At 37.0% G+C, this 121896-nt stretch overlaps 1 protein-coding gene across 6 annotated transcripts; it reads right to left on the bottom strand.

Annotated features, from left to right (window-relative positions):
- Positions 1-21009: 21009 nt before the first annotated feature.
- PTPN12 (protein tyrosine phosphatase non-receptor type 12) lies at positions 21010-109708 on the bottom strand. Of its 6 annotated transcripts, XM_035020434.1 has the most exons (20): positions 109279-109352; positions 78756-78921; positions 70767-70875; positions 62242-62318; positions 60308-60403; positions 59438-59476; positions 57311-57382; positions 52744-52803; positions 51175-51317; positions 48073-48139; positions 45585-45662; positions 45356-45454; positions 38785-38859; positions 37460-37548; positions 31809-32785; positions 27208-27285; positions 26249-26316; positions 25325-25355; positions 22103-22210; positions 21010-21872 (listed from the first exon to the last, which is right to left on the bottom strand). In XM_035020434.1, exons 2-20 carry the CDS (start codon positions 78765-78767, stop codon positions 21811-21813), a joined length of 2340 nt encoding a protein of 779 aa, XP_034876325.1. In that variant the 5' UTR covers positions 78768-78921; positions 109279-109352; the 3' UTR covers positions 21010-21810. The 6 variants fall into 6 exon arrangements, with proteins under 6 accessions (XP_034876325.1, XP_034876319.1, XP_034876320.1 ...); XM_035020428.1 differs by lacking the exon at positions 78756-78921 and having other exon boundaries at positions 109279-109708; XM_035020429.1 differs by lacking the exon at positions 78756-78921 and having other exon boundaries at positions 37460-37545; positions 109279-109708.
- Positions 109709-121896: the final 12188 nt, after the last annotated feature.

The following is a 121896-nucleotide window of genomic DNA, read 5'->3' as shown; positions in this document are numbered from 1 at the left end:
GGTAGAGAGCTTTAAGGACACCTGGCTGGCTCAGTGGGAAGAGCACGCAGCTCTTGATCGCAGGATCCTGAGACTGAGCTCCACGTTGGGGGACTGGGCGTAGAGATTACTTACAGAAATAAAACCTTAAAATTTTTTTTAAAAAAAGAGGTAGAGAGTTGTGGTTCAGGTGATGAAAAAGTTTGGGAGAGGGATGGCGGGGATGGCTGTACAACAGTGTGAACATACTTGATGTCACTGAACTATACACTTAAAAATGGTTAAAATGGTAAATTTATCTTATGGGTATTTTACCACAATTTAAAAAAAAATGTAGCGTGGCAGAGACTATTAGGATCTCAGACCCTCCCCACCACACTCACTGAATGACAGGTGAGCACATGGCTGCCTAGCTAGAGACATTTCCCAGCTTTCCTTGCAGCTCAATGTAACCATATAAACTAGGTTTTGACTATTAATATGAGTAGAAATGATAGGTTTAATTTCTGCTTCAGTGTCCTTAAAAATGAAATGCTTACTCTTCACACATTCTTTTTCCTCACTCATGGGCTAGATTCTAGACATGGTACTGGTGAGCGACTTCAGGCCATGAAGATGAAGACACCTGAGGGGCCCCTGGCTGGCTCAGTCAGAAGAGCCTGTGACTCTTAATCTCAGGGTCATGAGTTCACGCCCCACACTGGGCCTAGAGCTTACTTAAAAAAGAAAAGACAACCGAAGCAGTTGCTTTTTTTTTTTCTTTTTTAGATTTATTTATTTATTTGAGAGAGAGTGAGGGGGGAAGGGCAGAGGGAGAGAATCCTCAAGTAGACTTCCTGCTGAGCACGGACCCCAACATGGGGCTCGATCCCATGACCCATGAGATCCTGACCTAAGGCACCCCTGAAGCATTCCTTTTTACTCAGATGTTAATTAGAATCCATATACTGAGGCTAGTAGAGACACATTGTCAGCTGGGTCCTAGGATGAACTCATGGAGCAGTCTGTCTGCCTTTGCCAGACTGTTACAAGAGGGAGAAATAAACATATCTTATTTAAAACAATGTATTTTGGGGTCTTTGTTATAGTATCTTAGCCTAGACACTAATACAGCTAAGGGTAAATTTGCACTTATGTGTCAGTCAGTGTATTTAGCTCCTTATATGGATTATCTGATTTAATCCTCACAACAGCCTTATGATCTAGACACTATTATTATACCCCTTCTATGAATAAGGAAATTGAGGCACAGAGTAGGTTAAGTAATTTGACCAAGATAATGTAACTAGTGAATGGCAGAACTAGGAATTAAACGTAGGCAGTTGGCTTTAGAAGCTATCTTTTATCAGTTAATTTTGTTATATCCCTTGAGAGAATTTGAGATGCGTGGGGGAGCTGAAAACGGGAATTCCTGTCCTACCTCGATAGTTTTCAGTTTGTTCAGTTTCATGCCCAATACCTGCATAGGAAAAATGAATTCATAGAATTGTTATTTTATTTATGTTTTGCATTATAGAATCCTAATTCGGGAGAGACGTTTTAGACTTTCTAGGCATTAGACTTTTAGGTACAATAAAATTTCCAAAATAACTTTGGCAACGAGTGTGGAGTTGTTTTACTTTCATTTTTTGCCAAGGTAAGTATCATGGGAAAAGGAAAAAAAAAAGTGTCATCCATCACCACTATTCATAAAAGGATATCTTAACACCAAAATAAATAGAAAAATCATTACAGAAAAAAAAGATTTTTTTTTAAATTTTATTTATTTACTTGACAGAGAAAGAGAGAGCACAAGCAGGGGGGTGGCAGGCAGAGGGAGAGGGAGAAGCAGGCTCCCCGCTGAGCAGGGGGCCCCATGTGGGACTTGATCCGAGGACCCCAGGATCATGACCTGAGCCAAAGGCAGATGCTTAACCGACTGAGCCACCCAGGTGCCCCCCAAAATGAAATTTAATTTAATTGAATAAATTTACCATTATGAAAATGTCATTCATTGCATGTTTTTTATTTTGGGCGCTGTACCCATGACTGGTGGGAACTTTGACATAGAGAAGCCGTGTTCTACCAACATTCAGTGCTGTGTCTCATTCGTGTGGCAGGGAGCCTCTTCTGGCTCACCTGGAAGAGTGGATTTTCTCGGACTTACTTTAACAACAGGCAAATCACTGGGCCATTTCGAAGTCTTTGGGGCCTACACATCACACATTCCTTCAGTGAGAGGGCAGCACTGGCTGTAGTAAGAGATTGCTTGTACCTCTAACTTTTTATAGATTATGTCCTAAAATTCCTTCAAATACCTATTTTGAGTAGAAAATACAAGGTGATTTTATGGTTTTTAAATCTCACAGTTCTCCCTATCTTTTGGTTCCCACGTGTGATCTCTAACAGGAAAACTGATAGATCTGAAATGATTATTTATGTTGTTCTCTATACAGTCACAATCAAAAACAATTTGCCTCTCATTCGCCTGTAGAGACAAAATATTTGTTAAAAAACCCATAGTAGCTGTTGAGATGTGTGCAAACCTGTGTGTGCTGACTATGGAAATGCCCTTCCAGGCCAAGGAAGCATCAAAGAAAATTATCACCTTAAAAAAGGTAGTTTAAAAATGACAATGTAGGGCGCCTGGGTGGCTGAGTTGGTTAAGCGACTGCCTTCGGCTCAGGTCATGATCCTGGAGTCCCTGGATCGAGTCCCGCATCGGGCTCCCTGCTCGGCAGGGAGCCTGCTTCTCCCTCTGACCCTCCCCCCTCTCATGTGCTCTCTGTCTCTCTCATTCTCTCTGTCTCAGATAAATAAATAAAGTCTTAAAAAAAAAAAAATGACAATGTAGGGGCACCTGGCTGGCTCAGTTGGTAGCGCATGTGACTCTTGATCTCGGGGTCGAAAGCTCAAGCCCCAGGTTGGGTGGGGAGCTTACTTTAAGAAAAAAAAATGGCAAGGCACTTTAACTTCCTCAGGTATCACCATTCTGAAGGTACAAAAGGGGAAGAACATTGACACTAACGATTTAGATTCCACTGACTCTGGCCGCTACTGATTCACAGAAGACATCAGTCCCATTTCAGAATCTCACATTTATTTCAGGGATGCCCCAGGACAGGTCTGAAAAGCAACCATCTGGGCCCTCCCCCAATTGTGGGGACCTTTCCCTTTGGCCCTGACAGCCCTGCTTCTGCCCAGCCTTAGGCCTCTGCAGGACCTGCCCCAGCAGAGTCGGCTGCGCCCCAGGGGGACACAACATAGGTTTATGCCGAATTACTGAAGTGTGCATGGAAAACATGGTTGTTTCTGTTTAGTTGCAGCCCCAGCCGGAGGATAACCCACTGATGCTGTTATTTTTATGTTAAGGCTTATTGTTGTTTAAAAAAGAAACAACCCAGCGTCTTTGGTTAGTGATGACATTAAATGTGTGAAGATTATATTTGGCATCAAGCACTGGCATTCACTCATTCCTGCAGTAATTGTTTATTGAGCACTAGTATGTGCCGGGCAGTGGTCCCCATGCGGGGGTAAGTGATGAAAACCGAGCCCCTGCCTTTGCGGAGAGTTATCAGTCAGCCAGTTACCTCGAGTCCGTGATAACCAGCTCATCTCCACAAATATAGCGTCTTGATTTCCATCAGGTTTTCTGAGATTCTGAGCTAAAGAATTGCTAGCTTGGAGAGCATAAATCATGTGTGGGGGAAAGGGGCCTATTGTGTGTTTTCTCTTTTAAATGAAAGTAGCTGTAAAAAGAGGAGAGTAAAGCTAAAAGGTGCTGCGACCCCGGCTAGATTTCAGACTGAATCTCTCACTCTTAATTGATGCCATTTATATTCCATGCAACCCCTTGCATAGACCTTTTGATACTGTAGGACGCTGTAGAATAACTTACTTCCTAATGCATTTTATGGCATTTGGAAGCCCTCCAGTGGCCAAATACTAAACCTTAAAAAAAAAATCCTTTTGCTGTGCTGAAGGGTTTAGGTGTGAAATGTATTCGTGTTTCCAACTTACTTGGAAATATATCCAAAAAATAAGACGAATTAATGTATGAAGAGATGAATAGATCTAACCATAGATGATTAGATATGTGATCAAGCAAAAATAACAATGCTAATTGTAGAATCCAAGTGACAGGTATATAGGTCACTGTATAATCTTTCAACTTCTCTGTATTGGAACATTATATAAAATATTGAACGAAAATCTCTTAGCTAGACTCTGAAGATTGATGCCTTGTAGTTGACATTGTATTATAATTTTTAGACATTTCAGCATCTTTCAGTAAAATTGACTTCATTAATGGACATGGATTAATTTTCCTTAACATGATTAATTTCTAAATGTTTGAAAAGCACTTCTGGGTTTCTTTTCAAAAAGTTTATACAATGGGAATATGAAATAGCTATATGATTTTTTTTATGTTTATTGTAACTGCAATGAGATACACACCTCACACTTGTCCAAATGGCTAAAATCAAAAACACTGGGGGAGCCTGGGTGGCTCAGTCGTTAAGCGTCTGCCTTCAGCTCAGGTCATGATCCCAGGGTCCTGGGATCGAGTCCCGCATTGGGCTCCCTGCTCTGCGGGGAGCCTGCTTCTCCCTCTCCCACTCCCCCTGCTTGTGTTCCCTCTCTCGCTGTGTCTCTCTCTGTCAAATAAATAAATAAAATCTTAAAAAAAAAAAAAAAACACTGGAAAGAAGTGTTGCAGAGGATGTGGAAAAAAAGGAACTTTCGTGCACTGTTGGTGGAAATGCAAACTGGAAACTGTGGAAAACAGTGGAGAGTTTCCTCAGAAAAATTTAAATTACTTAATGATCAGTAATTCCACTCCTGGGTAGTTAACCAAAGAATATAAAAACAATAATTCTTGAAAAGATAATGCCCCCGATGTTTATTGCAACACTATTTACAATAGCCAAAATATGAAAACAATGCATGTGTCCATTGACAGATGAATGGATAAAGAAGATGTGGTATATATATGGAATGGAATATCACTCAGCTGTAAAAGAATGAAATCTTGCCATTTGCAACAACATGAATGTGTCATATAATGCTAGGTGAAATAAAGCAGTCAGAGAAGGACAAATTTACCATGATTTCACTCATATGTGGAATTTAAGAAGCAAAACAAAGGAATGAAAAAGACAAAAACACACTCTTAAATACAGAGAACAAACTGGTGGTTACCAGAGTGGAGAAGGGTGGGGGATGGAGGAAACAGGTGAAGGGGATGAAGAGTACACTTACGGTGATGAGCACTGAGTAATGTATAGAATTGTTCCTTCACTAGATTGTACATCTGAAATTAATATAACACTGTACGTTAACTATACTGGAATTTAAAAAAGAAATAAACGTCTGTCTTCCTAGAATACCTACTTTACACACTCAGGCAATTGTTAGCAAGTTAACTAGATTCTTTTGTTGTTGTTGTTTAATCAGCGAAGCCGTTGTTTGACAATTTCTGAAATTAGTCAGGCTTCAATGCAAAGAACAAAATCCACCCTTAAGTAACCAAGCTGAAAGGGATTTATTGCATGGTATGTTACAAACGGCAGGGCTGTCAGCCGAGCTTCAGGAGCGCCTCACCAATCCATGCTTTAGAACGGGGCTGTCAAAGGACTGCCGCTCATGTCACGCGTGGGGAGGGCGCCCTTCCAACCACTAGTTACAGCCACATCGCCTTCACTGTCATGTGCCCCATCCAGGAGGATGCCTCAGAACCCGGCCCTCCCCACTGCAACCCTAGGGTCTGCACAGCACACAAGTGCCTCGAGTTGGTGGAATTTAAATTACATCCATAACTCTAGCTGCAGGGGAGGATGAGAAATACATATTTAGCCTTCCTGACACTAAAGCCGAGGAAAGCCTGTGAAGAGGCAGATGGCATGAGATGAAAGGCTGTTGGAAACTTCAGTGAACAGATCGTAACGAGCAGGCTGACAGGACCTGAACACACTGATCAGCATCACTCCTGAGACTTAGACGTTATGACCCTTCTGATGTGTGTAATAAGTAGGCGGCAGCATCTAAGAAGCATTCTTGCCCCAAAACAGCAAACCTGAGAGCCCCCAGATCCAAACACCGAGTTTACAAGAAATAGAGGGATGGAGGCCCACGTTAACACCACCACAGGGTGCAGTCAGTGCAGCCCAGAGTATGGGAAACTCTACAGGACAAATGACACAGATTCCTCAACAAATACATGACAAGGAAAAACGGGCAAGGAACCTAAAATTAAAAGATTGAAAAGACATATCCAGTAAATGTGGCATGGAGCTTGAGTCAAACAAACCAGTTGTCAAAACATTTTATGAGACTCAGAAATTTGAACACATACTTGAATAATTGATCACATTAAAGAATTGTTGTTAATTTTTAATTTTAAATTATTTATTACTATTTTTTAAGATTTTATTTATTTATTTAACAGAGAGAGAGAAAACACATGGAGGGGGGAGGGGCAAAGGGAGAGGGAGAAGCAGGCTTCCCGCCGAGCAGGGAGCCCAATGCGGGGCTCGATCCCAGGACCCCGGGATCGTGACCTTAGCCGAAGGCAGAGGCCTAACCAAGGAGCCACCCAGGCGCCCCAAGAATTGTTGTTAATTTTTTAGATGCATAATGATATTATAGTTAGTGTCCACAGTCACTCCAATCACTTGTACAATAAGCTCTTTGTTTTTTCAGATTGTTATACGTTGTTTCGTTCATAATTAATTTATGGCTCTGTGTTTTATGCCAGAAAGTTTATTGTGCTAAGCATTTTACATATGTTAAATAACTTAATCCTTGTAACAGTGCTTGTGAGGAAGGTAAATTATAGTGTTCATTAAGAGAAATATCTATCACAGCCTTTCTGGAAGTGGATAAAAACAAATGCCTATTTTAAAGTACACTTAGTATGTCTAGGAATGAAGAAGGAGGCAGGCAGACTTTCAGAGAAGTACCACCACTAATTGTAGGGAAAGTAAATGATCAGATAATATCTCTTTATTTTTAAGACTTCATAGTTTTTATAAAGTAAACATTAGATTTGATGTTTAAAATATTTTACTTTCATCCCTGAAAGTATGAGAGGGCACCTGTTGTCTCATTTTAAAGATGAAGAACAACCCAGAGCACACCCCCAGCCAGGTGAGATGAGTGTGAGAAGCACATTGAGAGCCTTGGTGTTATCAGACACAGCCAAGGGGATGACACAGGGGCGATCCGTGCCCCCAAAACTAGTTGTCTGCAGTCTTGAACTTGCGGTTCTCTCTGTTAATGGGCTTAGACCAGGCATTCCAAAATTCTGTCCTACAGGGCAAAAACAGTCCTAGATATTACAGTGGTCTGTGCCCTTCCAAAGCTCAACAGTACCCAACAAAATATCATTCCTATTTCTCTCACTAGGGAGAATATAAATCTATACTTTCTCCTTGTTGTGGGGGTGGTGAGGGGCCGATAATGAAAAAAAAAGTTTCAAAGACACTGGCTTAGACCAAAAGATGTTTTGTCTAGGATATGGTGATTATGTCCTTTTCCCCCAGATTTCAGATAGCTTACAAAATCAAAATGCTACCTTGTTTTTCTAAAAATAATCCACCCAATGCCACTTTCTTCAAGGAGAATTGTGGCATCTCTGCCTAATGGAAAATTGGTAATTAGTTGGTTAAAGGGATGTCTGAATAGCTCCCTTGGGGAACTGCAGCCCCAGTTGACCTGAGCTATTCTTACAGCGAGCTTATTAACTAGTGATCACTAGTCTCTGCTAAACTTTGTGCTTCGTAAACAATCTTAAAACCTGTTGGTAGGTAACTATTTAGAGTTAGTGTCCTATACCTCTGGATTTCACCCCCTTGCTTACATGGAACTGCTGTAGAATTTTCTAGCTTGAACCAAAGATGTGAAATTGCTATTCCTTACCCTTAAACTGATGCTGCCCTGAGGTAATACCAGAAATGTCACTCCACTTGTCTCTAAAGTTTATATAACAGGATTTGAGTCTGAAAAAGATGCCCTCTTCCCCCTGACTGAATGCCACCTCTATTCACATGATTTTATTGCAACCAACGTGTTCACAGTGTATAGAGAAAATTGGGTTAGGCACTCAAGAGGGTTGCAAAATAATGCAGAAGATGTATTTTCAAAACAGCTAATTTTATTGTATTTATTTATTTTTTAAGATTTTATTTTTAAGTAATCTCTACACCCAATGTGGGGCTTGAACTCACAATCCCAAAATCAAGAGTCGCCTGCTCCATTGATGGAGCCAGCCAGGCACCCTCTAAAACGGCTAATTTTCAGTGATGTGGGGAAAAAAAAATTGCTTAGCATACTAGCGCTAGGGAGACTTGATGGAAGAGCAGTTGATTGGGCCAGAAGCCAAGGGACTGAGGCATTGAGAAGTAGGAAGGTTTATGAGGAGAGTACTGCTGCTGGACTTTGAAAGGTGGGTTAGTGCACTCTGCACTTGAAGAAGGTGGTGAGGGCATTCCCTGCAGGGGCTGGCTGTTGAGTGAGACCCAAAGAGCAAAGCACAGAGGTGAAAAATTCCCAGGGATGTGTGGGGGCTAAGTTTCTCTAGCTGAAGGTTAGGGCGGAGAGCCAGTGGTGGCAGATGGAGCTAGAAAACTCCAAGCCACATCGTGGATCTCAAATGACACGCGAAGGCCTCCCTGCTCTCATGGTTAGTTCCCAGGGTTACTGAAGTGGACCGTTACTTGAATACATAATACCACCTAACTCCATATCCGCCTCCACCCCCACCATCTTCATCCAGCAGAAAAGGACCAGAATTTTCCTGCATGTGATCTTGGACAAGTTAGTTAACCTCTCTCTGTACCCTGACTTCCTCTTCTATAGAATGGAGATTAAAGATAGTGCCTACCTTATTAAATGAGTCACTCACAACAGTATGTGGATATAGGAGGCATCATAGGAGAGTTAAATAAGTTATTTATCAAAAGTTCTCAATTGTTTTGAGGCATAGAAAAAAAAAAAAGGAAGGATTTTAGATCTGTGTTAACTCCCAACCATGGGCTTAAGACTTCACATTAAAAATTATTATGTATATCATAGCTTTAATGTAATAGCAAAAAGAACTCCAAGATGTCCTTTTATTTTAGAGCTCATGTAAGTGCTTTTCCTGCCCTAGAAGCTGCTTATAGAGTGTTATTAAATAGGTGGGTACATTTTGGGGCACCTGACTGGCTTTTGGAATAGCATGAGACTCTTGATCTTGGGGTCGTGAATTCAAGCCCCACACTGGGTATAGAGACTACTTTAAAATATATGTGTGTTTGTGTGTGTGTGTGTATATATATATATATATGGTGAGTGTGTGTATATATATATATATATAAAGTGGGTACATTTCTAATTCCTTAAGGCTTGATTTAAAACTTTGGAAACTCCTTGGCTTTGACCTACAGCCTTTTGACATTTTCACTGTTCATTACCAACTATATGTTGAGAAAAGGAAGCGAAAGGACACATGGCTATTTCATACAGCTATGAAAAGTACAGAAGTGACAGGAAAAAAGGAAAAAGATAGGAAAGAAGTGGACCTACATTAAATATTTGTAGACTCAGGACATTTTTGGTTTTCCATTGTTGTCATTGTTTCACTTCTATCTTGCTGCATAAAAAACCACCATGCAACATAATGGTTTCAAAACAACACTTGATTATTTCGCACAGCTCTGGGGACTGGGAGCGCTAGGTGGGATGCTTCTCTCCCACGTGGTATTGATTGGGACTGACTCTCCACATAGTCTCTCAGCGGTGGTGTGGTTAAGAATTTCTTTCCTTGGGCGCCTGGGTGGCTCAGTTGGTTAAGCGACTGCCTTCGGCTCAGGTCATGATCCCAGGGTCCTGGGATCGAGCCCCGCATCGGGCTCCCTGCTCGGCGGGGAGTCTGCTTCTCCCTCTGAACCTCCCCCCTCTCATGTGCTCTCTCTCTCATTCTCTCTCTGTCAAATAAATAAAATCTTAAAAAAAAAAAAAAAGAATTTCTTTCCTTGCCATCAGCAGGGCCCCAGGAGATGGGAGTAGCCTGACCTTTTAAGGTCTAGAAACAGAATCAGCCCAGAAACACATCTGATGCATTTTATTAGCCAAAGCAAGGTACAAGGTCAGCCTAGATACTAAAGGTAAGAAAAAAGACTCCACCTCCATGGGAGAAGCTGCAAAATATCGTGGCCATGATTTCCAGGCTCCATCAGTTTTCAGGCTCTATGTTTTAAAGCTTACAAATGACATTTGACCTAAGTAGCCCCTTTTCTAGTCAGTTAACAAGCAAACATTTTTTGCCTGCTAAAGCTTACACCCCCAGCTTCTCTGAAATCTAGAGACATATAGCGAGGTTAGTAGTCAAGAGTAAGGATTTGAAAATAGGAGCTAGGTTTAAATTCTGGCTTTGCTACTTTGTGTGACTTAAAATTACCTAAAGTCTGTATTCTTCAGATTCATCCATTAAACAGGGATATTTACCTGGCAAGGTTTTTATGACGATTAAGTAAGATAATATGTGTTCAGAGATTATCGGGGTGCCTGGCACATGGTAAGCATTTAGCAAAATTAATTTTTATTAGATAAGTTTGAGTCTGCCTGACGGCTGTTGATGTCTTATGATTTGCTCATGCCGGAGTGCCTGGGTGGCTCAGTTGGTTAAGTGTTTGCCTTCGGCTAGCATCATGATCTCCAGGTCCTGGGATCAAGCCCCGCATCGGGCTCCCAGCTCATTGGGGAGCCTGCTTCTCCCTCTGCCTCTGCCTCTCCCCCTGCTTGTGCTCTGTCTCTCTCTTGTATGAATAAATAAAATCTTAAAAAAAAAAAAAATTTAAGATTTGCTCATGCCTCTTGCAAAGTGGGACACTTGGTATTAGGGCCTTGATAAACATTCTCAAACAGTGAAGCCACCCACAGAATCTTTTGGGCTCTTAGTTTTCTGAATTTTCTTGAGTGCCTTTCCTGACTTTTTGGATCCATAAATTTCCTCTTGGTTTGCTTTGCTGCCCTCTTCTGGTAGAATAGGGAAAAGTTCGGTGATAGTCCGAGGCCTATAGCCACAATAAAAGCTCTATTTGAAATCCTTTGCCAAAGAATCCAGCTTTCAAAAATCTTTGATCCTAACTTCCTAAGTGAATTCAGATGAAAGTAACGTCTAAACATAAAACTTCTACATATACATTTCAGTTTATTTCTGTTACAGGCAAATCGATAGTGACAGATGGAACAGTAAGATTAAAATGGACAGCTCACTTTAGGTTGAAAAGATGGTAAGAATACTTTGTTATGCTGATCAGCAATAGGAAATTCCCTAGAAACTGCATTTCACTTTTCTGAAACAATTAAATGTGTATATAGAAAATTTTTTTCTAACGTTAATTTCAGCTAAATCTCTACATCTTTCAAATTACGACGTATGTAGTATCCCTAGATTGGTGTTTTAAATTTTTTGCATAGAAGCTGCATGAAAATGTTATTGTGTGCTTACTTCAAATACAATGACAGATGCTAAATACTTAGATTTTATATTTAATACAGTATATTATTTAAATGCTTTTTCACATTTAGTATTAGAAGACATTGGAAATATTCTAATAGGTTATATATAAGTAGATAAAGCTAAAATTTAGAAGGCACAATACTTTAAAATATTACAGAGGTATAGATGATCTGAACGTTTGTGTACTTATCAAACAATCCTACTGAAGAATTTTTCCACCAGAAAAAATATAATATTGAGGGTTGAGGTGGGCAAAATGGTGGGTGAAGGGGGCCAATAGTACAAACTTCCAGTTATAAAATAAATAAGTCATGGATATGTAATGTGCAATGACTGTAGTTAATAATACTGCATTGCATATTTGAGAGTTGCTAAGAGTGTTGATCTATCTTGAAAGTTCTCATCTCAAAAAAAAGGTAACTATGGAAAAAAATAAAAGAATTACTGATTTTATAAAAACATAGTATTTTGGGGCGCCTGGGTGGCTCAGTCGTTAGGCGTCTGCCTTCTGCTCAGGTCATGATCCCAGGTCCTGGGATAAAGCCCCACATCGGGCTCCTTGCTCAGCGGGGAGCCTGCTTCTCCCTCTCCCACTCCCCCTGCTTGTGTTCCCTCTCTCGCTGTGTCTCTCTGTCAAATAAATAAATAAAAAATCTTAAAAAAAAAAAAAAAAACCCATAGTATTTTAAGAAATTTAGAACTGTTTTCCTGTTTCCTGCTTGGCTATTCGGGCATAACTCTGTAGTAGCTAAGGGTATGTTCTTGTTGACATTTTGGCAAGCATAGTTTCAAGTCACAAATGCTACTTCATTAAGTCATGATACAGTACATGTGCCGTGCTATCTCTAAAAAGTGTAAAATGCCTGGAATCTTTGGAATTCCCTTCCCCCACTAATTCAACAAAGCCCAGATTTGTTCTAGTACAGAACAGAGACACACCTCCTGGAGCTACTTTTCACTGGTTAAATGATCTAAACACCAGTCATTTGCACATCTTAGGAGATTTGTGCACCTTAAAGACAAATAACTGAGGAAACAGACTGTAGCAAATCTGTTAAGAAAATACAGTTTATATTCAAAACTGCATCTGCTTTGCACTTTTAGCAAATATGCAGTGGCTTCTTATTGAGTGGATATGTGCCAAAATCTTAGTTTAAAGCTTTTGCAATTCTCCATCTGCCAGAATGAAAATTTGAGCTTCTGGCCTATAAGAGCTGTGTAACAAAGATCCAGTATTAGAGAATAAAGTATTTAAAATCTGAAATTAATTCACATTTCATTATTTAGAAAGCTATTAATAGAGTCTGGGGGTCTTGGGGTTGTGAGTTCAAGTGCCATGTTGGATGTAGAGCTTACTTAAAAAAAATAAAAATGAAAAAAGGAAGGCTATTAATAGAGTCTGAATTTTTGACATCCGATGTAACATCACTAAAAGCAGATATTGAGGAGATACCCGTGTAAGAAAACAAAAGCAGCAAGAACTTTTCCAAACTAGCACAATAGTGATTTAATTCAATTTAATCCTGTTTAATCTGGCTTAATCCTTAAACTAGAATGATTTCATGGATTGCAATCAAGAGTACCAAATACATATTTCAACAAAAATATTACAATCAGAGTACATTTTTGGGTTCAATATAATTAAGATGGCATTCTTTACTTGAGTTTCTCTGAAAAGCTTCAGATTACAAATTGCATTTATTCTTTTTATTGCTCCCCTTCACATTTAGCACAAAACTGTCTTTTTTTAGTTTAATTGTGAAAAAGTCCTTAATATATATGTATAGATGTCTTCAGAACAAAGCCAGCTATTCAGTTTGGAAACTATGGATATATTCTTGGGAAAGTACTCACAGTCAGTGGGTAATGTTTTTGACCACTCTTACTTTTGAGCTGGGTCCAGGAGCAGGGACAAGTCTATAAAAAACCTTTAGTAAGCTTCACTCCCTGAGTGTATTTATGTGGGTGTTTTAAATCACGTGTCAAGAGGTATGAAGTTTGAAAATACAAAGACTTAATAGAAGGGTGGTTGGGAATGTAAATCAAAATCAGGTGTGGACTAACTATCTTAACATGTGCTATGGACTTGGAGTCAACTCACCTATTCAATTGACATTTATTTTCTGCTCTCTGTCAGGACAATGTTTAAGAAAATACATATATTCAAAATTAGTTCTACTTTGTACATTGAGCTGTTTTCAAAGTATGTATATATATGCCAACATTTTCCCTAAATATCATGATCATTTCTCTCAAGGGGCTAGGTTAGTAGAGCAAAAGGTCTAAGTACATTGATCCATAAATGGGGTACAGTATAGACACAGAGAAAATGGTTGATTGACTTGGTGTGGGAAACAGGATGAGATGAATGGTTTAATAAAAGACAACACTTGAATTAGTCTTCATAGATGAGTAGGGCTCAGCAGAACAAGGACAACGTAGGGTGTTTCAAGACACAGGTTATAGTATAAGTAAGGTGTAGGGGGCTCAGGAAACTTTTTTTTTCTTTTAAAGATTTTATTTATATATTAGAGAAAGAGAGCACAAGTTGGGGGAGGCAGAGGGAGAAGCAGACTCCCCACTGAGCAGGGAGCCTGATGCGGGACTCGATCCCGGGACCCTGAGATCATGACCTGAGCTGAAGGCAGATGCCCAACCGACTGAACCATTCAGGTGCCCCATTTTTTCAAAAGATTTATTTATTTATTTATTTACTTGAGAAAGAGAGAGGGAGTACGAGCAGGGGGAGGGGCAGAGGAAGAAGCTGACTCCCCACCGAGCAGGGAGCCCAACACAGGGCTCAATCCCAGGACCTGAGCCAAAGGCAGACACCCAACAAACTGAGCCACCCAGGCACCCCGAGGTACAGTATTCTTACAATAAAGTAAGCTAGAGGAAAGAAGATATTATTAAGAAAATCATAAACACTGGAATATTACTCAGCGATAAAAAAGAATGAGATCTTACCATTTGCAACAACATGGATGGATGTAGAGGGTATTATGCTAAGTGAAATAAATCAGAGAAAGACGAGGAGCATATGCTTTCACTTTTATGTGTAATCTAAAAAACAAAACAAATTAATAAAGCAGAAACAGACCCATAAATAGAGAACAAACTGATGGTTGCCAGAGGGGAGACGGGTGGGGGGGATGGGTAAAATGGGTGAAGGGGAGTGGGACGTACAGGCTTCCAGTTATAGAATGAATAAGTCATGGGGATGAAAGGTACAGCATAGGGAATATTGTCCATGGTAATGTAATAGCATTCACTGAATGCTGAAGATGGTAGCTACAACTTGTCGTGAGCATAGCATAACCACAGAGTTGTTGAATCAGTATGTCTTACACCTGAAACTAATGTAACTTCGTCAACTAAACTTCAATAAAAATTTTTAATGAAAATCAATAAGGAAAATATACTTACAGTACTGTACTGCATGTATTGAAAAAAATCGTATTGGGGCACCTGGGTGGCGCAGTCGGTTAAGCATCCGACTCTTGGTTTTGGCTCAGGTCGTGATCTCAGAATCAGGAGATCGAGTCCCATATTGGGCCCCACGCTCAGTGCCCGAATCTGCTCAAGTTTCTCTCCCTCTTCCTCTGCCCCTCCCTCTGCAGGCTCCTGTGCAAGCACATGCCCACTTGCTCTCAAATAAATCAATCTTTTTTTTTTTTTTAAAGATTTGATTGATTTATTTGACAGAGAGACACAGCGAGAGAGGGAACACAAGCAGGGGGAGTGGGAGAGGGAGAAGGAGATGCAGGCCTCCCGCCAAACAGGGAGCCCGACGCGGGGCTCGATCCCAGGACCCTGGGATCATGACCTGAGCCGAAGGCAGACGCTTAACGACTGAGCCACCCAGGCGCCCCAAATCAATATTTTTTTTAAAAAAAGAAAACAATCATGTATAACTGGACCTGTGGCGTTCAAACCCTTGTTGTTCAAGGGTCAGCCATAGTTCATTATGACCAGAGCACAGGTATAAGCAGTTAAAGCCCGCAAAGGCCGGCAGCAGACAGATCTTAGATGGGATCTGGCATCATCTGCTGTTAGCCTTGATCCCGTGGGCCTTGCTCTCCAATTGCATTATGCATCAGAATCACCTATGGTACTCGTCTAAAACACACTTTTTTTTTTTAAGTTTTATTTATTTAAGTAATCTCTATACCCCATGTGGGGTTTGAACTCACGACCCCAAGATCAAAAAAGTCACATGCTCTTCCGATTGACTCAACCAGGTGCCCCTAAAACACACATTTCTTATTCCCCTTCTAATTTGGCTCCAGGGGAGGACCCTGGAACCCGAATTTTAAGGACACTTCCCAAAAATTCTAATGCAGTACAACTTGGGACACAGTTTGAAGAAATATTACCATAGACAGTGAAGAGCCATTAAAGATTTTTTAGGGAAAAAGTAACTATTAGAAGAGGTCATGAGCAAATCAGATTGGCCTTTTGTAGTGAGGAAGCTGGATTGAAGAGATGAGCTTAGAGTGCAGAGTAAACCAGATAGATGACTAGTATGGGTAATGGGAGAAAGAGGACACCATTCACCAAGGTAGGGGATAGTGCCCATGTTTAACCTAAATCAAGTTTCAACAAATAGAAATGTGAAGATTTGCAATATTACTACAAAAGTTCACTTAAATATCAAATTCTCCCTGGGGCTTTTGTGCCCTTGTAGTTCCATTCCTGGCTGTATTAATTACCTATTATTGATCTCTAGTCTGGACACTTCTTATGAACTTCAAATCTACCTATGGACAGGACATCACCTCCTGGGTACTGGGGGTTATCCCAAACTCAATGTATTCAAAATTGAGATTTTCATTTCCCAACCAGAATTCTGGGAACCAAGAGACCCTCCCTTTCCCTCATATCCATCTAGTTACCTAAACAAGAGTAAGAACTTAACGCTACCTATTTGTAAATTCAATCTCAGAAGATAAAAAGACAAACTGATACGCAGTAAACTCTTCACATTCAAGAATTTAACAGTTTCAATGACTTTAAGTGACCCCAGGGATTTAGAACACAAAGTTATGTGATTTCCCTCAGGCAAAAATCTTAACCACAGGTCCTACCTGAGGCTGTTATACTTAAGTTAGGGATCAATGGAACAGAATAGAGAGCCCAGAAACGGACCCTCAACTCTATGGTCAACTAATCTTTGACAAAGCAGGAAAGAATGTCCAATGGAAAAAAGACAGTCTCTTCAACAAATGGTGTTGGGAAAATTGGACAGCCACATGCAGAAGAATGAAACTGGACCATTTCCTTACACCACACACAAAAATAGACTCCAAATCGTTGAAAGACCTCAATGTGAGACAGGAGTCCATCAAAATCCTAAAGGAGAACACAGGCAGCAACCTCTTTGACCTCAGCCGCAGCAACTTCTTCCTAGAAACATCGCCAAAGGCAGGGGAAGCAAAGGCAAAAATGAACTATTGGGACTTCATCAGATAAAAAGCTTTTGCAAAGCAAAGGAAACAGTCAACAAAACCAAAAGACAACCGACAGAATGGGAGAAGATATTTGCAAATGACATATCAGATAAAGGGCTAGTATCCAAAATCTATAAAGAACTTATCAAACTCAACACCCAAAGAACAAAGAATCCAATCAAGAAATGGGCAGAAGACATGAACAGACATTTTTCCAAAGAAGACATCCAAATGGCCAACAGACACATGAAAAAGTGCTCAACATCGCTTGCCATCAGGGAAATCCAAATCAAAACCTCCATGAGATACCACCTCACACCAGTCAGAATGGCTAAAATTAACAAGTCAGGAAAGGACAGATGTTGGCGGGGATGTGGAGAAAGGGGAACCGTCCTACACTGTTGGTGGGAATGCATGCTGGTGCAGCCACTCTGGAAAACAGTATGGAGGTTCCTCAAAAAGTTGAAAATAGAGCTACCCTACGATCCAGCAATTACACTACTGGGTATTTACCCCAAAGATACAAATGTAGGGATCCAAAGGGGTACATACAGCCCAATGTTTATAGCAGCAATGTCCACAATAGCCAAACTATGGAAAGAGCCAAGATGTCCATCGACAGATGAATGGATAAAGAAGATGTGGTATATCTATATACAATGGAATATTATGCAGCCATCAAAAGGAATGAGATCTTGCCATTTGCAACGACGTGGATGGAACTGGAGGGTATTATGTTGAGTGAATTAAGTCAAACAGAGAAAGACACGTATCATATGATCTCACTGATATGAGGAATTCTTAATCGCAGGAAACAAACTGAGTGTTGTTGGAGTGGGGGGTGAGGTGGGAGGGATGGGGTGACTGGGTGATAGACACTGGGGAGGGTATGTGCTCTGGTAAGCGCTGTGAATTGTGCAAGACTGTTGAATCTCAGATCTGTACCTCTGAAACAAATAATGCAATATATGTTAAGAAAAAAAAAAAGGAGAAGAAGAAGGTAGCAGGAGAGGAAGAATGAAGGGGGGGAAATCGGAGGGGTAGACGAGCCATGAGAGACGATGGACTCTGAAAAACAAACTGAGGGTTCTAGAGGGGAGGGGGGTGGGAGGATGGGTTAGCCTGGTGGTGGGTATTGAGGAGGGCACGTTCTGCATGGAGCACTGGGTGTTATGCACAAACAATGAATCATGGAACACTACATCAAAAACTAATGATGTAATGTATGGTGATTAACATAACAATAAAAAATAAAAAATATACATATATATACTATATACTTAAGTTACTTAGTCAATGACTGAGGCTGGCTCAGCACTGACCTATAACTGTGGCTTTATTGCTCTTCATTTATCTATAGAGAAAATGTCCATAAAGTAAAAAGTACTAGAATGAAAAGTACTATTTATGAAAAACTGCTTCCAAAGGAAAGCTGATTGTGTTATGATGGAAAGATCTTAAAGGCCTTTGTAGCCTTAGCTAGACAAGGTAGAAGTTTTGGATAAAGAGGCAGGATGGATTTGGCAATGATTTATCTCAGATGCAAATGAGCTTACCATATGCTTTACATGGAAGAAGAAAAATGAGTAACTGTTCTACCAAGTGTCCCAGGCAATATAAAAATTAACCCGTAAGAGAAAGCTAATAAAGCTAGAAAAAGGCAGAATTTAAAGTATCATCCTAGGGGCGCCTGGGTGGCTCAGCCGTTAAGCGTCTGCCTTCGGCTCAGGTCATGATCCCAGGGTCCTGGGATCGAGCCCCGCATCGGGCTCCCTGCTCAGCAGGAAGCCTGCATCTCCCTCTCCCGCTCCCCCTGTGTCTCTCTCTGTCAAATAAATAAAATCTTTAAATAAATAAAGTATCATCCTAGGGGCGCCTGGGTTCTCAGTCAGTTAAGTGTCTGCCTTCAGCTCAAGCCATGATCCAGGGAAACTGGGATCAAGCCCTGTGTCAGGCTCCCTGCTCGGCAAGGAGTCTCCTTCTCCCTCTGCCCCTCCCCCTGCTCGTGGTCACACGCGCTCTCTCAAAAAAATTAAAAAAAAATTTTTTTTAAGATTTTATTTATTTGACAGAGAGAGACACAGTGAGAGAGGGAACACAAGCAGGGGGAGAAGCAGAGGGAGAGGGAGAAGCAGGCTTCCCACTGAGGAAGGAGCCCAATGCAGGGCTCAATCCCAGGACCCTGAGATCATGACCTGAGCCGAAGGCAGACGCTTAACGGCTGAGCCACCCAGGTGCCCCCCAAAAATAAATAAAATCTTAAAAATATATATATCATCCTAAAGATAGGCAATAGAATGCAAAGAAAAAAAAAATCTAGAAACATAACAGATCAGTGGATACCTAACTGGTATCAATGGCTACCTGACAAAACCATGTAACAGTGGAGCAAGGGCATTAAATGGTGATTGATCAATGGGGGAAAAAAATTACCTCATTCCCTGAACCAAAAAATGTAGTCTTAGATATAAAATACAAATTCCTTGAAACTAAAATAGGTAGTTCATAAAAAAAGTATCCACGTGGGTCAGTCACAAGCACATAAAATGTGCTCAACATCATTTGTCATTAAGGACCACTTTGTACCAATTAGGAAGGCTAAAATGAAAATTAAGGGCAATACCAAGAAATACATAACAATTAGAACAACCATTTAGGACAATTGTCTGGCAGTATCTACTAAAGGAGAATATGTATGCGTACACTGTAATCCCAAAATTCTACTTCTTGATATATATCCAACAGATTTATATATATATATGGACCCCAAATAACACATTAAAAAATGTTTGTAGTACGCTCGGCACAGAGTCCACTCGGGATTCTTTCCCTCTCTCTCAAATAAATGAATCTTAAAAAAAATTGTTCACAGTAGCATAATTTGTAATATTCCCAAACCAGAAATAAAATGTCTGTTAATAGCAGAATGGACACACTGGGGTACATGCATACAATGCAAAATTCTATAGCAATGAAAAATAAGTGACTGCTACTCATATAATAAACAAATCTCAGAAATCCAAGGGGAAATCTCAGTGGCAGATCCCATTCTATTGCTCAACCTGGATGGTGTCACACTCACACGGGTGTGTAAACTTTGTGATGATTATTAGGATTTTTGCACTCTTCTGAAAACATGTTATTTTTCTTTTTTTTTTTTAAGATTTTATTTATTTATTTGAGAGAGAGAGAATGAGAGACAGAGAGCATGAGAGGGAGGAGGGTCAGAGGGAGAAGCAGACTCCCTGCTGAGCAGGGAGCCCAATGCGGGACTCGATCATGGGGACTCCGGGATCATGACCTGAGCCAAAGGCAGTCGCTTAACCAACTGAGCCACCCAGGCTCCCCTGAATACATGTTATTTTTCAATGAAGATGTTCCAAGCAACTCCTTCCTAACAAAAAAATGTTTGTAAATGATTTTAGTACCATATTATACAAATCATCAAGTGTGTAGAGGAGCTAAATATTTTATTCAGTTCTATTTTATTTCAGTTTAAATTTTTTTAGGAAAATGATATGCTACAGAGACGTCTGTATCTTGTGAATGTCAAGGGTCCCCTGTATTCACATTTCCTATGACCAAAATATATGGGGAAAATGTGAGATTCTAAGGAATGAACACGAAGACCATTGAGCTTAAAGAAAAACTGACAAGAAATTATAGTATTATTTTCTCCTCTACAGTAATCCTATTAGTCTCATAATTTCTTCTTCCTTTTGTATAGAGGGAAAATACAGACATCCATTAACTTCAATCCCTGGTGTCAGAATTCAAACTTGAGACTTACGGATGGGGAGCTATGCTCCAGTTGTGGAGTGGGAAGAAACCCCTTTCCTAGCCTCTGTTTGCTTGGTGTTTTATTGGATCTTAGTAGACAGTAATGAGAAGGCTGCCTAGGGCTGACTCAAGGGTATTAGAATTAGTAGCAGTATTGGGAGTTGCGAAGCCATGTTTTTGCAGATGGTGCTCCCTATTCTTTAATTAAGAGTTTAAACCCCATTCACACTCATGACTTAAAGGCTGAGCCAGCAGGAAGGTAGATACTAACTCTAATTTCCTAGGAATGAGGAATGAAAAACCAAGACAAGGAGGCACTGTAAAATTGTTTTTGTTTTTTTAATGCAGGTCAGATATCCTGAAACATACATGTATTTTGATAGTCTTCTAATCCCACTTGAGTTCAAATATTAAAGTAACACACACGAGCTAAGAGAATTCAATATTGTTCCAAGGCACTTACTGAATCTCCACGACTAGATGAAAACAAGGGCAATTAGGGTGGACAATTAGACAGTATATAATATAAAAATAACTTTTTGCTTACAATTTACAAAATGTATTATTATTACAATCTTTGATCTCTGATAACCTGCAATGCTGGCTGCATGAATCCAGCAATTTTAAAATTCAGAAACTATTTTCTAAAACTTCAGGGCAAATAATTTACAAATAAGGTACACAAAGATTTAGACCATGCAGAAATTTCTTACATCTTCTGTTAATAATATTTTATGACTGCAACTTTATGAAATTATATACCTACTTGCCCTGTACATATACAAAATAATGCATACATGATAAAACATTAGCAAAAGAGTAGTCCTTAAACTCAGTTTATCATAAAAGTATTACTATATTAACATGTCTACAAGCAGCGTGTAACAGGGTTAAGAGACATTAAGGCAATAATACTTGAAGTTACAAAATAAACCGTATGTAATACTTTTTCCTAAGTGTAGTATAAGGCAGGTAGACGGTCCCAGCAAAAAAATACTAAGGTAACAATCTACACTGCTGTTAGTCCCACATTTTTAAGATGGAATACTATAAATCTGGCTTTCAGTGGCACTTGAATTTTCCAGTATAATTTAAAGTGTCTTTTAGCTCCCTGAATCATGTCCATTCTGAAGGTGGATCTCTTGGTCCTCTGGGTCTTCCACAGCGGTTACGAAAACCTGTAGTCAAAACACCACAGTAATTGGTCAGTGTCCAGAAATATATTTTAATTTACTAAAAACTCTTAATTTGCTTTGGGTAGTTCATTTAAGAACCTGAATAAATCATAGCAAAAAGTCTGATAAGCTTTGCCTTCAGGAAAGCCTGAAATGACAGCAAATAACCTTTTCTCATTCTTGCCAGCATTAACTACATAACTAGTTTTAAAATTATTTAGAAAACAAATTACCAATATCTGTGGCCTCTGTTGGACTTTCTGATATTTGATCTTTCTTGTTACTGAAAATAGGTGGACATTCTGTACAAGTCTCTGTGTGAATACCTCCGGCTGGATGATCTAAAATGCAAAATAAAGCCATTTGTTAATCAGCATCATTTGTAGCATCATATGTAGAATCCTCTAATTATTTTAATGTCTGTATTGAGTTAAAAGAGCAAGTTTCTTCTCTCTTGGGTATTATAATTTCAGAGGCCCAGATGCATATAAATACAATGGTAGTGAACACAGGAAAATGTGTTAGGTGTTCTTGAGGGCACGTAGAAATCTTCAGTGAGTTGTTCTGCAATGTATGGATTCTCCTTATGCTCTTAATTTAATAAACCTCAATCTTGCCATTTTATATTTCCTTAAGGTAGTTGTACTATGTGCCAATGTCCTAAGGCAATAATTTCAAGTGAGATGCATTATATGGAAATCAACAACAATCAAGTTCATAGTTAATTAATGGACTACTGGCCTTTTTTTTTTTTTTAAAGATTTTATTTATTTATTCAACAGAGGCACAGCGAGAGAGGGAACACAAGCAGGGGGAGTGGGAGAGGGAGAAGCAGGCTCCCCGCTGAGCAGGGAGCCCGATGTGGGGCTCGATCCCAGGACCCTGGGATCATGACCTGAGCCGAAGGCAGACCCTTAACGACTGAGCCACCCAGGCGCCCCTGGACTACCGGCTTCTAACGTAATTCTTTTCTTTGAAAGTTGTACATCAGGGCGCCTGGGTGGCTCAGTTGTTAAGCATCTGCCTTCGGCTGATCCCAGGGTTCTGGGATCGAGCCCCGCATCTGGCTCCCTGCTCGGCGGGAAGCCTGCTTCTCCCTCTCCAACTCCTCCTGCTTGTGTTCCCTCTCTCGCTGTCTCTCTGTCAAATAAATAAATAAAATCTTAAAAAAAAAAGTTTTACATCACTTAAATTTTAGTTTACTTCTTTAATTACTGATGCCTAAGATTAGTAATATAAGAAATTTTGTTAAACTTTTATGGAAACTTGGAATATGAGTCAAAGAATACAAGATCCTTGTCCTTAAGTGCTTATAGTTTAGACAGGGGTCAGCAAACTTTTTCTATAAAGGGCTAGAGAATAACTATTTTAGGCTTTGCAAGCCACGTACAGTCTCTGCCACATATTCTTCATTGATTTTTGTTTCTTTGTTTTTAAACAACTTTTTTTTTTAAAGTAAGCTCTGCACCCAAAGTGGGGCTTAAACTCATGACCCTGAGATCAAGAATCCCATGCTCTACCAACTGAGCCAGCCAGAGACCCCTAAACAACTCTTGAAAAACCTAAAAATTATTCATTCAGCTCAAGGTCAGAACAAAAAGAACCCGAGGCCTAGTCTAGTAGGAGAGACTGACAAGCACATTATTATTATACTGGTGTGGTAAGTTTTATAGTAAAATGATGTAGAGAGCAATGGGGACAGAGAGGAGAGGCATCGCGATGAAACTAGTGGTTTCAGGACTGGCCTCTAGAAAGAAATGATGATCCAGTCAAAAGGCCTCAATTTTCTCAGTGAAGTAAAAGGTCATCTACTGAGTAAGAGTAGGACTGATGATTTCAGAAGAAATTAAAAGGTTTATTTTTATTTATTTACTTACTCTTTTTTTGGTGGGCAGCAAAGCGAAGTTTACTGAGGGATAGTACAAAGCTCCCAAAGAGGGAGGGGACCCGAGAGTGTTGCCCAGAAGAAATTAAAAATTTAGAAAATTTGGGATGCCTGGGTGGCTCAGTTGGTTAAGCTCTGCCTTTGGCTCAGGTCATGGTCCCAGGGTCCTGGGATCGAGCCCCGCATCGGGCTCCCTGCTCAGCGGGAAGCCTGCTTCTCCCTCTGCCTGCCGCTCCCCCTGCTTGTGCTCTCTCTCTCTCGCTCTAATAAATAAATAAAATCTTAAAAAAAAAAAAAAAGATTTAGAAAATTCAAGGAAAATAGAAAGGATACCAACTAGAGCATATAAGATAACCAAGCAAAGCTAAGGGCCCAACTATGGATGAAGATCTAGAATTGTAGGCTCAATCTGTAAAGCGGAATGATGTTCCTCCGCAGTATTCAGGAGTTTCGAGGGATAAAATAAAATGGTATGCGAGTTAGGAGCAAGAAAGTGGAGGTTAATTTTGAGTATGACTAGAGTAATGGAGGGCAGTGTCTAGATTGGCTAGACAAGAGAATCCCGAAAGGAGTTAGCATACATTAAGAAATAAAGGGCCCAGGAATCCAGCAATATCGGCAGTACTAATAAAGACAGTAACAATAGCCTGGCTTCCATTTGAGTGCCTATCACGTGCGGAGCACAGTGCTGATATTCCATGAATGTGATCTGATTAACTCCTCACAACAATGCTCCAGGGCAGGTGCTATTATTACCTCCATTTCACAGAGGAAAAACAAAAACAAAAACAAAAACAAAACAGGGCTAAAATGAGGTGACTTAAGTCACATAGTTAAGTAAAATGGTAAAAATGGAATTCCAAACCAGGTGGGCTTGACTCTAAAGCTTCTGTTCTTTTCCTTATGACACATTGCCCCAGCAAAGGAGACAAAGAGTAGTAAGAATTTATGAGAGGGAATGGAGCCCCGTTAGGCAAAGATGCAGGGAAGGGGCAGCTAAAGTAGAAGGGAGGGCAAGGGCAGCGATGACAGATGAATTGGGGGAATTGTATAGGCTAGAATGTCTGATGAGCTGCTTTCATGGTCACTGACTTATAGGAATTAATAATAACTTGATGTATTTTACCATGATAATAAAAGAAATGTGGCAGAAAAATTTTCTAACTTGGCATTATAACACGGGGCTGAGCTACATAATCTTACTGGTCTTCACAAATGTAGAAGTGCTAAAAGGAAGAATTACAAACAACTGATTTTTAGCGACCTCGTTCAATAACCTAGATGAATTTGGGACATTTATTCAAATCACTGTCAGATCTAGATTCTAAGTGTTTTTATAAACAACAGAGATTAAAACACAGAAAAATATTTTTTAAAATAATGTTTTCTCCATTAGCCTGTAACTACCAAGAATAAATGTTGTTACTTCCCAGATTAATAATATCTGATACAGTAATTAATTTAAAAGAATTATACTGCATAGTTCAGGTTCAGTACACCATGAGACATGCTATTTTATGGAGATTAATCTATGTAATCTATTAACAAAAAGGAACAAAATCTAACTTACCATATTTTTCAGTTCCAGAGGTTATCAAGCCCTAAAAGGAAGACATTTTAATAGCTATTACAGTATATCCCTTTTATAACAAATAATAGAAAATTTGGTCTGAGTATATATCCCAAGAAAGCAAGATCTACTAAAATTCTCAGTGTCAAAGGGAAAGAAAACAATGGTGTTTTCAATTAGGCTTAAAATTTTTAAATGTTATGGTATTTTATACTGAGATGAAAAAGACAGGGTAACTATTTCTTCCTTCTAGATGGAAACTGAAAATGCAGGAGCTACTACACAAAGGACCATACAACTCCATTTTGCCAGTCCTCTACCATATTCATAAGACATAACATCGTTAGTATAGGTTACCACTATTTTATGTGCCAAGTAAAGTATATTATGTTTCTTAATCAATTGTAAGATGTACCCTAATTTGGGGGATATTAAAATATGGAGGAAATATGAAAAATATTAATGTTGATGAACAATGGTATTTCCCATGACTAATATATTTAGCTACCAAACATTTCCTGAATGTGAAAAGAAACCTCTTGTGACCAGACAAACCAAAGGATGGGACTATGTACTTAGTGTTATAGTGGGAGGAACAAAATCTAAGAAAGTATTATGACCCTGAAAATGTAACTCCTGTTCTAGTCACACCTCCAAAATGATTTAAAACATGGCATAATTTACAAATTTCAAAAACAGTCTAGAAAAATGACACTCTGAAGTCATGGTCATATGTATCTCATGTTGCCCTTTTAAAAAATTTCCTATCACATTTTATATAGACTTTTCATCTAAAATCTTAGCAAAAGAAATGGTGATTAATAGTCTTAAGGTAACAGTTTTTGTAACAAACTAAGATAAATTAACAAAACAAAAGAGCAAAAATACTGAGTATATAGCTGTTCCAATCCCAAAAGGACTCACTTCAGATATTTTTTGTTCAGACTGTTCCTGACTTTGAAGTTCACTCCATTCAGATCTCACAGGTGTATCTGAGAAAAATGAAATCTTACAATTAACATGTTTAATTCTTGAATTTCTTGCATTAAAGTAAGATACAAAAACAGACCCTATAAATCTTTTAGAAACTATCACTTCCATAAAATATTCTCTATTAATTCAAGAAAATCCCCTTAAGTTTCCTTTCTTAAAGTTTAATTAATTCAGTCATCAGAGTTTATTGTTACTGTAAGCTCACTGTAATCTACACGTGACAGACCTAGATGTACTCATCTGGTAGTATTGTAGTATATATGGCTTCACTGTTTTTAACATTCTTGAAATCAGTTGAAATTAATATAATACTGATAAAATGTAACTCAGATAAGGCTAGGGAGGACCCCACTGAGCATGAGACACTATAAATATGTTAAAGCTGTTTCTGTACTCTTTTTTAAGAAGAGACAGAGAAGTATATTATGAAGGCTTTGATCACTTTCTCCCAGTTCTCACTGATACTCATGTGGCCTAAAGTCTCCCTCAATTAACACCAACTGAGTTGATGCCCACCTACAACCCAATTTAAATATTTACTTACCTAAACTGGCACCCAGTGAAGCAATTAATGCCTTTTCATAAATAAGTACTATATTTAGTGAAATGAAAAGACAACAACTTGCAAATACAATTATAATTGAATTTAACTAAATTTAAGTAACATAAATGCAGCCATTTTAGCAATCTTAGCAAATAAAAAATATTTTCAAGTATTTAAAAAAAATAAAAAGTATTTTTCATACAAGGAAGTAAAAACATTTGTCAGTATCAGTTCAAACCATTTGAATTTAATTATGCAATTCAGTAGCAACTAGACTAAAATCAGCCATGTTTTTTGGAGTTTATTATTACAGTATGAAGTATGTAAAAGCAGAAGAGACACTCACTATGTTCACTTGCTAATACAAAAGATTCAGGAGTTCTTTCAGGTAGGGGAGGAGGTGAATCTTCACTAACGTCAACATCTATATTAAATACATAAAATTCAGACAAATTATGAACTTGTTAAAGAATATTAACTCATTAAAGAATGAATTTGTTATCTAAACAAGAAAACTTTGACATTCTAAAAATCAGTTCCACAAGTATATAAGAGAACCAGTTTTTAAAAATGCAAAAAACAAACAAGAAATCCTTACTGCTTGACTCGTTATCAAGAAAATTATGAAGCTTAATGAGCAAAGCGGAATGAACTCCATCACCACCACACAGAGAAAATGACTCTCTCCTGACTTTCTGACACCCTGCAGACAGTAATCACTCTAGCTTCTGAGTCTGAACGCAGACTTTAGTAGAAAGCAAGGGACCTCTCTGTTAGGCTTGCAGATGATGCTTTGAGTCCACGAAGGAAAGCTTGGGCCATCTGACTTAAGCCAGTGTTTCCCAAATTGGAATCAATTGTTTAACTCCTTTCATGAATTTTGCCATACTATATACCACCATCTGTCCTATTTGCTTTTTAAACCCCACTCATTTTTAACTATGTCCTTTAGTCACATTTTATTTACTTATTTTTTTGGGTCATATTTCAAACAGTAATGACAAATAACAAATTTGAAGTGTTATTTTTCTAATATATATTAATCTATTAATTTTTTTTGAATGGTCATTTATTTAAATGCCTAAAATCTTCTGAACAGCGGCATATAAACTGCTCTGAGAATACTGACTGAAGCTATATTAAAGCTTTTCACCAGTAAAAACAAAATTCACTCCTGGAAAAGATAATTCACGATGTGAGCCTCATCAGTTAGCTTACGACATAGATTAAGATTTTATTTATCTGACAGAGAGCGAGAAAGAGAGCACGCACGCACATAAGCAGGGGGAGTGGCAGGCAGAGGGAGAGGGAGAAGCAGGCTTCTGGCTGAGCAGGGAGCCTGACGTCCTCGGATTATGACCTGAGCTGAAGGCAGCCACTTAACCGACTGAGCCATCCAGGCACCCCTGTATTAGATCTTTTGAGGTTTCACTGGCGGTAGAGAAAGCAAATATGAGGATATAATTCCGTGTATGGACTCTCAGCTTAGGAAGGATGGGGTGAAGAAAGGAAATGTAAGAATCCTATATTATTTTGTCTGGGCCTGACAACTGTTCTCTTTAAAAAATGAACAATCTTGGGGCACCTGGGTGGCTCAGTTGGTTAAGTGACTGCCTTCGGCTCAGGTCATGATCCTGGAGTCCCTGGATCAAGTCCCGCATCGGGCTCCCTGCTCGGCAGGGAGTTTGCTTCTCCCTCTGACCCTCCCCCTCTCATGCTCTCTGTCTCCCATTCTCTCTCTCAGATAAATAAATAAAACCTTAAAAAAAAAAAAAAAAAGATTTAAAAAATGAACAATCTTGCCATAATACTTTGCTATTTAACTGTATCATCTGACAGGCTATGTATTAAAGAGACTGAAAAATCAGCAAAGCCTTTTTAATTTTCAACTAGCATGAGCCAGGTATGATTGCTCGTGTTCTTCCTATATTTATTTAACTAAAGACCTAAGAAAATACAGCCTCTAGGTCCTGCTGAGAAAAGAATTCCAGTCCATTACTTTATATGTCTATCACTGGTACTGGAACTCTCTCTTGCATGTAAAGTTAAGCCACTAAAGAAAATCTACTTTATCTACTGGTAATAACTAGAGCCATCACCATTCTTCCCCTTGCCCTCATATTACTAACAGCTCACAAGTGAAGAGATGGCTGTTGGAAGGAAGGGATGCATAATCTCACATTGTGGTGCCATTTCATAATTGAACAAATCAGGAAAGGCAGTCTTGCTTAGTTTACATTAAATATCAGGTTACCTTTCCAGAAACTCTATACCTCTTTTTCTCTTGACAGTCTTTATTCTTAAAGACTTTTATTTTCTAACTGCAGCTCTTGCTTCTCAGCCCCATGTTATTCTTGGATTTCTGTATCGCCTTTCCTATGTTATAAACTGCTGTTTTAAAGGTTATCCAACCAGAGACTGCACATTTTACACAGGCTTTTTTGCAAATCATACGCTGAATGGGGACTTAGTGTAGACAAGTTTGAGAAATCTTTCAGGAGGCCTGAGTCAGTATTAAAATCAGAATTCATAGCCAGGAATTTTTGTCAGGTAGTAACTTACGTAAAAGGTTGTTTTAGGTATCAAAACACAATTATTCTGTGTAATTACTTAACAAGTTCTAAAACAAGCAAACAAAAACTAATTCCTATGCCAATGGTTCATCTATAAAGTAAATAACTAAACATTAAAAATAGGATTGCTTGTAGTCAAGTGACAGCACAGAATACTTACACAGGACAGTTTTCAGTTAATACCAAACTCATTTAGCATTGTTAGAATAGGGCAAAAAGAAACCACAAATCACATTTATAGCTATCTTTGCCTTGACATACAAATAAAATGGAGAGAATACAAGTGAGCTGGTGTACAGCAGGAGGACTTTAAAATACAAAATGCTGTGGAAGGATAGTTAAGAACTCCTGTTACCATCGACTGGTCAGGTAGCAATAGCTATTTTTTTTTTTTTTTTTTAAGATTTTATTTATTTATTTGACAGAGAGAGAGAGACAGCGAGAGCAGGAACACAAGCAGGAGGAGTGGGAGAGGGAGAAGCAGGGAGCCCGATGTGGGACTCGATCCCAGGACCCTGGATCATGACCTAAGCCGAAGGCAGACGCTTAACGACTGAGCCACCCAGGCGCCCCAGGTAGCAATAACTTTTAATGAGCATTATCATATCCCTGCCCTCACACCAAATTCTGTTTCTACTAATGGTTTAAAGAAATATATTTCCTAAGCATAAGATGCATGCCTGCTATGCTACAAAAGCCTAAAATGAAAATTTCTTTTCAACTCATTTTCTTGCGTAGTTACAACTTGGCAGTTATTTTGCAAACTCCAAAGTGGAGAAAGAAAAAGATACTAACAATTTTAAATTATGGCAAACTAGTAAAGTAATATTTATGGTGGTAACCATTATCTTCTGAAGATCCAGAAGAGGGGCACCTGGGTGGCTCAGTCGGTTAAGTGTCCAACTCTTGGCTTCAGCTCGGGTCATGATCTCGGGGTCCTGAAATCGAGCCCCGCATGGGCTCTGTGCTCAGCACGGAGTCTGCCTGTCTCTCTCCCACTGCTTCTCCCTCACCCCCCTGTCTTTCTTTGGAATAAACAAATAAAATCTTAAACACACACACAGAAGAATACAGAGAATCCTGTAAATTTAAGAAACTACCTTAGATTCTCACCTACTCTACCAGATACATTCTTTGGATTAAAAACAGTATGTGTGAGTTGGGGAAAATAAAAGCACCATAGTATGGGTGGTACTTACTAGGTCAGAAATACAAAAAGAAAGTTATCTTTCAAGTTCACAGTACTTATTTTGCCTGTACTTTGTAAATACCAGCCTATGTAAGTCATGATCAAAGTCACTGACAAGTAAATGACCACTGATAATTAATCTACCCATAATAGCTTTTGTGTTTATTACATTTGCTGTCAACTTTATGGCCTGTTTAAGAAGGCAGCCAGGATTATTTTAGTAGATCAAAGATGAGTTTCAACAACCAATAATACATCTTGGGAACCAAGTGCACATATTACCTTGAAAACCTAAGACAGTTTTATTTTTTTTATTTTATTTATTTTATTTTTTTTTTTAAGATCTTATTTATTTATTTGAGACAGAGAGAATGAGAGACAGAGAGCATGAGAGGGAGGAGGGTCAGAGGGAGAAGCAGACTCCCTGCCGAGCAGGGAGCCCGATGCGGGACTCGATCCCGGGACTCCAGGATCATGACCTGAGCCGAAGGCAGTCGCTTAACCACTGAGCCACCCAGGCGCCCCCCTAAGACAGTTTTAAAAAGAGAGTCATTAATTAAATAATAGTATCAATGACTTAGATAAGGAGGATATATCACATTCACTACTGACTGAATTAAATTTCCTGTATTCTGCTGAGTAGTTGCAATTTTGCTTCTTGGTTAATCTCTGAGTTGAAAGTAGCTGCATTTGCAAGTATTTTGTGAAGAGAATTTTTTTTTAAAGTATTTTGTAGTTAAACAAGCATAAAAAGAAGATGAACTAGTATATGTGATAAACGTGGATGAAATTAAATGGCCAATCAAGCCGTTCCACATTATTTATGTCACTGTTACTTTAAGCAATTCTATCTTCCCTAAATTATTTCTAATTATTCAGTCAGCTAAATCTTTGACCCACATAAAATACTAAAAACTATAACACAGGAGAAAAAAAAAGCACAAACATTTTCAGTTACAACTGAAATACTTGGGAAACACAAAACCTAGTAATGCAATTAACCAAATTAAGGTAACAATAAATAAAAGCTTACTTTAAAAAAAAGTATGTAAAATAATGAAATTTTGCTGTAGGCGCTAGAGCGAAATGTGGAATAAAACATAATGAATTAATACAGAGAAGTTGCTTAGAACAGTGACTGGCACACAGTAAAAATACTGAAGTGTTAGATAATGTTGTTATTACCTTTTTCAGCACCTGAATGTACTGTTCCTGCTATATCGTGTCTAGCAATGGACATTGGCAATACTTTCCTTGTAGAAATGCTTTCAGTACTAGTGGCAGCAGAAACTGTGGCACTTGCTGTTGAAATACTAGTTTTATTCGTGGTCACAGCACCATCAGAGTTTCTTTCATCTGAGTCCGAGTCATCAGAGTGAAGAGGATTAGTGAAACTGAGGGGTGCTCTGAACAGAGGGGAACTGTTATGCTGATTTGCAGTATCATGGGTTTCAATCGGTGTTGTGGGGCTTGGTGTTAGACTCACAGTTTTCATTGCTTGACAGTGGGTATCTGAGGGTTTGCCTTCAGATGAATCAGGCCTGGGTAGGGTATTTTCAGGTCCGTGAAAAGACCACGTTACAGGTCCCTTCTCATCAAGAGGCAAGCGGTCTGGCCTTGGAGGTGTGCCTGAATTCTTCTGTGACTCTTCTGGTGGAGTAAGTGGAACCTTATTTGACTGTGTTGCACTGCAGTCCGCACAAGAATTCTGAGAAACATCATCAACTTTTAGATCCCCTGAACTCAATTCCTGTGACTTAGAGACTTTATCACTTATACAAGGTGGAGTCGATTTAATTTTAATGGCATGTCCCCTATTCAAAAGTGTGTTCCCATCAAAACTTTTTGGTCCCTCTTGGAGGGGGACCTTCTTAATCTCAAAACTTAAATTTCGCTCCAATTTTTTATCCACCTGTTCACCAGCTGATTCATTTTTCCCTGGAAGTTCTGCTGATTTGTTATAGTTTCTGTTGAGGTCTGTTGAATGTTGTTCTGATGAAACCATGTGCAACACTGGCTTTGGATGGTATCTGTCGTTGTCCTGCCACACAGTAGTGACTGTTGGAAAAGCTGAAGGGGGAGAGGGTGTCAAGATGGGTGGCACTGGATGAGGTTCTGGTGGCTGAAGTATTTCTTCCTTGGCATCCCCTTCTACAAGGCAACTGAAAAACATTTAAGAAAAGGGCATCATAAGAATGGTCATCCTTTTATGAATAAAAAATTATACACTGTCAAACAAAATTTAATGTTTAATAAGGTAATACATGTACACTGTTTACAAATACAAGAATTTTAGGGGCGCCTGGGTGGCTCAGTTGTTAAGCGTCTGCCTTCAGCTCAGGTCATGATCCCAGGGTCCTGGGATCAAGCCCCGCATTGGGCTCCCTGCTCTGCGGGAAGCCTGCTTCTCCCTCTCCCACTTCCCCTGCTTGTGTTCCCTCTCTCGCTGTCTCTCTCTGTCATAAATAAATAAAATCTTAAAAAATTAAAAAAAAAATACAAGAATTTTAATGAAAAACAGCAGTCTCCTTCCACAGCCCTTCAGCTATCCACACATGACCTTTCAACTTTCTTAAATAGCTGCTTTTAAGATTCATCTCCATTATTTCAAAATATTTCAAAATGCATAAACTACTATTTCTTGATCTACTTCACACATTCTCCATTGTCTTCCTATGTATCTTTTCTATCTTCTCAATAATGTTCTGTTGTAATTTTTAGCTAGCTCAATCTTATGACTATAGATATTATTCTTACAGATGACACCATGATTTCCTATATTTTCTGATACAACTTCTTGTTTTTCTCTAAAATTGCCTTGGGTTTCAGATGGCTTAGTTCTCTATGTATCATCAGTAATTCAGCCCTTCTTCGAACTTTCTTGCAGATTTGTACACCTCCTCTCAATTGACCAATCAGGCACTTCGGTAATTACCAATACCACAGATGTTCCTCTCAGATCCTTGGGCCTCGTGCTCCAGTGTATACCACTGACTACCTAGGCCACCACAGAGCTGATGACGTTCTCTCCTCTGTCACTCTGTTTTCCAGGTCCCATATTACTTTTTCTAGTTACACTTCCTTGTTTTGGTGGCCATATCCTTAGCTGCTTCTTAAGAACTATATATAGGAGGCAGGGGTGCCTGGTGGCTCAGGTCATGATCTCACAGTCCTGGGATCAAGCCCCACATCGGGCTCCCCTCTCAACAGGGAGTCTGTTTCTCCCTCTCTCTCTGCCCCACCCCATCCCCACTCACTCACTCTCTCGCTCGCTCTCTCTCAAATAAATAAAATCTTTGGGGAAAAAAAAGAATGGAGTACTAAAAATGACTGGAAGATGTCTACATATATGTAAGGAGGAGGGCTTGAGACTTGTGGCTTAGTTGTCGTCTAACTTCATGGTGACTGAATACAGCCCTTGCAAATCACTGGTAGGCCACACCATGAATAAGTATACATTTCATCTCTTGGATTGGTTAGTTTTTCAAGAGAGAGATTCTGTCTCCCACCAGCAATCTGGGAGCAAGGGAGCTGGAGGATCTTACCATTTAGCATACAAATTCCTATTTTCAGTAAGGCACTTGTCCTTGAATCCAGAGACTCCCTGGTTCAACTACTCCAGAGTAAATCCTTCTTGTATGCCCAAATGTGGGAGAAGCAGTCATTTGCTCAATTTAATGTAAGGAATCTGGTGTCATGAACTCATTAATACTCTAAGTACTCTATATAAAGAGTACTTAGGTACTCTCCTTGCTTTTAGTCCCATCCTACACACCAGCCTTAAGGAGGACTTCCAATTTCTGAGCTTTTCTGGGGGTTCTCTGGAAAATCATGTTGCTTCTTATTGGCTTCCCCCACCTACAGGAAAGCAAATTTTAGCTTTCTCTGTTAAGTCCCTTTTCACTGGTCGATGTGCTTTCCACTTTCCACAATTTTGTTGACATCTGATACTATCCCCTCTCCAATTTTGTTTTTTTAATCTTTATACATTTTTTATATTCCTTCACTATAATTTTAGGAAGTTTAGGGAGGGACCAGAGTTAAATGTGTTCAAGTAGCCTTATTTAACCAGTAATCTTTTTTTTTAAGATTTATTTATTAGAGAGAGCACGTGCGCATGTGTACGTATGTGGGTGAGGAGGGCCAGAGGGAGGGAGAGCATCTCAAGCTGACTGCTGAGTTTGCAGCCTGACACAGGACTTGATCCCACAACCTGTGAGATCCTGACCGGAGCTGAAATCAAAAGTCAGATGCTCAACTGACTGAGCCACCCAGGCACCCCTTAACCTATAATCTTCTAAGTGCTTTTGGCAGCAGTCTGTGCAGGATGTTGATATGTACACAATAAATATATTTTTAGTACTCACACTTAAAAGAATAGCTTTACTTAGGTATAGTTGATATACAAAACCAATATATTTAATGTATAAATTTGATGAGTTTGGACATGTGCATATACCCATGATACTATCACGACAATCAAGGTAATAAACATATATCCATCACCCCAAACGTTTCCTTGTGTCCCTTTGTGGGTTCCTGTGGCTACTCAAATGTGATTGGTAATTACACTAACAGATTTTTTTTTTCCTTATCCTTTCTTGATTTAAGGTTGGAACAAGGCTTAAAACACTTAAATAGCACTTATTATAAGCACAGCCACAAAAAAATATATACAACATACGGATTTTCCACTATAGTATCCAACACTCACATTTTTTACTAGATATTCCAATGTAAAAAAATTCCACTGAATAGATATGATCTAACTTGCATAATTCTTACTGTAAATATTGGTTTTAATCTCATCTATTTGAGGATGGCATATTTTTCCCTTAAACAAAGCAAATTATTCAAGACCTACCACATAGTAGGCATTGTACCAGTGCCAGAAGAGGACAGAACAATGAACACAACAGTTTGGAGAAATAGTGAAAAAAAAGGCTAAAAAGATAGACTGAAGCTATACTCTGAGGCCCAGAATTTCACACAAAGATACTTGGACTTTATAATAAAAAAATTTTACATTTATTTGACCAAGTCTTAAGATGAGTGACTCTATAATTTTTTTTTCCAAATTGATGTTTTATTTAAAATCAGAAAATTACTTTTCTTACAATAATTTAGGCTAGATTCCATATGGGGTGAAAAGAGTATGGGAGTAAAGGAAATGACAACCAAAAAATTAGAACATAACACTTTAAAAACAAAAACCTTCACTACTCTGCTTTTTTCTAGGAAGGTAACACCATATAATGAAAAAAGCATTATTGGACTGGAAGATAAGAGATTTGTGTTCTCAGCTGAACTCTGCTAGCCTATGCAGGTCAATTTCCTTTGGAAAGCAGCTATATTAATATCCCTGTGATCAAGATTACTGTAAAAATTAATGAATTCATGACATCACTCATTGTTTTGACATATCACTGACTATCTACAGAATGAATAGAGAATACAAAAATGGAAGAAAACATATATAGTAGATGTTATATCAATGCTAGTGATTACTTTTTTTAAAAAAAAGATTTTATTTCTTTATTTGAGAGAGAGAGAGAGCGTGCATGTGCACACACACCAGCAGAGGGGCGAGGCAGAAGGAGAAGGAGAAGCAGGCTCCTGATGCGAGGCTCGATCTCAGGAGCTGAGATCATGGCCTGAGCTGAAGGCAGACGTTTAACCAACTGAGCCACCCAGGCACCCCAACATCTAGCAAACTTTTAAGGGGGAAAAAAAATCAGTGAATCCTATATAAAAGAAGTCCTACTTTGAGGGAAGGCCAGTCCATTTGGGCAGCTCTTTGCTCAAGACAAGACCCTGTATAGGCCATTCTAACAGTTTATTATTACAGATGTTCTACTGTGCCTCCTTTTAAAAGTAATTCAATTGACTCCATTTTAATTCTACACTGTCATGGGAAAACTAACATGTAATGGAAATCTAATATGTGCCAAGTCCCATATTTAGCATTTTCACATAGTTTATTTCATTTCATCCCTAGGACAATACTTAAACAAAAAAACCAAAACCAACCCAGGATCAATTAAGTGACTTATTCACAACCTCAAAGGTAGTAAATGGGTGAAAAGGACTTGAAACTAAAGCTTTCTGATTGTATCTAAATTCTTTCTATACTACCATGTAACTGACCTAGCAGCTGCCCTAAAAGAAAAAAGAAATACAGGGTGCCTGGGTGGCTCAGTTGGTTAAGCAACTGCCTTCAGCTCAGGTCATGATCCTGGAGTCCTTGGATCGAGTCCCACATCGGGCTCCCTGCTCGGCAGGGAATCTGCTTCTCCCTCTGACCCTCCCCCGTCTAGTGTGCTCTCTCTTTCTCTCTCTCTCAAATAAATAAATAAAATCTTGAAAAAAAAGAAAAAAGAAATACAAAGGGGTACAAGAATATATCTTGACTTCATTATAAATGAGATTGGTATGAAAGTAATAAAATGCTGAGAGAAATAAACTCATCTTTGCTAGTAATGTTATTAAATAATTTCTTCAATGTGCATAGTTTTTGACAATATTACTTTTTTAGTCATTATGCAAAAATTGAAATCTTTAGAATATTTAAAAATTTAACTGTACTACATACCAAAATATGAGCTATTGTCAATTCACGGTCATGTTCACTGCTCTGGTACAGTGTACTGAGGTTTTACCCAAAGTGAAACAGAATTTTTAGTGTATCAGTAACAAATCAGTTGCCATACACATGCTATACCCGAGACAAAAGAGTGATAAAAGTTATAAAAATAACTTGGAAATATTCAGAATTTGTTTTAATTAACAGTGAGTAAAATAAAATATCCTTTCAAAGAAAATGTGACGTACAATACCTGCGGGTCCGTGGTGGTTTTGGAGGAGGAGAATCTTGTTTGTCAGCATCTATGGAGCTGACCATATTTTCAGTGTTAATTTCATTCTGCTGAGAGAAAAAAAAAAGCTTCATTAAAGTTAGAAGAAAAATAATTTTCCTTTCACATGTTTCACATAAACTGTTTCTAGGCTTTTCAATTTTTAAAATAATGCCACTTTTCCCAAATAACAAAATGGGTTCTCTGTATTTTAGCTGAAAGGGCCAAAGAGATTAATATCAAAAAACAGTCTGGGGCGGCTGGCTGGCTCAGTCAAAAGAGCATGTGACTCTTGATATCAGGGTCATGAATTTGAGCCTCACATTGAATGAAGAGATTACTAAAAAAATAAATAAACTTAAAACAAAAACAAACCCAGCCTATCTCCAGTTACTGAAAACTCGATTGTGTACCATGGCATTTCAACACATTTCAAATGCTACTGTAAAGGAACAGATTTCCAAGAAAATAAAGATCAAAGAAGATACAGCTTTTTTCAGGCATCACTACCAGTAGAATCTTAACATGTACAGAGAAGGGGAAAAAAGCCAAAATAAGGGTTATATCTTTTATTTTTCCCAATTTTTTGGGATTCCTATTGCTATCTGGTACTTTTAAAAGCAGGTCCCAGATCTCATTTTAATCATTCTTTGCCCTACCCTTTATCACCACGGAGTGCCTTGCTCCATAAGCATATATGGCCCTTATATCACTCCCTAACCAAATAAACCCCAAAAAGGCAGAGAGCGCGCATTCAGGGATATCCTTGTTCTTGCTGGTCTCAAGGACCAGTAATATTCATTAATGTGGATGTTCCAGAGTCAATACAGTTTTAAGAATCTTAGGTTGTGTTTAGGATTGTGAACAGAAGAGTTGTGAGATTATTATATAAAACATTGCCTTGAATTAGTTTCACCCTCAAGGAAGTACCTCATTTTTATCCAGCTAGGATACTACATCTCAGATTAATTTTAGGAAAAAAGCTATCTTTACATACACTATGATTAAAGAACTCTGAAACTGTAGTTGCCTTTTTTTTTTTACATCAAAAGACACTTCTACTGTGTCCATCATAGCACCTTCTTTGCCTTTCTTGCCAGTGACTTTTTTTTTTTTTTACCAAGTATGCTCAACTAAGGAAAAGAGAGATCTCAACTTTTCCACAATTTTTAGTGCACCCTGTCTCCTGACACATAATCAGATGTATTAGAAGAGTTTTATGCATCTTAACTATGTATCTTACTCTGACCAGAACAACAATAACATCATGAGAATGGATGCTTTCATTCTTAATTAAAGCCACCTACCATAACAAAGGCATCTGTTGCAGGGGTATCTGCTAAGGTGGGGTAGCCATGTAATTTATTGTCCAAATCAGGGCTCTTTGAAAATGAAAGTGGGAGCACTAATTATTATTACACCTAGACAAATATAAATTGCTATTGCCTCAGGTAAATCAGGTCTTTTGGATGCCACACTTTTAGATCCTCAGACATCACCAGAATTTAGACATTCTGCATCATAAAGATACATATTAATAATTCATTTGCTTACAAACACACTCCCATAACACCCGTTAATATTTTTGTATCAAAATCTGTACACATTCACATTAAGTAGGTTAAATAAAGGTTAAGGGTGAACCATATGAAACTGCTTCTAACCTGTAAAACACAGCAATTTTTTATAGTACAATATGAATAGCCTCAAGTCATGTCAAGTCAGGTTTTGCTGCCAAATGAGTGTAATACCAAACCAACACTTTCACTCTCTATTTCCCCATCTTCTCTTCTCTCTCCCCTCCCCCCCCACTTTAGGTTTTCAGAGCATTTTGGATTTTGGAATAGCAGGTAAGGCAATGTGGATAAGTATGTGACATGCACTAAACAGTAAGCACTGGAGAGGATGCAAAAATGTAAAGTATATAGTACTTAACTCCAAGAAGTATAGTCTAGTAATATTACCAAACTAAAAAGTAAAGGGGTAATCATAACATCATAAAGTAGTGAAACCAGAGATGTTATTTAAAGGTGAGAATATTAAGAATATAGCTGAAAAATATTAAGAAGTTGAAATATTAAGGCAGCATTTAGAATGACATTAAGAGACAGGTAAGAGGGGCGCCGGGGTGACTCAGTGGGTTGGCTGTCCGCCTTTGGCTCAGGTCACGATCCCAGGGTGCTGGGATGGAGCCCCACGTTGGGCTTCCTGCTCAGTGGGGAGTCTGCTTCTCCCTCTGACCCTCCCCGCTGCTCACGCTCACTCTCTCTCTCAAATAACTAACTAAATAAAATCTTTTTTTTTTTTTTTAAAGATTTTATTTGTCAGAGAGAGAGCACAAGCAGGGAGAGCAACAGGCAGAGGGAGAAGCAAGCTCCCCGATGAGCAAGGAGCCTGACGCAGGACTCAATCCCAGGACCCTGAGATCATGACCTCAGCTGAAGGCAGGCGCTTAACCGACTGAGCCACTCAGGCGTCCCTAAATAAAATCTTAAAAATAAAAAGAGAGAGATAGGTAAGATATTGAGAAAAAGAAAAGAGTATGGAAGGGAACAGGTGGGAAGGGAATAAGGGAAATTAAGGGCATTTTCAAACAAATATGACAAAGGAAAGGTGTCATGAAGGATTCCTCATTTTGGGTAATGACAGAATGGTGGAACCATTAATAGAAAGGGCCAAAAGAGGAAAAAGAACTTTGGGGGTAGGTAAGACTTTTGAACATGTTGAATTTCATCTCATGAAAGAACTCAATGGGGCAGTATAGAAATGCAACTCAGAGAACCATTGCCTACACAGCATGAACAAAACCTCCTGGCTACTGGACTTCAGAATAGGACAGTTCTTCTTAGATTCCTTATTTTTGCTACAATAATGTTTGCTCTACTCATATCTTTTGACACTATTAACTACAGCTTTTGTTCCCACATTTGTCCTAATGTATATAGCTCTATTAAGGGGCTTTTACTACCAATTGAAACAATCACCAACTTTTGAAGGTGAATCAAGGTATTTTAGAAATTAAATAATCCACTGAAATTAGGTTCTAGTATATTCTTTTGTTTCAAGAAAAGCTTGCTAAAATTCTTTTTTTACCTTATGACCACCTTCACCCATTTCACTAATTTTGTTTCTTAATATTTACCACATAACAGCCTATCAGAGGCCACAAATAAAGATCAGAACCTAATTATCAAACACTTAAGGATATATTATCAACTGCAGAACAATATAAATATTAAAACAAAGTGCTTTAAAAATAAAGGACATTACATTTGAGGAAAAAATACTCAGAATTCAGTATCACATCTAAAATGTACAATAACAACAGAAGGACCATATTGTTGCTGTTACGCCATCATCCTAGAACTGAAAATCCTGGTACTGATAACTGGTAGTGGTCTTTTATATAGAAGATAAAAAGGCATGCATGTACATCTTACAAATGTTTGCTTACTGAAGTGTTTCTAAATCCCAAATCAATAGGCTACTCAATTCCAGAACAGACTTTCTCTTTAGATCTCCTACTCTGGAAAGTCTTCTTGGTTGTACATACCGCTGACAAATATCATTTATTATAGAGTCTTATATTGTTGATCAGCATTCCAACCAAAATTTCTATGAAAATAATTCTGGAACATACAGTTTAAGAGTTTTTTGTTTGTCTGTTTTTTTTTTTTTTTTTTTTATAACTTTACCTTTAAATTGTCAGAGAAATAATAAATAGATTTATAAATGTTTCTCACAGCATAGGTTCAGAAAGGCAAGTAATATATTTCAAATCATTTTATTCAACCATACAGTTCTAAGATGATCTTCCCCAACTTTTTAGATTCCACATTTTTTCTGACTGGGATTTATAGTCTCCAACAACATATAAACCTGCTATAAAAACAGTCACCTAGGTTCAGAAATACCTAGAAAACAAGATTTCTTAAGAGGACACTATCAGGGGTGCCTGGGTGGCTCACTCAGTTCAGCGTCTGCCTTCAGCTCAGGTCATGATCTCGGCTGGGGTCCTGGGATCGAGCCCCACATTGGGCTCTCTGCTCAGAGAGGAGCCTGCTTCCCCCCTCTCTCTACCTGCCTCTCTGCCTACTTGTGCTCTCTCTGTCAAATAAATAAATAAAATCTTAAGAAAAAAAAAGAGGACACTATCAAAAAATTACCTAGAATACGCTATCTTTTTTCTTCTACCCAGATGTCCTTCCACTTTTTAAATCCATTCATCCATTGAGTTATATAGTTATATAGTGTCAGACACTATAGTATACAACCTGTGGCAAAATATTTATTCTTACCAAATACAGTTTTCTCAGAATGGATTCCTTGGAAAACTGTTTTTCCTTTTTACAAAATAGAAATATCCATCTTGCCCAAAAGGTAATCCAGCAGTCACCATGTCAGCTTTGAAATGCAAGGATATAATCTAACATTTTAAGTTCAGTTAGCAAACATTTAGTGGGTGTCTCCTAGGTACCAGGCAAGGAGATACGAAAGTAGGTTTGAAATAACCACTAATCTGCTATCAGGTGATATTTCATCTCATCCCATAACATGCATATGATCTTTCTTCTATTCCTTAGCTATTTGTAAACCTCTGACCCATTAGACAGAAACAATCTATAACAAAATTATAATCCTAGTGTGAAGTTCAGACTAATAAAATGGAAGTGTAATTTATAGAATAAAACCTAAAAGAAATCAGGTAATGAGAAAACAGAGATGAAAGAGCAATGCAGTATTTATCACATACCATTTTCTGGAGATCACTTAAATATACTTAAAAGCTTTAAAGGTACAGCAGGCAACAAAAGCAAAAATAAACAAGTGGGACTACATCAAACTAAAAACCTTCCACACAGCAAAGGAAACTTATCAACAAAATGAAAAGGCAATCTATGAAATAAGAGAACTGAATAGCAAAAAAACCAACAACCTGATTAAAAATGGGCAGAGGACCTGAATAGACATTTCTTCAAAGAAGACATATAGATGGTCAACAGGAATATATGAAAATATGTTCAACATCACTAATCATTAGGGAAATGCAAATCAGAACCACAATGAGACCTGGTATCTGTCAGAATGGCTAGCATTAAAAAGATAAGAAATAGCAAGTGTTAGAGAGGATGTGGAGATAAGGAAACCCTCATGCACTGTTTGCGGGAATGTAAATTGATGCAGTCATATAGAAACAATGTGGGGGTTCCTCAAAAAAAAAAAAAAAAAAAAAAAAAAAGAACTACCATATGATCCAGTAATACCATTTCTGGGTATTTATCCAAAGGAAGTGAAAACACAAACTCAAAAAGATATATGTACCACCATGTTCACTGCAGCCTTATTTACAAGAGCCAAGGGGCACCTGGGTGGCTCGTTAAGCATCTGCCTTCAGCTCAGGTCATGATCCCGGGATCCTGGGATTGAGCCCCGCATCGGGCTCCCTGCTCCACGGGAGGCCTGCTTCTCCTTCTCCCACTTTCCCTGCTTGTGTTCCCTCTCTCGCTATGTCTCTCTCTGTCAAATAAATAAATAAAATCTTTAAAATAAATAAATAAATACATACATACAAGAGCCAAGACATGAAAGCAACCCAAAGGTCCATTTGTCGAATGGATAAAGAAAACGGGACATATACACACAATGGAGTATCATTCAGCCAAAAAAAGAAGGAATTCTTGGCATTTGCAACAACATGGATGGACCTTGAGGGCACTATACTAAGTGAAAGAAGTCAAAGAGAGAAAGACAAATACAGTATGATATCACTTATATGCGGATTCTAAGAACAAACAAACAAAAAACTGAACTCACAGATACAAAGAACAGACTGGTGCTTGCGAGAAGTGGGGGGTAGGAGGTGGGTGAAATGGGTAAAGGGGGTCAAAGGATGCAAGCTTCCAGGTATAAAATTTAAAAATTATGGGATATAATGTGCAGCATGATGACTACACTTAATAATACTGTACTGCATATTTCAAAGTTCATTAGAGTAAATCTTAAAAGTTCTCATCACAAGAAAAGAAAATTTGTACTATGTGTGGTAATGGATGTTAACCAGACTTACTGTGATGATCATTTCACAATATATACAAATATCAAATAACTATGCTGTATACCCAAAACCAATGTTATATGTCAATTATATCCCAATAAAAAATGAAATAAGTATTTCCTATACATTTGAAAAATGTAATGGTTAGAATATTTTTCACTTGTATATACTAAGGAAATGGTAGTCTAAAGTATCTACATTTCTGAAGTATAGAAACTAACTTTGAAATTAATCTTGCATTTATATAAACAACAAATGTTCTTCCACTAAAATTTAAAGAAAAAAAGCACAGCCTATTTAGCTTTCTGAAGCATTAACTGATTCTCAATTTAAATAACATTATACACAGTAATATATAAAGCATTCTATTCTATGTTATACAATATCTGGCTACATTCAGCACAGATTGTAACAGGTTTTAATTAAACTAAAGAGAAAAAGAGGGGCGCCTGGGTGGCTCAGTTGGTTGAGCGACTGCCTTCGGCTCAGGTCATGATCCTGGAGTCCCGGGACCGAGTCCTGCATTGGGCTCCCTGCTCAGCGGGGCGTCTGCTTCTCCCTCTGACCCTCCCCACCCCATGCTCTCTCTCTCGTTCTCTCTCAAATAAATAAAATCTTTTTAAAAAATAAAGGGAAAAAGAGATGGCAACATGTAAGGCCTAGTTGCACAACGATTCCTATGTTAATACAAGAAATAAAAATGAGGTCACACATATTAATCTTAAAAATCTACAATTATCACTTGGCTAATAAAGGAAATACATAGCTCCTAAAACTCATGAATGAATATTAGATTATTTTAAGACACTGTGATCAGCATTTGGTTTTAACAAGTCTCTCATTTATAAAACCAAGAAATTTCAAACAAATAGTCTAGGAAAATGCCAAACACAATGTGAAGAAGAAAACGAAAACAAAGGTTATAAATTGCAACTCATTTCCTCATTTTACTTCAGTTATTGCGGCTAAATTGATTTATCATGTGATGGCTATCTTAGGTTCAGGGATAAAAACGTAAAGAAATTTTATCAAAAAAACAGCACAATACCTTCAAGGACAAGATGATTACAGAAAGGCAGCAAATAAAAGAACTAGTTAGAAAACAGAGGCAGACATGAGAACACTATGAGAATAAAGTATTTCTGTCAGGTCAAAAGTGTGAACATCCAATAAGATCAGTTAAGGCTAAAATGACATTGAACGAAACACATGCCAAAAAGGGACTTCATTGTAGCACTATAATTCTACTTAATTAAAAAGCCTATACAAAATTAATTATAAAACTTTATATCATCATAACCAAGAACACAATTTAATTCATGTAGAATCAACTTAAAATTACTTAGGTGGGGGGTAGAAGAAAAGAGAGAACAATGCAGTTAATTTTTTTAAAAGTAACTTATATTTGAAATAGTAGATTTTTGACATAAGACCTATTTTCCTAACTATATTCTATTTTAAGTATTATTTAACTTGTACTGGAGTCATTAAATGTCCATGATAATAGAGAGATTCAAACAGGAAGAAGGAAAGGAGTTAACAAAATCAAAGTTAAATAAAAATAACAACTGTCATGGATATTCTCACGTTAGGTAAAACACAGATAACCATTAGAAAGCTAAATATTACATCTTGGTAAAAAAAAAGTTTTTGGGGCACCCAGCTGGCTCAGTCAGTAGAGCATGGGACTCTTGATCTTGGGGTTAAGTTTGAGCCCCACGTTGGGTGTAGAGCTTAAAAAAAAAAAAAAAGAATCTAAAAAGAAAAAAAAGAAAGGAAAGGAAAGGAACGTTTTCTAAAATTAATAGGCCAAGAACACCTACCACTCCATCAGCAAGTTTCTGGGCTCCATGAATTTCATATAGCTGTAGCTGTTTTTCAAACAGTTGGGCGATAGCTCTATGAACAAGCTCATACTGCTCCTATTAGGGAGATGACATGATGAACAAGGGAAAATAAACAAGGGAAAAGACATTTGAAAAAAAAAACAAAACAAACCAAGAAGATATTTAAAAAAATACAGTCTATATAAAGTGAAACAAAAAACTATACCTTAGTTTGCACTGCAGAATGCCTCTGTGTTCTCATTTCTTGTATTAAATTAAATACATTAAATTCCTCTGGTATTTTCTAAAACAAAGAATTTAACACATCAACTCTTTTTCATGTGGACCTGTAACTTCTCAAACAGACCTTATATACATGCTGGATGACTGAAAACATTTACTGAGCACTACCTACCAGCCATCAGACATTGTTGTTGGCATTGAAGATACAAAGTTAATCTGGACCCTCAGCAGTCAAGCCAGTGAGATAAGTGAACAAATAAATATCCAGCCAAGGCATAATTGCAGTGCAGTGGGAATAAAGACGCTGTGACTAACTCTGATTGGTGTGTGGAGTAAAAAGTGAAGGAAATATACATAAGCATGGCAGATTAAATGTATAATCTTTTTGGGGAATTCAGTAGCTTGATACAGCCTAAAACTGAAAGGAGGAGAGGTATTTAAGGAGGAAAGAAGATAAGGCTACCTGGAATCAGACTGTAAACAGTTTGAACTTATTCCACAGGCCACTGTTTCCTGGGCTGGCTACATAAGAACCAACTAAGAAAGCTGGTAAAAATACAGATCCCTCAGCCAGGTCTCTGAAGACTGTGAAACATCCCTGACAATTCTTTGGTACATCTGGAATTAGAACTACTACAAGAGGTAACACTGACATGAGCAGATCTGATACTCAGTCTGCTTTGCAGCAGGGAAGATCAGAGTCTGAAAGGGTGAAACTGGTAGAAGTTTACTGAAGGAATCTAAAAAAAGAAAGGTACAAACAGATTTGAGCCACACTTCTCAGGCAGAACTATTAGAACTTGGTGATCAACAAGAATATTTTGGAGTGATAAAGAAGAAGAGTTAAAAAGATTCCCAGGTCTACTGTTTGAGAGTCTTTATATACATCAAAAGATTTTCACAGGGCACCGGGGTGGCTCAGTTGGTTAAGCATCTGCCTTTGGCTCAGGTCATGATCCCAGGGTCCTGGGACTGAGTCCCGTATCAGGCTACCTGCTCAGCAGAGTCTGCTTCTCCCTCTCCCTTTGCCCCTCCCCCCTGCTCGTGCTCTTTCATGAATAAATAAAATCTTAAAAAAAAAAAAAAAGATTTTTACATCAAGTCCTAAACTAAAACATAAGTTATATATATGTTACGCCAAACACAATCAAATGAGGACTATGTTCAAAATACACAACTTGTGGAATGACCAGATGTTTTTTCTGCTTACTGGCATTTATTTAAATGACTCTTTCCATCCCAGTTTTAATCTTTGACTTTTATGTTAAAATGGGTTAGAATCCTAGTTAAATTTTGTTCACTTAAAAATTTTCATTTGAGTATCAGGAGATGATTACATTTTTGAGGAATACAAAAATAAAATTTAACCCCAAAGGGCTTTTGAAGAAAGTTTAAAATTTAAATATTCCCTAGCAAAATTAAAACATGTTAAGGCCGGGGAAAAAAGAAAGAATAGAGGAAGGAAGGAAGGAAAAAAAAAGAAACTAAATATTTTATTAATCCTATTTGATACAAGATAAAGACACAGAAACACACCTTAAAGCTATAAAGGGGGCAACCCGGCTGGCTCAGTGAGTAGAGTTATGTGACTCTTGATCTCGGGGTTGTGAGTTCAAGCCCCATGCTGGGCATAGTGTTTAAAAAAATAATTTTTTAAAAAGCTATAAAGAATTAAAAACTTCTTCCTAATGCATAGAAAATGAATACTATAGAACCAGTAAGAGAAGCAAATCTACATACAATGAGACAACAACGTTTTTCAAATCTGTAATGAGGACTGTGTTTTACTTACTTCTATATCCTCCATAGTATTGAACACAACGTCTTTGAAATAGTAGTGGTAGTAACAACAGTAACACCGATTTTAATGAAAACTAACACTGAACTGAGCACTTGATATAGGACACACATAGTTCTAAGGAACTTTACAAAGTTAATTTATTTTTTATGAGTTATTAATATTACGATTCCCATTTTCAGTTGAAAGAATCGAGGCACAATGAAATTAAGTAATTTGATCAAAATCCCACAGACAGTGAAGGACTGAATTTTAATCTGGGCAGTATGGCTCCAGACTCAACATCCTTAACCACTATAAAATAATATTTCCATTTAGGCATAAATATTTATTGAATTGATAACACTTATACCTGGAATAAATATAAAAGGCAATGAAGATTCTGTATTTGGAGAAGTCAACCCAGATTTTACATTCTAAATGCGGGTATCAATTCACACGGAACACAGGGGTGGTAACATGTTTACCTTGCTGCCTCATGCATTATCTCAAGGTAATAAACATCATTTATACCTTTTCCAGTTCCACTACCTTTTTTCTTACAGAGTAAAGCTATTTCTAAATAAGTAACATGTATAACGAAACACATGTTATAATTTACTGCAATTTACCATTAAGTCGGAAAATAATAATACATCAATTGGACATAATGCTATATAAAAATTATTCTTACCCCAGCTTTTAGTAAATTCCACGTATAATCTATGGCACAAATGGCACCTGTTCTTCCACAGCCTGCACTATAAATATAAAATTTGAAAGAACAATTTGTTTTTTGTCATAAAAGAACTATAAAATAAATGTGGATGAACACAATTTTCAGAAGCAAAAAAAATCATTTAAGAAATTTGACAATATTCTACTATCTTAGTAAACAAATCATAACTTAAAGTGTATGCATGGCAAACATCTTTAACATTAGTATTTATATCTTGTTTTTGTTTAATTCAGGGCACTTCCAAGATTCAGAGAATACCTAAGTGATTCACAAAATACCTAGCAGCTTTTACTTTGTAAGTCTAATTCTACCTCAGAAAATCCTGTCTTGCCAACATAATAACTTGCAGAGAGAAATGTAATTTACGTCGAATATGGCTCTGGTGCCTTAGAGTAGAGGAGGAAACAATACATCATTTCAATCTGCAAAAGGTATAGAAAAGATGAGGAGTACCACAAGCCCTAGAAATTGGTTTGAACAGTAGCAGTGATTTCACCAGAAGAACAACGACGAGTGATGCACTCCCATCTCCTAAAGAAATAACAGAACCTGGAGAATGTAAAAATTCTGCAGGATTTTTGTATTTTAAAACATGACAAAAGTACGTTAGAGCAACTGATTCTCAACTAGAGGGATATAGGAGACATGCTCCTCAGGACTGAGAATCACTCTGAGTAATTAAAGATATTACTGATATCTCCAGAATAATTTTTAGGTAGAAAAAAAGTTGGGTAGCATTTTAATACATATTTCAAAACCTTTAGAAAGATGAGTAGTTTGTCAAACATGTCATCTAAGATTTCCTGATAAAATACATCTATAAGCAACTTAGTATGATTTTTAAAAAGCTCTTAACGGACATCAGTAATATTAACTTTTAACTGTTGATACATTTATCAATTCCTCACATCAAAACAGTTCTAGCATACTGCATTAGTTACTAGGGGCTAAATGACATATATTTAAATTTGATGGTTAAAAGTGTGACCTTACAAAGACATATACAACCAGACTGATGAAACATAATGCAAAATTCAAAAACACATCCAAGTATATGTAAGTATTACATAATGGTGAATTCTCCCATGAAAGGAGAAAGATTAGACCATTCAATAAATGATACAGGGAAAGTAAGCCTAACAAGAGCAAAAGCTGGATTCTTACCTTATACCTTAATCATAAAAAAAAATTCCAGATGGATTAGAAATATGTTTACAAAAAACCTATAAAAGTGCTAAAAAGGTAGTTTATGTACGACTGTTACAGAAGAACTTTCTAAGCATCTCAATGGACAGAAATCATAAATGAAGATTCACAACTCTGACTACATAACAACTTAAAATTTATGTGTGGCAAAAGACTGGCAGAATAAAAGCCATTTAAAAACCATGCTACTTACAACATGATTAAAAGTTAACAACCTCAATATATAAAGATATATGAAGAATTTATAACATAATTATTAAGAGATGAATGCCTGCTATGAAATAATTGGCAAAGTATACAAACAAGCAAGTCACAAAAGAATATAAACTACCAAGAAAAAAAAAAGGTGGCCTGTCATTCAGGCATTAAATCAAACAAACAAGAAGATAACAGTATTGGGGAGAGTATGGGAAAACGGGCACCCCACAAACTGACTAATTATAATCAGCATTAGCTTTATGGATAACAGAATTTAAAATATGTGTTAAAAGCACGAAAAAGTTCATGTTCTTTCACTTAGGAATCCCATTTGCTTATATCTATCCTAATGAAGTAATTACAGATGTGCTCAAAGATTTCACTACAAAGACAGCCACTTGGACATTTAAACTATTGTTTAAAATACATGAAAAAGGGGACGCCTGGGTGACTCAGTTGGTTAAGCATCTGCCTTTGGCTCAGGTCATGATCTGAGCCAAATCAGATCATGCCCAGTGATCTGCCCAGTGGGGAGCCTGCTTCTCCCTCTACCTGCAGCTCCCCCTGCTTGTGTGCTCTTGCTCTCTCTCTCTGACAAATAAAATATTTTAAAATAAATAAATAAATGTTTAAAAAAATGAAAATAGATGAAAAAGGATGGGGGAGGCATAGTAAATGCCAAGGAATGGAAGTTAAATATAAAGTATAGGGCAGTCATAATTCATTGTAGAAAGAATAGTTATATGATTTAGAAAAATGTACATAATTATATTACATGGGGAAACATTCTTTAAAAATATACACACACACTGAAGGACATATACTCAAGTTTTAACAATGAGCACCTCTACTGGAATTGTAAGTGATTTCCTTTCTCTTATGTATGTCACTACAGTTAAAATACTATTTTGGCTGTTTAAAAATATTAAATGGTCTATTTAATTTTTTAAAGGAAAACCTTCCTATCAAATTGGATTTATGAACTATATATATATACATTGGGCAACACTGATAGAACAAAAAATGATTGTGACTAACTTCTGAAGAAGTCAGGTCAAAGCAATTACTATAATTAGATTTTTTCTTCTTAAACAGCCAACTACTTAATTAAATGGTCAACTAACCACTGAATTAACTATAGAAAAATATTTTTTAATTAACCAAGTTGTTAACTGATTCCCACATGTCCATCAGCAAGTCACCTTTCTGGCCCATAAATAAAAAGCAGCCTTTTCAACTCACTAATAAGCATTACAATCAGACCTACTGGATAAGAAAAACTATCTTTGGCGTTCTGTCTCCACTAAAAAAATCTCTGAACTATTTAACTAACCAGTAAATTTTTGAGTCTGAGAAATTTCATTTACTCTTTATAACAAATGTGAATGTAGATACAAGTCACTTAGAGAAACTGATAGCAGTTTTATGAAATAAGTATTATCTAAGTCTTTTAGAAGAATCCAACGTAAATTAAAAATTAAGAGAAGAAAAATTTCCTCAGGATTCAGATAGCTTTTACTATTTGGAAACCAATATAATGACCTATCTCTCTTGGTAATTCCAAAAATTAGGTTTCAAAATACCAAACTTCACCCATATTATAATGCCACTTATATTCCAAAGTATTTAAATATTTGGAAAATTCTTTTGTACCTGCAATGAATACAAATAGGCACATCTTCATGTTCTTGGTATTTCCTCATTAAGCTTATCATGTCCAGAATAGAATCAAATGATGTGGGAACATCATGGTCTGGCCAGTTCACATAATGAAACTGATATAGCCTACGAGATTCCTTCAAGAATAACAGTAATTCAACAGTTATAAAAAGACACTACAAATTTTAAAGCATACATAAAAGCTGCACATTTCACTTTACTGTCATTTGTAATATATTTATGTGGTATTTAACAATGCCTTAAAAAAATAAATAACTAGATTTATTGACTCTCATATACCAAGTATTGATATAAGGTTTTCACATATAACAATTTACTTATTCTCCATGTGATGCTATGAGAAAGGCACTGTTAATACTATCCACATTTTATAGGTAAGTAATTTAAGACAGAAAGATTAAATAACTTGCCTAATGTTTCACAGCAAGTGACAAATGCGGGTCTGAACCCAAGCACCTGCAGAGCGTGCACTTTTAACCCTTACACTATGCATATTTTTTAATTAATCCACAGTAAATGGATGAGCAATATATCGTAAGCACTGTGTTCAAATCTACTGTAATTAGAAGACTAACAGAATGTTTAAACTGAAAAAGAAAATCAGAAACAAAACTCGTCCAACCCCAATCCATTTCCTTATTTTAGATCAGTGGTTCTCAAAGTATGGAGTGCTGGAACCATGTCTACTTGTAAACAGGAAGGTAGGAGCTATAAGTATGTTTACAAATATAATAGTTGAGGAAGAATGATGCACTTTATGGACATGCTTAATTGTTCATAATGGTTTAAAAAATTAAAATAATAAAAATACAGAGATCGAGGAAGAAACCAATAAATGGCATTCTCTAATGTCCATCAGATTTTCTTTGATTTCTTCCTAGAAAATTATTTTATATAGATCTGAAACACTAAAGTCAAAGGCCTCAAGTAAAAATAATATCTATCTAAATGAAGATTTAGCTTTGATGGTGGTTTGTTTCGATAAAGTTGTAAACTAGCAAAACTGGGTAATAATTTTGTAAACAGGGGCGCCTGGGTGGCTCAGTCGTTAAGCGTCTGCCTTCGGCTCAGGTCATGTTCCCAGGGTCCTGGGATCAAGCCCCACATCGGGCTCCCTGCTCCGCGGGAGGCCTGCTTCTCCCCCTCCCACTCCCCCTGCTTATGTTCCCGCTCTCTCTGTGTCTCTCTCTGTCAAATAAATAAAATCTTTAAAAAATAATAATAATAATAATTTTGTAAACAATGCTATAATCTGCTTACTGTAATAGAGGAAAAATATTTGCAGCAAAGAACCAAATATTCCAAATATAGTAAATTTAGGAAAATTGTTTTAAGTTAAAATTTATATTACTTTATCTAATTTTATAAGCTTAAGGCTGAAAATACTAAATAAAATGTTACACTCTGATTATCTTCTTTATTATTTTAATAAGGGAAATAATTAACAAACTTCCTTAACTATGTAAGATAAGATGGCATACAATTTATATATCCTCTTTAAAAACTATCCTCAGAAACTGTCTCTAAATGGAAAATACTTACATTTTGAAATTCAAGTAAGAGTGTCCTAATGAAGTAGTCTGTTCTTGCTTGTTCAGCTTCCTAAAATAAAGGAAAACACTTGTGAGTCAGTGAGAACACTGAAACAAAAACAAACACACCAAAACAAACAATAACCTTGAATTTAAAGTCCACAATATAAAATTAACCATTAAAATTCCAGGTATACCTGGTAATTACAAAAACAACCATTCTAGGGCACCTGGGTGGCTCAGTCAGTTAAGCGTCAGACTTGATTTTGGCTCAGGTCATGATCTCAAGTCGTGAGATCAAGACCCACAACAGGCTCTGTGCTGGGTGTGAGCCTCCTTAAGATTCTCTCTCTCCCTCTACCCACCCCTCCCACCGCATACTCTCTCTCCAAAACAAATAAAAAACCATTCTAAAAGTCACCAAGTTGTTTATCTAAGTTTTACTTACAGTTAAAAACCAAAAACAAAAACCCAGAAGTGTCTGCTAACCAATTACTTAACCAAGTCTATCATCCAATAAAATATTTGCAAAGTTACAACCATCCCCAGAATTATATAAGAAAAATAATACAAAATGTACACTGTTCAGTACCCACTACCATCTTCAACTATTTTATCTTTCCCTAAAGCCTGATTTTCCCTACCTAACACTCACCTCTCAGTTAACTGGATGTAGACTTGGGAAGGAAGAAGACGCACTCATAAAATTCCAAATTACTATTTTGATTGATGACAACATAACCATTACTTTACAAGTCTCTCAGTATCATTTGTCAAAGTATTAGAATGAAGCCACTATATCAGTTTGTCCCTTAGGAAACTATTCTTTCTGCTTTTGTATATAAAACCACAGATAATCTAGGGTGGTGACTGTCAAGAACAACAGGATGTGCTGTTTTTTAATAAAAAGAATATTCAATATTATTCCTGCTTTAATTTTTTAAATCACAGCAGTTCATTTTGAACTTTTCAAATAACATTAAATACATAACATTAAAAACATTTATGTTTTTATTTTCAACAAAAAAAAAAGGAGTATGGATGAAAACACTGGTCCAAGACTTAACTTTTTTTTAAATTTGATTTTATTATTATTTTTTAAGTAATCTCTACACCCAATGTGGGGCCTGAACTTACAACCCTGAGATCAAAAGTCACAGGCTCCATTGACTGAGCCAGCCAGAAGCCCCTAGACTTAACTTTTCCTTACTAAGAAAGGCTAGATAGTAAATATTTTGGCATTGTGGGCCATAAAGTCTTTTGTCTACTCAACTTTGCTGTTGTGATAGGCAAATATGTAAATTAACGGGCATGGTTGTATTCTAGTAAATATTTACAAAACAGGCAGTGGGTCAGACTGACCTAGGCATAGCGTGCCAACACCTGGTCTAAGTGGTTACATGCAGCAACATATGACTAACTTCCTCCTAGGTAGTCCTCCCTTTCCCACCAATACTTTACCCTCTTTCTCTTCCCCAAACCAAGAGAGCTTCTGATACTGTCTTTTCTCAGTCTCAAAAACCGAATGCCAAGTAGTCAAGTCACTTACTATGACTATTTTCACCAACCTGCTTTCTAATTATAAACTTAATTTTTTTTAAAGATTTATTTATTTGAGAGAGAGAGAAAGAGAGAGGAAGCATGAGAGCAGGGGGAGAGGAGAGAGAGAATTCCAAACAGACTCCCCACTGAGTATGGAGCCGAACTCAGGGCTTGATCCCACAACCCTGAGATCATGACCTGAGCCAAAATGAACAGTCAGACACTTAACAGACTGAGACATCCAGGTGCCCCTATAAACTTAATTTTTGTTTACATAAGTGATAAGAAATCCTGAATTGTCAGAAATAACCACAAGACATACAAATTACTTTCCATTTGAAATCTTGAAAGAATTTTGCTTCTTTAGCATGGATCAATCCCAATATTGACAAGTCAAATCAGCTACTGCTAATCAAATCAAATCTCTTACAGGGACTTTTTAAATTATCTTTTAGTTCAATTTTAAAAATCACCCAAAAAAGTCAAATCATGTTTTTCCAAATGATAATCTATTTCTTTCTTTCTATTATTTAAAATGTTGTTTACTAATCTTGAACCCCAACTCTTCAAAAATTTCAACTCATTTAGTTGTTGAATGTTAAGCACTATTTGTTTTCACTTGAATTATAACATTTAGTACAGATATCTTATTATATTTAAACTTACAAATGTTCAACACAACTATACTGCACAGAAAATAGGTTTCCTGAACTGTTCAGGGACTTAATATTGTAGAATACTTTACGGATTGCTGAGGAGGGAGGTGTTTCCTCATAGAAATACACAAAGCAGTATGTACTGGTTTTTAATCCATTCCAAATAACATGAAATACAGTAGGATTTTAAAAATTTATATTTAACCCACAAACAGTTAATTCTAACCAGGGCTTTAGAATATTGGCTGCTTATTAAATCCAGGCAATTCAACTATGAGATATAGTTAACATTACAAAAATCACATTGCATTTATAGAGGAGACAGTGTAAACACCTTGAGTCCTTTTCTACATCAACTTAGAAAGCAATAAACTTTGTATATGCATCAGAGGAATTTAAAAGCCATTAAGTACAAGTAAGTCATAAAATTATGGACTTCTTTAACTCACCAGAGACAAATGAAATCACAGAAATTATATTTTACTTAACCACAGAAAACAAGGTTAGAAACAAGTCACTGTGCAATGGAGAATGTGATGGTTAATTTCATGTGTCAATTTGCCTGGGCCATGGGAGTTCCCAGATGTTTAGTCAAACATTATTCTTCAGGTTCCTGTGAATGTGTTTTTGGGTAAGATTAATATTTAAATCTGTGGACTTTTGAGTAGAGCAGATTGCCTCTATAGTGGGAGTGGCCCTCTTCCAATCAGTTAGAACAAAAAGACCAGTCTTACCCAAATGAGAGAATTCTCCAATATACTACTTTCATTAGCAACACTGGCTCTTCCTGGTTGTACAGCAGATTGTCTTTAAACTGGAAGTGAGTATCAGCCCTTCTGGGTCTCTAGCCTGCCTGCCTTTAGACTAGAACTGCTACCCTAATAGCTCTCCGTAGTTTCCAGGTTGCTGGTCTTCAGACTGGAACTAAACTGTCAATTTCCCTGGGTCTCCAGCTTGGTTGACCACCCTGCAGACTTTGGACTTGCCAGCCTCCATGATTGTATGAGCCAATTCCCTATAATCTTTTTCTCTTTATATATGCATATCTTACTGGTTCTATTTCTCTGGAAAACCTTAACTAATAAAGGGAAGTTATTTAATTTTCATCTATGTTCAGTCATAATCTTTGAGTTTGAGTAAATAAGACAACATATTTCCTTCAGGTGATTAAGAAAGATGCCACTGGGGGCGCCTGGGTGGCTCAGTCATTAAGCATCTGCCTTGGGCTCAGATCATGATCCCAGGGTCCTGGGATTGAGCCCCACAGAGTCCCACCATTGGGCTCCCTGCTCAGCGGGAAGCCTGCTTCTCCCTCTCCCACTCCCCCTGCTTGTGTTCCCTATCTCGCTGTGTCTCTTGTCAAATAAATAAATAAAATCTTAAAAAAAAAAAAAAGATGCCATTGGGTGTAACAAAAGCAAATTGTTGGTTCTATTCTAAAAGCTCATATATTTTACTTCTCTTTTTTGCTTTTCCTTCATTGTTTTTGTTTTTTAATTCATTTTCTCAGATTTGGCTGCGTTAGTTTTAGAACTTGAATTTAACTCATTTCTAGAGCTTATTAAATAGGTATATATTTTAAGTTTCATAATAAATTATCTGCCATATAGGATCAAGCAGTTCTCAAAACCATCTTTGTATATAATTACAAAACTTCTGGATAGCGTAACAAACATATGAAAGATTAACAAGATACACTATACTTCAGTCATCAAGGTTCTTTCCCATTTCAGTTTGAAACTACTACTTTATGCCAATTACCTTGAGATTAAGGGTCATATGCTCCACTGACTGAGCCAGCCAGGCACCCCAACTTTAATACCAATTTCTAAATAGATCATTCAAAGCACAGCTAGGTTACCCTGTTTACTCTTATATACAACATTTATTATCGACTTATATACAAAGACTAACAGAAAATTAAAATAATAAAGTAAAAGGAAATTATGCATTTATGAAGTCATTTTCAAAGCTTTTAAATTTAAAAGCAGTATAAAAACAAACATTATTATTTTTTTGAAGATTTATTTATTTGAGAGAGAGAGAGCGCAAGGGGGAGGGGCAAAAGGAGAGGGAGATAGAGAATCCTCAAGCAGACTCCCTGCCAAGCACGGAGCTTGATGTGGGGCTCAATCCCAGGATCCTGAGATCATGACCTGGGCCAAAATCAAGAGTCAGCCACCTAACTGACTGAGCCACTCAGGGGCCCCAAAAAACAAACATTATTATTAATATATATTTATTATAATTAAGTATACATGGAAATATTGAATGCTTGGCTTATATAAAACTGGGTTCATATCATATTATAATTATTCATAAGTCTAGCATCCCAATTTTCTGAATAATATATATATATATATATAACTAAGTACTTACACAAGAAATTTTAAATGGTGCAAATGTTATAGGTTCTTCTCCATACAAAGGCCAATAGCGTTCACATTTTTTCTGTTGTCCAAAAAAAAAAAGTCAGTAAGTAATCCATATGGTAGTTTTTCCTGAACTTCTACAAATATTCTGTGCCCTAGTGTTCAGCTTGTTGCTCTTCCCAGAAGACAGAAAAACTGTCATCAGTAGGCGAAGTGTTAGAAGAGCTTACACTTATCCAACTGTTCTTAAAGGTAAGCTACTATTTGTTCTCCAAGATTACTCAAAGGAACTTTATTAATATAAGTGTCTAAGCAGTTCATTGCTATCTGCTTGGTCAACAGAGTAGATTGCAAAGATCCTCCTCTAGAAAAGAAACACTGCTTTAAAAAAACAAAGTGCCTGGCACAAAAAGTCTGTTTAGTATAAAGGGTTGCCAGGCAAGTTTTAATGTTTGTAAAATGACAATCTCTATAATATCTAGCTGAATTCCCATTAGGTATAAAATCTGTGGGATAGTAGAAAGAACACTCTACTTGCTATAAGAAGAATTTTCCAGGTTGTAACTAAGTAGGGAATATATTGGTATTTATATTCCAGGTATAAACTAATAAACAATTGACACCAAAAACTATGTGCTAAACATCATACATGCATAATCTATAATCATCACATTTGTTTCATAGATAAGAAAACTAAAGCTCAGAGGGTATAGTTCACTGCACCGTGGTCAAAATGCTAGTGTAGGTTTATTTTATTTCATTATCTATGTTCTTTCCATTAGGTCAAAATCAGTCAAGCTCATCAAATAAATTCATAGGTCCTAACTCACTGACAATTTACTACTAACAAAACACTATGAATCACAAAATCTTTAGCTTCAAAAATTCTGTACTCAGTATGACCTTTTTCCATCAAGTATTATTACTGAAATACAAGTGGCAAACATTAACAGAAATGAAAGGAGGAATAAATCCTAAACCTTAACAGTAACTTAAACAGTAGGAGAGTGAAATTTAAGTTTTCTAATACAAACAATTAATAATACTGGTATTGAAGTATATCCTGTCAATTCTTAAACAGATAACCTAATTACTTAATTTATTGGTTTGTGTATTTTCTAATCTTAGACTACTAATTTTCTATCCAATATTTAATAGGGATTAAATATTGTCATTCCTCCCTATCCAATTTAATAGGGAGGAATGACAAAAATTATTAGTTAAAATACACCAATACATTGGTTTCCCAATGATTTATGTAGTACAATGTCTCACATAACTAAAAGATGCACTATCTTTCTTTATGCAATATATCCTTTACCGAAAAAAATTTAACAAGAAGTTTTACAACTTTTTTGCCAGAGGGGAGGGTAGGTGTGGAGATGGGTGAAACAGATTTAAAAGAATTTTACTTTAACCAATGTACCACATTAGTATAAGGAAAATTCAAATCACCACATAATTTGTTTCTAAGTCTGATGTGTCACATTTATAGAAGACCACACTTAAGTTTTATTTAATACCTATTTTCTGTAAATATATTAGCACCACCAACATAAAGACTTAGTTGGTCTTGATGCTGCAGGAGATCACATGGTTTTAAAACTAATTTTACTTGCACAGAGTATAAAAATACCAATGTTAAAAACTTCAGATTAAGGAATTTTGTTCTCTTTGCTTTTGAAGATAGTATGAACAAACAAAAAATTTTAGTGGTATTCTCAGACAGAAAAATCAGAATATTCCAGCTATAAATTGATATAATTAATCAAAATTACTTTATTGAATTAATTTTCATTTGTTCAATTTATTCCTCTCTACTGCAGTCCATAAATAGTGTTCTATTTACACCACCATTAAACTTCGAAAGACTAAGTAATAATACAGTATCTATTATTTTAAGTGTATCATAAAACATACTTATGAAATGTAAAAAAAAAAAGTTTATGTGCTTTTTAGAGATTATGATGTTCCTTTTATCAAATAAAACCAATAACAGAACACAAAAAAGAAGTATCTACCTTAACTACTTAGGCTCAGAATAGAATAAAGAATCAGGAACCATATATCCCTAGAAATGAAGTGATAAAAAGGATCCTCCACAATTACTTTAAGTGTTAATAGGTATACATACCCTTCCCATCTCAAATTCTCGACAGGCCATCACAATGATCTAAAAAGAAATAGGAGATGGGATGAGATAAAGACTATATCAGTTAAACACAATTTTACTTTTTAAATAAAATATTAATTCAAGAATTACTTTTTACTCTGAGTAAAATTATACCTGGCCTGTCAAAAAAAGCAATTTTAATATTAAAAGTAGGAGTTAAAGAAATGATCAAAATCACACCTTACAATCAAGGGATAACTATATAGCAACAAATTAAATTGGCTTTAATTAACATAATGTATTTAATTTGAATTAAATTTTATGATCCTTATAGATTGGCCTCTGACTTTTGAAATTACATTAAAATATCAACTTTAGCATATTTACCAAACATTTACCCAAGGTATTTTAAATATATTTAATAAAATTATCTGAAAGTTGAATGCATTTAATACTGTCTTTAAACAAAAAGGTTATTAGATTTGCTTCTTCATCCCAACATTTTATAATGTAATGTTTCAAACATATAGCAAAGCTGAAGTAAACACTGTATAGCTACCATCTATATTCTACCATTAAGACTTCACTCTTCTTCTATCACATAGCTGTCCCTCTATCCATCTATTAATCCATCTTACTTGGTAGGTATCTTCTTAGTTAACTGACTGAGGAAAAGATTTAAAGTATTATCACACACTCTTCTTAAAATATTTCAACTAATTTGTGAGACTCGAATGAGACATCCTAGACTTCAATTTCAGTCTTTTTAGTAAACATTAGTTATAATTAACACATCATTATGGCTAAAAAGTCTTCTCATTCCTTATTCAGCAAAACATCCTATGTCATTACATATAATACTTCTCAAAATAGATTATGAAAATTACTTACTACGACATTGTACTCCCATATCATCCTCCAAAAATCTATTACTGTATTTGCTAAAGGTCCTTGGGTTGCCACATACGCTTTTGGCCCATAAACACCCTAAAATGGTTAAAAGGAAATTTCATATTTATTACAATTACTAAAAATATTTCCTTACCTAAAATCTAAGGTTTCAAATTTTATTAGCAATACTCCTCTTTTCACCTGAAGTATTTCCAAACAATATCCTATTTTTGTGTATTTATTAGACATGGCACACAGAATTGATAAATAAACTGCCTTATGCTAATTTACAAATTACTATTTACCTGGCTTTAAAAAAAAGCCCCAATACCTAGTCAACAAAGCTAACTAGAAAGAAACATAAAGAAGCATGCTTTGATTCTAAAAACAATAGTAAAACTACCTGATAGTTCTTTCTTAGCTACATTCTTCCACAGCTACCTTCAATTATTTACTCAACTTAAAAGATTTACTGAGTGCCTACTATATACATATCTAATAAGAAACCTGGGAATATACCAAATAAGACAACAGACTAAAATACTAAACTAGCACATAATTGAATAAAAAAATAAATCAATGTTACTAAGTAGAATTAAAAACTGGAGCTTTTTTTGGTTTTTAAAGATTTTATATTTAAGTAATCTTTAACCCAATGTGGGGCTCAAACTTACAACCCTGAGATCAAGAGTTGCATGCTCCACCGACTGAGCCAGCTGGGTGCCCCGCAAAACAAGTACTTTTAACAAATGTCCTTATAAAAGAATATCAACATTGACAACATCTAAACAGGAAACCACCTACATATTAGTTTTTGTTTAACTTCTTAATTTTGGGTTTTGCCATAATTTTAGTAAAATTTTTTTGGGGAAAAAAGTTTTTATTTGAAACCTTGACTGTTTAATGTTGACACGGGTAATATTAATTTTACCATGTAACTCGTACCACCTTAATATTTTTGTCAACAAAATATTTTTTAAAAATATCTATAGGGGCGCCTGGGTGGCTCAGTTGGTTAAGCGACTGCCTTCGGCTCAGGTCATGATCCTGGAGTCCCTGGATCGAGTCCCGCATCGGGCTCCCTGCTCGGCAGGGAGTCTGCTTCGTCCTCTGACCCTATCCCCTCTCATGTGTTCTCTCTCTCTCATTCTCTCTCTCTCAAATAAATAAATAAAATCTTTAAAAAAAAAAAATCTATAAATACCATATATAAAAGAACTGAAATTATACTGTCATTCAAAAACAGAATAACTAATGGAACAAAGTAGTCTTTTATTTAATCAAGTAGCAGTTTGAATCTGTCTATTGGTAACTGCTATGCAAGAACTTGACTGCTTTCGATATGAGAGTATCCAAAAATGGTTATCTACATAAAGGCTGTATTTAATCTTGTATTCACTTGGGTTGCCACTCGAAACACAGTGACAATTTTCAAAAGGTTTTTATCTAAACTTATATTCTATAATTTTAAATCAGTATTACCCAATAATTCCAGCCCTGATAATTTATCCTAAGAAATTATTCAAAAGAATAACAATGTTCACTGCAATATTACCATCAAGAAAATTGGAAACAACCTATAGAGTTCAACAAGGAATAACCATGTGTATACATTTGTGTATACAAACCCAAAGGGACAATGGAGAAGATGATTTAACAATTAGTATATTGTTTATAAGCCTTCAATGTAAAAAAAGAAAAAATAGAAAGCAATCTCAACTATCATGATACTAAGCAAAACTCTTTATCTTTACGAATAAGGTTAGAAGGACACCACATAAAGAGTGTGTCAGGGCTGTGATTTTCTTTTTGTTTTTTGTTTTGTTTTGTTTTTGCTATTGGTATATTTAGGCAATTTAAAAAATTTTAATAAAACTAGTATGTAGGAAGACATTAAGTAGGGCAGAGAAACATCATTTGAAGTTAATACATACCTTAATAAAATTTGCATTGATATAGTCTGAATCTTGAGAAGGAGTCTTTAAAGTCAACTTAACTCGGCTATGATCAACTGTAAGAAAAAAAAAAGGATTTCATAAATTATGTCCTGTTGGTAGACATGTGGTCTAATAAGCCATATAGCTCAAAAATATTTTCTTTAAAAAACAATTTCTAACATCATATTTATAGAAAATAAGTCTATAAAAACAAAAATCTGATGATGTAAAGCTGTGTTTTAAAGCTGTAATCAGAATAATCTCAGGAACTCTTTTAAAATACAAATTCCTGGGCATCATCCCAGATTTGCTAGACAAGAGCCCAGGGCGAAGCCTCTGCAGTTTTTTAACAAGCATATGAGGCAGCGGACACTAACCACTAATGTACAAGCTCATTTGCCAAAATTCTTATTAGGAAATGCAGCTTTCATATTTTACAAGAAATTATAAAAATTAAGTAAATTATGACACATGAAGTATGATGCATAAAAAGTGCTAAATACTGCACTTGGCAATAATATTATTAGGTAATGGCCAAATTAAGGTAAAAAAACAATCTTTACAAAAAAGTTCAAAAATATAAATTTCATTAGTTTTATAAAATTGCAATTTTATTCTTTCAAATAAAGGTAATATGTATACAATTTTTAAAAATCAGATTTTAAAGAAAGGCTTTTTTTTTTTTTTTAAGCAGGCTCCATGCAAGTATGGAGCCCAGTATGGGCTTGAACTCATGACTCCAAGACCAAGACCTGAGCTGAGATCGAGTCAGACACTTAACCAACTGAACCACCCAGGTGCCCCTTAAAGAAAGGTATAAAATGAAAAGTAATCTTCCCCTGTCCTTGAAGTCCAGGTCTCTCTTTCCCAACAAAGACACTATTAAGGTTCTTTTTTCCTTCCAGAAGTAATTTTTATGCATATACCTACATACTTTGAAAACTGCAAATGCAATGATCCCATATTCTGTTATCTCGCTTTTCAGTTAATCCTATATCCTGGAATTCTTCCCAGAGCTAACATAATACAGGTCTATTTTATTCACATGTTACATAAAATCCATTATATGGATGTTTCATCATTTATTTAACCAGCTACAGTACTGATGGACCATTTTTTCCTATTAAAAACACTACCACGCTGAACACTGCTGTACATGTATCTGCTTTCACTGCTAGCAGTGGTATAACGTAAGTTCCTAAAAGGAGAAATGCTATTTGCCTTCTAAAAGGTGTATACTAACTTACACAGTACAAATGCTATTTGTAAGAGTGACTGGGTATTATACTTTTTAACAGGTGACATTCTAAAAAGTAAAAAAATCACACTTGTATTTCTTGAACTATGCAAGTGGTCGCACATTTTTCAGTTAACTGATTACTGAGATTTCTTTTACCATATACTGCTTCTTTATGTCCTTTGCACATTTTTACCAATGTCTATGTTTTCCTACCGATTTATATGAAAAAAAGAAAAATGAGTCTTTAGTCATAGGTAATGCAAATAGTTTTGTTCCAGGGTTTGTGTTGATTCTTAAAATTTTTTTTCTCTTTCCAGGATCCCACATTACATGTAGTTACTATTTCTCCTTAGTTTGTTCCAGTCTACCAAAGTTGCTTTGACTCATTTTTTTTTTCTTATGATTGGAATGAGGTTTATGCATTTTTGGCAAGAACACCAGAGAATGAGGTGTCCTTCTCAGTGAGAAGACACACCAAGGGGCTTATGATGTCAATTCCATATTATTTGTGATATTAACCTTGAATACTTGGTTAATATGGTGTCGCCTGGTTGTCGCCCACTGTAAAGTTACTATCTTTCCATTTGTAGTAATAAATATTTATTTATTAATAAGATACTCTGAGTATCTTATTAGGGGGAAGATACTCTGAGTCTAGGAAATCCTAAAGCAGTAGGATTGCCTAATATTCACAAGTATCCAGATTGGAAAGAACCATAGCATGTAATATGTAAGATGCCATTATCATTATAACGGTCCTTTCTAATCCAGGGACGATGAATATTAAAGGCAATTAAAGTTAGAAAAAGACAAATACTAAATAATTTCAACATTTTGCCAATCTTATTTCATCTATCTCTAATCATACAACACCTGGGGGCTGGAAAAAGCAAATTAAAATACAAGACTTCTGAGTAGCATATTCTGTAGTAAGTTTGATTCAGTAACTTCAAGATGGGGCAGAAAAATAGCTTATTTTAAACTCTAAAACACAACCAATTTTGTAGTCATTGCTTTATACCAAATAATCACAGTATATTACCGATAATTTTAAAAACCAACGTTAGGTTGCTTATGTAACGTAACACATCATCACGTGTATTTTCGATTTTTCATTGGTGCTCCTATTAAAAGCATAAATGCGTATAACTTAAAGAATATTAAAGAAATTAAAACAATCATTCCTCTCCATGGTTTTGTTGATTGCCTTTATAATCTCCCAAGAACCCAACTCCAAACAGATAAAACCAAGACTGGCCACACAGGAGGCTCTCTACACAACATTTTTCCCCCAAACAAACATCAACAACCTATGGCAACAAAAAGAAAATATTTAAATACTGTCACCTCTGAAGAAACCGAAACTTCCTAGTGATTAAATCCTAGGTCTCAGGGAAAAACAAGAATCTTCATAATTAAATTACAATATGTGTATTACACTGATCCATCACTTTTTTTTTTTAAGATTTTATTTATTTATTTGACAGAGACAGAGACAGTGAGAGAGGGAACGTAAGCAGGGGGAGTGGAAGAGGGAGAAGCAGGCTTCCTGCCGAGCAAGGTGCCAGATGCGGGACTCGATCCCAGGACCCCGGGATCATGACCCGAGCCGAAGGCAGATGCCCAACCATCTGAGCCACCCAGGCACCCTGATCCATCACTTCTAAAGCCTAGCCAGCTGGATTTTAGTCCTCTTAGCAGACAAAGCACAGATCATTCTTGACACAAGAGCATCTAGATATTTCTTAATTCTGGAACTGGCCTCAGTATTCTAGTATAAAATGAATCAAATCTCCAAGATAGCTCTAGAAAAACCCATATAATCTTTGAACGATGATGAAACTACTTTTAATGGATCAAAAGCAAAAATGTCTGCTCTTGCCACTTCAACAATGTATTAGCGGTTCTAACTAGTAGAACAAGGCAAAAGAGGCATTCAGATCAGAAAGGAAGTAGTAAAACGGTCATTTTTTTGCAGATAAAATGACTCAGTATCTAAAAAATCCTAAAGGATCCATAAAAAACTACTAAACTAATAAATGAGTTCAGGAAGGTCACTAGATTAAAAAAAATCAATACAAAAATATAAATTGTAGGGGCGCCTGGGTGGCTCAGTCGTTAAGTGCCTGCCTTCAGCTCGGGTCATGATCCCAGGGTCCTGGGATCGAGCCCCGCATCGGGCTCCCTGCTCAGCGGGAGGCCTGCTCCTCCCTCTCCCACTCCCCCTGCTTGTGTTCTCTCTCTCGCTGTGTCTTTCTCTGTCAAATAAATAAAATCTTAAAAAATATATATATATATATATAAATTGTATTTCTATGTGCTACTAATAAAGAATTTGAGAATAAAATAATTTCATTCAGGGGCGCCTGCCTTCGACTCAGGTCATGATCTCAGGGTCCTGGGATCAAGCCCTGCATCGGACTCCCTGCTCAGCAGGGAGCCTGCTTCTCCCTCTCCCTCTGCCTCTCCCCCAGGTGTGCGTGCTTGCTCTCTCTTTCTCACAATAAATAAAATCTTAAAAAAATTTTTCATTCAGATAAAGAATTTAAAAAAATAAACACAAGACTTGTACACTAAAAACCAAATAACACTACTGAGAGAAATTAAAGATCTAAATAAATGGAGAGAGACAATTCATGTTCATAGATTGGAAGAATCAATATGGTCTAAGATGGCAATTCTCCCCAAACTAATCCACAGATTCAATGCAATCCTTACAAAATCCATTAAGGGTTTTTTGCAGATATTGACAAATTGATCCCACAATTTATATGTAAATGCAAAGGAACAAAAAGAACCAAATAAATTTTAAAAAATAAGAACACAGTTGGAGGCCTTAATACTTCTTGCTTTTAAAACTTACTACAAAGCTACCATAATGAAGACAGTATGATACTGGCTTAAGAATACAACAGTGTAGTAGAATTAAGGGTCCAGAAAAAAAAAAAAAACCTTACATTTATGGTCCAATGATTTCCAACAGGGGTACCAAGGCAATTCAGTGGAGAAAGGACAGTCTTTTCAACAAATGGTATTAGAACAATCCTACATACAGATTATTTCAGACAATTAACTGAAAATGGATTATAGACCTAAATGTAAAAGCTAAAGCTACAATACTTCCAGAAGAAAAATAAGAAAACAGAAAATCTTTGTGATCTTGAATTAGGCAGAGTTCATGGACAGACTATCAAAGGCATGATCCATAAAACTGATAAATTGGACTCCATCAAAATTAAAAAAGCTTGCACACTTTAAAAGACACCTTAAGAAAACGAAAAGAAACCTTAAGAAAATAAAAATACAAGCCATGAACTGGGAGGAAAAAATCTGCAAACCATGTATGTAAAGAAGGACTTGTATCTAGGACAGCCAAAGAACTTTAACAACTCGGGGCGCCTGGGTGGCTCAGTCATTAAGTGTCTGCCTTCGGCTCAGGTCATGGTCCCAGGGTCCTGGGATCGAGCCCCACATCGGGCTCCCTGTTCGGCAGGAGGCCTGCTTCTCCCTCTCCCACTCCCCCTGCTTGTGTTCCCTCTCTCGCTGTCTCTCTCATCAAATAAATAAATAGTATCTTTAAAAAAAAAAGAACTTTAACAACTCAATAGAATTATTTTTTTAAAAGATTTTATTTATTTATTTGAGAGAGAGACAGAGACAGAGAACACAAGCAGGGAGGAGAAGGAGAAGCAGGCTCCCTGCCGAGCAGGGAGCCCAATGCAGGGCTAGATTAATGCAGGGCTAGATGCTTAACCGACTGAGCCACCCAGGCACCCCACAACTCAATAGAATTAAAAAAAAAAAAAATCTAATGGAAGTACAAAGAATTTGAAGAGACTTTTCACCAAAGAAGATATACAAGTGGCTAAAAGAACATGAAAAGATGCTCAACATTAGTCATTAGGGAAACGCACATTAGAACCACAAAGAGATACCTCTACACACCCACTAGAATAACTATACTCAAAAAGACTGACAGTAAAAAGGAATGTGGAGAAACGAGCCCCCATATATTGGTGGTGGGAAAGTAAAATGGTACAAAGCTACTTTAACAAACAGTTTAGCAGTTTCTTAAAAAGTTAAACATAAGGTACCGTAGATCCAGAAATTCCATTCCTGGGTTATCTACCCAAGAGAAAGAGAGCCATATGTCCACATAAAGATTTGTATGGAAATGTTCATAGTAGCATTATTCATAATGTTCATCAACTGGTGAATGGATAAACAAAATGTGATATATCCAAACAATGCAATATTATTGAACAATAAAAAGGAATGAACTACTGATAGATGCTACAACATGGATGAACCTCAAAAACATGCTTCATGAAAAAATCCAGACATAAAAGACTACATATTGTATACTTACATTTACATGAAATTTCCAGAATAGGCAAATCTAGAGACAGAAAGCATTAGTGGTTGCCTGGGGCTAAGGACTGCAAACTGGCATAAACGATCATTTGAGGGTTGATAGAAATGCTCTAAAACTGTATTGTATCAATGGCTGCACAACTCTATATAAATTTACTAAAAATTATTGAATTGTATATTTAAATTATACCTGGTATGTAAATTATACCTCAATAAAGCTGTTTAAAAAAATACTGTGTCTGGAAGCACTGGACATGCTAAACATGCAAAGGAAACTGACAACTTATATTATTTTTATGACAGTAAGTAAATATACATCTCTAAATCCAATTGCTTTTAATATAATTTTCCAAATTAAAATGACTAGAAATTTATTGGAAACTGACTTATCAAACCTTAAATAACTTAAAAGGAAAAAAGACACTGCCAGTCTGACTATAGCACAATGATTAAGAGCTCAGGATCTAGGGCAAGGCTTCTCAACCTGAGCACTACTGACATTTTGGCCTTGTGTTAATTCTTTGTTTGTGGGGAGGCTGTAGCCTCTGTATTATAGGATGCAGCAGCATCCTTAGCCTCTACCCACTAGATGCCAGTAGCAGCGTGCCATTCCATATCCCAGTTGTGACAACCAAAATGTCTCCAGACATTGGCTAACTGTCTCTTCTAGGGGCAAAATCACCCTGGTTGAGAACTAGTGCTCTGGACAAAAATCACCTGAGTTTAAATTTTCATCAATTCTATTAGCTATGTGACAAGCTATTTAATTTCTGTCTCAGTTTCCCATCTGCAAAATGGCATATACTAGTACCTACCACAAAGTTTCGTTGTGTTGATTATGGCAAATAGTCCATTTACCACAGAAATTGACAAACAACACAAATTAAGGTTTTTATTTATTAGAGGGCCAATTTTATAGCACACCACTTAATGTCTCCCTCTGTCTCTATTTAAAATTGTAAAGCTTCCCCCCCTTCTAGTCTCAGCTGTCTCTATGTACCTCATGCCCGCTGTATTATCCTCAATACCACTAACCACCATCTGAGAGACCATATATGTTATTTGTATTTACTGTCTATTCCCCCTTCACTAGAATATAAACTCCATAAAGGCAGGGATTTTTGAGTTTGTTTGCTGCTGCATCTCCAGCATACAGTATTTGCTCAAAGCTTCTTGTAAAATGAATGAATAAAACACAACATATGAAAACAGAAAGCTGGAGCTGTTTAAGATTCATTTCCCCAGATGATAGAAAAAGAAATTAGAGAAATTATCTCTTTAAAAGTATATGCATTAATTCCAGAGTACATTAAGAGTATGCTGAGATTATCTTACTTAATAAAAACTGTCCAGAAACCCACACCATCCACCATTCTGAGGGGGATTGGTAAGAAAGTGGACTGTATTTTCCAAAAGCTGAATGTTTACTTTCAATGTGCTAGGTATAATTCTAAGCTTTTTAAGATGCACTAACCTATCTAATGCTCAAAATAATCATAAAGAGTATTATTACTTTAATCTCCATTTTATAGATGAGGAAAAAAGGCACAGAAAGGATGGTTTAAAGTCATATAAATAGCAGGTGGTAGAGCTAGGATTTGAACTTCCAGAGCCAAAACTCTTCATCATTATACTATGTACACTTGCCACTTAGTAATTCTGCTAATACTGGACACCCACTGATCCCACAGCTGAGAATACAGTTGAACAACAACAAGAAAAAGCTGGAGGATTAAATTTATGCAAAGAAGACAATGAGAAAGAGAGGGATAAGCCAATCTGAAAGAAGGATTTCATGGAAGAAGAAAATTTCAGAAATAGAGACTAGTCAATGGCATCAAAATGGTTAACAGATAGAGGAGTAAGCACTGAAAAAAGACTACTAAATCTGGCACAAATAAAGTCACTGAAAACTTTATCAAAGACATTTTAGAGAGAACAACCTTTAAAAATTAATGAGATTTGTCAATTATATCTCAACTTAAGGCTGGGGAAAACAACAAGTGAGAGTTGAGGGAATGGTGCCATGGAATGTAGCTATTTCAAGACAGTTGAAGGAAAAGAAAAAGACTTTTTTTTTTTTTTTAAGTTTTATTTATTTATTTGAGAGAGAGAGAATGAGAGAGAGCACATGAGAGGGGTTAGGGTCAGAGAGAGAAGCAGACTCCCTGCCGAGCAGAGAGCCCGATGCGGGACTCGATCCAGGGACTCCAGGATCATGACCTGAGCCGAAGGCAGTCACTTAACCAACTGAACCACCCAGGCGCCCAAAGAAAAAGACTATTAGCAGCTTTAAGAGATAGCATGTACGATGTAAAGTTTTTGTGTAAAATAGGAACACACTTAAGTATGCATGCTTTTAGAGTTAAAGGTATTTTGCCAAAAACCATGCTTTTTAAGAATATAATTATATTATTATAATATAATGCTGTCAGTCTAAGGTATACTCTTCAGAGACACATACTGAGCCTACTGAGAAAGCAGATATGCAGGCATGAATCCCCTTATGGTTCATGTTTTCATGCATAATTAATTGTGAATAGATAAAAGCTAGTATTTTTAGCATTTTATAAAATTTATTCCATTATATTTACTGAATTATCTATTTTATTTTAACAAAATACCTTCTTTGAACAGGGAGTGCACAAAAGACATTCTTACTTGGATTTTTTTTGTATTTAAAAGTAAGTATCAGAGTAATTGTGATGCTTAAAGAAAAAAGTAAAAAACAAAAAGTACTTTCAGAAGGAAAAACAAGAAGCACAATTACGAATTATAGAGTACTGTAAAGGGAAGTTAATTAGTAACTCCTTTACAATCAAACGCATTAGGAAGAATAAAACTAGTTTAGGCTACAAGCCGCTAATTAACATTTTCTAATCATTCTATGAGGGCATTTCAAACTTACATGGCAGTATGTCCTTATATCTGTTCTTTTTAACATTTTCTTCTTTTTCTCCAGTGGCTGTGGGATAAATCTTTTCTGTTCTATATTTGGTAGACAATCTTCTTAATCGCTTAAAATATAAACAAAAAAATTCAAGTTTATAAAAACATTAATATTTTCAAAATTTTAATGATTTATAAATAGCTCTGTATTGAATTCTGCTAACCCCAATTCCTTACAGCTCATTTTCCTGGTTTTCTAGGCTCACAGTATCTCCCTATCCCTTAATAATTAACCCCAAGGATAATTTTTTTTAACCATAAGTGCAAACATAAGATTAATTTTCCAAATAGCATTGAAAGGGGACACTAAAATAAAAGTAAGCAATTTTATTTAAAGAAATCATTAATAAGTTGAGTCAGAATATTTAACTCAGTCCTTAACTTATTCAACATTTTGTGTTTAACTATGGGTCCCTAAAACCAAGTAAATCATGCCTAAAAGATTATGTACAAGTTTCTTTATTCCTTCTCTCAATAAACCTTGGGCACCCATGATGTGCCAGGCTCCTTCCAAGGCATAAGCTAATAATTACTTATAAGACACTGCAAAACAAAGTTCTTTCATATTGAATTGGAAATGTCCAACAAAGACCAATTCTGCTTATTCACTGCATTACAGAAGTGGTTTGTGAGTTAGTGACAAATTCTTACCACATATGGCAGTAGGGATGTTCTTTGGGCTGGAATATTTCTGCGTGTCAGTAATACACTTCCTGCTTTCAGAAGCACTGAAAGTCAGCATTGTGAATTGTTTAAATTCACTACTCAACTACATTGCTGAAATTTAATTTCAAAGAAGCCTACTTTCTTCCAAGCTTAAAGACATATTGAAGGCATTCTGGTTTTACTATTCAATGAATTATTGACTACAAATGAAATGAACAAAAAGTCTGGTAACATTTAACTTTTTTACCATTTTACTTTTGCTACTTGTGATGCTGAGGTTTAAGCAACAAAACATTTTTTTTTTTTAATCACAGAACTTATTTAAGATTCTTAACATATTCTTGTTATGATATACTTCAATATACAGCATTTGAAATAATCTTATAAGTAGACAATTTAACACAGAATAGTGAATCTTTTGTTTTCTTTGAAAAACTACTAAACTTTGTAATGACAGTATTAGAGACCTAAAACAGGAATACACATTTTTCTGCCTTATCACAATGCCGAAATTAAATTATCCACATTTATGAGGCTATTTTCTATGGTAATAAGGTTCTCAAAAGTAGATTAGGGGAAAAAATTGTATTTAAAAGTAAATGGAATGTTAGTGAGGGTGTGAGAAAACCAAAACTTCAATACAATGCTGATAGAAGAGAACATTAACACAAGCCCTAAGGAGGGTAATTTGGCAATTACAAATACACATAACCCCTTAACCCAGCAAGTGTACTTCTAAAAATTTGTCCTCTAAACGGCACATGTGAAATGACATATTATGCACAAAGTTAGTTACTGTAGCATTATTTAAAACAGCAAAGGACTGCAAATAAAAGTCTATTAATACAGGATTGGCTAAATTTGTTTCATTCATACAATTAAATATGATATAACTGAAAACAAGGAAGCTCTTCATATAGGGATATGGAAATGCCTCAAAATACATATTAAGTGTAAAAAGCAGGGAACACAACAGTGTATGTAATACACTACCGATGGTGTTAAGAATAAAAATATATTTGCATTTTCTTGTACATGTGCATAAAATATCTCTGGGAGAGAAACTGAACAAGGTTGTTGTTACTGGTGGAGAAGAGAAATGAATAGCTATAGGAAATGGATGGGAAAGAAACATTACTATATATCATTTCATACTTATTAGAGATTATATGAATGTATTGCCTATTCAAAAATTTAAATGCTAAAGGGGCACCTGGCTGTCTTAGTTGGAGGAATGCAGCTCTTGATCTCAGGGTCATGAGTTTGAGCCCCACGTTGGTTGTAGAGATTACTTAAATAAAATAAAAACTTAAAAAGATTTTAGAAAATTAAATGCTAAAAAAATTAAAGGGAATAGAAAAGATTGCTCATGATTTTCTTCATCCATGTTAACAAAGACCCTCCCAGTTATACACATATACATCTTACATATTTAATTAGAATCTCTGTATTTTTTTGCTCAAAGATTTTAATTTTCAGTTATTTATAGTATCTTAATGCGTTACAAAATACTGTATGTGACTGTGACTTACAGAAGGTTATCAATCTAAACACTTGCAGAAACACAGGGGGAAAAGGAATTAGGTAACAATCACTGAAAAAAATGTATATAACTACAAAGAAAAGGGAAGAGGGGATGAATTTAATTATAAAATGTTAATGCACTTCTGGAATACCTGCAATCACTCCAATCATTTCTTTTTTTACATGACAAATTATGTTATTGAGAAATGGGCAAAATAAAGTTCTTATGTGAAATGACTGCATTTTTCATATAATAAAACATAAGAACACTTTTGTGTACAAATAAACATCTCATTTGAGTTTGAATTTTTATATATCCAGTTTTCTTAAAGCCCAGCACAGCATGCATGGTACGCTTTCTACTTCAAGCTTCCAATGTTCTATTAAAATAAGTCTACATAAGTAGTGTACTTAAAGTTTCATATCCATTGGCAATACTCATCTCTGGTGTAGTATAAATAAAACAAAGGTGGTCCATTAAACATGAAAACTTTGTACTTAAAAAATTGACATCAAAAAATTCTACCCAAATGTTTTAAAAACATACCAAGTAAGGCCATATTTCCTAACAAAACAAAATAGGGTCAGCTTTACAGTTAGTTGTTTCAATTAAAATTCTGGATCTGCCACTTTCTAGCTGTATGACAATGAATATATTTAACCTGTCTCATCTTCTGTAATATGAGGATAATACCCACACTCAGTAAATAAGCCTCCAAATCTTACCCATCTTTTAAGTCCTAGGTCCTTCAAAGTTTCTTATCCCTCTCATGCAAAAATAATCTTTCCCTTCTGAATTCTTTTTAGATTTTATATGCACTCTTAAAACACCATTTACTTCTCTTTATGATAAATACATAAGGAGTATACATCTTATTTCCCCGGCTCAACTGTAAGCTCTGTGAGTATAAGATTATGATCAGATTAATATTTGTAATGTTCTGTACCCCAGAACATATTAAATGCTTGTATGTTAAATACATTAATCTTAGAATAAGATTTGAATGCTGGCCTAAGCAAAAGATTTTATTCTTTTAATACATCAAAATTAATGTCCAAATAGTGCTTGAAGTAGGGGTAGCACCAAAGCTCATTTAACTATATGAAATGGAAGTATCTACACATGTAATTTCATTTTAACTTCCTGGCCACCAATTTCATTGTCTCTAGGTGAAATTAATTACTAGGAAATTAATTAATTGAGAAACATAAAATACTAAGGAATCTTATTCATAAATATACTGCATGTGACAGTGTGTGTGAAAATAGCACCGAACTAAAACACCAATAAAATAATTCATTTATTGGGGTGCCTGGGTGGCTCAATCGTTAAAAGTTTGCCTTCGGCTTAGGTCATGATCTCAGGGTCCTAGGATCGAGCCCACACTGGGCTCCCTGCTTGGCGGGAAGCCTGCTTCTCTTTCTCCCACTCCCCCTGCTTGTGTTCCCTCTCTGGCTTTGTCTGTCTCTTCAAATAAATAAAATCTTAAAAAAAAATAATTCATTTATTAAGTTTAACATAATTATTTAATATAATCCTAAGCAAGAAAGTACTTTGAATCATTTACTATCCTAACTCGGCAAATTGTAGCTAAGTGGTGTATTTACATAAGCTTATAGATACCATACCCTATATCATATATGGATTTTTTTTAACTATGCAAACAAACAAAACAAAAAGACTTTAAGATTTGCAACTGTCTACCCTTAAACATCTTGAAAAAGTCACATAATAAATTCTTTTAAATAATTTCTTATCTCAGAGTTACTGTCCGAAAAGGTAAATCTGATCATTTTTAGTCCCTCCCTTAAAAATCCTCTCGTGGGTCCATCTCCTCCAAGTTAAACTACCAATTCCTTGTTTAATTATAACATTTTGAATGCTGTCTGTCCAATTTCCTAGCTTCTTTTTGTAACATTCTCTTACTTAAGAATTTGATGCTTCAGCCACACCACCACCACAAGAAACCCTCCGCCCCTCAACATCACAGTTTGACAATTTTTACCCTTGCTGGTGAGTTAACAGTAGGACTCTGGCTAAAGTGTTATTTCCTTTGTGAAAGCTTTCTTGACCTTTCCCTTAACAGCTCCTCAGCCCCCAGCACCGTGAAGAGTCAATAATACATTGCTCTATTACCACTTGTGAGATTTCAATCTTTCCGGTCTCATCCACTAAACTATAAAACTGAAGGCACAGACTAGACTATCTTCTTGGACTTTATAGACCAAGATCTAATGCAAATCACATTAAAAATGGGTGAATTCATTTACTTATTGAGCTTTCTTAAACAAGTCATACAGATGTCTCTAACACATTAGAATTTTTGATGCAAACAAAAATGAAGCTTAATATTCACTTTGTTTTAAAGTTCCAAATTATTTTTCTTTTTTTTAAAGATTTTGTTTATTTGACAGAGAGAGAGAGCACAAGCAGGGGAACGGCAGGCAGAGAGAGAGGGAGAAGCAGGCTCCCCGCTGAGCAGGGAGCCTGATGTAAGGCTCAAAGTGGGGCTTGATCCCAGGACCCTGGGATCATGACCTGAGCTAAAGGCAGACGCTTAACCAACTGATCCACTCAGGTACCCCTTTTTCTTTATTTCTTAAAACACAAAAGTTTTATTCCCTTAATCTTAAATCAATAAACTGATTCTCAAAAGCTTCTAAGTCACGTGCAATGTAACTATCCTCATTTAAGGTATCCATTTATGTGTTAAGATTTGAGTTCTTTAACAAGGTAGAACAGTTTCATTATTTATCTAAGGCTCTAAGCTAATAATAATGTGTTGTGTGATGTTTGTTGAATCTCTCCAAATAGGTGTCTACTGTATTGTCCACTGGGTGTCTCATGGACATCACAAACATGTCCAAATAGCACTACCATTCAACAGTTGCTCAAGTCTAAAAGCTAGGAATCATCCTTGATTCCTTCCTTTACCTCCCCTACAACATCCAATGCATCAGCAAGTTGTGTTAGCTCCACTTCTAAAATATATCTAATTCTCTTCGTATCACTGAACACTTAGAATTCAGAATACGTTGAGATAAGCTTAATTGGCTGGATTTTAAATCAGAACAACTAAGAAAACAATGGACACAAAAAGTAATAGAGCTAAAATGGAAATTTAGCTAACTCAAATTCTTTTTGGAATAAGATGGAACATAAATAAATATTGAAGCTCAAGACTTCTTACGCTGTTACCAGGCCACATGCTACTGCCCCAAATTCCTCAATGTCAACATATTTAAAAAACAATATGAGTTTCATAAGATAGTACTTTCAGTAAATATGCACACAAGAATATACAAATCTGAAAACTGTACTTTAAAGTGAAATAAAAATGAAATTATACTTCATGCTTAAAGGTTATACTGTACCAAAATATAAGAATACTTAACCCATAAAATAGTAATGCTTTTGCCACTGCTCTGAAAAATTTCTGAGGCAATTACTAGAGAATCCATCTGAATTTTATCTTATTTTTTCAATTTTTTAAAAAGATTTTATTTATCTATTTGTCAGAGAGACAGAGAGAGCACAAGCAGGGAGCGGCAGACTCCCCACTGAGCAAGGAGCCCGAGGTGGGACTTGACCCCAGGACCCTGGGATCATGGCCTGAGCCGAAGGTGGACACTTAACCAACTGAGCCACCCAGGTGTCCCTATTTTTTTAATTTTTTTGAGAGAGAGCAAGTGAGAACGACCACGTGTGTGTGGGGGGGGGGGGGTGAGAGGTGAGGAAGAGAGAATCTCAAGCAGACTCTCCACTAAGTGCGGGGCTCGTGAGATTCTCACAACCCCGAGAACTCTGAGATCATGACCTGAGCTGAAATCAAGAGTCGGACACTTAACCGACTGAGCTACCTAGGCGCCCGAATCCATCTGAATTTTAAAAGGGAGGGGGGTTGGCACACAGGTGGCACTTAGTAATAACTATTAAATGAATAGATTCATCCGGTTTTATACCTGAAATATGTAACTGTAGTCTATCACAAAAGCCACTCAATTGTAATATTACTAATACTTACCATATAAGTTATATGATCATTAAGACAAAATAGCTTTTTTAAAACCCCAAATACAAAGTAACAGCAACAAGTAGTAAAATCATAGTATAATTTCCACCAAAAGTATACTATCTCTAACCAGCTTTTCTTAAATCTTTACAAACCTATTTATATAAAAATATGCATATCCCTAATACCCATTGTAAGCAACCAGAACAACCAAAGGGTCTTTAAACTATACAACTGTAATGTCTACCTTTAACTGCAAAACATGCAACTCTGCCTTTCAAAATGCATCTTCCTATCTTTGCTCAAGCTTTACCTACTGCTATATAACAGATTAATTTATCTGCCATTCTTCTTCAGAGAGCAAGCTGTGCCTTCTTATTTGAAGCTAAGTCAGGACTGATAGTAAAAGGACATATTTTGAAGTAGGGGCTGATCATATGGGTCTTTGGGTAACAAAAAGATTTTATTCTTTATTCAAGCTGATTTTAATGCTTATTTTCCTAATAGTATACACCAAACAAACTCCTCACTTTCTTCTAGCTCACTACAGAAATCCTCTCACTAAAACATTTCCTGAGACTAGTCCTGGTACCAAACCCCATCTTCCACTTCCTCCCAAAGTGCTTCCTCATCTCTACCCACAGTCCTTTATATTTACCTCTCATCTAGGACATATCCCAATGTTAACTTATATATGCATATATACCATGAGAACATGAATTCCCTGAAAATGCAGACCATGTCTTCTTTCTATTAATACCAGCTACTACCAGCATAATCCAGGACAAACAGTACTGAGTAAATACACTCTTTAGGCCTTCTCTGGTGGTAATGTTCAGAGAAAATTAATACAAATTAGAATTGACCAGTATACTTAGGAAACAAATTTCTCTGCCCTCTTACACTTTATTAGTACTTCACAATGGGACAGGTTTGAGTCAGAGGAACTGGGGTTCAATTCCTAGTTCCATCAACTACTAGTAAAGGAGATCTCTTCAACGTAGCAGCTTTTTAAATTCTCCTTGAAGGGGTAGCAATAGACCTTAATTTTGAGAACTTGTCTTTGTTTTTGTTTTTTAAAGATTTATTCATTTTTTTGAGAGAGAGCGCGTGCGTGAGAACGTGCGACCGCGGTGGGGAAGAGGGAGAGAAACTTAAGCAGACTCCGTGCTGTGCACAGAAGGCAACACAGGGCTTGATCTGCCCTCTCCATACAATCATGACCTGAGTGGAAATCAAGAGTCAGATGCTTAAGGGACTGAGCCACCTAGGTGCCCCTTGAGAACTTGTTTTAGAATAAAACTCTGTACTATAGACTTTATATTTAAAAATAATAAATACAGCAAAGCATAAAAACTAAAAGGAAAAGAAAGTTATAAAAATTTCACAACAAGCCTATAATAGTTTTTTTTGTTATTGTTGTTTTTGTTTTTTGCACAGCCTAGACAACAAGCAATACTTTCCTTAAAGGAAAGGTTCCTGTTCTTGGGTCGCAAAAGAAAATACAGTGCTTTCTCAAGATCAAAGTAAGTTAAGAAGATGTAATGCAAGTTTATCCTCTGTCTACCTGCAAGTTACATTCTTATGGAAATAAAGTAGAATTCCATTTGAATTAAGAGGACACTAAAATTGTTTTGTTATATGTATTAATTTTACTGAAATGAAGATATTTAATACAACAAATGGCAAAAAAAAAAAAAGTGTTCCTAGGTTTGATTATTTTGTTTCTACACACAGGTTCTCACCTTTTCGTTCATTCCTTCTTCATCATCCTTTATCTAATGCTCCTCTAGCCATTTAACTCATGAAATCACTGGTTCCACGTTTTGCAGGTTAATTCAAATTCGAATATTTTGTCCCACTGCCTCCACAGCAAATTGCTCAGAAATTCCAAAATTTGGGTGTCTCTCTCTGTCAAATGAATAAAAAATAAATAAAATAAAATAAAAAAAATCTTTAGGGGCGCCTGGGTGGCTCAGTCGTTAAGCGTCTGCCTTCGGCTCAGGTCACGATCCCAGGGTCCTGGGATTGAGCCCCGCATTGGGCTCCCTGCTCAGTGGGAAGCCTGCTTCTCCCTCTCCCACTCCCCCTGCTTGTGTTCCCTCTCTTGCTGTGTCTCTCTCTGTCAAATGAGTAATAAAAAAAAAAAATAGAAATTCCAAAATTTGGGTAAACCTACGGCTCCTGACCATGCCACCCATGATCTGGTGATGTGTCCTGATTTAAGAAAACACTGTCATAACAGTCCCTGTTACCCTTTCGTTTACACGGGGGAATACTCTACCAAGCCCAGACTCTCAAAGTATTCCAAAGCAATCTATCACCAATCTCATTATTCCACAACAAAAAGTATAAACGTACAGTAAAATTGAGAATACAGAGTTCCAGCTTTAACACATTTAGCCACAATAACATCAACTGTCCAACTAAAAAATTAAAGAAGACCCCCAAATTAATAGCATGGTTGCAGAATTCCTATTCATCTTTGCAAAAACAAATATAGCACAGGAAGAGTCACTTTAGCAGTTTAAGAGTTCAATACGTATTTACCACTATATGGAAATTAATTATTTTTTGCTCAGCCAGACTGCCACAAAGTTGTGGTCAACAGACCAGTTTTAAAGAGAAATCTGCACTTACTGGTGTCATTAACTCCCGAACCCCTTAAAAATTTCAATATTATCTTTACTACTTCTACTGAAACTACTTTTATGAAGTCACCAGTAATCTCCAAACGGCATCAAAATCTCAAAGCCTCAATTCCTATAAAGTATTTAATACAGATGATCCTCCCCTTTTTAAATTCCTTTCTTAGATTGCATGAAACAACAGTGCCTTGATTCTCCTCTTACCCTGCTAATTAGTCCTTTCTGCCTCCTCTGCTTCCCAACCCCTAAATGTTGTGTTTTCTCTGGAACTGTTCTCTCCTCAGATTTCATCTTTTAGCAAGTTTATCCCCTCCCTATTGTGACTTTAACCGAGTACATTTATGAAGATTCCAAAATCTCTATTTCTAGTCCTGACTTTTCAGTTCAGTCCATATTCAAACAGCTTACCTAACATGCCCAACAGCAATTTAAACCTAACTAGATAAAAAGAAACCTACCTGATTTTTCAAATGATTCTATGTCTCTTTTTCTTTCCACAGCACCTCTGCCCTCCTTACCCATTCAGGCTTCAGACCTCCTAGTAGTTTGAGCCTTTCCCCCCTTATCCTACTTGCTTCCTCTCACACCTAATCCATTTCAAGTTCTGGTGAGTGTACCTTAGTAAACAACTCCCAAACCTGGCCCCTTACTTTCTAGTCCCACTGCCAATGAAGACAAAAAGCTGTTTTAATATAGGATATAGGTAACTTAAGTTTTTTTCCTTTAATTACAATGTCTTTTCAATTAAAAATGAAAAGATTTAAGAAGCCCTTTGAATGAAGGAAAAGAACAAACTTGGTGGGCGTAACAAAATAAATACTATAAATAAACAGTATTTATGTAATAATTATTTTTTAATGTGATAAATAAATTACATTAATTATGTCAAGGAGTAAAGACAGAAGAAATGCATTTATTAAACCATGCATGTAAAGCACCCTATGTAGCACCTACCATAGAGCATGTCTTTAAGTATGGAAAAATTGAGATAAGCATGTAGGGTTTATTAATAGATGAGGAATTTAGGAAAAATATTAATTAGCTGCCTCAGATTAGCTGAATTGGCAGACACCAAATTACCTTTATCTGTATACTCAATTACTGCCAAATTTTTGTTCTTAAAGAGCATTTTAATCCTCTTTTGTGTATACCCTAAGATTTGGTGTCATACTACGAGTGGGATACTTGAGACCACATTGCTCACTACCAGCTCCAGTTCCTCTTTAAAAAACTCAGAAAGCAATTTTTAACTGTACATTGCAAGTCTATTTAAACCCATTAGACAAAATAAATCATAAGCCAAAATCTAAAATGGTAGAAAATAAACTGTCATTGATGTTCTCTCTAATCCTTCCATTACCAATCTATACAGAGACCACCTAAGTCCTAATTATTATATATATCCAAAGGCTTGAAAATTACCTGGCAAACCAGAATAAGTTTACAAGCCATATTTTTGCACCTTTCCATTTCAACTCCCCAAGTCTAGTAATACATAAGAATTACTATTAAGAGATCTGCCAAGCCAATTTTTCCTATCAATGCATAAAAACACTCTTTGTTTAATAAAAGGTATTTGTTTTAAGATATAAAAAATTAAGTGTAATAAAGGATCTTCTTGAATACAATCATTACCACTTTTCACAAAGGAGAGACTAAGTAGAGATAAAGTCATGCTAGGTTGCCAAACTTTTGTCTATAGAATTAGGTTTTAAATTCCTAATAGAAACAGTTGGGCAATTCCTGAATAGGTTAAATATAGAGTTACAACCCAGCAACTGCACTCCTAGATATATACCCAAGAAAATTAAAAATGTATGTGCACATAAAACCTTGTACACAAATGTTCATAGCAGCATTATTCATAAATGCCAAAAAGTGGAAACAGCCCAAATATCCATCAACTGATGAATAAACAAAATATGGTATATTCATACAGTAGGCTGTTGTTCAGCAATAAAAAGGAATGAAGTACTGATAACATACTTAATAGATGAGTCTTGAAGACACTGTACTATGTAAAATACACAAAAAGCTTATCCTATATGATCCCATTTATATGAAATGTCCAGACTAGGAAAATCAATAGAGGCAGAAAGTAGATTAGTAGTTACCATGGTATTGGGGAAAGGGAGAAATAAGGTGTTACTGGTAATGGGTTTGGGGTTTCTCTTGGTGATGAAATGTTCCAAAACTAGATAGTGATGACAGATGTCCAGCTTTGTGACTACAATAAAAACCACCGAAATGTCTATTTTATTTTATTTTTTTAAAGATTTTATTTATTTATTTGACAGAGAGATAGCGAGAGCAGGAACACAAGCAGGGGGAGTGGGAGAGGGAGAAGCAGGCCTCCTGCTGAGCAGGGAGCCCGATGTGGGGCTCGATCCCAGGACCCCGGGATCATGACCTGAGCCGAAGGCAGACGCTTAACGACTGAGCCACCCAGGCGCCCTGAAATGTATATTTTAAAGAGGTGAATTTTATGGTATATATGAATTAATTTCAATACATGTGAATTTTACCTCAACAAAGCTGTTATAAAAAATCCTTAAAAGGAGGTTAGGTAATATTGTTAATAGTAATTATTGAGCATGCTAACCAAGGCATCCAGTCCCATCCAGTAATAAGGAATACCCATCCTCCTCAAAATGAGTATTACTAAGTCTCTATTCTTCACTGCAGACCTTCTCATTAGAACATTAATTTGACAGGGTCAAACATAACAAGAATGCAGAATCTGGTTGAAATAGGAGTAACACAAAGAAATTACAAATGAACAATCAGGTCTACTAGAAACTTTGGCCAGTGAACTTAGCAAGTAACTTTTTCAGGAAAGGTTAGGTAAGAACAATAAGTAAGAAAGATAAAAAATGCAGGTTTTAACATAACTTGATGTCAAACCACACTAATGAAGCTAGACTACCTGGAAGACTAGATATTTAAGGTAGGAAGACAGTAAATAGAAAATGCTGAGGGGGAGAGGGAATAATTGATAAGCTATCTAAAATTAGGGTTAAAGTCTAAATGCTATCACTTCTATAACTCTAACCCAAGATAGGAAAGAAGACTAAAATCAAAGAATTAAACCCCAATCCAGGTAATTAAGCAAATATGTGTTCTTAAAGCTTTTGTGTATTTCCTGGGGAAACAAATTGGAGGTTATTTTTGATACTAAACATTCAGATTCCCTGCAAAATATTTCATTCTGGCATTATTTTAGACTTAGTCCTGAAAGGCCAGATAATGAATATATGTACCCCAAGTTACTTAAGGCATTATTTTGTCTTCAAATATCTCTTTGTAATAATGATAAACAGTGCTCCTCTTTCTTCCAACATGTAAAATCAAACAAAAATAATTTGTTTAATGCAACACCTTAAATAAAAATACAAACTTATGGGGCACCTGGGTGTCTCAATCGGTTAAGCATCCAGCTCATGATCTTGACTCAGGTCATGATCTCATGCGTCTTGGGATCAAGCCCTATGTTGGGCTCCATGCTCATAGGGAAGTCTGCTTGAGATTCTCTCTCTCCCACTCCCTCTGCCCTCCCCCAATCATGCACGCTGTCTCACGTGCACGCCCTCTCTCTCTCAAATAAATAAATAAATCTTAAAAACATACAAACTAATGATATAGAGGAAATACATAACTAAAAATAACTTACAATTATCTAGAATGGGTTTAACTTCTTAAGAAAAAGTTACAAAATAAGCCAAATTTTTAAATAAAAGATGCCAATATTTTTTTTTTTAAGATTTTATTTATTTGACAGAGAGAGACACAGTGAGAGAGGGAACACAAGCAGGGGGAGTGGGAGAGGGAGAAGCAGGCTCCCGCTGAGCAGGGAGCCCGATGCGGGGCTCGATCCCAGGACCCTGGGATCATGACCTGAGCCGAAGGCAGACGCTTAACGACTGAGCCATCCAGGTGCCCCAAAAGATGCCAATATTTTGATAGCTTTTCAAACTGTGGTTAAAGTCACTGAAGAGAATATACTAATATATTCACAAGAAACTTTACTGAGATAAGCAGAAGGTATGTCAATCTGTAAGGCAGTCTTGTGAGGAAAAATGATAAATGACTAAAACTTCAGCTGATTGTAAGAACTATTAATTAAACTGGAAATATGACGCCACTATCCTGTGTGATGAGAGCATCTGAAAATGAGTCATAAGTTTTGTTTTATTATGATTGGTAAGCTTTTATAAGCTGACTGAGGCTTCTCTGTGCTAAAGATGGATATACAGAAATACCTTGATATTAAGGGCTCCCACAACTCAACAATAACAACAAAAAACCACACCACAATTAAAAAATAGGCAAAGGACTTGAGTAGATACTTCTCCGAAGAAAATATACAAAGAGCCAACACACATAGGGTTAGATGCTCAACATCACTAGTCAGGAGGGAAATGCAAATCAAAACACAATGACATTTCTCACAACCATTACAATGGCTACTACCAAAAAAATAAAATAACAAATGTTGGTGAGAATGTGGAGAAACTGGAATCCTTGTGCACTACTGGTGGGAGCATAAAATGGTACAGTCATTATGGGAACCAGTATGGCAATTCCTCAAAAAATTTTAACTTGAATTGCCAGATGATCCACAAATTCCACTTCTGGGTATATACCCAAAAGAATGGAAAGTAGAGTCTTAAACAGGTATGTGTACACTCATGTTTGTAGCAACATTTTTCACAGTAGCCAAGAGGTGAAAGCAACCCAAATGTCCACTGATGGACACATGGATAAACAAAGTGTGGTACACATATACAATAGACTATTATTCAGCCTTAAAAGGGAAGGAAATTTTGGCACATGCTACAACATGAATGAACCTCGAGAACATTATCCTAGTTGAAATAAGCCAGTTATAAAAAGATAAATATTGCATGATTCCACGTAAGTGAGGTACCCAGAGTAGTCAAAGTCTTAGAAATAAAAGGTAGAATGGTGGTTGCCGGGGACAGGGAGAGGAGGGGAATGGGCCTTGTTTAATGAGTGTAGAGCTTCAGTTTTGCAAGATGGAAATAGTTGTAGACACTGGTTGCCCAACAAAGTGAATGTACTTAAGTTACTGAACTGTACACTTACGAATGGTTAAGCTAAGCTTTGTATTTGCGTTTTACCACAATTAAAAGATTTTTTTAAATGAAAAGCAACCTTTGTAGTTATTTGCTTTAAAATTAAATGTCTATCCAGTCATAGGAAAGGGAGAAACTAGTTGTGGGTAACATCATTAAATTATCTCAGATTACCAGGTCACACAACATTCATATAAAATCAGATAGTTCTGCTCTACCATGAATTAACAGTTACAATTTTCAAAAAACATCTACTTTTTCAGTTTGCCGACATACTGGATTCAGACACTTACCATAAAAGGAAAAGAATGAGATTCAATTATCACCTTCATGAGGATGACTGATCTCACATCATTTTCTCCTAACCTAGACTATGTGCCAGGTTTTCTTTTAGGTGCTACAGATATAGTGGGAAACAGGACAAAATCCCGACTTCATGTAGCATACATTACAAAAGTACATCCTGGTTGTACAGCATTTATCATTTCTGCCTTTTACACCCATCATCTGTTTACATGGGTTAGCCCATCATTACCACAGCTGCTGCCAACCAAGATTATAATTTCTTATCTGTCAGTGACAATCTTTTATATTTCTCTTTACTCCCCGACAGTGCCCAGTGTCTTCCATGTATTATATATCAAATAAAGCATGGCAAGTCTTTTAGACATAATGGTAACTGATAAGCACATTCAGATCACATAGTCAATGAAACTGGCACCCTACTGTCACAGTTATAACACATTTAGTTCAGTAAGTTCAGATAATACAGTTTGTATAACCAGAGAGCATATACTTAAACCCCTTTTATTCAGTTCTTTATTATATTACCTACAATGTCACCAAGGAAAGCTTTCAATTTTCTATCACCAGGGGAAAGATATACAAAATAAATGTACCCCAAGTTATAAATGGGTCACAAAATACACATATATAAAAAAACCCATCAATATATCCTTAGAGGTGAGGCATATATGTATGTACCTTATGTATATGCATATACACTTAAAATTTAAAATGTAATACATTAAATTTAATATTTTAAAATTTATACAAGCAATACATGAATATGCTAAAACATTCAAACTATCCAGACATCCAAACTATCAAGACTACCCTCAGGTTCAGTGATTCACAAGGAAGACGCAAAGGACTATATATAGTCATTCACAGCTATAATTTATTACAGCTGAAGGACACAAAGCCAAAGCAGCAAAGGAAACGATGCATAAGGCAAAGTCCAGAAGAAACTAGGGATAAGCTTTCAAGAGTCCTCTCCTAATGGAGTCACCTAGGACCCATTTAATTCCTCCAGTAACCAAGCTGTGACAACACTTGTGAAATGCTGTCTACCAGGGAAGCTCATTAGAGATTTAGTGCCCAGTGTTTTCAATGGGGGCTGGTCACGGCCTACCGTTAGCCAAAATTCCAGATTCCCAGAAGCAAAGTAAGTGTTCAGCATAAACCATATACATACAGTAAAGGCATGGTGAGCCACTCCTATCATGGAATGATGGGAACCCTCCCAAAGCAGTAAGTCCCAGAGACTCTCCAAGGGCTAATCTTGCAAGCAGGCCTTTCTAAGGATAGCAGTTTCAGGCTTGCTATGTTAAATCTCTTATGCACACAATTATAAAATAAAAAAAAATAACTCCCCCCTTCTCTATATTCTTCTCCTTAGAAGTAGTCAACCATGTTAAATCTCTTTATTAATAGATATTTTATTTTGTTTCACAAAAATTGCTGCAATGAAATACCTGGACATACTATTTTACATACATAGCAAATACTGTAAAGAAAAGAATCTTTTCTTTACAATATTGACATGCTGGGTCAGAGTACATACATCAATTCTATGAGAAGTGGCCAAACCGCCTTCTGAAAAAGGTTTCACCAGTTTATATTACTATCAACAAATTAAAAATGCCAGTTTTTCTTTATCTTTTCCAACATTTGTTTTATCAATTTTTGAATTGCTACAATTATCAATTTTTGAATTTTACGAAATTTGGTGGAATCTGGTGAAGAACTCCCCCCAAATTTAATATTGATTAATTTACATGACTTTTCTCCATGTTCATTAATTACTTGCATTTTTCTTCTGTTAATTACCATTCATAGCATATGATCGTTCTTCTACTGGAGTGTTCTTTTTCTTGATATATAGAAGCTACTCATGTTTTAGATAATAACCCATCATCTGATAAATGCGTTGAAAACATTTTCTCTTAATCTATTGCTTAACCTTGCATTACCTTTTGTATTATAGATATTTTTTATTTTTATGAGGTCAAATCTGATCTTTATTATATTTGCGCTTTAAATGTAAGTCTGGAGAGAAAAAGCGTTCTAATTGGCTTTTTTTTTTATTAAAGATTCTTATTTATTTATTTGACAGAGAGAGAGACAGTGAGAGAGGGAACACAAGCAGGGGGAGTGGGAGAGGGAGAAGCAGGCCTCCCACAGAGCTGGGAGCCTGATGCGGGGCTTGATCCCAGGACCCTGGGATCATGACCTGAGCCGAAGGCAGACGCTCAACCGACTGAGCCACCCAGGCGCCCCAAATTGGCTTTACCCCTAAATGATGTTCCACCTATCTCCTTACATTGGCATACTGACTGACTTCCTCTAAACAACTATTTATTACATTAAAAAAAATTTACCCAAATATGGTGGATATTATATCTTTTTTGAACTTATTTTATTTTGGGGGGGAGGGGAAAAGGAAGAAGGAGAGAGATAATCTTTTTTTTTTTTTTTAAAGATTTTATTTATTTATTTGAGAGAGAGACAGCGAGACAGGGAACACAAGCAGGGGGAGTGGGAGAGGGAGAAGCAGGCTTCCCGCTGAGCAGGGAGCCCAATGAGGGGCTCGATCCAGGACCCTGGGATCATGACCTGAGCCGAAAGCAGACAATTAACAACTGAGCCATCCAGGCACCCCTCAGCTACTTTTTATATTACGAAAAGAAGTTTTAGGCAAGGTGGTATTCTTCTGCATCACTTTGTGAAGTGACAATTCTTAGGTACCCAGCTAATTTCTAATAGGATGAGGACATCAGTGTGACTCAATACTACACTGTCAGTTTGATTCCTTTGAGACACACAACACTGCTTGTATAAGCCTTAATATTTAATGTGTAGTGTGGGTACACTGACAATCTCTGGGGCTAAATTATTTTAGAGCGTATCCCCTGTAATCAAATAACATTTATTGTTTTTAAAAATTTATTTACCCTAGAGAGGGAGAGAGAGAGAGACAGAGTACGAGAGCACGTGCGTTGTTGGGAGGGGGGAGCGGTGTAGGGGAGAGGGAGAGAGTTCTAAGCTGACTCCTCGCCAAACCTGGAGTGCCACATGGGGCTCAATCCCACGACCCCAAGATCACGACCTGAGCCGAAATCAAGAGTTGGATGCTTTAACCGACTGAGCCACCCAGGTGCACCCCTTCTGGATTCACTTTAAAACTCCTTTCTTATAAAGCATTCTATGACCTAACAGTATGTAATTTTTCCCTTATACTAATCCTCATTGCACAAAAATGTGAATATACTTAATGCCACTGACCTATACACTTTTAAAAATGGTTAAAATGGGTAAATCTGATGTACATTTTACCACAATTTTAAAAAGTTACCAAAAAAGAAAAAGAAAAAGAATCCTTATGGCACTTTGTCCCATAGTATTGTGCTCAGTTTTGCATTAGTTATTTGTGTACATCATTATTTCCCCATCTCTACTGAAAATTCCCTTAGGGGGAATGATCTTTTTCCTATGATCCTATATATATATAGGAAAGGGAATAGAATTTAAATGGGTTGAATTTGCCAAAAAACTCAGAATAACTCATTCTCTTTGAAATGAAGCAAATTTAGGATAATTCTACAATTCATCCCAATTCTGATGTAATTAAGAAATACAGAGGTGACCATTTAACATGTTTTTATAACTTCAGTGGGTGAAAAGGAGCCTATTAGCCTTACTTTTACATACTAAATTAGTGCTAAACTCTACTTTCAATGGAGTTTTGGTTCAATGAAGCTGTTACATTGATAAAAGAGACTTTAAAAACATATTATCATTATTTATCCTCACTATACCATTAAATATTATTTATCAAAATATACACTAACTAGTATATATGAACAGAAATGCTTTGATTGATAAGTTTGCAGAGAGGAAGCCACCTCCCACTCCCACCTGTGATTAAAAATGGTTAACATGTAGCATGTAAAAAAAATTCCACGTTAAAAGCTACAGGACACTAACATGTTCAATCTATACTCAAGCATATTTAAGGTAAAGGACTCTGACAAATAGCTGACAGCCAGCAGATATGTTAAATTCTAAGGTGTCAGGCAACTGCTTATTTTTTTTTTTTTGAATATGATCTAGCTTTGGTTTTATTTCTCTTTATACCAATATAGTCACAAAGTAATTTTGAGTATTTTTTTACAGGCCAAAGTACCCAGGGCCCACGAAAATCATATGTGACTGTGTTAGTTTCCTGGGGCATCTATAACAAAGTACCACAAACTGAGTGACTTAAACAGTAGGAATGTATTTTCTCACGGTTCTGGAGCCCACAAGTTTGAGATGATGGTCTGAGCAGGGTTGGGTGGCAACCACTTATTTTAAAGGTTCTGCCAGTCACTCTCTCTCTCAAATTAGGAATGGATGATCATGCTGCTGGTGCCAACAACAAGTGCATTGAAAGAGGCAATAAAACATAATAGTTAATAGCATAAGTTTTATAGTTGGAATAATTCTGCCTCTTACTACCCTACCCATGTGACCTTGGGCAAGTTCAGATTCCTCATCTGCAAAAATAGGACTTGGATTAGTCTGAGGATCCAATATAACGGACCTGGTGACATTAATTGCAGAGTTCATTATATAAACAAGATATATAGCATTTAATACATACACATCATTATTTGTGTTATCTGATAAACATATTTTTAAGTACATTATAATGATTAATTTATTTAATAAGATTCACTAAGCACCTATCATGTAGCCATTGACTAGGTACCAGAAGTATAAAGACAAGACAGATCCAGGCCACTGGATCTCAGAATCTCTGAATCTGGATCTCTGCTCACTGAAGTCCTTACAACCTAGTAACAGAAACAGAAAATAAATATACAATTGCAATATGATATGGAGAATAACAGAGATAGATGCAAAGTGCCATGGGAGCAAAAAAGGAGAAAGGGTAAATATGTTACACCTTTACTCTGTCGAACTCTATTTACTTCATCAACAGTTTTCTGCCATATCATATGCTACCATCTAATGATTACCACTGACTGATGCACCTTAAAAGGAAAAAGCTGTGCATGGCATTACCTACTATTTGAGCTCTACTGCTCCCAGTGCCCTTACCATGCTGAAGGACAACTTTGGTGTCCATATCCTCATCCATAAAATGGCCATAATATCTTGCTCATTGGGTTGCAGTGAGAAATATGAGAGTTCATTAAGCACAAACTGACACCACCTCAACACCTGTAGGGTTTTAAAATCACTTCCTTGATTTCATAATCTATGGGCTTTAAGTCAGCTCTGGTTGCAATGGATGACCATCTTGCTTTAGTAGCAAAATGCAATGTAAACAGCAGCACAATAGTGGCAGCAGAGGGTAGAAATGGGAAAAGAGGGACTCAGGGTTTAGAGAAGAGAGAATAATAATCTACATCAATAGACCTGTCATTACTCACTTCCCGCTTCTCTTTTCCCTAAGATGACTACAGCAGGTTTACCTTTCAGGACAACTCATATGTAAGATAGGATTTCACGAACATGGTAATTCTCCCACTGCTTTAAAAAGCAAAATAAAATCTATTCTTACCTATTAACAACTGCCTAAAACTCCCTTAATATCTTCTATTTCTCAAAAAAAAAAAAAATTAATGCAAACTTGTCACACCCTCTTCTCAGTGCTTTTGACAAGATCACCAATGACTCCTAATCACCAAATCCACGTTTAAATTCAAGTTCTTTTTGAAAATCCTCAATCCATTTGGCCTCTACACTACCCCCCAGATTCTGTTCCTAACTCTCTTGCAACCACTGACACTTTATCAACCTCAAGAAGACACTTAAGACATGAGAAGTCTCGCATGTTCTGTATTCTTCTGTTACTCTCAGTATATATTACCTCAGAAACCTCATCTTCTTCCATGAGTTCAATAATTACCCATACACAAAAAAATTAAGGGATCTGTAGGGGAAACCATGACATTGACCTGATATCTATATTCACCTCAAACTCAATACATTTTCACTTGAACTCAGTAGTACCCAATTCCTCAAATTCATCTTTCCTCCTGTATTCTCTATCTCACCACTATCACTCAATGTCCAACTTAGCTGAGTTCTCCCACACTTTCTAATATGACCAAGTCTTGTGAATGCTACCTAGGAAATGCCTTCCAAATTCATCCCTTTTCCTCATATTCACTGTCATTATCTTCAGGCCCTCCTGCTTCAACTACTGGAACAGCTTTTTTTTTTTTTTTTTTAAGATTTTATTTATTTATTTGAGACAGAGAGAATGAGAGAGACAGAGAGCACATGAGAGGGGGGAGGGTCAGAGGGAGAAGCAGGCTCCCCACCGAGCAGGGAGCCCGATGCGGGACTCGATCCCGGGACTCCAGGATCATGACCTGAGCCGAAGGCAGTCGCTTAACCAACTGAGCCACCCAGGCGCCCTACTGGAACAGCTTTAAGTGGTCTCTCGTTCAGTCCTTAACCTTCTACATTTTATTCTCCACATAGCAGTCAAGGTGATCCTGTTAAAGTTAACATCATACCTAGAGTAAAACCCCAAAGGTTCTCATCTTACTTAGAGTAAAAGCCATTCTTACAATGACCTACAAGAACCTAGACAGTTGGACTAACTCCCTACCCAACCACAAATAGAGTACTCTCTTCATCACCTATTCTGCTCAAGCTCAATGGCTTCCTTCAACACTCTTAACTCAGGTCCATGGGCACTTAATGCTCTGTCTGGAATGCTCTCCTCGCAGGTAACTGCATTTCAAGTTTTCGTCCAATATCTTAACCACCTTTTGTAATAATATCTCCTATACCTGTCATATGATAGATTGATCATATTAAAAGCCTATTTTTCATCCTTCCCTGCATTAAAATCACATGTGACTCTGCAGTTCTTTTGACTTAAAAGATGAAATCTATTTCCCCACCCCTTGAAGTGGAGATGGCATTGTAACTCGCCTTGGTCAACAGAAAATGATGGAAGTGACAATGTGCCAGTTCCGAGACTAGATAGGTCTTGTGTATTTTTTCCCCTCACCTGCACCTCTGCAACAGCCACCTGCCACATCTGGTAGCCTATTGGGGAATGAGAAACATGCAGAGAAGGGACAAGCAATCCTAGTCATCCAAGCCACAGCCAGGCTGGATGTGCTGACAGCCAGCCAACCCCCAGAAACATGAATGAACCCAGTCAAGATCAGCAAAACTGTTTAGTTGACAACCAAGAGCATGTAAAAATATTTATTATATGCCACTAAGGTTTGTGGTTGTTATACAACACCACCGTGGTGATAACTGATATATTTTACTCCTTTTTTTCCTTACTGTTTTACTATTCTCCACGGCATTTAATATCTAGTTACATTTACTTGTTTATTAGGTTATTCTCTGACTCTTGCCAATAGAATGTAAGTTCCACGAGGAGTTCTAGTTTTCAGAGTCTAGAATAAACCCGGCACACAGGTTTTCAGTAACCATTAAATGAATAAATAAAAATAAGCATGATGATTTTAAAAAAGATTTGTATCTATGTATCTTTGTCAGGTATCTTTTTTTTTAAGATTTTATTTATTTATTTGAGAGCAAGAGCACACACAAGCAGGGGGAGGGGCAGCAGGAGAAGGAGAAACAGGCTCCCCACGGAGCACGGAACCTGGAGCCCGGAGACCATCTGGAGCCCAGAGCCCATCCAGAGCCCATCCCGGAGATCATGACCCCAGCCAAAGTCAGATGCTCAACTGACTGAGCCACCCAGGCGCCCCTGTCAGGTATCTTTTTAATCTAGGGAAGCCATTAAACTCAGAGCCAGTCTTTCAAACACTATTTCACAAAGTGTTAAAATCAAGATTTTTTATAAAATACTATAATTTTACTGAACAAATATACTTTGTCATTAAATATTTTTTTAATTTATGAATATTATTTGTATAGGCTTTATCTCATCCCATTCTAATTTTTATATGTATTTATAATAATAAATTTTAGCATAGTTGTATAAGTATGTAATTTATAAATTAATGAAACTATATTAAGAAGGTGCATGCTTAAAAGTTTTTACTGTGATCAAAAGTTGAGAGATCACTGGCTTAGAGGATAAAGTCAAAACTCCCAAGTTACTATCAATGATATCATGAGATAATTACATCAGATACATTATTTTTTTCTCTATCATCAAAGAGGTCCAAAAGAGAAAAAGAGCAAGGGGTTGCCTTTTCCCTTCACATTTATTTTACTTCTCACTTAATGTCCTTAATCATTCTTCATTTCTAACTATGATTTATTTAGAATAACATCTAACACTACATTATGTCCTTTATTCATATTATTACTAATTCTCATACTGCAAAATATTCCTGTTTTATGAATAAGGAAACTCAGATTGTGAGTAGCTTAAATAACTTACTCAAAATTACATAGATATGTAAGTAATGGCTAAGTTTAATCCAGATAAAACTGTTGTGATCTACATTTGCTGGAGTATCCAATATAACTTAACATTAGACACTCAAATTGCTAAAATAAAATATATCACAAAGATATGCTACTACTTCTGTCTGGTCTTTTCTTTCTTGACATCTACACATTCCTTCCTTGACCTTCTATAATTAAATTCCCTCCCATCAGTATAAAGATTATTTTTCTTACTTTTCTTAGTTACAACATATCTTAAAGATAAAACAGTGACAATTTATGTATCAATTCAATCCACATTCTATGTTAAAATAAAATTTTCTAAACCTCCTTTAATGAGAAAAATAATAAATGGTAAGATAATTCTAGAACATACTTGAAAATATTAGATATGGCATAAACAACATATGGTTTGCAACCAATATATGGCTTGTAAATAATATAAAAACTGGCATGTAATAGAGAGGTAACAGAAAATTAAGTGTATTGGTTAAATATTCACCCTACACTTCTAGTTTAGATTAAGTTACATTTTCCAAAAATACTTTAAAAACAGATTAATCTGTTAGTCATCACAAGAATGTAGAGTATGAGAAAATAATCAGTACTTTATTATTCTTTGAGACTCTTTAGCAACATTAAAGTAATCCATATCACTATAGTCAGTTTTACAAGATTATTAAGATTCCTTCTTATTTCTAAATATTCAAGTATTCAGTTATATTTCCCATAGGACCTACCAGGGTAAAAAACAGAAAGTATGTTCCACCTGAGCCACTATTAGCAGAGACAAACTTAGAGGTCGGTAAAAAAAAAAATATATATATAAATGATGCTTCAACATCAAGGCAAGGACTTAAAAAAAGAAAAAGACAGTGAACAGTGCTGAATGTTAAACACACTACTATAAAGAATCTACCGGATGTGTCTAGGAGATGTGAGGCAACCATAGTAAATGCAATTTTGGCAAAATGGTAGACCTTGAAATCAAATTACAATGGGGGGTTAGAGGAATGAAGAAGAGGCTGAAGATGTGGGGTTAGCCAATGCCTACCTAATTATCAACCAAGAAAGGAAATAATAGTTTCTATGAACGTTGACTTTCACAAATAAAATTTTTTTGTTTCAAGCTTTAGAACCATTAAAATACCCATCCTCTTTACTTTTCCAAAAATGAAAAAAACCAAAGCATCTGGTATATTAAGCATTAAAACCATATTTCTCTTACTTTAATAATCTTCTATTATCCATATTGTAAATTAAATAAGAAAAACTTTTTATTTTGAACATCTAATAATGCCAGTGAACAGGTTTAGTGATAAATGCTTGAACATATCCAGTCACTTCAGTTACAGAATCCTATTATTGATATCGATCTACTCTATGTTCCTCCTTGGCATTTACGTATAAACTATTTACAGTATTAAAAGTAAAGAATTACAGAGGTGTCTGGGTGCCTCAATCGGTAGAGTATGTGTATGATTCTTGATGTCAGAATTGTGAGTTCAAGCCCCACGTTAGGAGTAGGACTTGTTTTAAAAAAAAAAAAAAAAAGTAAAGAATTACAAACATTAGGCATAAATAACAGGAAATTTCTAAATTACACAGTACATCCTGATCTATTTCTAACACCCATTTCCAACACACATTAACAAATCTTAGGCACACACAGGTCAATGGACAGAGTAGACAGAGAAAAGATGAGTAGACAAAAGGTGTCAGAGAGAGGCACAGACACAAGCAGATACACAGGAAAGGCACAGTGACAATAAGGCAAATATACTACAATACTTAATTTTTACACGATTTGGGAACTAAAAGAACTATAGATTTATTTTATTGATGCAAAATCTACTGTGAAGAAAATATATTGGTCTTTCAGATAGTGATGTACTTCGGATTTATAGCCAAGGAGTGAACAAAGAATGACTAGATACGGTATTTCAATAAAATTGATCTTTAGAATAATATTTACTTACAAGAAGGTAATGTTCTGGTTCCTCATTTTAACACTGAAAAAATATAATTTAAATTTTAGATACTATAAATATGCAGCTTATAGACTATCTTTTTTTTTTTAAGATTTTATTTATTTATTTATCAGAGAGGGAGAGAGAGCACAAGCAGGGGGAGCGGCAGGCAGAGGGAGAAGGAGGCTCCCCCCGAGCAAGGAGCCAGATGCGGGAGTTGATCCCATGACTCTGGCAGCCGCTTAACTGACTGAACCACCCAGGCATCCCAGCTTATAGACTATCTTTAGTTTTCACACAGACGAAAACTTGTCTGATGTTTAGTATGTACTGGGTATGTGAAATAATGCTCTACCAGAGCCAACACAATATTCTCTCAAGTCATAAGGACTATTTATGCTTCTTTTCCCCTTCTCTGAAAGAAAGTGGGTAGAACTTTATTTGGGGCTAAAACCTTAATAGTTAACAAACATTTTTTTTTTTTTTTTCAGTTTTGCTGCAAGGATTTTTGTTCTAGGTACTCTTCAGACTGCCTGCCTAGTGAACTATCATTCTCTTTCCCTAAGTCCCTTCCCTTACATACACCTAAACAAGCTCCCTACCTTGGTCACCTCACACAATACTCCTCTCACTGGCAAGTTGATGGACTCTTTCAGGAATGTGAAAATGAGATTGAGCAACTCTAGTCTTTCTGATCTCTTACCCTAAACTGAAATAAAGTGAGTAAGACAGGTTAGACACCAAAAGGGATGCCTTTATTCAGAATATGCAGTCCCAAACAGTGAAGCCAAAACGCAAAGAGAAAAATAAAGCAGCTGCAAAGAAGCAAAGACAACAGCCCTGGAGACACATACAAACTGAAAAATTGTTGAAAGGGGCTGTGAAGAGAAAAGGCAAGATTATAGACAGCTTTCCATTTCTTGACTCCCGTGCTTCAAGCAGCTCAAGAGCAGTATTCTAATAATTTTTTTTTTCACTTAAGCCAGTTTGGAAGTAGGCTGCAAACAAAAATCTATACCAACAAAGAACTGTTCTGTATTTCTCATGTCCCACTTTTTTTTATTGACTTTCTTCCTAAATAGTAAGAATGCAATTGTTGGCCTAGGCAACATCATGTCATAGAAAAAGCATCTGCTTTTATAACTTGGAACAAACTCGGCTCTGCCAACTTCTAACTGTAAAACCTGCAACAAGCTCCTTCTTAATTTTTAAACAGTTTTAATGTTTCTTTTAACATAAAAGGGTCTATAACTTATGAGTAAATCCATAGTACATAACATGAGAAGGTATCCAGAAAAACTATTCTTCACATGTTGGTATCATGGACTCCAGAACTCCTTTCATTTCTTACTTTGGTTCTGGTCCCAAACGTGTAGTCTCAAAACCTCTTGAGTTATCTTATGCAAAACTCACATTTGCTAAGAAATCCAAACTAAGCAAGAGGTCTATCACTATAAATAATATGTGTAGGTCCTAAAGATTTTTTTAATGTAATTTTTTTACAGGGCACTTTTAACAGGAGCCAATTAAAAACCCTAATCTAATCATCTAAGAACTATATAAAAAGTACTATTTTATATATCTGAGATAAAGTAAAATTACCAGATTTAAGGAATATTTTAAAAATATATTAATATTAAATATTATTTATTTATATTGATTATATTTATTTATATTATATTATTTATATTAATATAATATTAATTTACATTCATTATAAATATTAATATTAAAAAAGAAAACTAATAGCACTTAGAAACACATGGGTTTTATTTATTATTTATTTATTTTTAGATTTTATTTATTTACTTGACAGAGAGAGATAACGAGGGCAGGAACACAAGCAGGGGGAGTGGGAGAGGGAGAAGCAGGCTTCCCGCCGAGCAGGGAGCCCGATGCGGGGCTTGACCCAGGACCCTGGGATTATGACCTGAGCAGAAGGCAGACGCTTAAAGACTGAGGCACCCAGGCGCCCCAGCGCTATCAGTTTTCTATATCTGAAAGGCCTTTTATGCTAGTCCATCTGACAAACTCTTCCTTCAGGAGTCAGCTCAAATGTGGTCTCTTTTGCGGAAATGGTCCATATCCTCCCTCTAAGGTTTATTTATTTATTTTTTTTAAGACTTTATTTATTTGCGAGAGAGACAATGAGAGACAGAGAGCATGAGAGGGAGGAGGGTCAGAGGGAGAAGCAGGCTCCCCGCCAAGCAGGGAGCCCGATGCGGGACTCGATCCCGGGACTCCAGGATCATGACCTGAGCCGAAGGCAGTCGCCCAACCAACTGAGCCACCCAGGCGCCCTCCCTCTAAGGTTTATATCTTGAATACACTTCCATTGGACTAATAAGACATCTTGAATTACTATTGAGTACCTTGTATATACTATGTTAGTAGCTTTATATACAAACTGTTTTGATCTTGGTCCATCCAAGTAGGTATTATATCCACAATTTCCCCAGATAACCTGCTTATAATCCTAGCACAGCCAGGCTCCAAACCTTGCTATCTTTCTACTAGCCTGGAAGGTCTAAGGTTTTTGGAACCCAAGCCCCTTGAGAATCTAAGAGCTATGAACCTTCTCTACCCCACCCCCCCAAATGGGCTTATACACAAAATACTATGTATGATTTGAAAAGGTTCACAGCCCCCTGAAGCTCATCCAATGCCTCCAGGAAAACTTCCTGCTGCTTCTCACAAGTCTGTTCACAGTTAGTAAAGTTCTTGAGGAAAATGACTGTCATATTTTCAATTGCCAATTCTACACACATTACCTAGGGCATAGTGGCCACTCCAGGAACATCTTATGTATGAACAGTGGATGGCAAGAATCATGGAAAAATGACAGGGATACAATGCAGGGATTTTTGCATTCCTTCAGAGCCTACCAGGGTAGCTATTCAAATGTTGTTAAATAGCTTTTCAAATGCAGATTACATCTAAGAACAGTTATTACAAGAAATATAGATTAGCATGTAATGTAGCATATATCCCAAGGCCTCTGAGATTAACATGATCCACATTCCACATTCTCTAGGAAAGACTCTGAGGGACCAACTATTTATATCCGCCATAAACCAGTTCATAGACATTATAATATTATACAAATGGAAACAAGACATTTGTGTATTTCACAGAGAAGGAGATAATTGTCAGGGTTTGACTGCATGAATCTAAAAATTTTTTTAGAATCTCAAGAACCTAAGAATCTAAAAATACTACAGGATAAAAAAATAAAAATAAAAATACTACAGGAAATATGAAATGTTGGAAGAGAAGTTCAACTATCTGGAAGAAATTTAAGGTGTAGAATAACTGCATACCACTGGACTTACATTAGGCAAATCTTGAACTCAAATCTAATGCAAGGCTTTTTTCCATGATGTTAAAAACCAAATTTTACAATGGAGATATTATTACAATAGAGATATTATTAATAGACATATCATTACGATGAGATATTACAATGGAGAAGTTCCTAAGATCAACTGGGCTAAAATATTTACCCTAGAAAGTGAGAATTACATTTTTGCTTTTGACTTTGGGGTGAACGTGGTAAAGTCATTCTAAATTTTTAATGTTGTTTTTTTTTTGGATTTTATTTATTCATTTGAGACTGAGAGATACAGAGAGAGAGCATGAGCAGGGGGAGAGGCAGAGGGAGAGGGAGAAGCAAACGCCCCGCTGAGCCGGGAGCCCAACATTGGGCTTGATCCCAGGATTTAGAGATCATGACCCGAGCCAAAGGCAGCTGCTTAACCATCTCAGCCATCCAGGCACTCCAATTTTTAGTGTTTTGATCTTCAAAGTACTGGTCTCTAAGGAAAGTTTTCTAAGAAATGGAAAAAGTATGTTTAATAGTACAACCACAGATAAGATTTCATTCAAGAACAAGAAATAACTTATTCTAGAGGGAACGGGATATATACAGCAGAGTACAGGAGTTTAACACTGCAAAGGTAATGTGGGACTATGTTCAGAAGGCTCTGAATGCCAAGCTAAGAAGTGCAGACTTTATCCTATTGGGCTGTGATTCTAAACTAGGGCAAAAGTTACAAAATTGGGAGAAGAGGAGAAAGGGAATTTGGGAAGACAGCATATAATTACAGTTTGAAAATAAGCAGAGCTTGGATCTGATGCTTTGATTTGGCTTAGCCATTTAAAATTCTAATAATTTTAATGGTCATCAAAGGGAGCCTTGAGTTGTTTTTGAACTTACATTTTTTTTTTATAAAAATAAAGTCATGTTTCTTTCTTTCTTTTCTTTCTTTCTTTGTAGGCTCCACACTGGGCGTGGAGCCCGATGTGGGGCTTGAACTCACAACCATGAGATGGAGACCTGAGCTGCGATCAAGAGTTATGAAGCTTAACCAACTAAGCCACGCAGGCACCCCAAAAATAAAACCGTGTTTCCACAGTACTACATAAACATATTACAGAAAATAGAACTAAGCAGCAACACAGGGACTAAAATTCATATATCCTGATTTTACAACCAGTATGCTTTCTATTATCCCACAGATGCCAACACTTGAAAATGGTACTTTAGGAAAGTGAGTATATGTGGAATGGATTGGATAAGGCAAGAAACTAGAGGCAAGAAGAGAACAGCAGCTATTGCTGTAATCACTCCCAAGACACCCACAAGTTACAAGATACCACTATTTCTGAAGAAATGCCAGTAACATGATATCTGGATTTTATTAATGAAATCTAAAATCAAAAGTTAAAAGTAGATATTTTATTAAAATTAATATTCTAAGATAATGGTCCCCAAGTAGGATTCATGGAGTGGGGGGATACATAAGTAGTTACTTTAAGTGGTTCCCTGAATCCTTATGCATACCAACCAGTGTCCAGAGAAAAATATGTACTATTTTTCATATTTATGCAGAAGATATTACAATTAATAAAACCCTACTAATCTAAAACTTTTCCTGAATGCAGTCCAGCACTTTACCTCATATTTTCTTTTTCAGTGGGTACTGAAAATACAACCACATTGTGTAAGCACGCACAGAAGTGTATATGCATAGAAGGGGGAAAAGCACTTCTCATGCTCATCTAAGAAGACAAGCTGCTTGGACCATTTGAAGAATCCACCTGAAGAATAAATCTCTTACAGTTTTAAGCTCACTGCAATTTCTGCTCATGCAATGGCCATTAATGCCTATTAAGTGCCAGGCACTATAATAAGCAATGAGGATACAGAGAAAATTAAGTCCCAGTTACTAGCCCTGGAGGCTCTCAGTTGGGGAAGTCAGAAATGTAAATGTTTATGAATCTAATGAACTGAGTGCTATAGAAACATAGAAGTGTTTAACATATAAACAACAAATTTTTAATCTATCTAAATGTTAATGTCTTACTTTCAGTTTCAAACTGTCAAAAAACTTTTTCAAACTAAATGTCAAATATTGAAGGAAAAAAACTAACAGTATTCTAAAAGTAAATACACAGAATAAAACATTCTGGAGAATTAACACTTTTAAATTTGTACTATGCTGTCTCTGGTAAGCCATGTGGAGAGTTACTTAAAAGTTTACTTCCACTTGAAAAGTTAGTTAGAATCAAAGTATGTTTGGTTGGATACTCATCAAAGGATGGATAAGAAACTAAACCAGTCGCAAATGTAAAAACAGACAATATTTCTTACCACTCTAGGTTTTAAAAACACATTAAACATACAGCACCATTTATATAAACCTACTAAGATATTTTAAAAACCTACAAGCCAACCACAAGATACACTTCACACCACTAGGATGGCTATAATCAAAAAGAAGACAAGGGTTAGTGAAGATGTAGAGAAATTGGTGGGAATGTAAAATGTGAACTCCAGTCTAGTGGTTGCCCAGAAAGTTCAATGGTTACCATATCACTCATTAATTCTACTCCTAGGTATATACCCAAGATAAAGGAAAACATATATCCTAACAAAAACGTGTACATAAATGTTCATAGTAGCATTATTCATAAAATACAAAATATTCTATTTTATGTATTATATACAAAGAAAATATTACAAAAAGTGGAAACAACTCAAAAGTCCATCAATGGATGAACAAAATGTGGTATATCCATACAATGGAATATTATTTAGTCATAAAAAGAAATGAAAGGGGCGCCTGGGTGGCTTAGTCGTTAAGCGTCTGCCTTCGGCTCAGGTCATGATTCCAGGGTCCTGGGATCAAGCCCCGCATCGGGCTCCCTGCTCAGCGGGAGGCCTGCTTCTCCCTCTCCCACTGCCCCCTGCTTGTGTTCCTGCTCTCGCTGTCTCTCTCTCTGTCATATAAAATAAATAAAATCTAAAAAAAAAAAAAAAAAAAGAAATGAAATATTTTTGATTCCAGCAACACCTGGATGAACCTTGAAAATGTTATATTAAGTCAAAGAACTCAGTCACAAAACACCACTTATTGTATGATTCCATTTATATAAGGCAAATCTATAGAAGGTAGATTAGTGGTTGCCTAGGGCTGGGGGATAGGAAAGGGAGGAAGAATGACTGCTAATGGGCATGGGCTGTCTTTTGGAGTGATAAAAATAGATGATAATGATGACTGCACAATTTTGTGAATATACTAAAAACTATTAAATTATACAGCTTAAATGAATGAATTTTATGGTAGGTGAATTACCTCTCAAAAAAACTTACTGATTTTTAAAATACCTACAAGCCACAATATTAAACAGTTTAACAAAGACAAATTTTATACTTATTTAGGCTGTGCAGCATAAAATCTTCCAGGTTTCCCGTCTTTCCTCCCTCCTTTTTTCTAACATTTCAAACCCAGAATTCAAATAAAAAACTTCAGAGATCTCAGTTCTTGTTATCTTTTACAATTATATTTAAACAGCAATCATTTCACAAAAGAGGACATATATGTAGTTAAGAAACATGGAAAATATTGCACCTATCTTTTCTTAAAAAAAGAAAAGCAGGGTGTGGGAAGGGAGCTCTCCTTCAATCTGTCTTCCTCTGGTTTCTACCATCTACTTTCAGAATGTTAAATGTAAATGTTAAGAATTTATACCCATTTTACCTATTTTCTCCTCAATCAACTATAATCTAAATTCTTCCCATATCCCACCCAAACCACTTTTTGTGGTCACCAAATCACTCCTACTTGGCAAATAGAATGGGTATGTTCTCAACCTCACCTTACCAATCCTCCAGAAGTATTTGATTTTGCTAACTACTCCTTTCCCGAAACTCTCCCAGGCTTTTCTGACACCCTCTGGGTTCCCTTTCCTCCTCTCTGAGCACACCTTCTCGGGGACAGTCACTGGCTCCTCCTTTTGGGGCTGCTCTTTAAATGCTGCTGCTCTCCAACCTAGAGCTGGGCACTCTGTATTCTCGTCTGAATAAACTTACTTGCTCCCACGCTTTCCACTACCTCTTGATTACATGATGATTTCCAAATTTTTAACTATATCCTGTCAGCTCTCTTGAGCTCTACATTTCTACTCAATATCTCAGGCACCTCAGTTTATCACATTTAAAACTAAACTAATTCTCTTCTACCCTGAAATTTCCAACCATCTTCTACTTGGTTCCCTCTACTTCTTTCTCCTCCCATACTCTGAACCATACCAAATGGTATTTTCTAACTTGGGTGATAGTATACCAAACTAGGAACCTTGGAGTCATACTGTAAATATTCCTTTCTCCTTGACCACCCACGTCTACTGAATCACTGAAACTTCTTTCTTAATCCTTATCAGATCCTATATATACTCTATATTCTGCTGTTTTAGTTTAAGTTCGGGCCCTCATCTCACTTCTTATATTTCAACAGCTTCCAAAATGCTCTCCTTCATCACTAATTCCATCCTTAATACTGTCACCAGAATCAACTATCTACAACACAAATCTGTCAAATGGCTGCTTACTCTTCTTAAAACATACAGTGGCTCTCTAAAGACCCATAGTAGTGATTCTTAGCTTTTCTACTAGAACCTATCTGAACGAAAGAAGTGAAGACTCATACTAAAGCAGACTGGGGCAACAGGTGGGAGTGAGTGGTTGGAGGTGGGGAAACACTCACTGCTAGAATGTTCAGTTACTATGTGTATTTTCTTAATACCTGCCTGCTGTCCAGGTGACTCTAATAAGAGTTGCAGTATAGAACTATTCAAAATTACTGGTATTGAACTAGTGAATAAATTGTAGCATAGATGCAAGAACTTCCACAATCTAACCCCTACTAACTTTCTCAGCAGCATCATTAATGCTTACCATGCATTACTTCACTGGTTATCAAAGTATGGTTCAGGGACAGCCTGCCCCTTGACCATTTCAGAGAGTCCATGAAGTTAAAACTCTTTTCCTAATAATAATAAGTTATGTTTCCTCACCTGCAAATGTGAGAACACACAGACCTTAACACAGTAATTTTTAAAAATTATTTTCATTCTCTTAGGAATGTACAGTGGACTTTTCTAGAGTACATGGCATGTCATGCTATATGAAATGTACCACTGCAACCATATGAATGAAGCAGATATGAGAATCCAGTTCTCTTCTATTAAGCCAGACATTAAAGAAATTTGAAAAAATATAAAAATGTTTCTTCTCAGTAATTTTTGTTTTGAATAATTATCATATAGTTAATACAGAATGGTTTATTATTACCTTAAAGTGGATTATTTTTTAAAATATTTGTTTTAATTTGTACTACAGTAAATAAACAAAAGCTTTCTGGGGCCCTTAATAATTTTTAAGAATGTAAAGGACTCTTGAAACCAAAAGGTGTTAACCGCTCTGTTATAGCTGATTATCTACCACTCCCCTAAACATGTTCAACTTTATTTTTTTTAAAGATATATTTATTTATTTGAGAGTGAGAGAGAGAGAGTGCGCTCACTCAAGCGTGCATGTGGAGGGAGGGGCAGTCTCCAGCAGACTCCCTGCTGAGCCCAACACAGGGCTTGATTCCTGGGCCCATGAGATCATGACCTAAGCCAAAACCAAGAGTCCAACACTCAACCGACTGAGCCACCAAGGCACCCCAAACATGTTCAACTCTAAAACCTCCATCCCTTTACATAGTGATGCACCCTCCACCACTAGCCTAGTCCCAGCCAGGTCCCAAAGGACCTCAGATGTATCCTGGAGAAACAGAACAAAAAGAACAGAGGTTTTGGGGTGCCTGGCTGGCTCAGTTGGAGGAGCATGTGACTCTTAATCTCCGGGTTGTGAGTTAGAGCCCCATGTTGGATATAGAGATTACTGAAATAAATAAACTTTTTAAAAAAGAACAGAGATTTTAAAGTCAAGCAGAATACTTAACTTCTCAGAGTATGCTTCCTTATGTGTAAAATACAGGTTATATCTACCTCATAAATTGTTGACATGTTAAGTAAGACAGGGTGTAGAGTATCTGGCACAGTGTTTAGTATATAAAAGGGGTCAAAAATGTTAATTTCTTTTCTACTTAAAATAATTTGTAAAGTCACTAACGTTAGTGTAGTAAAATGAAAACCGCCTAACAATTATTTAATCATAACAAAGCAAACAGACTGGTTTTTTTGAACAGTTCTGTCAGGATTACTATTTGTAGAACAGATGGTTTTATATAATAAATTCCTTGAAATGGATAGCTTCTATGGTAGTTCTTGGGTACCTCTGATAGATAAATTAAGTTCAGATCACCTTAAAACATCAAAGTTATTTTAAATAACATTTTAACATAACAATAGATGCATCGCTTGCTATTATACCTCAGTTCAGCTTTAGAAAAATGTCCTTAAATACTCTCCTCCCAATATTTCACAAAAAAGTACGAGAATTCACACCTCCGCTACATCCTGTTTTTTAAATACTCCACTGAATTCACTCATTATATTTTTGTTTTCACCTTCAGAAATGGAGAGAGAACTGGTTTGTAAGCCGAAACTGCTGTATTTACTTGTAGCTTAAGTGTCATCTTTTATGATTTTTTTAATATACAAGCGTTAAATGTAAATTAGATAAACTTCAGCCTGATCAAAAGAAATCTACTTCTTGTTTCAGTGTTTTAGACATTATAAACCTTTATTTATTTATTTGCTTACTTATTTTTAAGTAGGCTCCATACACAGTATGGAGCTCAACAGGGGGCTTGAACTCATGACCCTGACATCAAGACTTGAGCTGAGATCAAGAGTTGGCCACCTAACGGACTGAGCCAGCCAGGAGCCCCTAGACATTATAAAGCTTTAAAAAGCACAAGAGAAGGATTGAAAACAAAAGCCCAGATACCTCTTTCCTTCTATGTCTAGTTATCTGTAACTGACTACATAAATCAGCTAGATGAGTCTACACAGACCTTAGCACAAAATAATATGTTAGATGATGACCCTAAATATCAGTCTCATACCTCAGCCCTATGAAGTATGTAGCATTTTTCTTCCTTAAAAGATGAGAGAAATCAGTTATACTATTTTCTTCTAAGTGGCCTGCCCAAAGTCAAACAGCTAGACCATGAAAGAGATGGCATAAAACCCAGGTCTGTCAAACATGAATACATACCACTCTACTGTATACATTTGCTTGTCATGATCACTGTCTGCCATCTTGTAAAGAAGACCAAGTCAAAACAGTTGAAATTGAGTTCTGAATCTGCCACAAATCAGATGTTTAACCTTCAACATGTAAGTAATCATCTTGATGCTGTAATTTTACACCATCTTAGTATCTTAGTTTTCTACTCTTTAGGGGCGGGCTGGGGAGGACGCAACACACCAAGGCCAAGAATAGACAACTCACTGAATAGTTAATGACAGATGGAAATTTTTCTGTCCTTACTAGTCATCAAAAATTTCAAATTAATACAAGATACCATCTTCCAACCATCAAATTATCAAAGATCAAGATAATTAAACGAACACTCATGCATTACTGACAGTTGTATAAACAGATACAACTTCTTCAGTTATTTATAAACATGTATTAAATGTTTATATCCTTTTACCTAGTACTTCCACTACTGGAAGATATCTTATGCAACAATCCAAAATAAGGAAGTTTTACGCATAAATGTTCAATACAGAATTATAATATGTAATAGAAAATAAATGGCCTAAACATTCAACCACAAGGAAATGATTAAGCTATAAAATAGTTGCCAGGTGAAATATTATATAGCCACTGAAATGATTTTTACAAATGAAAAACACTTATCAAAATGTTAAGTTGAAAAAAACCCCAACAATATAAAATGAAATATATAACATGGTCACACAGATGCATTAAAAACATTAACAGAAACCACCTTTGGGTGATGGGACTAGAAAGACAGGATCCAACAATGGGAGGAACACAGTCTGCATGTCCACTCCACTTTCCTAAGAGTAAGGCATTATTAATTATTATTCTATAATCTCCAAATTTGAAATAATGAACACTAGTACTTCATAACTGAATAGGATTATAATAGCTAGATTATTTCTAAGACTCAGTTCTAAAATGCTAAAATTTAAAAATGCATTTTTGATCCACAGAAGAATTTAAAAATAACAGAACACTTAGAATTACTAGCTGATCTTCTATTCTCTTTCCATGGCAGAGGGAACATGGTTTCCCTCCAGCCTTCCAGTCAAGGGAAAAAGCAGCACCATCTATCAGTCTTAATTATAGCTATTACTTATCAAATCATGGAATAAAAAAAGCAGGCACTATAAAATAGCCTTAGTCATCAAATTTCGAATTTCGAATCACCTAGCTATCTGTAGGTATTATGGAAGAAAAAAGAAACTCATTCACTACTCAGAAATGAACTCTCCAATAGGAATCCCTGACTCATCCCCAAAGCATGAACCCCAAGGCTACTTCCCCAGTACAGAAGTTCAGAGACTGGGCACCTGTCCTGATGGCCTTCATCACCAAACAATGCTCTTTCCTGAGAGGATATGCCCAGGGATAACAAGATGACTAGCATGCAAACTAGAAGAGACCAAGGACCACACCACCTCTTCTTCCATAACCAAAATAAAGCCTGTTTTAAACTTTTAAACTATCCTAAGTAAGTATTTTCTATTTGCTAAAAAGTAGTAACAAGGGGACTCCATCCAATTACTGTTAAGTGACTATCCAAAAGATACCAACACAATAAAAATTCTCACTAGTAAGAAGAGAAAATATCCTCTTTTCTTTACCTCCCTTGGATCAAAAATTAATGTTTCAAAACTACATAGGCTAAATATCAACAGAAAATGTTTAAAATAAGGCAGATTATTTTATCTATATTTTTCCGTTTTCAAAAGATACGAAATCTTACTCCTCTCCTCTATTATTGGTCTAGGAAGGCGGGAATCACAAAGCTCAACAATACTATTATAATACTGTATAAGGTCAACGATCTATTTTATAAGCTGTTAACAATTTTAATGCTAAAGCTTTACTACATCCTAGTCTCTTTAAAATGTGAAAAAGTATTTCAGTGCTAAAAGTCATTTCACCTGCACCTTGTAAACAATTAAACCGTACTTTGAAACAAAAACTAGCCAATGTTTGCTGCTCTTTCATTTTCATCGACATTAACTGTGTACCCTTTTTACAATCAAGAATCTCGGAGTTAAGTGATTATTCTTGGAGGTGTATCTTGTCCAGGAGCAAAATTTTCCCTAGCTTATTTCCCATTCCTAAACCCCCGCCAAGGCTAAGGAGCAACCACTTCCCAAAGTCCCACTTCCTTTTCCATTCCCCAGACCTCCAGAGTTTCCAACGCCCCAGTCTTGCGCAATATCCGTAGGAGCCGCAGCCGCAACCACCGCCTCCTAAACCGAGAAACAACCCTGAAGGGAACATTGTCCAGCAGAAAAATAAAAGGGGGGGGGGGCATGTAGGAAGTCGACTTCTGGTCCCACGCCTTTGGATCTGACCCCCTCACAAGTGATGTATCTAGAGCAATTTCACGAACAAGACTTTTAACCTCCTCTCCAGCCGGTCTGCCCAAGCAGAGGGCGGAAAGGGGGGGGGGGGAGGCTGGAAGGTTATCTCCCAGTTCAGGGCTTCGGCCCGTTTCGTTGCCTCCGCCCCACCAGGACTATTGTTCCCAAGTTCCCCACCCCCACCCCGGATAGGAAGTGATAGTCACATCCCCTCCGCCTTCCACAATATCCCCTAGGGAGTCCGAAGTAGGCTTCCTTCTGGATAACCGACCCCTGCACACACACACTTACCCCCTCTAAACCTAAAGTCATGATGACCCCAACGCCATCTCACACCTGAGTCTCAAGAGACACGAGATGGGACGGGGGTAAATGGAATTGGGCAAGCCACGGGATTCCCTACGGACAATCCTTTCCCAAGCCTTGAGATAATAACTACGAACCCCAAAACGGCAGAACTCCTACCTTGCCCACTTCTGAGACCAGCTTGAGCAAAGGGACCCCACGAGTTAATGCCAACCTCAACATCCCCGTTCCTCCATCAGCCGCGATCTGCTCTCCCTGGGTAGACACCTTGCCTCGACCCTACAAGGAGGGGCAGGCTGGATGGGGAGCGGGGGCTGAAGAGACGAGTCCCCCCGCCTCGGGTCTGCACCTCAGTCGCCTCCGGCTCCCGGCCCAAGAAACAATAGGTGGTCGCGGGCGGCAGTGCCGAGTACGGGCTCGATCGGGGCCGCTCCCTTCGCTCCCCCGGCGCCCGCGGAGGGGGCCGCGAAAGCGTGAGGGGAGGAAAGGAGGCCGAGGGACGGAGGCGGTCTCACCTCCTGCCCGCCTCCAAGACCACCCGGCCCTAGGAGTTGATGCGCGCCCCCTCCGCCCCTCTCCTCACAGCCGCACACAAAGCGCTGGCGGCCCGGGCCGGCCGGGCGAGGCGGCGGTGGGCTTCGGTGCCGGCGAGAGCAGGCGACAGCAAGGGGAACGACTCACCATGAAGTCCCGGGCGAAGTTGTCCTCCCCATTGTGGTCCGGACTCTTCATGGCCTGTACCCTCTGGATGAATTTCCTCAGGATCTCCACTTGCTCCATCCTCCCGCGTCCCCCCGGCTGCGGTGGCTGGCCCCCCCGCCGCCCGCCCGCCCGGCGCAGAGCCCGCTCAGTCTTCCCCAGCTCGCTTCCCCAGCCCTTCCCCTCCCGCCCGACCCCCGCCAAGCCTCGCCGCTCCCTGCTCCTCCCCACCGCCTAAGGCGGCGGCAGCGGAGACACCGGCCCGGCTCCCGACCCCACAACTTCCAGGAGCAGCCGCCGTTCTCCCACAGTACGAGGCAAGCCGCTGCGGCTAGCGCCAACCCCAACCCCCAGCTTGCTCCATCCTCCTTCCCCGCCCTCCTCCTCTTTCGTTGGAGACGCCGCCACCGCCTCAGGAACACGGCTCTCCGCTCGCCCTGCCCCCCCCTCCCCGGTCCTCCTTCACCCCCCCCTCCCCACTAGCAGCCGCAGCCGCCTCTCCCCACGGGCGCGGCCCCGCCGCCACCCCGACGCGCGGCCCCGTGCTGTGGCTCCGCCCCAGGCGCTGGGACGCCCGGTCCGCCCCCTCCCAACTCGCCTCTGGACCACGCCCCCCAAGCCCGCCCCGCTGGTCCCAGCCCCTCTCCGAGTGGCTGGAAGGCTCTTGGCTGTCGTCTGGGCGACTTGACTCTACTTCCGGGGCGTGGTCCCGCCCGGGCTGTAAGTCGGTCTGAGGAGGTCTGGAAGGAGGGAATTCGCCTCTGAGCAGGGTAAACCCTAGTCAGTCACATAAGATTATAGTTGGAACTTGCGGGCTCACGGCCTACTGGTGGGAAAAGCATATTTTTAGAGTGCTTCCGCGCCGCCCATGGCTGTGGGCTGGGACTACGAGTCCCGGCCCGCGGGAATCCAGGAGCGGGGGCGGGAGAGGGCGGTGGTAGGAAAGAGAGGCATGCTGGGAACTGTAGTTGTGTCGCCCCCGCGTTCACAGCAGGTATGTCTTCATCTTACTAGTGGTTTGGTGACTGTTGACGGCAAGTAGACCTTGTCACTTTGGGGAATGGCTACGGCCAAGAGAAATGAAACGTTTCTTGAGTGAAAGGACTTTTGCAAATCCGTCTAAACCCTGGCGACTGAGCGTCTAAGATTTGGAGTGCATTCTAATACCTACCGCGCATGTGGCGAGGGCTCAGTGTTTGCTGAATGAAAGGGAATTTGTCGTCTTGCGCTTAGATTCGCAGCCCTTCAGAAGTGACTTTTCTCCATAGAATGGACTTTATAAATTTTCATACATCTTTGCAAATCTTCTAGTAATCAGAATATCTGTTTTAGTCTAACTCACCATTTTACAAAAAAAGCGATTTGTCTAAGATCCCCCCCCCCCAGCATATTCTTAGCAGAGACAAAACTAGAACTCAAATCTTACTGCTTTCAGTACAACACTTATATTGCCTCTCACTAAGGAAGGTAAAGATGTGGTAATGTGACAGAAGTGAAGGATTTGATCCGTGGACTTCTTTTAGTCCCTTATACCCACAAAAACATTTTTTACAGATAAGCTGGGGAATCTGGTTAAATAGGAAACATAAGTTTAAAAATAATAACAACTAATGTATCCAATCCCATCCTCCTCTCAGAAACATGCATTTCCAGGTGTGCCCTTCTAAATCTCTTCCTATACGTTTATATGTTGTATGTGCATATAAAAAGATACAGTTTTGTTCTGTATTTAAAAATTTACTTAGAGGAATAGTTCAGTTTCTAAGGTAAGCTTTATCTGAAGCAAGGGTCTGGAGTATTTTACTTTAATCAGATCCTGAGACTCCGTTTCACTGGATGTAAGAAAAGATCAGGATCTGGGCTTGCTCACCTACCAAGACAGCTCACTGTAGGTAACCCTTTTCCCCCAGAACTGGGAAAGAAATTAGACTCTAAGCAAAGAAATGGGTAGATGATCAGGAGTGGCTGTACTTTCGCTGTATCAAAAGAATGAACAAACCACAGGGTGGTTGATAAAGACTATATGCTAGACAAGTTGTCTAATAGTCTAGGGACAGTCTGATGGAAAGTGTTACTTGTTTTGAGTTATTGAGTCTCATTTTGGCTAGTGTTTTTGCAGTGTTTTTACTTTCCCTCTTACTGGCAGTTTTCTCTTTCTTATAAAACGTTGAGTGTATTTTGAGTTCTTAACAGCTACCTTTGGCGTCTGATAAAGGTTAGGGAAAACAAATGTAAAGTACCCTTATGTATTTCAGCTCTTTTGCAAAGGCTTAGCCGTGCTTTCATCATTTTAGTATACTTAGGTCACGTTTCGATCTACAAATAATTTTTGAGCACCTCAGAATATGAGGCGTTGTGCCGTGTGTGAGAGAGATACAAAAATGTTTTAGGGGTGGCTTCTTAGAGTTTATAGCCTGGTTCAGGAGACAGGAAAAACAATAAACTTAGTTATATCGTGAGTTAATAAATACCAAATGAGTGATACGGACATTGAGTGGTTTAGCAATTCTGAGAAGAGACTTGTGAACCAGTTATCACATGCAGTGGTCACAGAGGACCTTGAAGGATATGTAAAATTGGGTTTGAACAGAAAGAAGAACCCCCAGATAAGAGAAGTGTTGAAACAAAAAACATGAAGACAGCAAAGCAGAAGTTTGAAGGACAACTTTTATATGCCTGTGAAGGTGCTAAAGTAGATAGGGATTGGAGAGCATTAAATGCCTGGCTAATGATTTGGACTTCATATTGTCAGTGGGAGCCACCAAAGGTTTTTGAGAATAGAAGGAAAAATAGGAAAATAGTAATCTGGCATTTTTTGGATAAAGCGTGACTTAATAAGGGGAGAGAATGGAATGAGGTATTAGGAGCCAATATATGAAGCAACAAAAGCTGTAACTAAGGTCATAGCACCACAATTACAAAGACATAGATGGAGATGAGAGAGACAAAGAACTCACAGAACTAGGTGACTGACTGACTTAGTGGACAAGAAAGAAGGTAGAATTAAAAATGACTGAAATTACCAGATTGGGAGAGATCAGAAAGTTTGACGGAACACAGGACTATGCATGGTTTGGGCAAATGGGAACGTTCATGCACCAATGGTGAGAGAAATCTGCACATCTTTGGAGGCAGTTTGGCCATAAATGTATAAAAATGGAAACGTCATGCATGTTGTAGCTGAAAAATTTATAGATAATATTTACAGCTGTATACAAACATCTATGCTTATTGCAGCCTTATTTGTAATGGCAAGAGTAGAAACAACGTGCCTGCATATCAAAAGGCACTGGTTAAAAAACAAAATCACATACATATAATTAAGGTTTTTTAAAATTTTTTTAAAAAGATTTTATTTATTTGACAGAGAGAAAGAGAGAGCGCACAAGCAGGGGGAACGGCAGGCAGAGGGAGAGGGAGAAGCAGGCTCCCTGCTGAGCAGGGAGCTCAATGCAGGGCTCAATCCCAGTTCCCTGGGATCATGACCTGAGCCAAAGGCAGCCACTTACCCGACTGAGCCACCCAGGCACCCCTAATTAAGTTTTTTGAGGCCATTCAAAATATGAAAAAAATAGTCTATGTATGTTGATGTGAAATAGGTCCCAAGATCTTCTTATTAAATGAGAAAAGCTAGGCATTGTGTTATATGTATTCTTACTTTTATGTAAAATGGAATGTGGATAAAATGCTTGAACACAGAATTTTTCTGAAGGATATTTCAAAAACTTAGCCGTGTTTGCCTCTAGGAAGGCCTTGACAATTTTTGGTAGAAAGGAGACAACTTCCAATGTGTATACCCTTTTATATTCTAAATATTTTTCTGTGTATGCATTACTTTTCCAACAAAATTAAATCTATTCAGATTTTTTAGACTTTCAATCTAGATGATAGATAGGAAGAATGGCAATATATTTAATAAAAACACCCGAATGAAAAATGAAAGCAGCTCTTATTTGGGAGATTTTTTAAAATAGCCCAGGCTAAGTTTTGAAATGCTGACCTGTTTACACAAGAATTCTCAAGAAAAGACCACCTCGCACGTCCTCAGCCACAGCTGCACTTGACCCACATTAACCAATCCATGTAAACTGGCCAGCAGCAACCTGTGGCTTGGTGTAGGAGCATGACCGTGGTCAGTCAGTTCTCACTGTTCGGAATCTGAACTTAGAAACCTAGAGAGAATAAGTCATGAAACCGCAAGGGCAGAAGCTGAATGCTGCGGGATACAATTAGGGCAGGCCTTGTAAGAATAGAAATTATAAAGAATCTGGTTAGTCACGAAAGGAACATTAAGCAGGCATGCAGAGATGTGTAGAGATGTCACGATATGACCTGTGTGGCCATGAGAGAGATGGGGAGATTCCCTGGGACAACTTGACTGACTGAGGACTTTTCAGGACAGGTTTGGTTGGCATCTATTCCATAAATAGATTCTGCTTTTCCTGAAACAGAATAGGGCAAGAATAAAGAGCCTGGGCTCTGAAGTGAGAGAGATGAAGTTTCAAACGCCCACTCGATTTCTTCCCTGGGGTGTCTCTTCAGCTCTCTAAGCCTTGGTTTCGTCTTCCAGGGGGTGTGTTGCAGAATTGGTGTACCACACATTACCCTTGCGCCCAGAAAACACAAAGTAAGAGCCGGTTAAACAAATAAGCAATGAATGCTTTCTGGCCCTTTAATTTTTTACCTCCTGTCTTTTCTTCTTTAGGCTCTTGCCCTACTCACTAGCCACCTTCACTCTGGGTAAAGACATGAGGGATGAAAAGAAAGCCAAAATACCGGTTTCAGAATTTATTTTCTTAGTGCATTTGTGAACGTTGGAGTGAGAGTTTGAAACCAATAATTCAGAATGGGTTTCAGGATTATCTACCTGTTTCATATTCACTGTATCCCTTTCCCCTCTCAGGTAAAAGTAACGCTTTATATCTGTGTAGAAATTCTAACTTTTGGAGTATTTTTACAACTATTCTCTCATGAAAACTACCTTTGTTATGGCTTACAAGGCATTATAACTCTTTGTGAGTTCTTTTTTGTTCTTTTTAACAACTCTGGGAGGTAATTTGGCATCCTTGTCCTCATTAATAGATGAATAACTAAATAAAACACGGGAGTGAACATGACCAGCTCACTTGTAAAAAACAAATGTCAGACGTGTATCCAGAACCCACAGGTCCTGAGTTTCCAGCTTGTTGCATAAACCACTGAGTCACAATGCTTTAATACCTGGTGTAATTTAAGTGAAACTACAGATGAGGATTCAAACCATTCCTGAGATTCTCCCAAAGTAGAACTTCTAATATTAACTTGTCATTAGAAACATCCCTCGGTCTTCTCTGTACTTTCAAACTAAAGGACTCTTAACTAAGAAGTTATGGGAGAGTGAATAAGAAAGAAGGGAGGGAAATTCTTCTCTAATTTATTCCTGGTATCCCTTACTCCCTCATTCCTAGACCTGTTCACAGCAAAAAAGCTGTTGACCATCTTTAATCCGTGAGTTTATTTTTGAGGTATGTAGTCCAATAGATAGGGAACTGGGGAAAATAACAGTATAACTTTTTAGTCTAGTGTGGCATAACATTTTTAGAAGAAAGACATAAAAATGGAGAGAAGTTTGGAAAGGATGATATTTCTTTAATATTTAATATGTATTCCTAAAGCTAATATTTCAGAGCTTTTTGACCTAATACTCCCCATTTATTCTCATAACTCTGTCCTAAAGTAGGTAAGCCAGGTATGATTATCTCCTTTCTTTATGCATTAGAATGCTACTGGGAATAATAATGCCTAAGCTTAAAGGAATTAAAATGATCTGCCCAAGGTCACATAGATGGCAGAACTGGAACCAAAATCCAAGTGTCTCTCTGCTCAATGAAAATTTTCCAGTGTTACATAACAAAAGTCAAATAGTGTAATAATAAATACTAACTGCAGGTGAATGCAGTAATTAAATCCACCCTCTAACTTTTAACATTCAAAGAAAAATTAAAATTTTATAAATAACTTCAAAGTCAACTAGTACCTTAGCATCTAATTAGTGATCCTTCAACATAATGACATTTAATTTCTATATTCAGGAATGGGTCATTAATAAGGGCTGTGAAATATGATTGTACCATATAAAATCCATCCAGTGTATTGATTGGACTCAGACCCAGTTATCAACAGAAAGCCCCAAAACAAAACAAGCAAAAATCCCTTTCATTCAGTGACTGCTAATATTTTAAAGATAAATTGTAGACAGAGACAAATACTGAATGGTCTCCCTTAGATGGTAGAATCTGAAAAAGAAAAGAAGAAACCAAGCTTATAGAAAAAGGGATCAGACTTTTGGTTACTACAGGCAGATGGTGGGGGAGAGAGGGATTTGGAGGAAGATTTTCAAAAAGTACAGACTTCTACTTAATAAGATTAAATAAGTATTAGGGATGTAATATGCAACATGATGACTATAGTTAACACTGCTGTATAATATATAGGAAAGTTAAGAGAATAAATCCTAAGAGTTCACAAGGAGAAAGCTTTTTTTTCTTATCTTATATGAGATAATGGAGGTTAGTTGAACTGATTGTGGGAATCATTTCACAATATATATAAGTCAGCCCATCATGATGTATGCATTAAACTTACATAGTGATGTATGTCAATTATTTCTCAATAAAATTCAAAAAAATAAATTGTGATTCCATTTATATCAGGTATCTGAAACATTCAAATTCATAGAAATATTAAGTAGATCGGTGATTATCAGGGCCTGAGGGTAGGGGGAATGGGGCAGTTGTGGTTTTTTTGGTTTTTTAATTCCACTATAGTTAACATGCAGTGTTATATTAGTTTCACGTGTACACCATAGTGATGTAACAATTCTATACATTACTCAGTGCTCATCATGACCAGTGTACTCTTAATTCCCTTCACCTATTTCCCATATTCCCCCACCCACCTCTCCTCTGGTAACCATCACTTTGTTCTCTACTGTTGAGAATCTGTGTTTTGGTTTCCCTTGTTTTTTTCTTTGATCGTTTGTTTTCTTTCTTAAATTCCACATATGAGTGAAATCGTTTGGCATTTGTTTTTCTCTGACTGACGTGGCAAGATTTCATTCTTTTTAATGGCTGAGTAATATATACATATATATCTATATACATACATAAACTTCTTTGCCCATTCATCATCAATCAGTGGACACTTGGGCTGCTTCCATAATTTGGCTATTGCAGATAATGCTGCTATGAACATAGGAGCGCATATCTTTTCAAACTAGTGTTTTCATATTCTTTGGGTGAATACTCAGTAGTGCAATTACTCCATCATATGGTAATTCTTTAAAAGATTTTATTTATTTATTTGAGAGAGAGAGAGAGAGAGAGAGGGAGAGAACAAGTGGGGGCAGGGCAGATGGAGAAGCAGAATCCCCGCTGAGCGGGGAGCCTGACATGGGGCTCAATCCCAGGACCCTGGGATCATGACCTGAGCCGAAGGCAGACGCTTAACCTACTGAGCCTTCCAGGAGCCCCACTTTTTAAATTTTTGAGGAACCTCCATACTGTTTTCCACAGTGTCTGCACCAGTTTGCATTCCCACCAACAGTGTACGAGGGTTCCTTTCTCTCCACATCCTCACCAACACTTGTTGTTTCTCCTGTTTTTGACTTTAGACTTTTCGGCAGGTATGAGGTGATATCTCATTGTGGTTTTGATTTGCATTTTCCTGATGATGAGTAATGTTGAGCATCTTTTCATGTGTCTGTTGGCCGTCTGTGTGTCTTCTTTGGAGAAATGTCAGTTTATGTCTTCTGCCCACTTAATTGGATTATTTGTTTTTTTGGATGTTGAGTTGTATCAGTTCTTTAGATATTTTGGATACTAGCCCTTAATTGGATATGTCATTTGCAAATACCTCCTCCATTCTGTAGGTTGTCTTTTAGTTTTGTTCATTATTTCCTTTTCTCTGAAGATGCTTTTTATTTTGATGTAGCCCCCAAAATTTATTTTTGCATTTGTTCCCTTTGCCCCAGGAGCCATATCTAGAAAGATGTTGCTACTGCTGATGTGAGAGAAGTTACTGCCTGTGCTCTTTTCTAAGAGTTTTGTGGTTTCAGGTCCCACATTTAGGTCCTTAATCCATTTTGAGTTTATTTTTGTGCATGGTGTAAGAAAGTGGTCCAGTTCCATTCTTATGCATATAGCTGTCCCTTTTTCCCAAACACCATTTGTTGAAGAGACTATCTTTTTCCAGTTGCATATTCTTACCTCCTTTGTCAAAGATTAGTTGGTCATATAATCATGAGTTTATTTCTGGATTTTCTATCCTGTTCTATTGATCTATGTGTCTATTTTTGTGCCAGTACCCTACATTTTTATTACTACAGCTTTGTAATATAACTTGACACCTGGAATTATGATGCTTTGCTTTTCTTTTTCAATATTGCTTCTGCTGTTCAGGGTCTTTTGTGGTTCCATATAGATTTTAAGATTATTTGTCCTAGTTATGTAAAAAATCCTGTTGGTTTTTTTAAGATTGTATTTATTTATTTATTTGAGAGAGAGGGAGAGAGAAATGGAGAGAGAGAGTTCACAAGTGGAGACAGGGGCAGAGAGAGAGAAGAGAATTTTGAGCAGACTCCATGCTGAGCATAGAATGTGACACAGGGCTTAATCCTACAGTGCTAAAATCATGACCTGACCCGAAACCCAGAGCTGGACGCCTAACTAGCTGAGCCCACCCAGGCTCCCTACTGTTGGTTTTTTGATAGGAATTGCCTTAAATGTGTAGAGTACTTTGGATAGTATACACATTTTAGCAATGTTTGTTGTTCCAGTCCATTAGCATGGGGTATCTTTCCATTTCTTTGTGTCAAATTCAATTTCTTTCATCAGTGTTTTATAGCTTTCAGAGTAAAGGTCTTTCACTTCTTTGGTTAGGTTTATTCCTAGGTATCATTATTTTTGGTGCAATCGTAAATTGTAATACCAACTGTAAATGAGATTGTTTTCTTAATTTCTCTCTCTGCTGCTTCATTATTGGTGTATAGAAATGCAACAGATTTCTGTAGATTGATTTTGTATCCTGCGAACTGATTTTGTGTATCAGTTCTAGCAGTTTTTTGGTGTAGTTTTTTGGGTTTTCTATATAGAATATCATTGTCATCTGCAAATAGTGAAAGTTTTACTTCTTCCTTACCAGTTTGGATGTCTTTTATTTCTTTTTGTTATCTGATTGCTGTGGCTAGGAATTCTAGTATTATGTTGAATAAAAGTGGTGAGAGTGGACATCTTTGTCTTGTTCCTGACCTTAAGGGAAAGGCTCTGTTTTTCACCATTGAAGGTGATGTTACCTGTGGGTTTTTCGTACATGGCCTTTATTATGTTGAGGTTATGTTCCCTCTAAACCTACTTTATTGAGGGTTTTTATCATGAATGGATGTTGTACTTTGTCCAGTGCTTTTTCTGCATCTATTGAAATGATCGTATGGTAAGAACCATCCTTTTTCTTATTGATGTGATGTATCAAGTTGATTTATTTGTGAATATTGAGTCATCTTTGCAACCCAGGAATAAATCCCACTTGATCGTGATAAATCCCACTTGAGTGATTTTTCAAAAGAAGTTTATTATTTATTAATTTATTTTATTTTTCTTAAGTAGGCTCCACGCCCAAGGTGGAGTCCAGTGTAGGGCTTGAACCCTCAGATTAAGGCCTGAGCTGAGATGAGGAGTTGGATGCTCAAGCCACTCAGGTGCCCCTATTTATTAAGTAATCTCTACACCCAACGTGGAGCTCGAACCCAGACCCCAAGATCAAGAATCGCATGCTCCTCTGATTGAGCCAGCCAAGCGCCCTGTGAATGATTATTTTAAAGTATTGTCGGATTTGATTTGCTAGTATTTTGTTGAGGATTTTTGCATCTATGTTCATTAGAGATATTGGCCTCTATTTCTCTTTTTTTTTTTTTTTGTAGTGCCTTTATCTGGTTTTGGTATCAGGGTAATGCTGGTCTCATAGAATGAATTTGGAGGTTTTCCTTCCTTTCTTATTTTTTATAATAGTTTGAGAAAAATAGGCATTAACTCTTCTTTAAAGGCGGTTCTCTTATTCATTCTTGGAACCCCCATGGCTCCACAAGCCCTATACCCTGCTTCCTCATTCCTAGAGAAAATAGGAGTTACCAAGTTTGAACCCACTCACTCTCTCCGCTCTCCAAGTAAAATTTGGAAATTATAAACTTACCCTATACATACTTCACTCCATTGTTAGGACTCTTACTCCTTTCCAAGGCTAACCTCTCCCCTATCAACCCTCTGTGCCCTCTTTTACCTCTTTCTGGTTCTGCTATACAAATTTCTCCTCTTCTTTATCTTGTGTTCAGCCTTTTCCTCTCCACAGACTCCCCTTATTCTACAAAATGCGCAAGACTACCATGAGCTACTACACTGGCCCATCTATTGTGACCCATAACAGTCTGACTCCGGGCACACTTCTCCTAAATGGACTTCCTACTTGCCAGATCTAATGATCTCTTCATTTACATCCTGCTTGACTTGTCTGGAGCACCTGACCCTTTTCGACAAATACCCTTCGTTCCTTGAATTTCTCCCCTTAGTTTTAACTAATTTTTAATGTGAGGTGACACTGACATAGCATGAAATTGATCATTTTAAAGTGAACAATTCAGGGGCGCCTGGGTGGCTCAATTGGTTAAACATCTGCCTTCGGCTCAGGTCATGGTCCTGGAGTCCCACATGGGGCTTCCAGCTCAGCGGGGAGCCTGCTTCTCCCTCTGACCTTCCCCTATCTCATGCTCTTTCTCTCACTCTCTCAAATAAATAAATAAAATCTTAAAAAAAAATAAAGTGAACAATTCAGTGGCAATTAAAGTGGCAATTCAGTTGTGTAACTACCACCTCTATTTAGTTCTAAGCTATTTTCATGACCTAAAAGGAAACCCCGTATCCATTAAGCAATTACTTCCTACTCCTCCATTTTCCCCCCAACTCCTGACAGCCACCAATCTGTGTTCTGTCTCTATGGATTTACTTATTCTGGATATTTCATATAAATGGAATCATATAATATGTGACCCCTTGTGTCTGGTTTCTTTCATTTAATGGAATTTTTTTTTTATCTCAAATCCTAATATTTTTGCCATATTTGCTTCAGATTTTATTTAGGTGACATCTTTAGCCATCCTTGTGGGTTTGAATTGCATTTTGGTTTTGAATTGCATTTTCCAAATGACTTTGATGTTGAGCATCTTTTTGTAGGCTTGTTGGCCATTTGTGTATCTTTATTGGAGTAATGTCTATTCAGGTTCTTTGTCAATTTTTTAGTTGGGTTCTTTGTCTTTTTATTGTTGAGTTGTAAGAGTTCTTTATATATTCTAGATACTAAATCCTTACCAGTTACATGATTTGCACATATTTTTTCCCATTCTGTAGGCTGTCTCCTTTTGGGTTTTAAAACACTGCTTTCTGCTTTTTTTCCTCCTATTACTCTTTCAAACATTAGCTTTTTCCAGTAGGATAATTTTGATATCCAATATATTGTTAGTCACTGTTTTAGGTACTGGCAGTAAAAATACAACTGACACCTTTTTATTTCTTTTGTTGTCTTCTGTATTCCTCTTAATGCCTGAATATGATCATTTTCCAGAGTTAGGTTGCCTTCTCTATGGAGGCTTCTCACCTTCTTTTTGTTTCAGAAAAAGCCTATTTAACCTTCAGGGCCCAATCTGAACATTAGTCCTCTGGGAAGATTCTGTGATTTCACCAATCAGTCATTCTTTCTTTGCTTGTATAGCACTTTATACATTTAGCACAATATTATAACCCTTACATTGCTTTATAATTGTTTATATATCTAGGATATGAACTCCTTAATGTGTGTTATCCTCATAGCTAATAAATCTTTCCCAAGCTCCTAGTAAAAGTCTGGCCCAAGTAGTGAATGAATTATCCGGCCCTGGATTTTTAAAATTTATTATTGTGAAAAATTGTAAATTTATACAAAAGTAAAGAGAATAGTGAAATGAATAGCCATTCTTCATTAATCAGCTTTGACAATTATCAACATAGGGCTAGTCTTCTTTCATCTAAATCCCTTCAATTTTCTGTCCCCACAGGATTATTTTGAAGTAAACCTCAGAAATCATTTCATTCATAAATACTTTTCTGACATTTTCATGGGAAAAATTTGGACATTAAATATAAAACTTTAGTGTACCTGGAGTCAGCCAAACTGAATCTTCAATTAATTGTTCTTCAGTTTTAAGAGAACAAGACAAATCATAAGAGATTATCTGCCATCTCAGAGCTTAAAATATTCAACTTAGTAGGTTCTAGTCTTTAAACAATTCCAGCATAATCTATTAAATTTCTACACTTAGAAAAGCTCAGACAGTAAACTGATATTCATTACACTGAACTTAAGATATCAAGGAAATAGCCAAAATAAAATATTTTACTTAAGTAAGAAATATTCTTTTGGGGATGCCTGGGTGGCCCAGTGGTTAAGTGTCTACCTTCGGCTCAGGTCATGATCCCAGGGTCCTGGGATCGAGTCCCGAATCGGGCTCCTTGCTCAGTGGGAAACCTGCTTCTCCTCCTG

Source organism: Mirounga leonina, unplaced genomic scaffold (assembly GCF_011800145.1).
Source record: "Mirounga leonina isolate KUSES-001 unplaced genomic scaffold, KU_Mleo_1.0 Mir_174, whole genome shotgun sequence".
NCBI classification, from domain to species: domain Eukaryota; kingdom Metazoa; phylum Chordata; class Mammalia; order Carnivora; family Phocidae; genus Mirounga; species Mirounga leonina.
Note: the sequence above shows the minus strand (reverse complement) of the source record. Positions and strands in the feature narration are given on the sequence as shown.

Excerpts from the sequence above, each read along its gene's own strand:
- PTPN12 (XM_035020428.1), bottom strand. The coding sequence starts at position 109,377 with ATGGAGCAAGTGGAGATCCTGAGGAAATTCATCCAGAGGGTACAGGCC. Across the intron at positions 45,455-45,584 it reads ATTCTGCAGTGCAAACTAAG|GAGCAGTATGAGCTTGTTCA; the intron begins GTATAGTTTTTT and ends TCTCCCTAATAG. Across the intron at positions 27,286-31,808 it reads ACATTCAGGTGCTGAAAAAG|ATGTTGACGTTAGTGAAGAT; the intron begins GTAATAACAACA and ends TATTTAATATAG.